This window comes from Oncorhynchus clarkii, chromosome 23 (assembly GCF_045791955.1).
Source record: "Oncorhynchus clarkii lewisi isolate Uvic-CL-2024 chromosome 23, UVic_Ocla_1.0, whole genome shotgun sequence".
Classification (NCBI taxonomy): domain Eukaryota; kingdom Metazoa; phylum Chordata; class Actinopteri; order Salmoniformes; family Salmonidae; genus Oncorhynchus; species Oncorhynchus clarkii.
In genome coordinates this window covers 20,812,948-20,918,397 of record NC_092169.1, presented here as the reverse complement: position 1 = coordinate 20,918,397, position 105,450 = coordinate 20,812,948, and the positions used below count along the sequence as shown (strand labels likewise).

The 105,450-nt window shown below is 42.4% G+C and overlaps 3 protein-coding genes across 4 annotated transcripts; 2 read left to right on the top strand and 1 right to left on the bottom strand.

Annotated features, from left to right (window-relative positions):
- Positions 1-7,848: 7,848 nt before the first annotated feature.
- On the top strand, positions 7,849-12,333 carry LOC139381742 (F-box only protein 5-like). The gene is made up of 5 exons (XM_071125486.1): positions 7,849-8,001; positions 8,883-9,541; positions 9,648-9,738; positions 11,325-11,522; positions 11,716-12,333. The coding sequence occupies exons 2-5, from the start codon at positions 8,910-8,912 to the stop codon at positions 11,971-11,973; spliced, it is 1,179 nt and encodes a 392-aa protein (XP_070981587.1). The 5' UTR covers positions 7,849-8,001; positions 8,883-8,909; the 3' UTR covers positions 11,974-12,333.
- Positions 12,334-30,764: 18,431 nt separating this feature from the next.
- On the bottom strand, positions 30,765-34,565 carry LOC139381723 (VIP peptides-like). The gene is made up of 6 exons (XM_071125450.1): positions 34,425-34,565; positions 33,796-33,900; positions 33,057-33,161; positions 32,526-32,657; positions 32,288-32,390; positions 30,765-31,814 (listed from the first exon to the last, which is right to left on the bottom strand). Coding segments are annotated over exons 1-6 (456 nt in total). The 5' UTR covers positions 34,427-34,565; the 3' UTR covers positions 30,765-31,805.
- Positions 34,566-41,528: 6,963 nt separating this feature from the next.
- On the top strand, positions 41,529-98,058 carry LOC139381492 (anaphase-promoting complex subunit 1-like). 2 transcript variants are annotated; one of them, XM_071125083.1, is made up of 49 exons: positions 41,529-41,815; positions 42,309-42,400; positions 42,891-43,127; positions 43,389-43,550; positions 43,736-43,778; positions 44,731-44,831; positions 45,705-45,787; positions 45,905-45,978; positions 46,216-46,361; positions 49,755-49,975; positions 50,208-50,417; positions 53,912-54,007; positions 54,113-54,203; positions 55,704-55,769; positions 55,853-55,990; positions 56,554-56,694; positions 57,449-57,509; positions 61,106-61,293; positions 61,609-61,683; positions 62,359-62,630; positions 63,741-63,832; positions 64,042-64,190; positions 72,871-72,949; positions 74,526-74,562; positions 75,028-75,101; positions 75,212-75,390; positions 75,497-75,723; positions 77,431-77,549; positions 79,183-79,454; positions 80,277-80,511; positions 81,954-82,045; positions 82,343-82,477; positions 83,133-83,215; positions 83,469-83,547; positions 83,893-83,967; positions 84,396-84,457; positions 84,568-84,658; positions 84,732-84,785; positions 84,925-85,118; positions 86,538-86,624; positions 87,173-87,290; positions 90,526-90,603; positions 90,915-90,982; positions 92,753-92,891; positions 93,684-93,770; positions 94,124-94,219; positions 94,897-95,098; positions 97,311-97,445; positions 97,633-97,981. In XM_071125083.1, the coding sequence occupies exons 3-49, from the start codon at positions 42,915-42,917 to the stop codon at positions 97,758-97,760; spliced, it is 5,847 nt and encodes a 1,948-aa protein (XP_070981184.1). In that variant the 5' UTR covers positions 41,529-41,815; positions 42,309-42,400; positions 42,891-42,914; the 3' UTR covers positions 97,761-97,981. The 2 variants fall into 2 exon arrangements, with proteins under 2 accessions (XP_070981184.1, XP_070981183.1); XM_071125082.1 differs by having other exon boundaries at positions 41,547-41,744; positions 97,633-98,058.
- The last annotated feature ends 7,392 nt before the right edge of the window (positions 98,059-105,450 follow it).

Here is a 105,450-nt window from a genome sequence, read left to right as displayed (position 1 = left end):
TCCACAGAGAAAATCTAGAGCTCTGTCAGAGTGACTATCTATCGGGTTCTTGGTCACCTCCCTGACCAAGGCCCTTATCTCCAGGTTGCTCAGTTTGGCCGGGCGGCTAGCTCTGGGAAGAGCCTTGGTGGTTCCAAACTTCTTCCATTTAAGAATGATGGAGGCCAATGTGTTTTTTTCGGGACCTTCAATGCTGCAGACATTTTTTGGTACCCTTCCCTAGATCTGTTCTTCGACACAATCCGGTCTCAGCGCTCTACAGACAATTCCTTTGACCTCATGGCTTGGTGTTTGCTCTGACATGATATGTCAATTGTGGAACATTATATAGACAGACAGGTGTGTGCCTTTCCAAATCATGTCCAATCAATTACATTTACCACAGGTAGACTCCAATCAAGTTGTAGAATCATCTCAAGGATGATCAATGGAAACAGGATGCACCGGAGCTCGATTTGAGTCTCACATAGCAAAGGGTCTCAATACTTGTGTAAATAAGGTATAAAAAACTGTTTTTGCTTTGTCATTATGGGGTGTTGTGTCTAGATTGCTGAGGATATTTTTTTATTTAATCCATTTTAGAATAAGGCTGTAAAGTAACCAAAATGTGTAAAAAGTCAAGGGATCTGAATACTTTCCGAAGGCACTGTATGCTGTATGAAACTGTTACTAGTAACACATTACTCAATCTGTAAGTAGGCATATTCAATTAACTGCAAAGTTAGATGGATGTTTCCTCCCATCTTCTGGTCAAACAGGGGATTGGTCTCGGGTTTCTTTCTATAAACCAAGGGTTTCCATGGAGGGCCGAGTGTGCTGGTTGTTGATTTCACCTTTCAATTTGTGTCCAATTAAGACCTATACAACCAGGTGAGGGGAGTACCTAACTAATCAGTGACCTTAATTCATTAATTAGGTACAATGGAAGAAAACCCGCAGACACTCGGCCCTCCATGGAACGAGTTTAACACATAAATAGTAAACACAACAGTCAAAGTGGTCAGTAAGACAGTCCTGTGCAGCGACACATTAATGTTTTGATATTTTGGTGAAGTTTTATACAGATTACATTTTAACACAACTATTGATAAATGTTTGTTTTGGCTACATGTATTTGTTTACTTATGGTAATCTACATTTTGAGAATGAAAATAGTCTGCTATTTTTTTTTTTTTTACCTTTAGTTAACCAGGTAGGCCAGTTGAGAACAAGTTCTCATTTACAACTGCGACCTGGCCAAGATAAAGCAAAGCAGTGCGACAAAAACAACAACACAGAGTTACACATAAACAAACTACGCATGTGCGTGCGAAAAGCAACATGTCAGTGCCCTTGAGCATGAAAAATTATAATAAAAACAACGCTCTGTCTTTGGTGATGGCTAGCTAGCTAGCTCGGATAGGTGAACATCCAGACATAAATGTGAATGGAAAATAGTCGTTATGGTAGGGTGACCAGACATCACCACAAACAAACAAAGTTACACTCGTTTGAGATACTAGGTAATGATGTTATAATGTCACAATTTATTATATAGATAGATGCTCTGCTTTATAAGGTTTTAAGTAGGTTATGCTAGCTAATGGGAATCTGTTAACCAAAGTATTTTATCTAATAATGTACTATTTATTATTAAAGATTGGAGAAGGAGAAGGAAAAATTAAGGGAGTAAAAATAGTGAAGCGAGAATAGTGTGGAAGAGTGAGGTGGAAAGGTAAAGAGAAGGAAAGGAAGAAAGAGCAGGAAGATGAGTGAAGAAAAGAGGAGGAGAAGAAAAAGTTAAGAGAGTTAGAAGAGTGACACAAAGAGAGTGAAGAAGAGCAGACAGAGGAGGTACAATGTCTCTTTCCAAGAAATGGAAATGCCATTTTAATGACAACATGATGAGATAATTTCCATTTATACGCTCAGGTCAAGACGATAGAATGGTTAACTGCACCCTTTGTAATTCCTCTTTTTCAATTGGCAGCGGGGGAAGAACGGCAGTGGTAGAACATCAACAGACCAAAAAGCATAAAGCCTATCTGATTGGCCGTGTTGGTATGCCCTCTGTCACCACATTCTTCAAGAAGGTAGAGCCTTCCCAAGAAGAATATCATTTAGCTGTGCAGGAGGGTGTCTTTGCATACCACACTATGCGACACAATCATAGTTACTGATCTATGGACTGCACAGCACAACTGACATGAAAGCTTTATGAGCCAAAGTTTACATGTGCTAGGACAAAATGTGAAGCCATAGTGAGTAACGTGTTAGCACCATGGGCAACTATTTTGGTAACACAGGACCTAGACCAGGTTGAATTTGTGTCCCTGTCCATTGATGCGTCCAATCATGGACATGTAACGCTGCTGCCAGTAGTAGTCAGATATTGTAAGATATATGGTGGCAACACATCTGAAAACAAAACTGCATGATTTTGTTGAATTGAAAGGAGAAACAGCAGAGGAGATTGCAGCTGAGGTCCTGGTGGTCATCCAAAAATTTAAACTGGAAAACAAAGTCGTGGCATTCTCTGCCAACAACACAAATACCAACTTTGGAGGACTGAATAGGCTGGGGAGGGTCAATGTCCATACCAAAGTTAAAAATGCTCTGCAGCGGGAGGTGTTTGGCTTAGGTTGTCCTGCCCACATCATTCATAACACGGCCAGAACAGCTTTGGATATAATCCCCCTTGATGTTGAGTACCTGCTCACAAAGATATTTGGAAATTTTCACCGTCAGAGTAGAAAGACAGAAGAGCTTTTGTGAGTGTGTTGGCCAGGAGTACCATAACATTTTAGGACACAGCAATGTTCACTGGATGTCCATGCTCCCTGCTCTAGAAAGAGTGCTGAAAAGGTATGTGCCATTGAAATCCTTTTTTCTTTCTGAAGACAAATGCCCTGTTGTCCTGTGAGCAATGTTCGAAGATCCACTGACTAAACTTTGTCTGGCCTTTGTCCATGGAAACTTGACCATATTCAGTGACATGATCAAGATGCTTGAATGCCAGGACCGCTGTGCTGTGGAGTCAGCTGCAATTCTGAGAAACATTGAGGCAAAATTGACTGCAAGATGTGATGACAACTTCATTCCAGTTTTGGTCAGAGGACTTCTGAGAGAGCTAGAGGGAAATGGAGCAATGTCTAAAGAGAGCTTTCTCAAAACATCCCAATCATTCTTCACTACGGCTGTGAACTACTTGCAAGCATGGGGAAAACACACAGATCATTTAAAATATTTACATGGTCTCCTTTTAAAAAGGCAATCTCAGCGTGAAGAGATCCAGAAGGCAGCAGGCACACTGCAGGAAAAATGCCCCAATGTGACCATCAATGAGGATGCATTGTTTGACGAGGTTACTGGCCTGCAAGAGTTCCTAAAGGGGGGGATCGCTTGAAGAATGGAAAACATCTGAGACACTTCTTAGTCACAGATGGAGCACGGTGGAGACACCGCTTAGTCAGAGATGGAGCACGGTGGAGACACTGCTTAGTCAGAGATGGAGCACGGTGGAGACACCGCTTAGTCAGAGATGGAGCACGGTGGAGACACCGCTTAGTCAGAGATGGAGCACGGTGGTTACCCACTTCAAAGAGAACGACATCCCACACACTAACTTGGTTAGATTAGTGTCTGTTGTCATGTGCTTACCTGGAAGTCATGTGCTTACCAGTCGAGAGAGTGTTCTCCCAAATGAATGATATATGGACAGCAGCAAGAAATGGGTTCACTGTTCCTACCATCAAGGCCACGCTTATTGTGAAGACAAACTTCAACCTCCCTTGCTAGGAGTTCATGGAGAAGCTGGCCAAAGAAAGAGCAATCCTGGAGAAGATACATTCTTCTGAGAAATATATAGATTAGATTGGTATAAGTATATTATGTAGTTACCAATCACATCATCTTCTTATTTCTTTATTATGTTAAGTATTTCACATATACTATTGTCTGTTTTTTCTGTTTTGCTCATGTTCTCTTCTGCTCTTAGTCTACCCAGACTACCAGGACCACTGAATGGCTGTTCAGATTGGACAGTTCTGTCTTGTCTGTAGTGTTTCTGTAGTATAGTTGTTTTCTCTGTCTATCACAATGTGCCTATTAGACTAAATACATGAAACCGGAATTGTCCCCCTTTTTTATTTCATAGATAATAACATTGTATATTTTAATGATATATTGACTGCCGAACTGGAAATGTCCCCGGTTTTAATTTCAGAAATCTGGTCACCTTATGTTATATTCGACACAACTGCATCTACAAACTATCCAAAAGGCTTCAGAACATCATACCGCTTCAATTAGCTGTCGTTGTGCTGCGTTAACGTTAGCTAGCATGATAAAATGCAAAACAAATCAACAAATGATAGTAATATTTTTCCAATGTTGAATTGAGCCTTTAATGCAAACCATTGTTTAGTGTGGCTTTTACACAAGCTGTCAAAATGCACTTAGAGAACGTGTATGGCCGATCCATAATTTTCTGGAATTTTCTAGGCTGTTTAAAGTCACAGTCAGCTCAGTATATGTAAAATTCTGACCCACTGGAATGGATACAGTGAATAATAATAAGTGAAATAATCTGTAAACAATTGTTGGAAAAATGACTTGTGTCATGCACAAAGTAGATGTCCTAACCGACTTGCCAAAACTATTTTGTTAACAAGAAATTTGTGGAGTGGTTGAAAAAATGAGTTTTAATGACTCCAACCACCCAAGTGTATGTAAAATTCTGACTTCAACTATATGTCTATAGGCAGCAGCCTCTGATTTGCTGGAGATGGCTGTTTAACAGTCAGTGGTGTATGATAGAATACAATACAGTATATACATGTGAAATGGGTGATGCAATATGTAAACACAATTTAAAAGTGACTAAGATACTGTAGAATAGTGTGGAGTGCAGTTTATACTACATATGAGATGAGCAATGCTAGATACTCAACATTATTACAGTGGCTAGTGATCCATTTCTAAAAGTGGCCAGTGATTCCAAATCTATGTGCTAGAGATGGCTGTTTAGCAATCTGATGGTCTTGAGATAGAAGCTGTTTTTAATTATATCGGTCCCTGCTTTGATGCAACTGTACTGACATTGCCTTCTCAATAATGAGGGGGGAACATGCAGTGGCTCGGGTGGTTGATGACCTTGATTATCACTTTGGCCTTCCTTTGGCATCGGATGCTGTGGGTGTCCAGGAGGGTGGGAAATTGCCCCCGGTAATGCGTTGGGCAGACCGCACCACCCTCTGGAGAGCTTTGCGGATGTGGGCGGTGCAGTTGCCGTACCAGGTGGTGATACAGCCTGACAGGATGCTCTCAATTGTGCATCTGTAAATGTTAGTGAGGGTTTTAGGTTTTAAGTTTAAAAAAATGTAGCCTCCTGAGGTTGAAGAGGCGCTGTTGTGCCTTCTTCACCACACTGCCTGCGTGGGTGGACCATCTCAGTTTGTCAGTGATGTGTACGCCAAGGAACTTGAAGCTTTCCACCTTCTCCACTGCGGTCCCATCGATGTGGATAGGGGGGTGCTCCCTCTGCTGTTTCCTGAAGTCCACGATCATCTCCTTAGTTTTGTTGACGTTGAGTGAGAAGTTATTTTCCTGGGACCACACTGCCAGAGCCCTCACCTCCTCCCTGTAGGCTGTCTCATCGTTGGTAATCAAGCCTACTACTGTTGTGTTGTATGCAAACTTGATGATTGAGTTGGAGGCGTGCTTGTCCACGCAGTCATGGGTGAACAGGGAGTTCAGGAGGGAGCTGAGCACACACCCTTGTGGAGCCCTAGTGTTGAGGATCAGCGAAGAGGAGGTGTTGTTTCCTACCTTCCTCACATGGGGGTGACCCGTCAGGAAGTCCAGGACCTAGTTGTACGGGACGGGGTTCAGGCCCAGGGCCTCGAGCTTGATGATGAGCTTGGAGGGTACTATGGTGTTGAATGCTGAGCTATAGTCAATGAACAGCATTCGGGCCTCCCGTGTGGCGTAGTGGTCTAAGGCACTGCATCGCAGTGCTAGCTGTGCCACTAGAGATTCTGGGTTTGAGTCCAGGCTCTGTTGCAGCCGGCCGCAACCGGGAGGCCCATGGGACGGCGCACAATTGGCCCAGAGTCATCCGGGTTAGGGAGGGTTTGGCCGCGCTCTAGCAACTCCTGTGGCGGGCCGGGGCGCAGTGCACGCTGAAATGGTCGCCAGGTGCACGGTGTTTCCTCCGACACATTGGTGAGCATGGCTTCCTGGTTGGATGGGAGGACGCATGGCTCTCGACCTTCGCCTCTCGCGAGTCCTTACGGGAGTTCCAGTGATGAGTCAAGATTGTAACTACTACCAATTGGATACCACAAAATTGGGGAGAAAAAAGGGGTGAAAATAACAACAACAAAAAAAATACAAAAAAAATTAACAACATTATTTTACTGTATGCCTCTTGTTCAGATGGGACAGGGCAGTGTGCAGTGTGGTGGCGATTGCATTGTCTTTGGATCTAGTGGGGCAGTAAGCAAATTGAAGAGGGTGTAGGGTGGCAGGTAAGGTGGAGCTGATATGATCCTTGACTAGTCTCTCAAAGCACTTCATGATGACGGAGGTGAGTGCTAATGATAGTCATTTAGTTCAGTTACATTTTCCTTCTTAGGTACAGGGACAATGGTGGCCATCTTGAAGAATGTATGGAAAACAGACTGGGATAGGGAGAGATTGAATATATCTGTGAACACACCAGCCAGCTGGTCTGCACATGCTCTGAGGACACGGCTAGGGATACCGGCAGCCTTGCGAGGGTTAACACGCTTAAATGTCTTACTTACATCGACCACGGAGAAGGGGAGCCCACAGACCTTGATAGCGGGTTGCATTGGTGGCACTGTATTATCCTCAAAGCGAGCGAAGAAGGTGTTTAGCCTGTCCGGAAGCAAGACGTTGGTGTCTGCGACGTGGATGGTTTTCCCTTTATAATCCGTGATTGTCTGTAGACCCGTCTTGTGTCTGAGCCTTTCAACTGGGACTCGCGGTGGTTCGCGCTTTCAGTTTTGCGCGAATGCTCCCATGTTTCTTCGCCCAAAGCAAGTCTCTTCTTCTTATTGGTGTCCCTTAGTAGTGTTTTATTTTGCAGTAATTTGACCATAAAGGCCTGATTCAAACAGTCTTCTCTGTTACTTGAACTCCGTGAAGCATTTATTTGGGCTGCAATTTCTGAGGCTGGTAACTCTAATGAACTTATCCTCTGCAGCAGAAGTAACTCTGGGTTTTCTGCTGGGCCCTTGAATTAGTAGGTGTGTCCAAACTTTTGACCTGTACTTTATATATAAAAAAACATGTTTTATCTCAGTAATGTTGTGAAGAGGTTCATTTGCAGAATGAGAGGCATCTCTGGGTCTTCCATTCCTGTGGCGGTCCTCATGAGAGCCAGTTTCATCATAGCGTTTGATGGTTTTTGCGACTGCACTTGAAGAAACTTTAAAAGTTCCTGAAATTTTCCAGATTGATTGACCTTCACGTCTTAAAGTAATGATGGACTGGTCTAATAGGGATATCTTCTGTATACTTTTTTGATTACTTCATGATTCCATATGTGTTATTTAATTGTTTTGATGTCTTCGCTGTTATTCTACTGTTATTCTACAATGTAGTGTAATAGTGTAATAGTGTATTTCTAACAAAAAATTAAAAACATTGCACCAATATTTTAACGAATCACCTCTACCTCGGTGTATTTCTATTGTATTCGCAAAGAAAGATAACTGGTACATGTTTGAAATGGTCGGAAAAAATGTAGTGGGGCTTATGCAGTTTAAGCTCTGACGTTAGACGTCCGTTTGCGCCTTTCTGTTCTCCCATTGGTTCCCCGGTTTAAAGGTAACTTCCCTCATTGGTTTGTGACATTTTGGATACGGATTTCAAAGGTGCAGCGAACTGGCGCTTTTTCCATATTTTCCTCATTCAAGTATCAAGAAATTTTCCGAACCCAGTCTAGCTGCTAATGTCGGTGGCAGACCAGAAATAGGTGAAGTTACCTTAAAGGTATGCAATATTTTTCTTACCTCAATCAACAACTGTGTTGTTAAATTGTTTGCTAGGCTAATAGCTATTACTCATTTCATTTGATTCAGGCTAGTTACGCAAAACGTTTGACGTTTATTTGAGAAAGCAGATCCTTCTAGCCATGATGACCCTAGTTTTGTTACAATGTTAGCTAGCTAACGCTACTCGCTTGCCAACTTGTCTACATAGTTAGTTAGCTGCTTGACTAACTAGCGGTAGCTAGCCATACCTGGCCTAGCTATGTCACTGTAGTTATCTAACGTTAACTGTGTACGTAACTTAAGGCAGTTGTACAACTAGGCAGTTGTACGATTTGCAATAGTTGGCTAACTACATGTATATTTGACGTCGTTATAGTTACAGATTTTTGTTTTAAATCCATTTAAGTTCGCGGCTCAAAATTAGACTAGTTAGCATTACCAATGCCATTGGCTATCCTATGAATATAGCTAACGTGGAAACGACTATAACTATTAAAATGATTTAATACGTTATGGTACGTTAAATACTTATTTTGTACTAAATTACTATGCAAATGACTAACATTAGTTAGTTGGCTATTGTGATATCAAAGACCTTAATGCCAAATTAGTTGGCTACCTAGCTATGCTACAAAGTAAATTTGGGGGGAAAAGGAAGGCGCACTATGGAGATATTGCAGCTAGTTAGCAACTTCTTGATAACTAAGTGTATGTTATATTGGTTTAACGTTAATGTTATGTTTTAGAATTTAGCTAAATCGAGTAACTGAGTGGGGCAATACACTAGTTTGAAACTTATGTACTGTAGCTAGCCAGTTTGGCGCGTTTTGATTGTGAGATGGAACTGACTAATGCAGTGTATCTTCTCTTCTGGCTCAGGGATACAGTTTGTGAAGTCAATGAAAAATGAAGTGTCAGTCCAACAACAATGAACTCCGGTTTGCATGCGACATGGAGAAACATGTCACATACAAGGAGTCAGGCCTCTTAACCTCACCACTCATGGGATGCATCCAATTAGTAGTCAAACAACTCTCTCCAGGTGTCACCTCTGCCAACATTTGCCTCAACGATGATGTGCAAGGTGTTCACAATAAGGAGAACAACCAATATGACCGTATCCTTGACGAGGTGAACCTAGGCTGTGAAGCATTCGAGGACAGCGGTTACCTGTCTTTACAGAACAGCCAGATGGAGGACTTTTATAATGTTAAGGAACAAAGGGAGTCTCTAGGACTGGAGATATTCTCCCCATGTCCTCCAGTTGCTGATTGTCACAAGGCTAAGCACTCTGCCTCTCAACTCCCAATACTGAAGTTTCAACATGCCATATGCCAAGAACTCACCAATAGCTTCAAGAGGACCCAGAGCTATGACTGGACTGTCATTAGCTGGCTAGCAGAGGGCTCTGGCCTTGAAAGGGTTATTGGTGGGAACATGGGCCTTGAGTGTATGGATGTTTTAAAAGCGCTGCTGGAGAGGGACATGAAGCACATCCTAACCAGGATCCTGTGTCTTCTTGATGTTGACTTGATAAGGTAAACATTTGACCTTTACTGCTCTTATGATTTTATAGAGGTTTTTCAATGTGAAAATGGTTTTGTACTCATCATATATTCATGGTGGTTTTTGTTTTCTTCACAGCTGTAGAAAAGTGAGCAAGAGCTGGAGAAAAATAATCTGCCAAGACAAGTCTGCACTCCGTAAATGTGACCAGGCTGAACAGAGACTACAGGTAAGTGCTAACATTTTAAATGGATGTCATGTATATCAGGTAGAGGTCGACCGATTATGATTTTTCAACACCGATACAGATTATTGGAGGACCAAAGAAAAAGCAGATAACGATTAATTGGTCGATTTTTATATATATTTGTAATAATGACAATTACAACAATACTGAATGAACACTTATTTTAACTTAAAATAATATATCAATAAAATCAATTTAGCCTCAAATAAATAATGAAACATGTTCAATTTGGTTTAAATAATGCAAAAACACAAAGTGTTGGAGAAAGTAAAAGTGAAATGTGTGCCACATAAAAAAAAGCTACGGTTTAAGTTCCTTGCTCAGAACATGTGAACATATGAAAGCTGGTGGTTCCTTTTATTAACATGAGTCTTCAATATTCCCAGGTAAGACGTTTTAGGTTGTAGTTATTATAGGACTATTTCTCTCTATACCATTTGTATTTCATATACCTTTGACTATTGGATGTTTAGTATTGCCAGCTTACTCTCGGGAGTTGATAGGCTTGAAGTCATAAACGGTGCAATGCTTGAATCACAGAGCTGCTGTTTGAATGAATGCTTACAAGCCTGCTGCTGCCTACCACCGCTCAGACTGCTCTATCAAATCATAGACTTAACAAAACGTTTATTCTTTCAGTGAAATACGGAACCATTCTGTATTTTATCTAACGGGTGGCATCCCTAAGTCTAAATATTGCTGTTACATTGCACAACCTTCAATGTTATGTCATGATTATATAAAATTCTGGCAAATTAATTACGGTCTTTGTTAGGAAGAACTGGTCTTCACACCGTTCGCAACGAGCCAGGCGGCCCAAACTGCTGCATATACCCTGACTGCTTGCACGGAACGCAATAGAAGTAACACAATTTCCCTAGTTAAAATAAATTCTTGGTAGCAGGCAATATTAACTAAATACGCAGGTTTAAAAATATACTTGTGTATTGATTTTAAGAAAGACATTGTTTATGGTTAGGTACACATTGGTGCTTTTTTTCGCGAATGCGCTTGTTAAATCACCTGTTTGGCAAAGTAGGCTGTGATTCAATGACAAATTAACAGGCACCGCATCGGTTATATGCAACGCAGGAGAAGCTAGATGAACTAGTAATATCAATCATGTGTAGTTAACTAGTGATTATGTTAAGGTTGTTTGTTTTTTATAAGATGCGTTTAATGCTAGCTAGCACCTTACCGTGGCTCCTTGCTGCACTTGCATCAGGTAGTCAGCCTGCCACGCAGTCTCCTCGTGGAGTGCAATGTAATCGGCCATAATCGGTGTCCAAAAATGCAGATTACCGACTGTTATATGAACTTGAAGTCGGCCCTAATTAATTGGCCATTACGATTAATTGGTCGACCTCTAATATCAGGTGTCAATGCTTTCAATTCACATTGACTGTTTCGATTTTTAAGCTTGCAGAGGCTCCCAACTTTGCTGATATGTTTGATATTTACATTTATTTAGAGGCCCTTTGAAGTACTGCAATCTTAATTGCCTAACCATAGGGTAATCCACTGCATGAGTATTGTATGCTAAATAGCAATGTCCTTTTTTGTTATAGGACTCAAGAATCCCCGTAGGACTGGAGAATGTGGGTTTTTTGACGAGAGACACCACCCTGTCCAGGGTTGTAATGTCCTGTATGCAGAGAGTAGCTTCAACCCCTATCCAGAAGTCTACCAAGAGGATGCTCTCCCAGAGAGCATGCACACAGGCGCCATACTGCTCCCACCAATCTCGCTTCAGAGAATACCAAGAGGTGAGGGTTCCTCTATTCACTTTGCATATGAAGGTTCAGAGGACATGATGGTGCTCAGTGTGTGTGTACTTATTGGGTTGGTCACCTTCCAATCAGTTCCAAAAAAGTAATTGACATTATGTTCATGTTACCAATGATACATATTGTGAGTTATACTCTGTAGCCTTATACTTTGTTTGGTTGTGTTCTCTAGGCTGCCAGTTTGCTGAAGCAGCACGAGTCGCTGAAGCCCTGTAAGCGCTGCGGCTCTCCAGCCAAGCACAATGTAGACGCAATGAGGGCCACCTGTACCCGCTTTAGTTGTGCCTTTGACTTCTGCACCCAGTGCCAGGGCCCCTTCCACGGCTCCTCAACCTGCTGCACCCGGCTGACATGGCGGCCTAGCAGCTCCACAGCCACCCCCATCCTCATTGGCAGCGCTCGCAGCAAGAGGAACGTCAGGCGCCTGTAAGATGAACGCAGCCTGGGATAAGACCCAATCGCTCACCTTTTAAAACTAACAATTTTTATGGAATATTTGTTTTATTCATAGCCCTTTTAGCCCACTACCGCCTCCGCCGAAGACCAAAGGTATCTTGGCTATTGGAATACTCTGCATTAGAGTAGACTGTATTCTGAGGCAATCAAGTGATTCCAGTTGTCTGACAATGTCGTCAGAAAGCGACAATTGTACTGGAAGCCCAAAAAAAGAACATCCCACTGGATGCAGAGGAATCTTTCCTAGACTTGTATTTTACTTAATGAAATGTCCTTGTCCTCGTCGTATATTTGTACATATTTTAAATGTGAGATATGTAAATATTTATATTGTTTAAATAAATGCCTCTTGGGATTTAAGAACTGATCTTTTATTTTTCAAAGCCACATACTACCAGAAACCATGTAATACGCACCAACTTTCTTTCAGAATTTATCAAGAAGAACACATGTTACAATGCCAATAAGGGTATGAAAGTTACATCATACTTCCAGGGTCAGTTCCCAGATTTTTTTTTCAAGGGGCTTGACAATTATATCTTAATTTGTGAAAACACAGCTGTTTAAAAATATATGTATAAAATATATTTGTGTATTAGTTTACTTCTGCCAGATACTTTTAAGTTATTGTGCTGAAGACCATTGTGCTATGTATTTGTCCATTGAAGACTATTCCAAAAGTTAAACTACAAAGCTACTTCCTGGAAAATGACATCACTGTCATAGCTTGTTTGCCACTTGCTTCAAAAGCTGTAACAACTAGTGAAACTAAGCCATTCAGCCATTAGATGGTGCCATAGTGTAGCTCTAAAAACCTCCTGGCTCACAATCTGGAAAGATTAAGGAATTTAGAAGACAACATATAGCTGAAAACAGCCAATATTTACACACACTTAATGGTGATTTAAAGATTCACGCTTATAATACCGGTATTTTCCAAATAACAAAATGACATTCAATGTGTAGGCTTATCTGAAAAGTAAGGTCTTCTACAGCTGGATGATTCAGTTCAGTGACGGAGTAGCTTGAGGTCGATGGTACTGCCAGGGAGGGAGAAACAGTCAGATAGGCAGGCACAGAGCTCTTTATCAGGCACCTCCGTTTCTGTCCTCTGTAGGTCGGCTGGAACAGATCCACCACCGAAAGTGTAGCACCCACCTATTAGGGGCATTTCAATTCATAATTGTGATTGTTATTTAACTAGGCAAGTCAGTTAAGTTCAAATTCTTACTTACAATGAATGATGGCCTACCCCGGCCAGACCTGGACGATGCTGGGCCAATTGTGCACCCGCCCTATGGGACTCCCAATCACAGCCAGATGTGATACAGCCTGGATTTGAACAAGGTACTGTAGTGACGCCTCTTGCACTGAGATGCAGTGCCTTAGACCAAAGCACCACTCAGGATATGTAACTTGTTCAATTAAAATGTCTGGGTAGTACAGTTATTCCCCAGTCTGACTGTGAAATTAGTTTCATAGGCTCCATTTCCTGGTTGAAATAATCAGTTGTGCACAGAATATTCCTGTGAAATGAGAAGGGACAAGAAATATAATGCGTCATGAAGAGAGGTTGTTTTCTGGGTATGTTTTAGAGGCTCAAATTTAGGTGGCAAGCCTACATATCATTCAATAGTGATTAGTGATGCCAATCTACATACAGTGCCTTGCGAAAGTATTCGGCCCCCTTGAACTTTGCGACCTTTTGCCACATTTCAGGCTTCAAACATAAAGATATAAAACTGTATTTTTTTGTGAAGAATCAACAACAAATGGGACACAATCATGAAGTGGAACGACATTTATTGGATATTTCAAACTTTTTTAACAAATCAAAAACTGAAAAATTGGGCGTGCAAAATTATTCAGCCCCTTTAATTTCAGGGCAGCAAACTCTCTCCAGAAGTTCAGTGAGGATCTCTGAATGATCCAAAATTGAACTTTTTGGCAACAATGCAAAACGTTATGTTTGGCGTAAAAGCAACACAGCTGAACACACCATCCCCACTGTCAAACATGGTGGTGGTGGCAGCATCATGGTTTGGGCCTGCTTTTCTTCAGCAGGGACAGGGAAGATGGTTAAAATTGATGGGAAGATGGATGGAGCCAAATACAGGACCATTCTGGAAGAAAACCTGATGGAGTCTGCAAAAGACCTGAGACTGGGACGGAGATTTGTCTTCCAACAAGACAATGATCCAAAACATAAAGCAAAATCTACAATGGAATGGTTCAAAAATAAGCATATCCAGGTGTTAGAATGGCCAAGTCAAAGTCCAGACCTGAATCCAATCGAGAATCTGTGGAAAGAACTGAAAACTGCTGTTCACAAATGCTCTCCATCCAACCTCACTGAGCTCGAGCTGTTTTGCAAGGAGGAATGGGAAAAAAATTCAGTCTCTCGATGTGCAAAACTGATAGAGACATACCCCAAGCGACTTACAGCTGTAATCGCAGCAAAAGGTGGCGCTACAAAGTATTAACTTAAGGGGGCTGAATAATTTTGCACGCCCAATTTTTCAGTTTTTGATTTGTTAAAGTTTGAAATATCCAATAAATGTCGTTCCACTTCATGATTGTGTCCCACTTGTTGTTGATTCTTCACAAAAAAATACTGTTTTATATCTTTATGTTTGAAGCCTGAAATGTGGCAAAAGGTCGCAAAGTTCAAGGGGGCTGAATACTTTCGCAAGGCACTGTATTTTTTTAATGCCGATTAGTGATGCCGAATACAATATGTGACCACATGAAACATGCTTTCTGTGCATTAAAAGCATTTTGCTGTCATTTAAAAGGGTTGCCATTGTTTTTCTCCTGAAGACCCAAAACATCAGTGTTTTTTCCAATTAGCCTCCCCCTCAGTGTGCGTCTGCCCCTTCCATCAGTGTCTGGCCACAGTTGCGTCAGCTCCCTCTGTGCACCTCTATCCTGGGGCTGCCTCTTTAGCTGCCTGTTACACAAAATGTCAATGTCCAGTTGACTGTTCTATCACTGTCCCTAAATGTCCTGCCAGCTGTGGTGACAAGTAGCTATTTTTGTGACTTCCCCCTCCTGCTCTGGGCAACGACAACAGTGGAGGAACTAAATGTAGCACTCCCACCTCTCAACCGCCCCCTGCTTATTTCTTCCACTAATTGATTGGAGGGTATGGACAAAGGAGAAAAAAATCATTCATATATGTAGAGTATACAAACAAGAAAATAAGATGCCCAAGGTTACCACTGTATCTTTGCTATGAGTCAAACATGGCTGTTGATTGGGATTTTCTGATTATGTTTACTCTTTCTCACATACACAGATGCATTCTTATTCTAATCTAGATAGTTTCTTAACATGAGTAAAGCCATGCAAATTGAATTAAATGTTTAACGGATGCCCCAAATGCCATCATCTTTCAGGACATTTGACTGCGTATGTATCAGATGGCCTTTTTGCTCTCAGTACACCAGATAATTGATCTCTTAGCTGCCCTTTCCAGGACAGAGAACCACATGGGTCATTCATTACTCTGATTTATTGAACTCCAGCGACACTGGGACACTTCTCCAAATGAAAGCTCATAATTGAAGTAATTAGACTTTCACACAATCAGGTGTTTTCCTATCATTTACCATCCCTGTTTACGTCAACAGTGGAATTGTGTATGAGTCATACAAGGCTTGTAACTAGTAACTACAGTAACTTACTTTCACTGATCTGATTCTGACAATTTTCTGATATTAGCCTTTTTTCTGCCACAACAAAACAGACCATTTCCATGATTGTGTTTGTCAACATCTGCAGCAGAGTCTTATGTACCAGCAATACTTTCCCTGTTTCCACAAAGATGCATAGGTAGATACACTATAGATACACTATATACAGTATACAAGTATGTGTTGACTCCTTCAAATTAGTCGATTTGGCTATTTCAGCCACACTTGTTGCTGACAGGTGTATACAATCGAGCACACCGCCATGAAATCTCCATAGACAAACATTGGCAGTAGAATGGACTTAGTGACATAGGATGCCACCTTTCCAACAAGTCAGTTCGTAAAATTTCTACCCTGTTAGAGCTGCCCCGGATAAAGTGATGTTATTGTGAAGTGGAAATGTCTAGGAGCGCAAATGGCACAGCCGCGAAGTGGTAGGCCACACAAGCACACAGAACGGGACAGCCAAGTGCTGAAGTGCGTAGTGCGTAAAAATCATGTGTCCTCGGTTGCAACACTCACGAATGACTTCCAAACTGCCTCTGGAAGCAACGTCAGCACAATAACTGTTTGTCGGGAGCTTAACGGGTTTCCATGGCCGAGCAGCCGCACACAAGCCTAAGACTATCATGCGCAATGCCAAGCGTCGTCTGGAATGGTGTAAAGCTCGCCGCCACTGGAGCAGTGGCAACGCGTTCTCTGAAGTGATGAATCACGCTTCATCATCTGGCAGTCGGACAAATCTGGGTTTGGAGGATACCAGGAGAATGCTACCTGCCCCAATGCATAGTGCCAACTGTAAAGTTTGGTGTAGGAGGAATAATGGTCTGGGGCTGTTTTTAACGGTTCGGGCTAGGCCCCTTATTCCCAATGAAGGGAAATCTTAACACTACAGCATACAATTACATTTTAAATTATTCTGTGGTTCCAACTTTGTCGCAACAGTTTGGGGAAGGCCCTTTCCTGTTTCAGCATGACAATGCCCTTGTGCACGAAGTGAGGTCCATACAGAAATGGTTTGTCTAGATCGGTGTGGAAGAACTTGACTGGCCTGCACAGAGCCCTAACCTCAACCCCATCGAACACCTTTGGGATGAATTGGAACGCCGACTGCGAGCCAGGCCTAATCGCCCAACATCAGTGCCCAACCTCACTAATGCATTTGTGGCTGAATGGAATAAGTCAATGCAGCAATATTCAAACATCTAGTGGAAAGCCTTCCCAGAAGAGTGTTGTTATAGCAGCAAAGGAGGGACCAACTTCATTTGGGCACCTTTGCTACACAGAACCCTACTAATCCATCACGGCTGGTCTGCCGACGGAACCGCACGAGGAGGCTCTTCACGAGGAGGCTACAACAGACTTCTTCCGTTGCGACGTACCTCTAAGACCCTTCTGCTAGCTGCTAGCCCCGGCCCGCTAGCTGTCTGAATCGCCGTGTCTCCAGCCAGCTTAACTATTCACTGGACCCCTATGATCACTCGGCTACGCATGTCTCTCCCTAATGTCAATATGCCTTGTCCATTGCTGTTCTGGTTAGTGAATATTGTCTTATTTCACTGTAGAGCCTCTCGCCCTGCTCAATATGCCTTAGCTAACCCTTCAGTTCCACCTCCCACACATGTGGTGACATCACCTGGTTTAAATGATGTTTCTAGAGACAATTTATCTCTCATCGTCACTCTATGCCTAGGTTTACCTCCACTGTATTCACATCCTACCATACCTTTGTCTATACATTATGCCTTGAATCTATTATATCACGCACAGAAACCTGCTCCTTTTACTCTCTGTTCTGAACGTACTAGACGACGACGTCATAGCCTTTAGCCGTACCCTTATCCTACTCCTCCTCTGTTCCTCTGGTGATGTAGAGGTTAATCGAGGCCCAGCAATGCCTAGCTCCACTCCCATTCCCCAGGTGCTCTCATTTGTTGACTTCTGTAACCGTAAAAGCCTTGGTTTCATGCATGTTAACATTAGAAGACTCCTCCCCAAGTTTGTTTTATTCACTGCCTTAGTACACTCTGCCAACCCAGATGTCCTAGCCGTGTCTGAATCCTGGTTTAGGAAGACCACCAAAAACCCTGAAATTTCCATCCCTAACTATAAAATTTTCCCGACAAGATAGAACTGCCAAAGGGGGTGGAGTGGCAATCTACTACAGAGATAGTCTGCAGAGTTCTGTCATACTATCCAGGTCTGTACCCAAACAATTCGAACTTCTACTTCTAAAAATCCACCTTTCCAGAAACAAATCTCTCACTGTTGCCGCTTGCTATAGACCACCCTCTGCCCCCAGCTGTGCCCTGGACACCATATGTGAATTGATTGCCCCCCATCTATCTTCAGAGCTCGTGCTGCTAGGAGACCTAAACTGGGACATGCTTAACACCCCAGCCATCCTACAATCAAAGCTTGATTCCCTCAATCTCACACAAATTATCAATGAACCTACCAGGTACAACCCCAAATCCGTAAACACGGGCACCCTCATAGATATCATCCTACCCAACTTGCACTTCTACTTCATCCTGTCAGTAGAAAAAAGTGCCTTCGTCACCATCTTAAATAAGCATGCCCCATTCAAAAAATGTAGAACCAGGAACAGATATAGCTCTTGGTTCACTCCAGACCTGACTGCCCTTGACCAGCACTAAAACATCCTGTTGCGTACTTCATTAGCATCAAATAGCCCCCGTGATATGCAACTTTTCAGGGAAGTTAGGAACCAATATAAACAAGTAAGGAAAGCTAAGGCTAGCTTCTTCAAACAGAAGTTTGCATCCTGTAGCACAAACTCAAAAAAGTTCTGGGACACTGTAAATCCATGGAGAATAATAGCACCTCCTCCCAGCTGCCCACTGCACTGAGGCTAGGAAACACTGTCACCACCGATAAATCCACGATAATTGAGAATTTCAATAAGCATTTTTCTATGGCTGACCGTGCTTTCCACCTGGCTACCACCACTCCGGTCAACTGCCCTGCACCCCCCACAGCAACTCGCCCAAGCCTCCCCCATTTCTCCTTCACCCAAATCCAGATAGCTGCTGTACTGAAAGAGCTGCAAAATCTGGACCCTACAAATCAGCCGGGCTAGACAATCTGGACCCTCTCTTTCTAAAGCTGCCGAAATTGTTGCAACCCCTATTTCTAGCCTGTTCAACCTCTCTTTCGTATCGTCTGAGATCCCCAAGGATTGGAAAGCTGCCGCGGTCATCCCCCTCTTCAAAGGGGGAGACACTCTAGACCCAAACTGCTACAGACCTATCCCTACCCTGCCTTTCTAAGGTCTTTGAAAGCCAAGTTAACAAACAGACCATGGACCATTTTGTATCCAACCGTACCTTCTCCACTATGCAATCTGGCTTCCGAGCTGGTCATGGGTGCACTTCAGCCACGCTCAAGGTCCTAAACCAGGGGTGTCAAAGTCAAATGGACGGAGGGCCAAATAAAAAAATCAGCTACAAGACGAGGGCCGGACTGTTCGAATGTTCATTGAAAAATTTTTAAATGACGCATATAGTCTAGTGAACCTAATTGAACCTACTGAAAACCTAACAAATATATTACAATATGATCAGATAAATAAAGCAATATTTTCTTATGGCTCTGTCAGTAATCTTTAATTTTCAACAGACACAAAAGACAAATTTCCTTTATATAAATATCCCCATAACATGAACATTAAATGAAAGAAACCGGTATTCAAGGCACCATCAGTAGACTATATTTTCTATTTTAGCAAAAGTGGGCTAAATTTACTTCAAAGAAAAAACAATAATAGCAATTTTCTATCATCCACTCAACTGAAATATTTTTAAAATATAATTGGATTGAAATACAAAAAAATAAAGTGCAAAAATCTATTAATCAAAAACAACACTTTGTTTAAGGAGAAGTAACATGCAGTGAAAACAAATATTAAATTTTAACTTTTAAACTTGAACTGAGTAAAAACTCTAAATATGTGATTGCACAGTAATGTTCACTTGTTTGAGGTTGAGGGTGATACTTGGTGGTGTCCCATCTTTTCCACAAGTTCATCAATGTTCGGGGTAAGGCTCTGAGCTGAAGAAATCCTCAGAATTGAGTGGAGGTGTTCAGCAGTAAGTCGACTTCTGTGTGATGTTTTGTTCAGGTTCATCAAAGAAAACAGTTGTTCACACAGGTATGTGCTGCCAAACATAGACAACGTTTGAGCAGCCTGGATGCGCAGCTGGGGCATTGTGCCGGGGAGGAAACGGGCGAACTCCGCAACACCCACTGCCGCATATTTTGCCCTCAGTGCATCATTGCATTGGAGGTCAATCAACTCCATTTGGAGGTTTGGTGGTGAGCTTTCCACGTCAACAGCAAATGGGTTACCGAGCAGTTCCAACCTGCTTTTTTGTGCTTCAAAGTCAGCAAATCGGCGTCGAAAGTCAGCGGCAAGCATACCTATTTTATCAGCCAACTGTGTGCTCGGGAACGCACTGGTAGAGAGCTTCTCTTTCATGGTCTGGCAGCTGGGAAAGTGGCTCAAATTTTCTTTCCGCATCTGCGTCTCCCACAGAGTCAGTTTGGTTTTAAATGCCTTCACTGTACTGTACATATCAGAGATGACACGATCCCGACCCTGCAGCTGCAAGTTTATTGCATTCAGATGACTCGTAATGTCACACAGAAAAGCCATTTCACACAGAAACATTTCGTCTCGGAGTTGTGTTGTGTCTTTCCCTTTGCTGTCCAAGAACAGACAAATCTCCTCACGAAGCTCGAAACATCTTTGAAGCACCTTTCCCTGGCTTAGCCATCGCACCTCTGTGTGATAAGGCAAATCACCATGCTCCGTTTCTAACTCCGTCAGAAATGCCTTGAACTGGCGGTGATTCAAACCTTTGGCTCTGATAAAGTTAACTGTGCGCGTGATGATGCTCATTACATGCTCCATTTTCAAGGCTTTACCGCACAACGCTTCCTGGTGTATGATACAATGATAAGCTGTCAGCTCACCTGTCGCGTTTTCCTCTTGCATCTTTTCCCGTATCTTCGCCACCAGTCCGCTCCTGTGTCCACACATCGCAGGTGCTCCGTCGGTTGTCAAACCCACGAGTTTTTCCCAAGGCAGCTCCATCTCATTTACACATCTTGACACCTCTTCATACAAATCATGCCCCGTAGTTGTGCCATGCATAGGACGTAAAGCCAAAAACTCCTCTGTCACGCTTAGGTTGGAGTCCACTCCGCGGATGAAAATTGACAACTGGGCAATGTCAGAAATGTCGGTGCTCTCATCCACAGCCAAGGAATATGCAATAAAATCTTTTCCCTTTTTCACAAGCTGCTCTTTTAGATTGATGGACAACTGGTCTACTCTCTCGGCAATGGTGTTTCTGCTCAGACTCACATTTAAAAAGAGTTGCCTTTTTTCTGGGCAAACTTCGTCACAAACTTTAATCATGCAGTTTTTGATGAAATCCCCCTCCGTAAATGGCCGGGCTGATTTAGCGATCTCTTCTGCCAAAATAAAACTGGCCTTGACAGCAGCCTGGCCTTGTGATTTGGCTTTTTTGAACAGAGCCTGTCGAGATTTGAGGCCTCGTTTTAATTCCTCTGCCTTTTGTAGCCTTTGTTCCATGTCCATATTCTTGTTTTTGTCCGCGTGTTTCGTTTCATAATGTCGTCTCAGATTATACTCTTTCAGTACCGCCACACTTTCTCCACACAGAAGACACACAGGTTTTCCAGCTACCTTCGTGAACATATACTCCGACTCCCACCTTGTTTGAAACCCCCGGTTCTCAGTATCCACCTTCCGTTTTGCCATTTTTGATGGGTATCTGAAAGTTAATTTTACTGTGATGCTGACGACTGCTGTGCCAATAAATATTGAAATGAAGCAGCCTACTGCTCGGTGCGTCACCTTTGCATTGTGGGAAATGTAGTATTGGTGCGTGTAAAAGATCTGCGGGCTGCCGGCTTGCTGCGGGCCGGTTCTAATAATAAATCAAGATCATCCCAGGGGCCGTAAAAAACCTTCTTGCGGGCCGGATGTGGCCCGCGGGCCTTGACTCTGACATATGTGTCCTAAACGATATCATAATTGCCATCGATGAGACAATACCGTGCAGCCGTATTCATTGACCTGGCCAAGGCTTTCGACTCTGTCAATCACCACATTCTTATCGGCAGACTCAACAGCCTTGGTTTCTCAAATGACTGCCTCGCCTGGTTCACCAACTACTTCTCTGATAGAGTTCAGTGTGTCAAATCAGAGGGCCTGTTGTCCGGACCACTGGCAGTCTCTATGGGGGTGCCACAGGATTTAATTCTCGGGCCGACTCTCTTCTCTGTATACATCAATGATGTCGCTCTTGCTGCTGGTGACTCTCTGATCCACCTCTACGCTGACGACACCATTCTGTATACTTCTGGCCCTTCTTTGGACACTGTGCTAACTAACCTCCAGACGAGCTTCAATGCCATACAACTCTCCTTCCGTGGCTTCCAACTGCTCTTAAATGCAAGTAAAACTAAATGCATGCTCTTCAACCGATCGCTACCCGCACCTGCCTGCCTGTCCAGCAACCATACTCTGGACGGTTCTGTCCTAGAATATGTGGATAACTACAAATACATAAACTCTCCTTCCAGACCCACATTAAGCATCTCCAATCCAAAATTAAATCTAGAATCGGCTTCCTATTTCGCAACAAAGCATCCTTCGCTCATGCTGCCAAACATACCCTCTTAAAACTGACTATCCTACCAATCCTCGACTTCGGTGATGTCATTTACAAAATATCCTCCAACACTCTACTAAACAAATTGGATGCGGTCTATCACAGTGCCACCCATTTTGTCACAAAATCCCCATATACTACCCACCACTGCGACCTGTACGCTCTCGTTGGCTGGCCCTCGCTTCATACTCGTCGCCAAACACACTAGCTCCAGTGTTTATATCTATATTGTAATTACCTCTCCACTATGGCCTATTTTATTGCCTTACCTCCCTTATCCTTTCTAGGACTGGGGTTCTGCGAGAATCATGTAGTAACCAAAAAAGTGTTAAACAAATCAAAATATATTTTATATTTGAGATCCTTCAAAGTAGCCACACTTTGCCTCGATGACAACTTTACACACTCTTGGCATTCTCTCAACCAGCTTCATGAGGAAGTCACATGGAATGCATTTATATTATCTTACCTCATTTGCACACACTGTATATATACTTTTTTCTACTGTATTATTGACTGTATGTTTGTTTGTTCCATGTGTTACTCTGTGTTGTTGTATGTGTTTCGAACTGCTTTGCTTTATCTTGGCCAGGTCGTAGTTGTAAATGAGGACTTGTTCTCAACTATCCTACCTGGTTAAATAAAGTTTAAAAAAACAAAAAAGAAATGAATGCCCATGATTTTGGAATGAGATGTTCGACGAGCATGTTTCCACATACGTTTGGCCATGTAGTGTATGATGTGTGTGTCAGACCTTCAGGTTTGCCATGGCCTTATAGAGCAGTTTGACAGTCTGGAACCCAGCACCCAGAGACAACAGCCTATACAATTAGCCTGAAGAACAGTTTCATGAGGAATTCTAAACATTTAGAATTCTAAACATTTAGAGGAATTCTCAACATGTTCCTCTGTAGTTTGGCTGAGGGGGCATTGTGATCTACAGATCTTCCACTCTACTAGAACATTGGGGTAATGCTGGCTGTTTGGGTAATTTCGCTAGCCTGACAACCCATCCATATCGCTCCAGTCAAACGCCACGGCCATTAGTGTTTCTGAATTTCCTTTCCTCCCCAACGTCTTGTAGTGAACACAAACCTTCTGATTGGTCACAGAAACCGATGGGTTTGCCAGAGCCGGCCTAAACAAATCATGAATCACATTAAATACAGTACCCGCGAAGGGCCTCCCGAGTGGTGCAGCTGTCTTAGGTGTCACTACAGACCAGGGTTCGATCCCAGGCTGTGTCACAACTAGCTGTGATCGGGAGTCCCATAGGGCAGCGCACAATTGGCCCAGCATCATCTGGGTTAGGGGAGGGTTTGGCCGGGAGGGCTTTACTTTGGCCCATCACACTCTAGCGACTCCTTTTGGCAAGCCGGGCACCTGCAGGCTGACATCGGGGGTAGGTTGAATGGTGTTTCCTCCGACACATTGGTGCGGTTGGCTTCCGGGTTAAGCGGGCAGGTGTTAAGAAGCGCAGTTTGGCAGTTCATGTTTTGGAGGACACATGACCTTTGACTCCCGAGCCCGTTTGGGAGTTGCAGCGATAAGACAAGATTGAAAAGGGGGGTAAAATAAATGTAAAAAAAATAAAAGACGGTACCCTACAGCAGGCTAGACCTAATATTCGACATCTTACAGGCAGTTCTCAGGATACAACACCAAGCCATAAGAACTTTCTTTAGGTCCCGACTCACGTGGGGGTACCTGGGAATGACATGGCAGATGAAGCGGCATAAGGAGCAATACACCACAACATCAACATCATAGTTCCAATGTCAAAATCTGAAATAAAGTCACTAATTAAAATCAAAATCACAGACAAATGGCAAAACGATTGGACAGAATGGGGAAAAGGAAGGGATCTACACTCCACCCACCCACTGGTTTCAATCAGCAATAACTACAAAGGACTCTTAAGATGATCAGAAACCATAATCACCCATCTGCGAATAGAACACAATCGCCTCAATCTCTCTCTAAAGACAGGAAAACAGCAGCAGAAACTACAGATCACTTCCTTCTTCATTGTCAAACTTATGAACATCATATGCAAACACTTAGAAGAACAATCACATCCCTGGGAATAAGCTTCACCCTCTCCAATTTACTGAAACCCGGACAGAACAAACTGTAATCCATTTAGCAGTAATTTCCTTCCTCCAGTCATGTAGACTAGTGCCGAATCTAGAACACCTCCATAGTCCCATCACACTCCAGTAGGTGGCGGTCATAAACCTAATACTGGTTTGCACACCGCCATAAAACTCTACGCAGAAGAACAAGACAGACAGTACAGTGTGACCAGAGGAAATCCCCCCTTTTTTTTTTTTTTTGTATACATCATTTTTTAAATTAACAACAAATCAATACATAAAGCATATGAGGGAACACAAGCATACATAGATTACAACAAACAATGGACAATTGAGCTAGGAGGTACAATATCACATTACATTACACAAGGACCTTAAGGGACATACATATACTTACAATTCGAACAGCTTTTTTGATAGTAGAGCATTTAACCTTCTTAAAATACAGTTAAATTTCTTGTTGTAGGGTAAGAAAATGTGGTTTTCTGTTTGTAAATTTACATTTGTGTATATGAAATTTGACCAAAAGAATAATGAAATTAATTACATAAAAATGTTTCAGCTTATTTCTATCATATGTAAAGAATCCAAACAGTACATCTCAACACAATAGTGTAAAATCTTCATAAATGTGTTCAATTATAAACCTACTGATCTCTTGCCACAGTTTTCTTACATGCATACAATGCCAAAAAATATGCAACACTGTTTCTGGGTGGTCATTACAAAAGGAGCAACTTCTTCATATAGTGGTTGGCAGGATAATATTTATGAATAATTTTAAAGGAAACTTCCTTAATTTAGTTAACAAGTAGGTGTGGCAACATCCAAACTTTTTTCCAACAGATATTATCAATAAACCCATTCAAATAAGGCATGACATAAGGCATACAACATCCTGCTGAAACAAGGGTCGTATTGTTGTTGAATGGACCAAAAGAGAAACAAATCTTTCCTCCTGATGAGTCAATAGAAGGTAGGCTCTGAGGGTCAGGTTCCCGTTCCTGAATAACACGTTCCTGAATAACATAGCAATACCCGAGGGAATGGCATCTAAAACAATTGCAAATGATTTAAGTGTTACAGGGACCTTGTAAAGTGATAAGAATTCCTTATAACTTAGTAAAAGACCCTCTGTGAGAGGAAATCCCTTATCACACTTGTAGGCGATGTCATGGCGTTGGCTAGCTAAAATCATGCTGTAGACACACGTCATCGGATCTAACGTTCATCTCGCGCCGAAAGCCACTCCTTCGATATAAGGTCGTTTTTATGAAAATGAAATCGCGTCAGTTTGTCACTTTCACGAGGTTGGAGTAAACACATGTTAAACTACTTAAGACCTTGTCTCGAATCTAGGTTGTGCCTTCAGATTTTGAGAAAATTAACAACTAAGGAAGAACCTTTCACTCTCTCATTGACTTCTCAAACCGCCAGGGTTTGGTCTGTTTCCCAGCGTTCCCGGAGGTCTTGTGGTGTTGCAACTTTGGGTTTAGAAACGCTGTAATCACGTCATTGGCTTTCATCAAACTCTGTGCTTTCATACTCTGTTTAGAGATGGTCCAGTTGTTGATTAATTTGTTTTGTACAACGCCTCTCATTTAGGCAACCATTTAGCTACCTTTCTCTATTCTCTGCTTCTCTCTCAACCTCATATGTCTCAGAATGTAATGGTGAATTGCACACATCATTAATCACACACAGTGGTTGATGCGCATGTACAGACACAACCCACCGGTTGGTGTATGATGGAGCTTTGGACGGTGTGACCCTGATAAGGAGTGACTGACACCTGTCGCCCGGCCATATGTCACACAGCCAAAGGTCGATCCCATTACACGCTGTCACAAACATTATGTGGCAACACCGCTAGGCAAGAAACCGGAAGTGCGGTGGCCAGGAAGAAGTACTATCCCCCCTTGAAATCAGCAACCCCCCCTCCCTTCCCCAGAGTCAAGACTGAATCACCACACACTGACCGTATCATTAGAGTGTAAAACTGGTCTAGGAAGAGTGGCCCAACATTCAGCTAAGTAATTACCAAGATATGTTGCGAGCATTCGAAGAGTACACTTATCAGGATGCCAGTCACATTGCGACTGAATATTTGTTTTCCCACATTGAGAAAGAAGTGGTTGGAGGGCTAGGTGGAAAGGCATAGGTACATACTGTAGACAGACACACACTGTCCATTTGTCCATATCTGTAAGGATGGGTCGCTTTAGTGGTAGTGTTCCAATTACTGCCCGGAGCCAGTGAGAGCAGTCAGTTAGAGCTCAGAGTAAAAATGCTGGACCTGACCGTGCTTGAGCCTCTCTATTTTTACACCCAGGGGGCCTGCAGGGCCATTAAGATCAACAGTAATGAGAGTTAATGAGTCTGGCCTCCACAAGGCAGAGAATAATGACATATCATTCGCTTTACACTGGGGAGTGGACACAAAAACACACATATGCACAGGCCAGTGGTGGCTGGTGACACTTTAAATGGGGAGGCTGGACCGGAATAAATTAAATGATCTCAAACACATTAAACACCTGGTTTACATGTGTTTGATACCATTCAATTTACTCTACTCCATTCATTATTATGACCCGTCCTTCCCTCACCAGCCTCCTCTGGTGCAGACACGCATACACACACACATTATTTTACTTATTGGGGATTGATTGAATAGGGCACTAAGGTTGACCACCCGATTCAACTGAAAATGTTTTTGTCTTTGTTTGCTGTCCTTAGTCACCGTCATGGAGTTTTGCTTCACCCCAAGCACCGTAACGACGGGAATATGATGTGACAAATTGAGATGCATGGAGCCCAGAAGAAACTTTATCAGTGTAAAGTGTTTTTGTTTGCCCTGCCTTCAGAGAACATGGCTGTTGGTGATACTGAAAGATGATGGAAAACAAAACCAACCAGTGCACAGCACTGCTGTATTTGATTTATAAGGACATTTGATAATCACAAAAGATAGGTATTGTCAAATTGTGCTTGAAACGGGTGCATGGTTACCACAGCAACGTGGTGAGAGGATAGTTTTGATAATGTGTTGGTCGAAGTAATCATCATGTGATTGTTTTCCATATCTACAATATGTGGATCCCTGTACATACTGTTGGAATTGTTGTTTCCTGGTAATTAATAGCTTTGACATAGATGCAACTTGACAGTGATTTGAATGTATTTTCTCATTTTAGATCCCACATAAGTCCCTGCTAATAATGTCATTTAATTTGGACCCCCCCCCCCCCTCCCTCCCAGCGTATTGCTTATGACATTTATGAGTCAAATATCCTGTGCCATTTCGACACTTGTAAACACACTGAGTCATGACTTTTGTGGCACGTTTTCACACTGGCTTCGATGATTCCAACACAGTGAGTATTCATCCCAAAATAATGTAGTAAATGTGATTGTGTTTTTTGTTCATATGAGTTAAGAATTTAACATCACCATGTAAGAGGGTCAGTGAACACTTTTTTTACTTTTCGATGAAGAAAGCACATTCTATTCAAAGAGGTAGGATAGTAGGTCTTATACCTGCCAGAAACTATACAGTGAACTAAGCATTGTACAATTAAGCAATAAGGCACGAGGGGATATGGTATATGGCCAATATACCACGGCTAAGGGATGTTCTTATGCACAACGCAACGCGGAGTGCCTGGTACAGCCCTTAGCCGTGGTATATTGGCCATATACCATAAACCCCCGAGGTGCCTTATTGCTATTATAAAATGGTTAATAACGTAATTGGAGCAGTAAAAATAAATGTTTTGTCATACTCATGGTATATGGTCTGATATACCATGGCTGTCAGCCAATTAGCATTCAGGGCTCGAACCACCCAGTTTATAATACATTATAGTCAATGACATGGATTGTTTACAGTCCTTTTCACACCCATGATTACACTTAGCTTGTTAGGAGGCCGAGGAGGCCATCAAAATAGCCCTGGCGGCTGGCACGGATTACGATAGTGATTCTACACAGGTTAACATACAGTGAGATGGACACACTACCGTACCATATGCAGCCTACACTGTATACATGCTGAGGCCAATGCATATTACAAAAACAATTTTACCTTGATCAATATGCTTACTATGTAATAACGACCAAAATACACTGCTCAAAAAAATAAAGGGAACACTTAAACAACACAATGTAACTCCAAGTCAATCACACTTCTGTGAAATCAAACTGTCCACTTAGGAAGCAACACTGATTGACAATAAATTTCACATGCTGTTGTGCAAATGGAATAGACAACAGGTGGAAATTATAGGCATTTAGCAAGACACCCCCAATAAAGGAGTGGTTCTACAGTTGGGGACCACAGACCACTTCTCAGTTCCTATGCTTCCTGGCTGATGTTTTGGTCACTTTTGAATGCTGGTGGTGCTTTCACTCTAGTGGTAGCATGAGACGGAGTCTACAACCCACACAAGTGGCTCAGGTAGTGCAGCTCATCCAGGATGGCACATCAATGTGAGATGTGGCAAGAAGGTTTGCTGTGTCTGTCAGCGTAGTGTCCAGAGCATGGAGGTGCTACCAGGAGACAGGCCAGTACATCAGGAGACATGGAGGAGGCCGTAGGAGGGCAATAACCCAGCAGCAGGACCGTTACCTCCGCCTTTGTGCAAGGAGGAGCACCGACCAGAGCCCTGCAAAATGACCTCCATCAGACCACAAATTTGCATGTGTCTGCTCAAACGGTCAGAAACAGACTTCATGAGGGTGGTATGAGGGCCCGACGTCCACAGGTGGGGGTTGAGCTTACAGCCCAACACCGTGCAGGACATTTGGCATTTGCCAGAGAACACCAAGCCACTGGCGCCCTGTGCTCTTCACAGATGAATGCAGGTTCACTCTGAGCACATGTGACAGACGTGACAGACTGGAGACGCCGTGGAGAACGATCTGCTGCCTGCAACATCCTCCAGCATGACCAGGTTTGGCGGTGGGTCAGTCATGGTGTGGGGTGGCATTTCTTTGGGGGGCCGCACAGCCCTCCATGTACTCGCCAGAGGTAGCCTGACTGCCATTAGGTACCGAGATGAGATCCTCAGACCCCTTGTGAGACCATATGCTGGTGCGGTTGGCCCTGGGTTCCTCCTAATGCAAGACAATGCTAGACCTCATGTGGCTGGAGTGTGTCAGCAGTTCCTGCAAGAGGAAGGCATTGATGCTATGGACTGGCCCGCCCGTTCCCCAGACCTGAATCCAATTGAGCACATCTGGGACATCATGTCTCGCTCCATCCACCAACCATCAATGCGAGATGTGGCAAGAAGGTTTGCTGTGTCTGTCAGCGTAGTGTCCAGAGCTTGGAGGCGCTACCAGGAGACAGGCCAGTACATCAGGAGACATGGAGGAGGCCGTAGGTGGGCAATAACCCAGCAGCAGGACCGTTACCTCGGCCTTTGTGCAAGGAGGAGCACCGCCAGAGCCCTGCAAAATGACCTCCATCAGGCCACAAATGTGCATGTGTCTGCTCAAACGGTCAGAAACAGACTCCATGAGGGTGGTATGAGGGCCCGACGTTCACAGGTTGATGGACTGTCTGCACCACAGACTGTCCAGGAGTTGGCAGATGCTTTAGTCCAGGTCTGGGAGAAGATCCCTCAGGAGACCATCCGCCACCTCATCAGGAACATGCCCAGGCATTGTAGGGAGGTCATACAGGCACGTGGAGGCCACACACACTACTGAGCCTCATTTTGACTTGTTTTAAGGACATTCATCAAAGTTGGATCAGCCTGTAGTGTGGTTTTCCACTTTAATTTTGAGTGTGACTCCAAATCCAGACCTCCATGGGTTGATAAATTTGATTTCCATTGATAATTTTTGTGTGATTTGGTTGTCAGCACATTCAACTATGTAAAGAAAAAAGTATTTCATAAGAATATTTCATTCATTCAGATCTAGGATGTGTTATTTTAGTGTTCCCTTTATTTTTTTGAGCAGTGTATATTTTTAAATAACTATCAAAATATGTCAATGCTTCATAATGCAAATTGGATATGGCCATTGTGATTGAGATTATACTTGTAGAAGTGAGATTAGAGGTGTACACAAATGTCACGTCTGTTCAGGTCCCAATTTTTTTTATATATATAAATTTCTCTATCAAAAAGTTCAATGTAGATGTAAAATCCAAGGCTATTCTTTGTTATTCATTATGCCAATTGAATATTTCTATAATGGCAAGAAGAATCACACATAAAAACAATCGCACAAGTATAGCCTATGTCATTTTATTCATTGAATATATTCGGAGTTACATTCATTTAAAAAATGGAACAATAATTCTCGCTTTGTGGAAACAATCTTTCTCACAGTCCTCTCATAATTTTGATGATTAGAAGACAGCCTATGACTTATCTATGTCTGTTGAAATAAATTAATTTAAGTGTGTATCTGCTATGCTATTCTTTGTCTCATGTCTTTTGAAGGGAATAAATAACAAAAATTATATATAAGATAAAATAAGATCCCTGCCAACCTTAATTGAGACACAAGGTAGTTGCTTTCAAGTCCTTCTCTATCTTTTGATGATTTGATCTGATAGCCAATATCATGCTTATTTAGCATGTGTGTTATCATGAAACTGATAATTTCAAATGGTATGAAGTTGATATGCATGAAATCAAATGTAGTAGTCTTTACTTACCATCTTCATTCAGGTGAGCAGGTCATCAAAGCACATGTTGAGTGCAACTATAAGTTTGTGGCGTAATTTGTCATTTTTTTGCAATACTTTTTCACATGGAAAGAGATAATCAGCATCAATATTTACTTACAAAATTACTCAGCTTTGAAAAATAAATTGACATCTTTTATTTGGATGCACGGTTTTACATAACTAAATGCTCTAGGTAAGTTTATGCACAAGGTATAGCATTGTTCCACATGGATATAACGTGATTATATGCATCAGTGTCACTCTAAATGTGGTCCTCTACTGTATGAGCTGATTATACTTTATACCAGTATAAAGTTTGTTTTAGGAATGCATTTATTGAACTACCATTTACAGTCCTGGTCAAAGCAAATCTATCTGATCCCAGGTGGACGTATATAGTATTTACTGTTGCCTACATCTTCAGACCAATATTTGTAGTTTCAGTATATCTTGTATACAATGTAAACATTTACTTTATACTGTAGAGATAACCACACTTGACTTTGAAACATGTCCATTGTTGAAGAACTTAAATATTTGTTTTGGATAGCAAATCGATGAGGTTGACTGATTGAGGTAATCGCACCAGCGGGTCTTCCTCAGAGTGGCTGAAAAAGACAGTTGGAGCAGAGGGAAAGAGTGAGGGAGAGAAAGGTCCAGATAATTGATTATTGATCAGAATAGTGAGAGAATCACAAGTACATGCAACAGAGTTTCAAATCATGGTATGAGAAGACGTGATAAGGGCTTTCATTTAGTAGAAACATCATACTCTACTGCTCATGTGTTTTCAATAGCTGAGCTTCTGTAGTAAAATGAAAGTAGCCCTATGGCTATACAGTATGTTCTTAGCAGTACAATGTACTGGAAATGCAGCTACGTTTGTCCACCACAACTCCACTATACAGGTATCAGGTCTTGCTGTCTCTATGCGTAGCAGTGCGACCACACTGTGTTCCATACCTTCTCTATGCAATGACCACCACAGTAACAACCCAATTGAGATGGCGTTCAACTAAACTTAGAAATGAGAGTGGAGTGAAAGTGAATGGAGGAGGAGGAGGAGAGAGACTGAACCTACCAATTGGAAGTTATTGAGAAGGTGATCTACATCGACGTCATCATAGCTCTCTAGAAATGAGGGCTCACTTCTGGATTCTTCTTGCATGGGAGGGTCTTCTTGACTGAAAAGACAAGAAGGGTATATTTGACTTTCCTCACACTGTGGAGGCACACTGCAAAAATGCACATGCGGACATACACATGCATGCACACTGGCAAACACACAATCCATTATTGTGCTCTGTACTTGTTCCCACCTTCTCTTTCCTGTCAGAACTGAGTTAAGGTATTTCTTCACAGCCATCTGTTTGCGGAAGCGACTGTAGTTGTCTGTGAAAATGGCATCTGAGTGGCGCTTCACTGGTACCTGGTCCTCCATCATGTCATCACTGTGACAAATTAACCACAACACATTTTAGTCCATCATTTTTGAGACATTTGCTAACCTGTTTTGGCTTTTACTGAACTTATCCAATAAATAGTTTTTTTTTTAAACCAGAAGTTAATCACAATTGTGATGACAAATTTAATACAATTACAACAAATTAGATTATTAACCGTTTTCAAGGCAGATATGCTAATACAACTTTTTTAAGGATATCCTAATTTTTCAATGAGACTAAAATCACAGAAATAGGCATACAGGAAGACAATTTTGTGGAATATATATTTGTGTCATGCTTCCTGACTCTAAATGTTTTCAATAAACCTGAATGTTCCTGAAAATATGTTATGAATATTATCATACTGCGCGCTAATCTGAAGGAAAAGCATAAACTACAGTCTACCTGACTCGCTTTCCAATCAAGGATTCCAGGTACCGCCGCGCCGACAGCTGTCCAAGAAGTTTGCTGTATCCACTTGTAAAGAGACCGTCTGCGTGTCTCGTCGGTCTGCCAACAGATTAAAACAATTATTAGTCACACTGTCTAGCATAAATCTGAAAAGGTGGTTTAGGAGTCATTTATGGGCAGAGCGTTTCAATAGGCTAATATTGGGGTAAAACAAATATGGGCGTATGTGATTACTCTTAGACAATACCAAAACGACATTAAGTCACGAGGCAGACATTTTTTGTATCCTGACATTCAATATTCCATTGGAAGAAATTATTATTCATTATTATTCATTACTTTCTTAATCATCCAGAGAACACAATCAATATTCACTTATATGAAAGTAGCCTGTGGAAAAGAAGTACATAACATTTCTCAAGAAAAAAAACTTAAATGCTATTGTTAGAAAGTACTATTGTTCTAGGATATAGTCGACGAATTAATTGTTGACTGTCTTGTTTATTGATGAACCCAGAGTTATAATAAGTTAAAACACGTGAACACTATAGCCTATAATGTATTTGTCCATGATTATATAAATTCCTATTGATACACATAAAGTTATTGGCCGATAGCCTATAATATAAAAAGTTAGTACATGGTTGCAGTTTTTGAACTCTTTGGCAAAAGTAACTAATGATGCTCTTTTAAACCTTTATGTCCGCATGCGTAATAGCGGTACTATTCCTACCTCATAGATGCATATGGCAAACACTGAGTCCGGGAATATAACACACTGCACAGGGCTATTAGGAAAAGGAGCTGGGAGCCGTTCCTTTGTAACATCGCTTTATACCTGTAAAAAGAGATATGGGTTTCATTCAATAATGTTTCTTTCAGATAGCCTACATTCTTATGGTCAATATGAAAACGACAAGAATTCTTAAAATGATTGCCTCGTCATTCGGTACCCAATAATTCTTAAAATGATTGCCTCGTCATTCGTACCGAAAAAAAAAACTGCCTTTATGCACAGAAAAACAAGTTTATCAACACTTTCTATTGTGCTTCCCAGTGCCACCAGAAAACAAACACGTTGAGAATGAAGACAAATGTGCAGTTGCGCACGTATCCAATTGGTGAGGACTTGTTTTTAACCTTTGTATGAACATTTGTTTATGTGATAAAATGCTATTGCCAATCAAAAATCATTCTTATATTTGGAATCAATAACTATTTACAGTTATTAATTTGCTGGAAGATGGATACAATGACAAAAACTTTAGAATATAGAATGTGATGTGAAGCCTAACTGAAAAGAATATCTAACAAATATCATAATTATCAAAAACAAATAGCATCATCTGAAAAAAGTCTTACATTGTCTTTAGTAAATGATCTGCTGTTCCTCTTGGGTACCGGGTGCTGTCCAAGGTCCTGGAATGCTTTGTGTTTGTATCTCCTAGAGAAGTCACGGAACACTGTTCAGTACCTCAGTTGCTTCTTCGCTGGTCAGCGTCTCTTACTATACCTTCAACCCTTCCCTCGTTTTATACATCTGAATACTTTTCATCAAGCAGGAAGGCAATCAGATTAGATCAGGGTTGATACGTCATATAAGTCCCATTGGGAGTGATGCATTCGTCATTGGCTTGTTGGCATGTTCATTCAAACCAACCTTATGATAAAATTAGGTTTTGCTCATACAATAATGTCTTATTACATATCATGGGGGTTGACTCATCTTATATTATACACATTTGAAATGGTATAGGCCTAATAGTTATGAATAGGGGGAAACAAAGCACTTAGATACATAAACAGTGAAAATACCTTTTGACATTTGGTAAGCAAAGTAAATATAATGTTATACACAATGTGGACACAGTGGCGATTTCCATCTCCCCAGATTGTATTTCCGGTACATAACTTGAAATTGGTTTATGTCATTTTGTGACATCTTGGACTATAACTCCCTCTGAGTGATTGTACAGTGTCTGCATGATAGCCATGAAGAATAAAAAAACAATTCTTGAAACCATGAATAGTCTTTATCAGTTTCAGCACCTACATCTCCTTCCCTCTCTCCTCTTCTACCTCACCTCTCCACCTCTCCCATCTCATCATCTTTCTAATCTATATCACTCTCTCCTCCTAACCACATTGTCTCTCCCAATATAACGAAATTAAACATTGACATTCCTTTACACAATGCAGATAGAAGGCTCAGTTGACACAGATGTCAGATACTCTCATGGAATAACTTTGCACACTTCTATTACACAAGAACCAATCACATCCAAATCCCATCGTCCCCTCATTAGGTTGAACTAAGTAAAGATGTGCACAGATGTTCTGATTGGAGAGAGTTTATTGAACAGAGTTTATCCCAGAGGGAATTAATACTATAGATTTTGTGATCTTATTTGTAGTCTGGTAGATGAAAGACTGTATGTATGTATGGCTGTTGTGCTGGAATGTTGGTGGTTCCATGGGAAAATAGATCAATCATGTATATCTCTCAAGGCTCAAGTACTGACAAACGTGTTTCTATAACCAATAATGGTTTTGCGGGTTAACTTTAGTGAAATGCTTCAGGTTTGAACCACAGTGTTGTACTTCGGCATCTGGATTCAGTATCAGCGTTGGACTCTAGTTTAGCTGTACTGATTCTCAGTGTTGGGTTCTATGTTTGCATCTCATGTCTTCAAGACTGGGTGACATTGTTGAATGCATCTCATATACTCAAGAATGGGTGGCTGTAGACTTATCTCAACCAGCAGCCTCTGGAAGCCTAATCACAATTGTAATGTAATCATGCCAAACATCAAGTCGATTACGGACAAAGGACTGGGAAACATGCTCATTTAATTGACAGTGATGATTTAAAACAGAGTCTGGAAAGGACCCTGTCATACAGGAAACACATGCATTATTTTGTTGAAATGTGCAGAATTTGCAAGTTCCATTGGATGAGCAAGTTATAGATCCTCATAAACTACTGCGTTGCTGAAACCATACCTTTGGTGTTATGATGCACAGACTTTCCTCTCAGTCATCCAGCAATAATGTCAGCATCACGTCACATGAATATGGATAATACATAATGTGAGCTATAAATTGACCCTTTGTCATGCTCCAATACCTAATGGACAGAATACACAACAGAAAACACCTGGCCACGAGTCGGATGCTGGGGAATGCCACAGCTTTTTAGAGCCTTTTGTGGTTTAGATTATCTAGCCGCTGAATAATGGAGATGTGTTTGTTGCCAAATTGGCACTGACAGACTGTTTTACGGGCCAGGGTCTAATATGACAGGCAGCCACACCCTCATGGTGAGTCAGTTTTACATAGTTTGCCTGAGGAACTCACTACCCAGTGGATTACTTTATCCCCATTTATGGGTTCCCTCACCAGGGTAAAGGTCCACCTGGATCTTATGAGTAATGGATCCCAAATAGAGGAAATTAGATGGCAAAACTAGGTCCAATAAATCAAGACTGAGGGAGAGGACTTTTCTCAGAGTGAAGACCATGAATGATACATATCATCTTCCCTTTTGCTGGCAAACCAAGGGCAAGTTGAACATGGAAATTGAACATTTACAAACATAGATCATTGGTATGTTCTAAACCGTGTACTGAGTTTTATTTAAAGAACAAAATCCCCATTTTATTCAAGATCTCGACTTTGCTAAGCTACTGCATTTGAGAAAATATTGAATTTAGGCAATAAAAAACAATAACTTTGAGCCCTGATGGACCCAAATAAAACACACTGTGGGCTGATGGTACACCTTATTTTGGGCCCATGGAGGACCTGTAATCATGGTCCTGTTTTAGGCTGAAATCCCTGCAATGGATCAATTAAGCAAAGTTCTTCTTCATTGCATCCCAACTAATTCTGTAAATACATTTGTGTCTCAAGCCATATGGAAAACATTATGACCAGTAATGGTCTCCGTGCTTCATTAGTCCAGTAATCAAAGCCACAAACCACCCTACAACACTCCTGGGACCACCAGTCATCAGATCCAATCACATTACAGCTTTGCCTCTCTGCACTGCTCTCGGAGGTAGAGCCATGCTTTACATTTCCTTCAATACTAACAAGATAAATAGTGAATTGAACTCTCTGTGGAGTTGGCTCTCTGGATATCATCTACATTGTATATAGTGCATTTGGAAAGTATTCAGACTCTTCCCTTTTTCCACATTTTGTTATGTTATAGCCTTATTCAAAAATGTATTAAATAAAAATGTTCCTCATCAATCTACACACAATACCCCATAATGACAAAAAACAGATATACCTTATTTACTTAAGTATTCATACCATTTGCTATGAGACTAGACATTGAGCTCAGGTGTATCCTGTTTCCATTGATCATCCTTGAGATGCTTCTACAAATTGATTGGAGTCCACCTGTGGTAAATTCAATGGATTGGACATGATTTGGAAAGTCACACACCTGTCTATTTAAGGTCCCACAGTTGGCAGTGCATGTCAGAGCAAAAACCAAGCCATGAGGTCGAAGGAATTGTCCGTAGAGCTCTGAGACAGGATTGTGTCGAGGGAACGATCGGTGGAAGGGTAACAAAAAATATTTTGCAGCATTGAAGGTCCACAAGAACACAGTGGCCTCGATCATTTTTAAATGTAAGAAGTTTGGAACTACCAAGACCCTTCCAAGAGCTGATCGCCTGGCCAAACTGAGCAATCGGGGCAGAAGGGCCTTGGTCAGGGAGGTGACCAAGAACCCATTGGTCACTCTGACAGAGCTCCTCTGTGGACCTTCCAGGACAACCATCTCTGCAGCACTCCACCAATCAGGCCTTTATAGTAGAGTGGCCAGACAGAAGCCACACCTCAGTAAAACAGCCCACTTGCCAAAAGGCACCTAAAGACTCTCAGGCCATGAGAAGCAAGATTCTCTTGTCTGATGAAACCAAGATTGAACTCTTTGACCTGAATGTCAAGCGTCACGTCTGGAGGAAACCTGGCACCATCCCTACGGTGAAGCATGGTGGTGGCAGCATCATGCTATGGGGATTTCAGCGGCTGGGACTGGGAGACTAGTCAGGATTGAGGCAAAGATGAATGTAGCAATGTACAGAGAGAGATTCTTGATGAAAACCTTCTATATAGCGCTCAGGACCTCAGACTGGGGCGAAGGTTCACCTTCCAACAGGACAACGAACCTAAGCACACAGCCAAGAAGACGCAGGATTGGCTTCAGGACAAGTCTCTGAATGTCCTTGAGTGGTCCAGCCAGAGCCCGGACTTTAACTCAATCTAACATCGCTGGAGAGACCTGAAAATAGCTGTGCAGCGATGCTTCCCATCCAACCTCATAGAGTTTCAGAGGATCTACAGAGAAGTATGGGAGAAATTCCCCCAAAACAGGTGTGCCAAGCTTGTAGAGTCTTATCTAAGAAGACTCAAGGCTGTAATCGCTGCCAAAGGTGCTTCAACAAATACTTATGTAAATGTGATATTTTCAGTTTTACATTTTTTTGACATTTGCAAAAATTTCTAAACACCTGTTTATGCTTTGTTATTATGGGGTATTTTGTGTAGATCGATGATAAAAAAATGATTTAATTCATTTTAGAATAAGGCTGTAACATAACAAAATGTGGAAAAAGTTAAAGGTGTGAATACTTTCCGAATGCACTGTATGAAAAATCAATAACAAGTGTGGAGGCACCCTCTTTTGTGATGTACCTCGGGACAAACAGGATTATTGGCAGCGAGGTCTACCTAGTTTAGCAGGCACACTGTGGGAAGGAATAGCTTGCTAAATCTTTCTATTAAACTCATATTGATCAGTCACATCCGTCTCTAGTCCCTATGTCCCCTGAATTTGTGAACATCAATCACAATGAAAAATAATAGAGACAAATATACAGTGCCTTGCGAAAGTATTCGGCCCCCTTGAACTTTGCGACCTTTTGCCACATTTCAGGCTTCAAACATAAAGATATAAAACTGTATTTTTTTGTGAAGAATCAACAACAAGTGGGACACAATCATGAAGTGGAACGACATTTATTGGATATTTCAAACTTTTTTAACAAATCAAAAACTGAAAAATTGGGCGTGCAAAATTATTCAACCCCTTTACTTTCAGTGCAGCAAACTCTCCCCAGAAGTTCAGTGAGGATCTCTGAATGATCCAATGTTGACCTAAATGACTAATGATGATAAATACAATCCACCTGTGTGTAATCAAGTCTCCGTATAAATGCACCTGCACTGTGATAGTCTCAGAGGTCCGTTAAAAGCGCAGAGAGCATCATGAAGAACAAGGAACACACCAGGCAGGTCCGAGATACTGTTGTGAAGAAGTTTAAAGCCGGATTTGGATACAAAAAGATTTCCCAAGCTTTAAACATCCCAAGGAGCACTGTGCAAGCGATAATATTGAAATGGAAGGAGTATCAGACCACTGCAAATCTACCAAGACCTGGCCGTCCCTCTAAACTTTCAGCTCATACAAGGAGAAGACTGATCAGAGATGCAGCTAAGAGGCCCATGATCACTCTGGATGAACTGCAGAGATCTACAGCTGAGGTGGGAGACTCTGTCCATAGGACAACAATCAGTCGTATATTGCACAAATCTGGCCTTTATGGAAGAGTGGCAAGAAGAAAGCCATTTCTTAAAGATATCCATAAAAAGTGTTGTTTAAAGTTTGCCACAAGCCACCTGGGAGACACACCAAACATGTTGAATAAGGTGCTCTGGTCAGATGAAACCAAAATTGAACTTTTTGGCAACAATGCAAGACGTTATGTTTGGCGTAAAAGCAACACAGCTGAACACACCATCCCCACTGTCAAACATGGTGGTGGCAGCATCATGGTTTGGGCCTGCTTTTCTTCAGCAGGGACAGGGAAGATGGTTAAAATTGATGGGAAGATGGATGGAGCCAAATACAGGACCATTCTGGAAGAAAACCTGATGGAGTCTGCAAAAGACCTGAGACTGGGACGGAGATTTGTCTTCCAACAAGACAATGATCCAAAACATAAAGCAAAATCTACAATGGAATGGTTCAAAAATAAGCATATCCAGGTGTTAGAATGGCCAAGTCAAAGTCCAGACCTGAATCCAATCGAGAATCTGTGGAAAGAACTGAAAACTGCTGTTCACAAATGCTCTCCATCCAACCTCACTGAGCTCGAGCTGTTTTGCAAGGAGGAATGGGAAAAAATGTCAGTCTCTCGATGTGCAAAACTGATAGAGACATACCCCAAGCGACTTACAGCTGTAATCGCAGCAAAAGGTGGCGCTACAAAATATAAACTTAAGGGGGCTGAATAATTTTGCATGCCCAATTTTTCAGTTTTTGATTTGTTAAAAAAGTTTGAAATATCCAATAAATGTCGTTCCACTTCATGATTGTGTCCCACCTGTTGTTGATTCTTCACAAAAAAATACAGTTTTATATCTTTATGTTTGAAGCCTGAAATGTGGCAAAAGGTCGCAAAGTTCAAGGGGGCCGAATACTTTCGCAAGGCACTGTAAGAATTTAGGCATGGCCTATATTAAAATCTCTACGGGATCGTCCCCCCCCCCCCCGCCAGATGGTTGAGCTAACGTAGGCTAATGTGACTAGCATGAGGTTGTAAGTAAAATAAAAAAAAAACCAGGACATAGACAAATCTGATATGGGCAGAAAGCTTAAAGTCTTGTTAACCTAACTGCACTGTCCCATTTACAGTAGCCATTACAGTGAAATAATACCATGCTATTGTTTGAGGAGAGTGCACAATTATGTATTAACAAACCAATTAGGCACATTTGGGCAATCTTGATACAACATTTTAAACAGGTATGCAATGGTTCATTGGATCAGTCTAAAACTTTGCACATACACTGCTGTCATCTAGTGGGCAAAATCTAAATTGCGCCTGGGCTGGAATAATACATTATGGCCTTTCTCTTGCATTTCAAAGATGATGGTACAAAAAAACACATGCTTTTTTCTTTGTATTATCTTTAACGAGATCTAATGTGTTATATTCACCTACATTAATTTCACATTTCCACAAACTTCAAACTTTCCTTTCAAATGGTATCAAGAGTATGCATATATTTGCTTCTGGATTTGAGCTACAGGCAGATACATTTGGGTATGTCATTTAAGGCAAAATTTTAAATAAAGGGTCAAATAAAAGGTGGCATCCTATGATGGTGCCATGTTGAAAGTCAGTTAGCTCTTCAGTAAGGCCATTCTAATGCCAATGTTTGTTTATGGAGATTGCATGGCTGTGTGCTCGATTTTATACGCCTTTATACGCCTGCCGAATCCACTAATTTGAAGGGGTGTCCACATACTTTTGTATATATAGTGTATGTTCCACAGTCAAACAGGCTTCATATACTTTGTACATTCTCTCTGGCTACAATGTATCTATTGCTTAAAATATAAATATGGAAATATAACCACTTGACACGTCACTTTCTTCTTCGTACTTGATTGGTTGATAAAGTGAGGAGAAGAATCTCGGGACAGCAAGATGTCCGCGCACATTTGAAAAACTGATGTAGCTAGCTGTATTCTTATTTTATGTGTTGCTTTAAGGTGTTTTTATGTTGACAACACTGACTAGGTGGTACTCGAGGAAGAGTCATATAAAGAAAAGACAAGGACTCCGAGACAAGAGCCAGACTATTCCTTTTTATCGGGTTCGCGCCTGTGCCACGGTAGTATGCTAGCTAGCTAACGTTAGCTAGCCAGCGAGACACTGCATGTGACAGTATGTTAATCTAAACATGGTTGCTAGCTAGTTAGCCAGACACAAAGATGCGACACTCAACGTTATTTATATGTGTATTTGAAGTTTACGCAATGTGTCCAGCTAATATTAGCAATCTGTTATAACGTGAGTCTTTCATGCTGAACGTTTTGCTACTGAAATAGTTAACCGGCTAGCCTAGCTTCAAGCCCATGGCTTGCTAGCAAGTTAGCTTAAGTCGTGATACAACAAAAATAATGATGACCACAGACAGTAGCTAGCTACAATTATTTTCTTACCTTCAAGGCTATTGCTAGCTGCAGTATTTTAAATAGTTATCTAGCTATAATTAGTAAGTTGTTATAGTTAGCTACGTGTCTGCCGTTGAGCATGTTCTACCTAAGTTAGCAGTTGAGTTGGCTACCAAAATAAACAACTCACAATGAGCTGCCCAACTAACGTTAGTATAACTTCTTGACCCTGACCAACGTGTTGTCATGTCATTTCACTCAAGTTTCCAGACCTGAGCATCCCTTCAGTCTGGTGAACACTCTGCCTCATCACTGGTCTCATTGGATTTTCGAAGTATTTCACAGCATTCTACAGGTGAAGTGTACCAGGATATCGCTAAATCAAATCAAATCAAATTTTATTTGTCACATACACATGGTTAGCAGATGTTAATGCGAGTGTAGCGAAATGCTTGTGCTTCTAGTTCCGACAATGCAGTAATAACAAGTAATCTAACTAACAATTCCAAAACTACTGTCTTGTACACAGTGTAAGGGGATAAAGAATATGTACATAAGGATATATGAATGAGTGATGGTACAGAGCAGCATAGGCAAGATACAGTAGATGGTATCGAGTACAGTATGTACAAATGAGATGAGTATGTAAACAAAGTGGCATAGTTTAAAGTGGCTAGTGATACATGTATTACATAAGGATACAGTCGATGATATAGAGTACAGTATATACGTATGCATATGAGATGAATAATGTAGGGTGATGTACTGTCAGATGTTTATAATGTATTTGAATTCATGCAGTAACACACTATCTTTCTCTCTCTCTCTCTCTCTCTCTCGCTCAGAAATAATGCTGATATCTGGAACTCATGTCGAACGTCTATGAAGAGAGAGCCACAATGATAGCCGCAGGGGAATTGCAGTCGTTTGGCCCATTTGGCCGTGAGCACTGCAAGAACCACCCAAACGCTGTGAACCTGCAGCTCCGGCAGTTGCAGCCAGCCTCTGAGCTATGGTCCTCAGATGGAGCAGCCGGTCTGGTGGGCTCCCTCCAGGAGGTCACTCTACAGGAGAAGAAGAGGGTAAGACTGGGGGGGGGGGGAACTCTTGGTCATCTTCTTTCAGATTTACAGGGTGCTACTGATAAATATGTATAGCTATATCTGGGATAAATAACGTGTTTGTCAGATAGCTTTGTTTTGGTTCAAGTAAGATCTCCTTACTCGGCTTATGGTTTCAGTTGCATACTTTTCTTTAAGGCGCTTTCTCTTGTGTGCTGGATCTGGATTTGATACATAAGCCGAGTAAGGAGATTGTTTTCACTATTTTGTGTCTGTTTGCAGGAATGCTGGTTGCTGAGAAAGGGTTCCAGTGTGGACAGTGATGAGATGGAGTATGATGAGGAGCTCTATGCAGCAGGAAACATGGTCATATGGAGCAAAGGGAGCAAGAGTCAAGCCTCCCATGTCTATAAAGCTTTTACCGTGGACAGTCCAGTACAACAGGTAATCCTGTTCCAGATCAAACTAAACATGTTATATTGAACATACATGCATACCTACATATTCTGTGTGTACATTATATGGCATGTCTGTTGTCATCGTCAACATTAAGATATTAGTCAGCTTATCAATAAATACTTATTTTTCAGGATGTATATCCAGTTATATCTCTCTCCCTCCCTTTTCAGGCATTATGGTGTAACTTTGGTATTCCACAAAAGAAGAAAGATGGTAAGTAGGCCGATGCCACATCCTCATCGTCACAATTTATTTCCATTAAATTCTAGAGCTCATTGATGTACACTACCAGTCAAAAGTTTGGACACACCTACTCATTCAACGTTGTTTCTTTATATTGACTATTTTCTACATTGTATAATAATAGCGAAGACATCAAAATAACACATAGACTCATGTAGCAACCAAAAAGTGTTAAACAAATCAAAATATATTTGAGATTTTTCAAAGTAGCCACCCTTTGCCTTTATGACAGCTTTGCACACTCAACCAGCTTTACCTGGAATGCTTTTCCAACAGTCTTGAAGGAGTTCCCACATAAGATGAGCACTTGTTGGCTGCTTTTCCTTCACTCTGCTGTCCAATTCATCCCAAACCATCTTAATTGGGTTGAGGTCGGGTGATTGTGGAGACCAGGTCACCTGATGCATTACTCGCCTTCTTGGTGAAATAGCCCTTACACAGCCTCGGTGGAAACCACACATGCGGAGATAATCCGTTAACCTACTCTGCGGCTCACAAAATCTATAATTTGGCCTCATCAGACCAAATGACAGATTTCCACCGGTCTAATGTCCATTGCTCGTGTTTCTTGGCCCAAGCTAGTCTCTTCTTATTATTGGTGTCCTTTAGTAGTGGCTTCTTTGCAGCAATTGGACCATGAAGGCCTGATTCACACAGTCCCCTCTGAACAGTTGATGTTTGGATGTGTCTCTTACTTGAACTCTGTGAAGCATTTATTTGGGCTGCAATTCTGGTAATTCTAGAGTCTGGTAACTCGAATGAACATATCCTCTCCAGCAGAAGTAACTCTGGGTCTTCTGCTGGCTCTTGAATGAGTAGGTGTGTCCAAACTTTTGATTTGTACTGTATATTTAAAACATTTATTTATATTTTCAGTCTCAGTAATGTTGTGAAGAGGTTAATTTGCTCTATTGTATTCCAGAGCAGGAGATTTTGGAGAAGACCGTGTGTATTGTCCAGAGCAGCTGCGTGAATGTGCACAGTGTGACAGGGAAGGACTTTATCTCCCCTCTACCCTTTCAGGTGAGTTCCTCATCACTGATTGGTATGCTGTTACATTGTCTAAAATGTGTGCTATCATCGCTGGATGATCTGTCATTTGACGTTTCATGGTGTTCATTACGTGTTGAATTTGGTGATGTACTACTTGTGATGAAATGTGATTTACTTTGAACATTTGTTAGAAAAATCCTTATTTGTACATTTTGTAAAATATGTCTCCCAGACCTGGCTGTTTTAATTTCCTTGTTAGAATCCCTTAAGGAGAACCAGCAGATATGGACAGTAATTATTGTTGCTTACACAGTTATTGATATTCTCCAGGACCAGTCAATTGTCTTTTTAACCAATGGTAATGGGGGATTTGGCTCACTGACAGCTGACAAGAGGCTTCAGATTACAATGAAAAACACCACCATGCAATTAACTGCCTCTGCATGTATGTGTGATTCTTTTTCACATCGAAGTCCACTTGATATGATTTGAATTTGGTTTTGTTTTCCTGGTGATTTGCGGGAAAAACACTGCGTCAGTCTACGTTGTGACATGCAGGGTAAATTACGTTGCTTCTTGGTAGCTAATTTAGCTGATGTTGATTGGGTCCACATTTACAGAGCAGATTTGTATTGGTGGATGCATAAAAAAAACAAAAACATTTTGTAACCAGTTCAGTTGTATTTGATAAGACATGACTCACTAGCCGCCGTCAGACTCCACCATTATTCTACTGTAAATAGGGACATGTTTCTTTTCCCACGAGATACAATGAAAATGCAAACTGCCTGTTTCTTTAGTGAGCCATTCAAGTGTTGACAAATCATGTTTATCAAATTTTTCTCCAACATCACCTTGATAGAATTTCATGAAATTAAGTCCTGTGACTCTCGCCTTTTACAGGTCTCTAATCTGTGGCCTACTAAGTTTGGTCTGCTGTTAGAACGCAAAAACTCTGCACCTGATGCTTCTCAGAGTCCTCCCAGGTACACAGCAGAAACCTGTAATGCACACACCCTGCTGTTTCTGATATATTTTGGTTCATGCTAGTGTGTCAGTAGAGGTTGTTTTGAACATACCACTGTTTGTTTCTCTGTTTTCAGGGAACCTCTTCCCACAGTATTCAGCATGCTGCACCCTCTGGATGAGATTGCCCCAGTGGTGTGCAGGCCTACAGGTGAGACTCTCAAACACGCATACATAGAAATTGTCACAATTTGTTTGACATTGTGTTTACTAAGAGCACGGCGGAAACCACCATACAAATAAACTATAATGGATGTGGAAACCTGAATGTTGGAGCCAGCATATTGTTGGCCCTCTTGCACTCCTTGGCTGCCCTGTTAGCTACCGGTACCTTAATTGCTGGCCCCATTATGGCTTGTTAATTGCTCATCTCCTGTGTCTCTGGCAGGTCTGTTCGAGGCTGCACGTGTGCAGTACGTCTCTGACAGCACCATGAAAATTGTCTTCTCCAACTGCGAGCCCTCCATAGTCATGACATACGACACCGTGCAGTGCATACACTCTGTGTGGGCGCTGCGCAAAGTCACTCCAGATGTAAGATAACATGCAAGAACAACACTGTTATTACTGTTCCATTACTGGTTCTTCAGTGGTAGAAAATGTAATGTTTATGGCATCAATGGAATTGGTAAATAATTCTCATCATAGCAAGAGTGATGACTCAAAGGCCTATCTACGACCCCTAAGGGTGGATTTAAATTGGTCCGACTCGGGCCAGGGATAATTACAAAATGACACATTGGCTTCCTTACACCAGTGGTTCCCAAACTTTTTATAGTCCCGTACCCCTTCAAACATTCAACCTCCAGCTGCATGCCCCCTCTAGCACCTGGGTCAGCGCACTCTCAAATGTAGTTTTTTTTGCCATCATTGTAAGCCTGCCACACACTATACGATACATTTATTAAACATAATAATGAGTGTGAGTTTTTGTCACAACTCTGCTCGTGGGAAGTGACAAACAGCTCTTATAGGACCAGGGCACAAATACAGTTGAAGTCGGATGTTTACATACACCTTAGCCAAATACATTTAAACTCAGTTTTTCACAATTCCTGACATTTAATCCTAGTAAAAATTCCCTGTCTTAGGTCAGGATCACCACTTTATTTTAAGAATGTGAAATGTCAGAATAGTAGAGAGTGATTTCTTTCTTTCATCACATTCCCAGTGGGTCAGAAGTTTACATACACTCAATTAGCATTTGGTAGCATTGCCTTTAAAATGTTTAACTTGCGTCAAACGTTTCGGGTAGCCTTCCACAAGCTTCTAGGATTGAGGTCAGGGCTTTGTGATAGCCACTCCAATACCTTGACTTTGTTGTCCTTAAAGCCATTTTGCCACAACTTTGGAAGTATGCTTGGGGTCATTGTCCATTTGGAAGACCCATTTGCGACCAAGCTTTAACTTCCTGACTGATGTCTTGAGATGTTGCTTCAATATATCCACATAATTTTACTTCCTCTTGATGCCATCTATTTTGTGAAGTGCACCAGTCCCTCCTGCAGCAAAGCACCCCCACAACATGATGCTGCCACCCCCGTGCTTCACGGTTGGGTTGGTGTTCTTCGGCTTGCAAGCCTCCACCTTTTTCCTCCAAACATAATGATGGTCATTATGGCCAAACAGTTCTATTTTGTTTCATCATACCAGAAGACATTTCTCCAAAAAGTGCAGTCTTTGTCCCCATGTGCAGTTGCAAACTGTAGTCTGGCTTTTTTTATGGCTGTTTTAGAGCAGTGGCTTCTTCCTTGATGAGCGTCTTTTCAGGTTTTGTTGATATAGGACTTGTTTTACTGTGTATATAGATACTTTTGTACCGGTTTCCTCCAACATCTTCACAAGGTCCTTTGCTGCTGTTCTGGGATTGATTTGCACTTTTCGCACCAAAGTACGTTCATCTCTGAGACACAACACGTCTCCTTCCTGAGCGGTATGAGGTCCCATGGTGTTTATACTTGCGATGAACGTGTTACCTTCAGGTGTTTGGAAATTGCTCCCAAGGATGAACCAGACTTGTGGAGGTCTACAATTTTTTTTCTGAGGTCTTGGCTGATTTCTTTTGATTTTCCCATGATGTCAAGCAAAGAAGCACTGAGTTTGAAGGTAGGCCTTGAAATATATCCACAGTTACACCTCCAATTGACTCAGATTATCTAAATTAGCCTATCAGAAGCTTCTAAAGCCATGAAATAATTTTCTGGAATTTTCCAAGCTATTTAGTAAACTTCTGACCCACTGGAATTGTGATACAGTGAAATAATCTGTCTGTAAACAATTGTTTGAAAAATTACTTGTGCCATGCACAAAGTAGATGTCTTAACCGACTTGCCTAACTATAGCCCCTTCTTATTAATGGGATGTTGCTTTTATACTTGTCTTACTACTTGAAAGTCGTCTTAATTCTCGCTCAAAAAACTCCCGAGGCTTATTTTTCAAATTGGCATGTTTTGTTTCTAAATGTCTGCGCAAGCATGGAGGTTTCATTGAAGCACTACTCACAATATAAGTAAACCCCAAATCAATGTAGTCATCATATTTGCGCCTCTTCAATGGTCCAATGTCCCTGTCTGTTCGGTGCTTTACCGTGTAAGGGGGCAGTAGCTCTTTGGCTGCATCAGTTCACAACTGCCAGTGTCCATGTTAGCTGGGCTAACAACATTTAGAATTACTGATGCTAGCATTGGATGTGTGGTCGTGGAAGCAGAAGAACTTGTCGTTTGCAGGTGTAGTACTGCTGGTAGTAGCAGTACTACCAGTAGAGCTGTTATGTGTCTTTATGGACGTGGGCCTTACGTTTTTTTCACCATTTATCCATTTTTGAGCAAATGCAATGATCAGCAGCTACGTTTGGCTACAACAAATGGAATTTCCGCAAGAGAGTAATGGTTGCTGTGATTGGATGTTAATTATTTGACTAGGCTACCTGTATTTGACATTGTGTTGTTATTTCGCTGAACACTAGATGGTTTCTGGCAGTGAAACGAGGCTACTCAGGTGAGGGGGGCAAAAAACCCAAATGTATAGCCCGTTGGAAAATATAAATGGACTGTTTGAAATTGTGACAAAAATCCTAATAATGAAAATATATATATATATATCCTTATCTCAATGATTTGAGATGCTGACATGAATTGGCCAGGTGGATGACCTCTTGCAAAGTAGTCACACATTTTTGTCTTAAACATTATTAGGCTACACAGCACACTCTGGATTGGGAGTAATAGATTAAGAGCTCAGACACAGCAATTGTGTTTTCTGGCCGAGTGTATTTAGCACTTCTGAACCCAATTTAGCGAACCAAGTGAGCACCGATCTAACATTTTAGAATCATATGAAAAAAGTTGGCAGCCATATGTCTACAGCGAGTAGTCCCTAAAACAAAGCACGATGAGTGATTGGCAGACGAACGCTAGATCCACGTTCGTGTGTGAGCCTTAAGTACTCTGAAAGCCAGCCTATGGAACAACCACCCTGGTCTCCCTTATTTACTGTTTATGTTGTTGGAATACCAACAAAAGTAAAAATGTGACTATTGGGACACTCAGTCTAATCATGGAGTATAACATCATAGATGGATTTAAGGTGAGCATTTTTGTCCAATAAATTACTTGCATGTATACATGATTTAGTTGAGTTATTTTGACAAAGGAAACCAACCGGACCAAATGGGGGTAAAAAATACAATGTAACAAATATTCAAACTCTGACCCAAACTATTGCAACCAAACTGTGTGAAAATGGCACCCGAACCCTGCCCCTTTTTGTTTGCGCACCATCGGGAAGACCACGTCAGACTGATCTAAATTGCTAGTTTGATCATAGGGTGGGGACTTTCTGATGAGTTGTGTCTGGGGGGGTTGGAACAGAATCTGTTGCTTGTATATCATTTGAGTTGAACCTTTCACCTTTAACTCTATCCCACAGGAGCAGTCCACAGTGCTGAAGTGTCCAGAGCAGGTAGACACGCCCCAAGGCCTGATGCCGCCCAGCTTTCTGACCACACACCTGAGGAACGTCTCCAGGATGGACTCGCCTGGTTCACCCTTTCATTGCCACGCCCTGCACAACCAAAACAGGATGACCTCATCACCAGGCCTCCACTCACGGACACATTCACCCAGCATCTCCAGCATGGCTGCACTCAGGTGAGTTTATACCAGGCGTCTTCAGTTGTGGTTCTGGAACGCTACAGAGTGCCGGCTTTGAGTCAAATACCCAAAGAGGATGTAAATACAGTAAACGGGATCTCTGCCGTCCCACAGGGTTATACACAGTTTCTGTCAAACATTCACCCTCAAAAGCTCATGACTCATTTACAACCACCACACTATGGACCATAACCAACCATTCTTCTGCGCTCTTCTGACACGTCTGTAGCCGGTCCCACTCCCCTGGCATGGCGGCACCCTCCTTTTCGGTCGCGGCACGGTTTAACATGTCGTACCACTCATCGTCCCCTAGAGGGCACAGCTTCCTGCCCTCGCCCAACAGCACGGCCAACGAGTCTGTGCTGGTCCCGGAGATGGAGCCCATAGTGCCTGACCTATGCATCGAGCAGTTGTGGAGTGAGACTGCTTCCTCCCACAGGTCAGTGTCCGACATTCATGAATCCTGCTCTGTGGTCTAGTTGGTTGAACCACTCCTAGTTTATAATTAGGGCTGAGAATTGCCAGGGACCTGACGATACGATAGCACGATACTTAGGTGCTGATACAATATGTATTGCGATTTTCACTATTGCATATGTATTGAAATTCGATATTGCGATTTGATGTTTCAAACATGTTGCTCACTATATACAGTTGAAGTTGGAAGTTTACATACACTTAGGTTGGAGTCATTAAAACTCGATTTTTTGTTAACAAACTATAGTTTTAGCAAGTCGGTTAGGACATCTACTTCGTGCATGGCACAAGTACTTTTTCCAACAATTGTTTACAGACAGATTAATTCACTATCACAATTCCAGTGGGTCAGAAGTTGACATACACTAAGTTGACTGTGCCTTTAAATAGCTTGGAAAATTCCAGAAAATTATGTCATGGTTTTAGAAGCTTCTGATATGCTAATTGCCGTCAATTGGAGGTGTACCTGTGGATGTATTTCAAGGCCTACCTTCAAACGCAGTGCCTCTGCTTGACATCAAGGGAAAATCAAAAGAAATCAGCCATGACCTCAGAAAAACCATTGTAGACCTCCACAAGTCTGGTTCATCCTTTGTAGCAATTTCCAAATGCCTTAAGGTACCACGCTCACCTGTACAAACATTAATACGCAAGTATAAACACCATGCGACCCCGCAGCCGTCATACCGCTCAGGAAGGAGACGCGTTCTGTCTCCTAGAGATGAAGGTACTTTGGTGCGAAAAGTGCAAATCAATCCCAGAACAGCAGCAAAGGACCTTGTGAAGATGCTGGAGGAAGTAAAACAGTAGTATACACAGTAAAACGAGTCCTATATCGACATATAGTGGGGCAAAAAAGTATTTAGTCAGCCACCAATTGTGCAAGTTCTCCCACTTAAAAAGATGAGAGGCCTGTAATTTTCATCATAGGTACACTTCAACTATGACAGACAAAATGAGAAAAAAAATCCAGAAAATCACATTGTAGGATTTTTAATGAATTTATTTGCAAATTATGGTGGAAAATAAGTATTTGGTCAATAACAAAAGTTTAACACCATCCCAACTGTGTAGCACGGGGGTGGCAGCATCAGGTTGTGGGGGTGCTTTGCTGCAGGAGGGACTGATGCACTTCACAAAATAGATGGCATCATGAGGGAGGAAAATTATGTGGATATATTGAAGCAACATCTCAAGACATCAGTCAGGAAGTTAAAGCTTGGTCGCAAATGGGTCTTCCAAATGGACAATGACCCTAAGCATACTTCCAAAGTTGTGGCAAAATGGCTTAAGGACAACAGTCATGGCTTAAGGCCTACAAATCTGACTCAGTTGCACCAGCTCTGTCAGGAGGAATGGGCCAAAATTCACCCAACTTATTGTGGGAAGCTTGTGGAAGGCTACCTGAAACATTTGACCCAAGTTAAACATTTTAAAGGCAATGCTACCAAATACTAATTGAGTGTATGTAAACTTCTGACCCACTGGGAATGTGATGAAATAAATATATCACTCTCTCTACTATTATTCTGACATTTCACATTCTTAAAATAAAGTGGTGGTCCTAACTTACCTAAGACAGGGAATTTTTACTAGGATTAAATGTCAGGAATTGTGAAACTGAGTTTAAATGTATTTGGCTAAGGTGTATGTAAACTTGTGACTTCAACTGTATCTGCTGCAGAGAGACGAGCGCATGAAAATATGAGTTTTGATCAGTCTTGGAAATAAAAGAGCTGAAAACCATTTTGGCTCACTATTTGTAAAGAAGAGGAAGAACAAGCTCTAGGATGAAAAATACCAGATTTTGATTTTGAAGTCATATATATAGATAGATCGTCCCATAATAACATTGCGGGGAAAAAATAAATAATGTTAATCACTATTTATGTCAGTTAGACACTGCTGATCTTTCCATGTCACTGTGTTTTTGGGGTTGGGCTATATTATGATAACATTATCTATTGTCGATGATTGATTGCCATTGTCATGCAACAATGGTTTAGCCTATTTGAACTTGACTGACTGACGCAGTAAAGAACAGAGTCTTGCATTGCACAGCAGGGAAGCACAGAAGTGACATTCTCAGTAATTTGCCTATTCCTTTTTGCTATAGCCCATTTCAATAAATATGTTCTATACAGAACGCAAGAGCGGAATGTAGGCCAGACAGAGCAGAGAATTCCACCAAAGCAGCACAAAATGTCCAGAAAATATTGTTTGTCTTTCTCTGTCAGATGCATGGGCCTCAGGCTATATATAGCCTTATAGCCTAAACATTTTCATTGGTTTTTATAACGGACACTCCTTAACTATCTTGTCAAGTTGTTTAAAAAAACGTAGCCTATGTTCCCTTCTCTCTCCATTTGATACGTTAGTAATGTGACTTTGGGCTATAGGCTATGCTTTCATTGTTTTATGCATGTCTTTCTCCTGCTCAAACAATGAACGTAACAGAGTTCCATGTCAAAAAGTTGTTTGAATAGCCTAAAAACGTAAGGTAGTCAGGATAATAACAATGAAAGGGATAAAATTGTATCAATAGCCTATGAATGACAGTTTCATCAAGTTAGAAATGTTCTATGCGGCCCCGGGAAAAAAATTCCCCCATGTCAAGTTGAAAACCAAATGGCCAATAACCTATCCTCCTCCTAGGCCTATCATAAAAGCTTTAAGACACGTTAAAGTTATGAACAGTAGCATATTTCCCAAATAGTCTAGCCTGAGAAGGTGTTGTGCTGAAGTTGACTCTTTAAAAAAATAACAAGAATTAAAGTGTTTAGCCTAGGCATAGGTTATTCTCAATCACAGCTTTGAGAGGGAGGACAAACAATATTAGTCATTCACCTTTATTTTGAGGCATATAAGGCAATTATTATCCAGTTTTGAAGACGGTAGACTCTATGATCTATAACCTAATCAGACTGTCACAACTCCATCATGTGCGGCCATAATGGGGGTCGGCCAATAGGGGCCGATAACATTTTATATCACAATGTTTTATGGGTACATATTCACGATGGGACTATGGTTGACATCGCTCAACCCTACAGTGTTTACAATATGTTTTTGAAATTGTAATGCCATTTCTAGTACCATGGAATCCATAATTGTAGGGCATAATGTGATCAAAGGTGTGAGAATGCAATTAAATAGATCTTTATTGTCCCTGTGGGACAATTCTTGTGCTGAATAAATGTACATACATATATACAGCAAATATCCATTTGACAAGGTGAAGATTAAAAATCATTGAACAGTAAATATATGGCTGTTATAATCAAAAACCATTTATTTATATAGCACTTCTTACATCAGCTGATATCTCAAAGTGCTTCACAGAAACCCAGCCTAAAACCCCAAACCGCAAGCAATGCAGGTGTAGAAGCAGGTTATGGTGTTTAAAGGTGATGCTGTGTGTCTGAGAGAGAGGTTAATAACACTCTGCTTCTACAGGGAGATGAGCTGCCAGGCCTCTAAGGTGTTCATCACCTCTGACTTGTGTGAGAACAAGTACCTGTGCTTCCTCGTGGAGTCCCACCAACAGCTCAGGTCAGGGAACACGTATCTTATCTTTGTAGCTTTCAGTGTCCTGTCTTTCTTTCTCAGTCTCAGTCAATCACTCTCTCTCACATGTTGATTTGTTTATCTTCACAGATGTGTAAAATTCATTGAGAGCAACAATCCTTCCCAGCTTATCTTTGCATCTGTTGCCACTATCCCTGCAAAAGACGCAGCACCATTACAGGTAGAGTCAATTTGACTAATTGCTTTGCGTTTCCCTTAGCGGTGGCAACGATTCTACGTCTCTCAGGACCCAATTGAGCTATTTTAGGCTAGATCTTAATCCTATACTAATCAAAAGCATACTGTACTTTAAATTATGGTCAAGGTCCTATCTTATTGACTGCTTTATTCTGCATGTGTAAAATGGTGTGTTGCTGTGTCCATACAGTGTATTCAGAAAGTATACAGACCCCTTGACTTTTTCCACATTTTGTTACCTTACAGCCTTATTCTAAAATGTATTAAATAGTTTCCTTCCCCCTCAAGAATCTACACACACTACCCCATAATGACCCAAAAATTGTTTTTAGATTTTTTTTGCAAATGTATAAAATAAAAAATATCTGAAATCACATTTACATAAGTATTCAGACCCTTTACTCAGTACTTTGTTGACACAGCTTTTGGCAGTGATTAAAGCATAGATTCTTCTTGGGTTTTGATGCTGCAAACTTGGCACACCTTTTATTTGGGGAGTTTGTCCCATTCTTCTCTTGCGGATCCTCTCAAACTCTGTCAGGTTGGATGGGGAGCGTCGCTGCACAGCTATTTTCAGGTCTCTCCAGAGATGTTCGATCTTGTTAAAGTCCGAGCTCTGGCTGGGCCACACAAGGACATTGAGACTCGAAGCCACTCCTGCGTTGTCTTGGCTGTGTGCTTAGAGTTGTTGTCCTGTTGGAAGGTGAAACTTCGTCCCTGTCTGAGTTCCTGAGCGCTCTGGAGCAGGTTTTCATCAAGGATCTCTCTGTACTTTTCTCAGTTCATCTTTCCCTTGATCCTGACTAGTCTCCCAGTCCCTGCCACTGAAAAACATTCCCACAGCATGATGCTGCCACAACCATGCTTCACAGTAGGGATGGTTCCAGTTTTCCTCCAGATTTGACGCTTGACATTCAGCCCAAAGAGTTCAATCTTGGTTTTATCAGACCAGATGGAGTGCTGCAGAGATGGGAGAACTTTCCAGAAGGAAAACCCTCTCCACAGAGGAACTCTGGAGCTCTGTCAGTGACCATCAGGTTCTTGGTCACCTCCCTGACCAAGGCCCTTCTCCTCTGATTGCTCTTAGTTCCAAACTTTTTCCATTTAAGAATGGAGGCCACTGTGTTCTTGTGGATCTTCAATGCTGCAGACGTACCCTTCCCTAGATCTTTGCCTCGACACCATCCTGTGAGTCTCATAGCAAAGGGTCTGAAATACTAACTTAAATAAGGTATTTTAATTTTTTAAACATTTGCAAAAAAATGATATAAACTTGTTTTTGCTTTGTCATTAGGGGATTTTGTGTGTATATTGATAAAACATTTTTTAAATCAATTTTAGAATAAGGCTGTAACGTAACAAAATGTTGAAAAAGTCAAGGGGTCTGAATACTTTCCGAATACACTGTATGTGATTGTGTACTGTTATTACATGATTACATCATTGGTTTGGTCTCATCTCAAACTGTTATTTTTCCTCTCAGGATATAGATGCCATGCTAGTTCTAGAAGCCAATGGAAGCTTGGTTCTGTACACTGGAGTGACAAGGGTAACTTGAAAGTAGTGCTCACACTGTTTAAATGTGTTTATTGGTGATGCAAGTTCAAATGGTAAAATGTGTTCTGTCCACAGGTGAGCAAGGTGTTTGTTCCTGGCCTCCTGTCTCCCACCTTCAGCCTGTCCAACCACGTAACCCACCTTAGTACCCCCATGGACAGTGTGAGCACTCCCGCCAAGGCCACAGGGAGACACATAGGAAGACTAGAGGAGGTACCACTGACACCTGAGACGGGTGTATATCTATTGGGTTGGTTATTAGAATGATAAGTGCAATTGCAATGAATGCATCAAAATAATTAAGCTGCTCTCATGGAAATTAAGTCAGATTGCTATGACAGAGTATAACTAACCACCAAACTGAAAGCAGGTAGTTACTGGTAATGGAAATGGTGCAATCTCAATATGAATTACAGTGAAGAACTGCTGTCCCTCTGACGTCCCTCCATTGACAGTAGAGTGAAGCTGCAGTATTAGTCTGCAGTAGACCAGCCAGTAACTAATGGAGACTATATTATGGATCCTGATCAATACTCTAATTAGATTTAAACTTCAGACTGTGATGTCTGTTTTTTAAGGAAATAGATTGGGAGAAACGAACAGTAGATGATTCAATTTAATATATGTTGCATTCATTGCAGAATTGCTTTAGAAGGTAGAGCTGAAGTGTATGGATTATTTCCCCTAACTTGCCACAAATTATCTTGATTGTGTCTATTCATCCCGGGTAGCTGAGTTCTTCTTTGTCCCTCCTCCACTCCCTTCCTGTTGGCCAGGTGGCCATGCCCTCCCCTGTGTCAGAGCTGAGGGGCTCCACCAAGCACCACGAAACCTCCTGGCTGGGCGACTACACCTTTCAACAGTCTGTACCCTACATCCACGCCCTCAGAGACCCCGTCAGCAGCAGAGTCACCCTGGTGTGTGTGTGGGGGTCGTGGGTGGTTGGGTGTGTGTGTGGGGAGGGGGGGGGTGTTGGTGGGTGGTTGGGTGTGTGTGGCTCGGTGGGTGGGTGTGTGTGGGTCGGTTGGGTGTGTGGGTGGTTGGGTGTGTGGGTGGGTCGGTGTGTGGGTGGTTGGGTGTGTGTGGGTGGTTGGGTATGTGTGTTGATATGAATGAAAGGTGGAGTTTATAATGAGTTTGAGTCTGGCTGGTTGGTATGTGAGTACTTAGACCTCCAGGGGTGAATGTTTTTTAAACAGACACTAATTGAACAGCTTAATTTGATGAATTGGAATGGAGAAAAGCTCAGCCTGTGTACAGAACTGAGCACCAGAGGCCTGTCAGTATGTTTACTGGGTCCAATAAGGTTACAATTCTCTTGGTGGACATCGCTACCTGCAGGGGCAGTTTTGTCAAGACCGGTGAAGACATGCTGCTCAGCCAAGGGACCTTTTTTCTCTCAGACCTGTCAGTCATTTTCAAGCCCTTTTGAGAGAGCCCCTCTTGAGATGTTTTTATTTTATTTTTTTAAGATTTTAAATGTCAAAGTCCAACTGCATATGTTATGACGTCATATTGATTTGATTTTTTTTTATCCCTTGATGTCATCTATGTCAAATGATTTAATTGATCAAAGCTTTCAAGAGTTGACTGAAAGGTAGCGCGTAAACATTTCTAACTTATGGTGAAATGATCTATATCCCTATGATTCATGTGTTTGTTTTTTTGTAGGAGCTAAGCAACGGCACAATGCTGAGGATAACTATCCCTGAAATTGCTACCTCAGAGATGGGTAAGTTTTAACACAACAATGTGCAAAACCAATGTGTGTGACAAGATATTGTGTATTGGATTAGGTGTCTCACACAGCTGAGTCATCCAGCGTTGATGGCCTGAAAATTGGGTTTAAGTGCTGCCAGCCTCCCGCTGTCACATTGACGTAAACCTAAGGGGACCCCACCCCACTGTTTCTCGCTCGTACTTACACACTCGCCATTAACCCTACACACACTTGACATCCCCCACCCCACCCACTCTCATTTCTCCTGGCATGCCACATGACGTACACACACAGAATGGAATGTATAGTCACTATCTGGGTAAGCCACAGCATTACGAAGGCATCACCACAGCAGCTACTCCACGCTAGGCAGTTGTAGTTGCTGTTTGTTATGGTGGGATTCCCATGCCCTTATTCAGCCAAAGATTCGATTGGGCCCTGGAGTGTCGATTCTCCAGCTCATTTGGGGGGGTGGTGATCTGGGACATGTTGATGAGGGTGGGAAGGGGGAATAGATGAGCGAGAGATGATTCTGCTCCGTTCCTATCCTGCCCAATGACATGCTCTTTGGTGCTGGTATATATTGGAAGTCTGTGTTCAGGTAAATTAACGCTTAAGCATAAGACCATTTCTGTACCAGTCAGTAAGTGGGTATATTAACCTTGGTTCCTTGCGTTTGTGCGTGAAGAGTCTGTGACAGTAATATCTAAAGATGGGTACTTTTTTTTGTAAAGACTTCATGTATGGCGACCTATACTGAAGCCATGCACGATTCACACGTCTTTCCTGTGGCGACATTTGAGCCTCTGCCGAAGCAGCCTTCTCCACCAGTACATGCATGTACTGTAAAAAATGCTGTGGCTCATCTTTCTACCCAGCTGTAGATAAGTGTAATAGCGTATCATTTTACACTGTAATTGAGGAAATGGAGCACTCGGGTGTACCGGTATTTGCCTTACAACCCTAATTGGCTTTTTGTACATTTTTTAAGGTCTTTGTTTAAACCATGAACTTTCGACTCTTTGACCCCACATCTTTTGTTTTGTGAAACCATTACTGATTACAGCGTAGTGTTGTTCCCAGTTCCCACATATTAGTGCCTAATTGATCCAAAAGCCAGGACTTCTCAGTCTAATGAAATGGCATTTCTCCTGCTCAGCCTTGACCTTTTGGAGTTTGTTGTCCAATTAGAGATTGCGGGTGGAGTTAATTACCTGTCTGATTGGGTGGACCTGGGAGAGGACACGGACACTAATCAGACTTTCGTGTAATTTGATGTCAATGTAGGCACAATGAATATATGTACTGAACAAAAATATAAACACAACATGCAACAAGTTAATCAGTCACTTAAAATAAATTCATTTGAACCTAATCTATGGATTTCACATGACTGGGAATACAGATATGCATCTGTTGGTCACAGATGCCTTTAAAAATAAAAAGGGGGCATGGATTAGAAAAACAGCCGTATCTGGTGTGACCTCCATTTGCCTCATGCAGAATGACACATCTCCTTCGCGTAGAGTTGATTGTAGCCTGTGGAATGTTGTCCCACTCCTCTTTAATGGCTGTGTGAAGTTCCTGGATATTGGCGGGAACTGGAACATGCTGTCATACTTGTTGACTCCGAGCACCGCAAACAAGCTCAATGGGTGACATTTCTGGTGAGTATGCAGGCCATGGGAAGAACTGGGACATTTTCAGCTTCCAGGAATTGTGTATGGATCCTTGCGATATGGAGCCGTGCATGAACATGCTGAAACATGAGGTGATGGCGGCGGATGAATGGCACAACAATGGGCCTCAGGAACCTTGTTACGGTATCTCTGTTTGAAATTGCCATCGATAAAATCGATAAAATCGATAAAATACAATTGTGTTCGTTGTCCGTAGCTTATGCCTGCCTGCCCATACCATAACTCCACCATTGGGCACTCTGTTCACTACGTTGACATCCGCAAACCGCTCGTTCACATGACGCCGTACTGTCTGTGGTCTGAGACAAATTCTCGAAAAGCGATATTGGAGGAGACAGCTTATGGTAGAGAAATTAACATTACATTCTCTGGTAACAGCTCTGGTGGACATTCCTGCAGCTCCTTCAAAACTTGAGACATCTGTTGTGTTGTTTGACAAACCGGCACATTTTCAAGTGATCCTTTCTGTGTTTGCAAACATTGCTGCACGAGACATTGCTCAAACATTGCTGCACGAGACGCGCACAAGGTGGTGGCAGAACACAGGGGAGTTCTTATAGAACGCCAGCAACAACAACACAAAAGTATTGAGTGCATTTCACATTACTTTAGGATTCTTTTTTTTATTTTTTTGAATTTTACCCCTTTTTCTCCCCAATTTCGTAGTATCCAATTGTTGTAGTAGCTACTATCTTGTCTCATCGCTACAACTCCCGTACGGGCTCGGGAGAGACGAAGGTTGAAAGTCATGCGTCCTCCGATACACAACCAACCAAGCCGCTGCTTCTTTAACACAGCGCACATCCAACCCGGAAGCCAGCCGCACCAATGCGCCGGAGGAAACACCGTGCACCTGGCCACCTTGGCTAGCGTACACTGCGCCCAGCCCGCCACAGGAGTCGCTGGTGCGCGATGAGACAAGGACACCCCTACCGACCAAGCCCTCCCTAACCCGGGCGACGCTAGGCCAATTGTGCGTCGCCCCACGGACCTCCCGGTCGCGGCCGGTTACGACAGAGCCTGGGCGCGAACCCAGGACTCTGATGGCACAGCTGGCGCTGCAGTACAGCGCCCTTAACCACTGCGCCACCCGGGAGGCCTACTTTAGGATTCTAATAGGATTTTAAGGCTTGTATGAATGTCCTGCCTAAAATAATGTTTGTCATCGCAAATTAATTGCATTATACTGAAACACTTCAACCAGTAAAATAGCTCTTTGGCTGGCTTTTGCTACAGCCTATGTCAATGACCGTTAGCATTCTAGCTAACAACTGCTGCATCCTAAATAGTTATTTAACAAAGATCACAACCAAATACAGTCTTAGCGACTGTTAAAGAAAGAATCAAAACATAATTTGTAAGCGTGTGAGAACCCCAAAAATATGTTTTGAAGTAATAAAAAAGGTAAATCTAGGACATGTTGAATGGGCTCAGATGGTGATTGCTTTCTCACTGCAGCCAAGAGTCGCGCGCATCTGTGCGTGACATCAGTGTGTTGTGAACTGTAAAGGGGTCAATCCACCCTAGCACAAGGTGGCTGCTGTTTAAGCTGCTTCTAGATATGCCACAGGTGTCCGGTGGCTGGATTGTCTTGGCTAAAGAGAAATGCTCACTAACAGGGATGTAAACAAATTTGTACACAACATTTGAGAGAAATAAGCCTTTTTTTGCATATGGAACTTTTATGTGAAATGTTATTTCAACTCATGAAACATGGGACCAACACTTTACATGTTGCGTTTTATATTTTTGTTCAGTGTAGATCTTTTTTTTTTAACCACGCCACTTTAAAAAAACAAAATAAAAGTTATACAAATCAGCACAAGTTTGATACGTATAAATGTCAATTTTCTGTGTGAAATGGATGTAATTGTGCACCGTCTTACATATGCTTTCTCGTGTCCGTAGTGAGGAAGTGCCTCCAGGCGGTGCGCTTCATCCTGCCCAAGGAAACGGCCATGAAGGTGCTGATAAAGTGGTACAACATCTACAACGCCCCCGGGGGGCCCAGCGCACACCTGGAGTGGAACCTGTTTGTCACCTGCTTCATGACTCTCATGGGCTACAACACAGAGCGGCTGGGTTGGACACGCAACGTGAGTCGCCTTGGCAACGGTGCTGTCATTCCCAGGAGAGAGAGTGACTTAAAGTAGACAGTGCAGAGCCCGTGCAGGATAGTCACAGTGCAGGATAGTCTTACTGAATGTACAGTCTATACCCAAGTACATAGAAGTGCCTCAATCTAGGTCATACCGATGTCACCAAAGCCTGCACATCTCTGAAATCCAGACATAGAGACTAAGCCACAAATGGTAGGTTGGCAAGGCAACACAGGAAGGACCTATGTAGTTTATCAGATGGTTATTTGGTCTGTAGCCCTACCATGCTCTTGACCTTTGTTCCCCCCACAGCTCCATTTTGAAGTGCCCCTCTCTCCTGTGATTGCACCAAAGAAGGCCCGGCCTTCGGACACAGGGTCTGATGAGGTAGGTAGGGGTTACCCCCGTAGACCATGCTTTATGTGGAAAGCACAAGACTATTCATGTTACTCTCAAGCTCTGAATTCAGACAGAGGCTAAAAGGAGGTAGCGATGAGGTCAGCTTATGCGTGAATTTGCTTTTCTGTCATGCATAATAAGAATTTCAGTAATATGTTGAATTCATAGACAGACCACTACTTTGAAATGGTTGAAATCTGCTCCAAGTGCACTGTGATTTATAGATGTATAAAAAAACAAAAGTATTGAAGATTAGAGTTAGGTTGATAAATAACCTGTAGTCTTTCTTTCCTTCATCCGTTTGCCCTGTGCATTATAAATTCATGTAGAATGTTAGTGGTGTTGTGGAGGGAAAGTGGCGCTGTGCTGTAGCATGCAATCCTGGAAGGGGTCATGGCCCAGGGTTAAGGGTGCACAGTTGAACTGGGGAGGTGTCGTGTAGAGTTCACCCTCTGGCTGAGAGCTGTTACTTAAGAAAGGAAGTGCATGTTGGGAAACTGCTGATTCAGACCAGGCACACATATTGTTCCTTAATCCACTGACCTTTTTGTATGTGTAGCTTTGGGCCCTGTTTCTGTGTATGCATTTCATTTAAGTGTGAGTGTTTCTGTGTGGCTTTGTGTGTGTGTGTGTGTGTGTGTGTCTATGCATATAATCCACCAGGACTGGGACTACATGTGGTGCTCAGACTACCACAGACAAGTGGTGTTCAGGCATGCGTGTGGTGCTGTGAGTCTGGAGTCCACCGACACCTCTGGCTGTGAAGAGTCTCTGTCTTCCACCCCTGCCCTGCATCTGGACCCCTCTGCCCCACTCTTCCCCCACATCCCAGCCCTGTTCTATGTGCTGCACTTGCTCTATGAGGAGCTGAAGCTGGACGAGCTGCAGAGGAGCGGGGGGCGATCACTGGTGGGCCTTCTGCAACAGTTGGCCAGGTACTGGTGCTCTGTCTTCACAATCTAGGTTAACGCTCTTAAATTATCTTGGAAACCCATAAATTAAACCTTGCGTAATTGCGTCAGATGCTCGATTTGGTTCTGTGGAGATGAGAAAATAAAATATAATAATGAGACTAGTGAAGGTCCCCCCCTAAACGTAAACTCTCAGCCAAAGTATGCGCCAAATGTCCCCTCTCCCTCCGAAATTCAAGAGATGTGAAATTGTAGTTTGTCCAAATAATAATTGAAGAAATCTGCACACCAGAGCCAAGTTCCTCGTTAGTTGTTACATCCCACAGTCTATTGACGGACACCTGGACAACATCCTGTCCACGAGAGAATTACTTTCAAATGACTCCAGTTAAATGTTGTGGATTTATTATTGTCACTCGGATAGCGATGGCCATTCAGAGGCGAACTAAAGCGACAGGTCGCAGGTGCATCTTTTCAATTCAGAACGAACACAACAATTTCATGAAGCTGTTAAACATTTAAATGGAGAAGTATGTCCGATGAGTCACTGCTCAATAAAACCTGATGAGTTTGGTCTCTCCTAAAACGTTAATATTACCAGCATAAGAAAATGGCATTAAAACGGTTTCAAGTGTGTCAGGTGGCCTCGTCAACAGTCCCATTTTACGTTTAAAAGAAGAGCTGAAGTGGGAGAATCAACTGGCGCTTGAATTGCTTAGTGCTTATTTGGCCTTTTTGTCCTGGTCATTTAGTATTACGAGGCTGGTTGACACAACAGTTGGTGTTTCAGCCAATTAATAATTGTATTCACTGTCATTGCCATAGCTACTGTATCTCTTTGGTCTGTGCTTTACATACTGTACAATCTGGCAACCCGGCTAGGCCTGTACCGTAATGACCTTACTACATCTAACCCAGCCTGAAACCCCCACGTTAGTACTAGAAGTTTATGTGGGTGTTCGCTTAGTCATAGTTCTGATTGGTTTATCTGCTTCTGGTTGTGTTTAGCTGTCTGTGTAAGTGCTTCACAGTGAGGGTAGAGCAGGTTGGATATTAAAAGTATTGATTCAATGGCTCAGGTTAGATTAACAGCTCCTCTTATGACCTGCTAATTGTTGTACTGTTTATTAAAAGGGATCTGCAGCTGGAGGAGTATATCGATCTGTACTGGCGAGATTACCCCTCATTCATCACCACGTTCAAGGAGTCCTGCATCATAGATCAGGGTAAGAGGCAAATCAACCTCTAAAGCATGTGTAGTCCCTTCTGCTCACATAGAAGAGAGGGCATGTCTACTACCACTGTGGCTTTTCATTTTCCTAATATTGATTGAAAGGATGGTCTGACTGTGTGATAAGGACAGGTGTGTCTGTAGTCGCAGAGCCTGTTGTGACACTTTGAATCACAGTCTCTGTGGCCCCTCCCTCTCCTGCAGCCCAGATGGAGCAGATGCAGCGTCCATCCTTCCTGAGGGCGGAGCCTCCGTGTGTGTTCAGCTGGCTCAGCAGCTGTCTGAGGGGTGAGGAGGTAGCACCCTTCCCCTATCTGCCCGGCATCTGTGAGAGAACCAAACTACTGGTGCTGGTATGCTATCATTGCCTTATCTTTTCTATCTTTTCCTCATGATGACAAGGGCAATTGATGGAACCATCTATCGCTAGGGTTATGTATATAAGGTGGGAGTTTTAGAGTTGGGTTGCAATATAGACATCTCCAATAGGGGGTGCCACAGACGAATGAAAACCCTACTAGGGAATTACTATTTACGTTGTCCTTGGTTTTGGTGTGAGGAAAGTAGATTTCCCATCACCTTGGTTAGCTACAGCATGTGTGCTCAGCTAGATGACCTCACCACCTGACTGACATGTTATGTAAATACACTGTTGGACAACAAAGAATTCCTGAATATTTTGAGTGACCAATGTCAACACGTAGCCGTTTGTGTTCTAAATAAACATTCTACTCCCTGGGTTGGTTTGCGGGCCCTAGCCCCTGTGTTGCCAATGGCATTTTCTGTTCAAACATGATTTCACAATTAAAAGGGGTCATCAAGCATCGACACACACACACACACGCACACACACACACACACTCTGCTTAAATGTCAAAGGGCTATGATATAGGGCTTCATGCCAATCGGAGAGAGGGGGAGAGAGAGAAAGGCATTATGCCTATTCGTAAAGACTAGGGATGTGCATCTCTCCTTTCCTTCGATTTGATGGGCATCTACATACAGTTGAAGTTGGAAGTTTACATACACTTACACTTACACTTAACTCATTTTTCAACCACTCCACAAATGTCTTGTTAACAAACTATATTTTTGGCAAGTCGGTTAGGACATGTACTTCGTGCATGACACAAGCCATTTTTCCAACAATTGTTTACAGACTTATAATTCACTGTATCACAATTCCAGTGGGTCAGAAGTTTACATACACTAAGTTGACTGTGTCTTTTAAACAGCTTGGAAAATTCCAGAAAATTATGTCATGGCTTTAGAAGCTTCTGATAGGCTAATTGACATCATTTGAGTCAATTGGAGGTGTACCTATGGATGTATTTCAAGGCCTACCTTCAAACTCGGTGCCTCTTTGCTTGATATCATGGGAAAATCAAAAGAAATCAGCCAAGACCTCAGGAAAAAAATGTAGACCTCCACAAGTCTGGTTCATCCTTGGGAGCAATTTCCAAACACATGGAGGTACCACGTTCAAATCAAATCAAAGTTTATTTGTCACGTCCGCTGAATACAACAGGTGTAGTAGACCTTACAGTGAAATGCTTACTTACAAGCTCTAAACAATAGTGCAACAAAGGTGTTTGGTGAACAGTAGGTAAGTATAGAAATTAAACAACAGTAAAAAGACATGCTATAAAAGTAGCGAGGCTACATGCAGACACCGGTTAGTCGGGCTGATTGAGGTAGTATGTAAAGTGACTGCATATATGATGAACAAAGAAAAGCTGTAGCGTAAAAGAGGGGTTGGTGGGTAGCGGGACACAATGCAGATGTGCGGGAGCACTGGTTGGTCGGCCCAATTGAGGTAATATGTACATGACTATAGTTAAAGTGACTGTATACATGATAAACAGAGTAGCAGCAGCGTAAAAAGTGGGGTTAGGGGGCACACAATGCAAACAGTCCGGGTAGCCATTTGATTACCTGTTCAGGAGTCTTATGACTGTTGAGAAGCCTTTTTGTCCTATACTTGGCACTCCGGTACCGCTGGGGTGGCTAACTGGGGAGGCTGGGGTCTTTGACAATTTTTAGGGCCTTCCTCTGACACTGCCTGTTATATAGGTCCTGGATGGCAGGCAGCTTAGCCCCAGTGATGTACTGGGCCATACGTACTACGCTCTGTAGTGCCTTGCCGAGGCCGAGCAATTGCCGTACCAGGCAGTGATGCAACCAGTCAGGAAGCTCTTGATGTTGCAGCTGTAGAAACTGTTGAGGATCTAAGGACCCATGCCAAATCTTTTTAGTTTTCTGAGGGGGAATAGGCTTTGTGGTGCCCTCTTCACGATTGTCTTGGTGTGTTTGTTGTTAATGTGGACACCAAGTAAGTTGAACTTTCATCTGGACAAACAATAGTGCGCAAATATAAACACCATGGGACCACGTAGCCGCCATACCGCTCAGGAAGAAGAACACTGTCCCAACCGTGAAGCACGGGGGTGGTAGCATCATGTTGTGGGGGTGCTTTGCTGCAGGAGGGACTGGTGCACTTCACAAAATAGATGGCATCATGAGGGAGGAAAATTATGTGGATATATTGAATCAACATCTCAAGACATCAGTGAGGAAGTTAAAGCTTCGTTGCAAATGGGTCTTCCAAATGGACATTGACCCCAAGCATACTTCCAAAGTTGTTGCAAAATGGCTTAAGGACAACAAAGTCAAGGTATTGGAGTGGCCATCACAAAGCCCTGACCTTAATCCTATAGACATTTTGTGGGCAGAACTGGAAAAAGTGTGTATGAGCAAGGAGGCCTACAAACCTGACTCAGCAAGGAGGCCTACAAACCGGACTCTGTCAGGAGGAATGGGCCAAAATTCACCCAACTTATTGTGGGAAGCTTGTGGAAGGATCCCTGAAATGGTTGACCCAAGTTAAGCAATTTAAAGGCAATGCTACCAAATATTGATTGTAAACTTCTGACCCACTGGGAAGAAAAAATGTTAAGCTCTACTATTATTCTGACATTTCACACTCTTAAAATAAAGTGGTGATCCTAACTGACCTAAAACAGGGAATTTTTACTAGGATTAAATGTCAGGAATTGTGAAAAACTGAGTTCAAATGTATTTGGCTAAGGTGTATGTAAACTTCTGACTTCAACTGTAAATGGTCTCCGAAACGATAGTTTTAGTTTGAAATGATTGATGTGAATCGAGACACTACATTTTTTGCATGAATACATCCATTTTAAATTTAATATCTGTTCCTGATGGAGCTCATGAGCTGGGCCTCTGAGCTGGATCTGTCTGAGAGAACTTTTTTAGATGAGTGGCCCTCCGTTAGTTTTTGTGTGTATGTGTCTGGTGTGTGTGTGTTTTAATGGTATGTGTAGGCACCTGAGCTGAGCCATAGGGCAGACTAAGCATCTACCACCCCACTATCAGATTAGGGGTGAGGGAAATGTATGCTTTTTGTCAGCTCCACTTTTTTATGTGAAATCACCATCACCCACTGATTTAAGTTGTACATTTTGCAGATAAAAAATGTTTTGAGCTAGTCCTGTCAATATTTATCTTCAGACATTAGCAATGGCATTTATACAAATTAATATAATGCTACTTTGGATTTTACCCCCGTCTCAAAAGTTAATTTAGACCGATAGGAATTTTAGAGAGCTTATCGCACTCTGACCAATGAATGCAACCGTGCACAGCTCGCAAATATTATTGCTGTCCTTTATGAAATTACTCTGTTCATGTAAAAATGAACAAATACACCGACTGTTTAAAGCAAAACTTCCAAAACGATTTCTTATTGTGAACCTGAACAATGTACATTAAATCGGAATGATCGAAAACCCCTATCAGAAGTTGATGTAAGTTTCATCCAGTCTGGTAGGTTTACACAACAATTTTCTACAGCGCATTTGGTAACAATGACCCAGAAAATTACACTGAACAAAAATATAAACGCAACATGTAAAGTGTTGGTCCAATGTTTCATGAGCTGAAATAAAAGATCCCAGAAATGTTCTGTACACACAGTTTATTTCTCTCACATTTTGTGCACAAATGTGTTTGTTAGTGAGCATTTCTCCTTTGCCAATATAATCCATCCACCTGACAGGTGTTGCATATCAAGAAGCTGATTAAACAGCAGCAGCATTACACAGGTGCACCTTGTGCTGGGGACAATAAAATACCACTCTAAAATGTGCAGTTTCGTCACACAACACAATGCCTCAGAGCTCTCAAGTTGAGGGAGCGTGCAATTTTAGGAATGTCCACCAGAGCTGTTGCCATAGAATTCAATGTTCATTTCTCTACCATAAACCGCCTCCAACGTTGTTTTAGAACATTTGTCAGTACGTCCAACGGGCTCACAACCGCAGACCATACGTAACCACACCAGCCCGGGACCTCCACATCTGGCTTTTTCACCAGCAGGCATCGTCTGAGACCAGCCACCCGGACAGCTGATGAAACTGGATTTGCACTACCAAAGAATTTCTGAACAAACTGTCAGAAACCGTCTCAGGGAAGCTCATCTGCGTGCTCGTCATCCTCGCAAGGGTCTTGACCCGACTGCAGTTCAGTGTCATTTCTGACTTCACTGGGCAAATGCTCACCTTCAATGGCCACTGGCACACTGGAGAAGTGTGCCCTTCACGGATGAATCCCGGGTTTCAACTGTACCGAGCAGGTGGCAGACAGCGTGTATGGGCGAGCGGTTTGCTGATGTAAACGTTGTGAGCAGTGTGCCCCATGGTAGCGGTGTGGTTATGGTGTGTGCATGCATAAGCTACGGACAACTAACACAATTGCATTTTATCGACAGTGATACCTGAAGAGATCCTGAGGCCATTGTTGTGCCATTCATCCGCCGCCATCAACTCATGTTTCCTCATGCTTTGCCACATTTTTTGCAGTATTATTTTAGTGCCTTGTTGCAAACGGGATGCATGTTTTGAAGTTTTTTTTATGTACAGGCTTCCTTCTTTTCAAAGTCAATTAGGTTAGTATTGTGGAGTAACTACAATTTTGTTGATCCATCCTCTGTTTTCTACCTTCACAGCCGTTAAACTCTAACTATTCTAAAGCCACCATTGGCATCATGTCGAAATCCCTGAGTGGTTTCCTTCCTCTCTGGCAACTGAGTTAAGAAGGAGGCTGTATCTTTGTAGTGACTGGGTGTATTGATACACCATCCAAAGTGTAATTAATGATTAACTTCACCATACTCAAAGGGATATTCAATGTTTGCTTTTTTACTTTCCCCCTTCTACTAATAGGTGCCTATCTTTGCGAGGCATTGGAAAACCGTTCTGGTCATTGTGGCTAATCACTGCTTGACTCAGGGGCCTTATAGATAATTGTATGTGGGGGGTACAGAGATGAGGTAATACATTTTTTACAAATAAATGTTAAACACCATTATTGGGGGCCTTCTGAGTTAGAGGCGTCAGTACAGACCTTGGTTTGAGCCCATGCTGTATCACAGCCTGCAGCGACAGGGAGACCCATGAATCGGCGCACAATCGACCCAGCGTCATCCGGGTTATGGGAGTGTTTGGCTGCCCGGGATGTTCTTGTCCCATCGCGCTCTAGCGACTCCTTGTGGCGGTCCGGGCGCATCCATGCTGACTTCAGTCGCCAGTTGTACAGTGTTTCCTCTGACACTTTGGTGCGGCTGGCTTCCGGGTTAAGTGAGCATTGTGTCAAGAAGCAGTGCGGCTTAGCAGGGTTGTGTTTCGGGGGATTCATGGCTCTCATGGCTCTTTGCCTCACTCCGTGCGGGAGTTGCAGCGATGGGACAAGACTAACTACCAATAGGATATCACTAAATTGGGGAGAATAAGGGGTAAAAAAATATATGAAAAATACATTTATTGCACACAGTGAGTCCATACAACTTACGTGACTTGTTAAGCACATGTTTACTCCTGACCTTATTTAGGCTTGCCGTAACAAAGGGGTTGAATATTTATTGACTGAAGACATTTCAGCTTTTCATTTTGAATTAATATGTAAACATTTCTAAAAACACAATTTCACTTTGATATTGTGGCATACTGTGTGTAGGCCTGTGACGACAAAATCTAAATGTTTATTGATTTGAAATTCGGGCTGTTAACAACAAAATGTAGAAAAAGTCTAGGGGTGTTAATGCTTTCTGAAGGCACTGTACCTCACGAACAGCTGCCTCCTGCACTGTGCACAACTCTTATGACTGTCATATCCTTTGCATGCATAGAAGTCACAACACACAGATGTATTTTTTAAATAAAACATGAGTAAAAAACAGTGAACCAGCAATTCCTAACATTTTAATCGGTTTTCTGACCATGCATGCTTAATTTGGATTGGTTTGGGCTCCGACCAGCCAGTTGACACACTTGTATGCGTATTGGTGAGTCCCCTATGTCTTTACAAGGGATGTACAGTGCATTTGGAAAGTTCAGACCCCTTAACTTCCACATTTTGTTACATACGTATTTGTTACTTATTCCGAAATGTAGTAAATTATTTATTTTCATCTACACACAATACCCCATAATGACAAAGGGAAAACAGGTTATTTAGACATTTTTGCAAATGTATTAAAAATAAATATTTATGTAAGTATTCAGACCCTTTGCTATGAGACTCGAAATTGAGCTCAGGTGCATCATGTTTCCATTTATCATCCTTGATGTTTCTACAACTTGATTGGAGTCCACCTGTGGTAAATTCAATTTATTGATTGCACATGATCTGGAAAGGCACACACCTATCTACAGTTGAAGTCAGAAGTTTACATACACCTTACATTTAAACTCAGTTTTTCACAATTCCTGACATTTTAAACATAGTCAAAATTCCCTGTCTTTAGTCAGTTAGGATCACCACTTTATTTTAAGAGTGTGAAATGTCAGAATAATAGTAGTGATTTATTTCAGCTTTTATTTCTTTCATCACATCCCAGTGGGTCAGAAGTTTACATGCACTCAAATAGTATTTGCTAGCATCGTTTAACTTGGGTCAAACGTTTCAGGTAGCCTTCCACAAGCTTCTCACAATAAGTTGGGTGAATTTTGGTCCATTCCTCCTGACAGAGCTGGTGTAAATGAGTCAGGTTTGTAGGCCTCTTTGCTCGCACACACCTTTTCAGTTCTGCCCACAACATTTCTATGGGATTGAGGTCAGAGCTTTGTGATGGCCACTCCAATACCTTGATTTTGCCACAACTTTGGAAGTATGCTTGGGGTTATTGTTCATTTGGAAGACCCATTTGCGACGAAGCTTTAACTTCCTGACTGATGTCTTCAGATGTTGCTTCAATATATCCACATAATGTTCCTCCCTCATGATGCCATCTATTTTGTGAAGTGCACCAGTCCCTCCTACAGCAAAGCACCCCCACAACATGATTTTGCCACCCCCGTGCTTCACAGTTGAGATGGTGTTCTTCGGCTTGCAAGCCTCCCCCTTTTCCCTCCAAACATAAGGATGGTCATTATGGCCAAACATTTCTATTTTTGTTTCATCAGACCAGAGGACATTTCTCCAAAAAGTACGATGTTTGTCCCCATGTGCCGTTGTCCCCAAACCGTTGTCTGGCTTTTTAATTGCGGTTTTGAAGCAGTGGCTTCTTCCTTGATGAGCGGCCTTTCAGGTTATGTCGATATAGGACTCATATATGTCGATATGTCCTCAAGAACACAGGTGCCTCCATCGGTCTTAAATGGAGGAAGTTTGGAACCACCAAGACTCTTCCTAGAGCTGGCCGCCCGGCCAAACTGAGCCATTGGGGGAGAAGGGCCTTTGTCAGGGATGTGACCAATAACCTGATGTTCATTCTGACAGAGCTCCAGAGTTCCTCTGGAAATGGGAGAACCTCCCAGAAGGACAACCATCTCTGCAGCACTCCACCAACCAGGCCTTTATTTCTAGAATGGCCAGACGGAAGCCATTCCTCAGTTAAGGGCACATGACAGCCCACTTGGGGTTTGCCAAAAGGCACCTGAAGGACTCTCAGACCATGAGAAACAAGATTCTCTTATCTGATGAAACCAAGATTAAATTCTGGCCTGAATGTCAAACATCACATATGGAGGAAACCTGGCACCATCCCTACGGTGAAGCATGGTGTTGGCAGCATCATGCTGTGGGGATGATTTTCAGTGATAGGGACTGGAAGACTAGTCAGCATCGAGGAAAGATGAACGGAGCAAAGTACAGAGAGATCCTTGACAATAACCTGCTCCAGAGCGCCGAAGACGTCAATGTCGATTATGGCAGCCCCCCGCACCTCTCTGATTCAGAGGGGTTGGGTTAAATGCGGAAGACGCATTGTTGCATTGTTGTACAACTGACTAGGTATCCCCCTTCCAACAAAGTACTGAGGAAAGGGTCTGAATACTTATGTAAATGTGATATTTCAGTTTAAAAAAAATGCCTAAACCTGTTTTTGCTTAGTCATTATGGGGTATTGTGTGTGTGTGTGTGTAGATTGAGGGGGGAAAAACTATTTAATCAATTAGAATAAGACTGTAATGTAACAAAACGTGGAAAAATTCAAGGGCTATTTTCCAAATGCACTGTACATGTGTGAGAGTAAGAGACTGTGTGTGTGGGCGCACGCTTGTGTATGTGTGTGTTTTTGTCTGTGTACTCTGCCATAATTAAGCCCTGGTCGGATGGAGGGCTGAATCACTAGCGGTTTAGGTGTAGGTGGATCAGGGGGACTGTGCTGATGACAGGCCTTGTGCGTCTCCTTCCATCAGGCTAAGTGAGGTGACGTACGTCACCGATGAGAGACTGACAGCCTGTCATGCAATTACAGATTCTCTTTACCCCATCACTGTCTCGTTCTCTCTCTCTCTCGCTCTCTTTCTCTCACTCTCGTTGACCCTCTCTCACTCTCGTTGACCCTCTCTCACTCTCGTTTACCCTCTCTCTCTTGTTGACTCTTACTTGCACACTCACCCTTTCGTTCTCTGCCCCTGTCTCTCACTCTCTCTTGCACACTAAGCATCTCTCTGTCTCTGTTTCAATAGGCCAGACACTGACGTTTGTTTCTCTGTCCTACCTCTCCCTCAGAGCTACGCCCTGTACATCATTGGAGATGACAACGCAACTTCAGTTGATGTGTCAAAGTATCTGGCCAAGCTCTCTGCAGGTGGGTTTGTGTGTGTCTGATTACTGAGCAGTGTGTGCCCAAGATAACGAACAACAATCCCTGGGACATGCCTCCCACGTGCCTTACGCGTGCCCACATGCATGTCACAGCGGTCAGTCATTTCCGCACATGAGGGAAGAGGTTGTAAGGCGGTACTGCCATGCTGTCTCTGTCCTGTTTCTTTGTTTAAAGAGATACTGAGAGATTCTGGCATTTTAAGGCCTTGTTCTACTTACCAAGAGTTAGATGAACGGCGTACCTATTGGCTCCCGAGTGGCGCATCGGTCTAAGGCACTTCATCTCCGTGCAAGAGGCATCATTACAGTCCCTGGTTCGAATCCAGGCTGTATCACAGCCGGCCGTGATTGGGAGTCGCATAGGCCGGTGCACAATTGGCCCAGCATCGTCCGGGTTTGGCTGGAGTAGGCTGTCATTGTAAATAAGAATTTGTTCTGAACTGACTTGCCTAGTTAAATTAAGGTTAAAATAAATCAAATGTTCAGTCATTGTGCTAATGCTAGTTAGCATTAAATGCCATGCTAGTTAGCATTAGCTTGCAAACCAACCGCTAACTTCCTTCATACTGCACACAGATACAAATGGTATCCACGAGTTCATCTGACTCTGGGGAAGCAAAACAAATGCCAGAGTCTAGTATCCTTTTAAGTCAAGTCTTCATTTGGCTATTGTTACTTTTACCTTTTTTAAAAGGCTGCTATCAGCAGTAGCAAAGCGCTAATAGCAAAGCGCTCTCCCTGCCCCATTTCGGTAAAAAGCTGAGGGATGGGGCTGGAGAACTGTAACCACGCTCAAATTCATAGACTGACCATCCATGATATTAAAATGATAGTTTTAACCATGTTTTGAGGCTATATAGTTTTTGTTAACAAAGTATATTTAAACAAGCTTATTTTTTGGGTACAACTAAGCTCATGAGGCATTTATAATTTATATTCTTCAAGAATCAGTAGTATCCTTTTAAGTCAAGTCTTCATTTGGCTATTGTTACTTTTACCTTTTTTAAAAGGCTGCTATCAGCAGTAGCAAAGCGCTAATAGCAAAGCGCTCTCCCTGCCCCATTTCGGTAAAAAGCTGAGGGATGGGGCTGGAGAACTGTAACCACGCTCAAATTCATAGACTGACCATCCATGATATTAAAATGATAGTTTTAACCATGTTTTGAGGCTATATAGTTTTTGTTAACAAAGTATATTTAAACAAGCTTATTTTTTGGGTACAACTAAGCTCATGAGGCATTTATAATTTATATTCTTCAAGAATCAATGGGTACATGGCATTTTAAATTGTCAGTCCGAAAATGTGTGTAGCAATTGCAGATTGCCCTTTTTAATGAAGTTTCCAAAGAAATGTCCTTTAAAGTAGCCCTGTAAATGTAAAGCTTCATTATTTGCAAGCATGATAATCTGAATGGCATTTTGGAATCGAATATGGGCATTATGGTGACGATTGTGAGGCTTTGTCATTCTCCTGTTTTCTCTGACCCATTTCACAATTCCTTTATTGTGACAACTGAACTACAGCACTCGTGTGGCGTCTCTCTCTCTCTCTCTCACAGGCCAGAAGAAGACTGTCATTGAATCAGCTTTGAGGAGGTAAAACCTTACCAGGAGCACATCCTGAATCAATTCCTTCTTATAGACTCTTTATTCCCCATAAAGCATTTTCCCATAAAGCCAAAAGAAGGGTTCACTCCATTTTATTAACTGGGTAGTTTGTGTCCTGGATGCTGATTTGCTGAAAGCCATGGTATTTCAGACAATATACAATGGGTAGGACTCAAAAATACTTGTTTACTGTTATATTTATGTTGGTAACCAGTTTATAATGGCAGTAAGGCACCTCTCGAGTTTGTGATATATGGCCCAATATACCACAGCTAAGGACTGTATCCAGGCACTCCACGAGGCGTCAGGCATAAGATCAGCGCTTAGCTGTGGTATATTGCTTAAATATACCTCTAGTAATAGTAACAGCTATAAACTAGACTCTTGTCCTAACATTTTAACCATGATTTTCCAACTTGAGACGGAGAAATGTAATCCCTGTTTCTCTTCCAGACCGAGCTGTATGAAGCCTGATGCTCCAAATGAAAGTTTGGCTGTAAAGCTTGTGGTTTGGCTAACATCAGAAGGTAAGACTTTACATCAGGCCTAGATACATCTCCACAGCCTGTCTGTTATTGCTATGCTATGGAGTATTTACTGGTGTGAGACTCTTTTTACATTCATGTGTTGTATTTAGGTTTCACATTGAAAGATCTGGAATCTGTGCCCTTTGGTGTGGCTCTGCCCATCAGAGATGCTATCTACCAGTGTCGAGAGCAACCCTGCTCTGACTGGTCAGAGGACGTCTGCCTATTGATTGGGCGACAGGATCTCACCAAACAAGCACACAAAGTGACCGTGGCCAAAGGCAAAGCTGTAAGTGTGAGTTTCTGGGGTTATTGGATGGTTTGAGCTTCATCCTTTACAACCTTGTGGATTTAGAGTTAATGTTTCGTGTTTGTTTGTGTGTGTGTGTACTCAGACGGTGGGTCTGGGGCTGATGCTGGAGGCTCCAGCCACCACAGAGGCAGAGGAGGAGGAGGATGGTATGACAGATCTGAACCAGGACGTAATTAGTCTTATCTGGAGCCAGGACCTGCGCGTCCATGAGGCCAGACGTCTACTCCAGAGCTCCCGACCAGTCAGGGTCAGTGTGGTTCACCTGCCTGAGGTCAGCGACCACGAGTACATAGAGGAGAAGGAGAACAAGTGAGTAATATCGTTCAAGTGATTGCAGCTATCGTAGTCTCATTCAAAAGCAGTCTGGGCCCACGTTACAGGCTATATCCAAATTCTGCTTAGTTTCAACCTTGCTTTTTAAATGTATTTTTTATTTGTGCTCTGTAGTTAGTGGTTTGTATGTACACTGCTCCAAAAAATAAAGGGAACACTTAAACAACACAATGTAACTCCAAATCAATCACACTTCTGTGAAATCAAACTGTCCACTTAGGACGCAACACTGATTGACAAATTTCACATGCTGTTGTGCAAATTGAATAGACAACAGGTGGAAATTATAGGCAATTAGCAAGACACCCCCAATAAAGGAGTGGTTCTGCAGGTGGTGACCACAGACCACTTCTCAGTTCCTATGCTTCCTGGCTGATGTTTTGGTCACTTTTGAATGCTGGCGGTGTTTTCACTCTAGTGGTAGCATGAGACGGAGTCTACAACCCACACAAGTGGCTCAGGTAGTGCAGCTCATCCAGGATAGGACATCAATGCGAGCTGTGGCAAGAAGGTTTGCTGTGTCTGTCAGTGTAGTGTCCAGAGCATGGAGGCGCTACCAGGAGACAGGCCAGTACATCAGGAGACGTGGAGGAGGTCGTAGGAGGGCAATAACCCAGCAGCAGGACCGTTACCTCCGCCTTTCTGCAAGGAGGAACACTGCCAGACCCCTGCAAAATGACCTCCAGCAGGCCACAAATGTGCATGTGTCTGCTCAAACGGTCAGAAACAGACTCCATGAGGGTGGTATGAGGGCCCGACGTCCACAGGTGGGGGTTGTGCTTACAGCCCAACACCGTGCAGGATGTTTGGCATTTGCCAGAGAACACCAAGATTGGCAAATTTGCCACTGGCGCCCTGTGCTCTTCACAGATGAAAGCATGTTCACACAGAGCACATGTGACAGACGTGACAGTCTGGAGACGCCGTGGAGAATGTTCTGCTGCCTGCAACATCCTCCAGCATGACCGGTTTGGCGGTGGGTCAGTCATGGTGTGGGGTGGCATTTCTTTGGGGGGCTGCACAGCCCTCCATGTGCTCGCCAGAGGTAGCCTGACTGCCATTAGGTACTGAGATGAGATCCTCAGACCCCTTGTGAGACCATATGCTGGTGCGGTTGGCCCTGGGTTCCTCCTAATGCAAGACAATGCTAGACCTCATGTGGCTGGAGTGTGTCAGCAGTTTCTGCAAGAGGAAGGCATTGATTCTATGGACAGGCCCACCTGTTCCCCAGACCTGAATCCAATTGAGCACATCTGGGTCATCATGTCTCGCTCCATCCACCAACGCCACGTTGCACCACAGACTGTCCAGGAGTTGGCGGATGCTTTAGTCCAGGTCTGGGAGGAGATCCCTCACTACTGAGCCTCATTTTGACTTGTTTTAAGGACATTACATCAGTTGGATCAGCCTTTAGTGTGGTTTTCCACTTTAATTTTGAGTGTGACTCCAAATCCAGACCTCCATGGGTTGATAAATTTGATTTCCATTGATAATTTGTGTGATTTTGTTGTCAGCACATTCAACTATGTAAAGAAAAAAGTATTTCATAAGAATATTTCATTCATTCAGATCTAGGATGTTATTTTAGTGTTCCCTTTTATTTTTTTGAGTGGTGTAGTTGTGTTGGCTATTGTTCTGATGCCTCTCTCTCTCCATCCCTCTCTCTGCTATCTCTCTGGGCAGATTGTTGCAGCTTTGCCAGCGTACCATGGCTCTGCCAGTCGGCAGAGGCCTGTTTACCCTCTTCTCCTACCACCCTGTGCCAACGGAGCCCCTACCAGTGCCCAAACTCAACCTTACTGGTACTGTATCCCTTAGGCCTTTCTCATACCTGTGTGTGTCTGAGAGATCGTGACTGTCTTCAAACTAGTACTGGCCAATATATCAAATTCATTTGAATGTATGTTTTTGCATGATATTTCAAATGCCTGTATCGCAAGAATGACTTTTTTTTGTATTTTTGGTGCACCTTCTCATTTACACCAGAGAGCTGAATATAATGACAAGATGCCCCTACAATGGGAGTCGTTGTCCCAAAACCGGGAAGGCAGGCGACAAGCTTAGGTCCAAAATGAACCTCTAGAAACGCATTGGGCTTTGCCTTTTCCTCTCTGTTTACACACACCAATCCCCTGCCACTCACACCAACAAAGTTGAGAGATCACTTCTTCCTCTCTGACAAGTGGTTTCAACTCGCTATTTGCATTTGAGGTTTGGTCCAACAGAATTGGTAATATGGCCACTGAAACACATGGAGACATTATTTTACTGTAACAGAGAAGATAAGCCTTCTAACGAGACACTTTTTTATGTCTCAACTACACAAATTGTGCCCAGAGCAGACACTACTAAACCAGGAGTATCAATGAACGTTGATTCTGGAAAATGAATGCTCATTTTAGCCAAAGACTGTTATACTAGCTGTCTAGTCTGTGTTTTCTAAATGTGCAATAAGCATATAACACAATTTTATAAGGAATGGGCAACTCGTTCTCATTCTGAGGAATAAGGTAGGCCACTTGATTTCAACATCTGAACAAAGTGGACAGGCTAGCATGCTGGTCAAACAGTTGGAGACGGACAGAAGGGTGTGTTCATAACGATTCAGCTGTTCTACCTTGTTAGCTAGCAAATAGATCCAAGTTGGCATATATAAAGATCAGCAAGCTACTCACTAGCACGTTGACTTGTGCTTGAGAGATTGTTTGAGACCTGTTTTGAATTTTCTATAATGCCTGCTACAAGAAGTTAGTCATTACATTTGTAACAAAAAGGGCATTTTCATAGAACGACTTGAAAGCCAGATCAGGGATTATTGCAAAAAAGCAGGTTAAACTATTTTGATAAAATAATTGAATTGTTAGTGGGGCTTATATTTAGCCTTCATTTCACACGCCCTCGATTTTTGAAATGCAGTGTATTTGACATTTACTTGTACATAAAGCTTATTTAGAGAAAACATCGAAATCGTGAATCTTAAGTTTGAAGAGAAAAATATATATATTTTTAGGCCATATTGCCCAACCCTACTTCAAACACGTTTACAGAAATAGTTATGACAAAACATCAAGGACAGGAATATGTTGTTTTTCCTTTGAAGATCTGAGTAAAAAGGCTTTTCTCAGTCTGTCTATGCAAGTTCAATCTCTGGGTGCGTTTTTAACAGCAGCCCACAAGAAAGCTCACAAAGCTCACTTTAGTCAGTCTGGATCTGTAATTACAGCTGGTGCTTCAGTGTGTTGCGTTTTAGGACAAGGGAAAGAATGCAATGTGTGTGATCACTGTGATGAGAAGCAGAAACTTATTTTGAACCCGGCAGGCCATGTTTACATTGCTCCTTGGCGCTAACGTGATTCTGGCCTAAATGTCGAGAATGGATGCATGCGTGTGGAGTTGGTCAGAATCCGATAAGGAGTCCTGTGTTTTTGGTGACAGGTCGTGCGCCCCCTCAGAACACCATGGTAGATCTGAACAGCGGGAACATTGACGTACCTCCCAACATGACGAGCTGGTCCAGCTTTCACAATGGGGTGGCTGCGGGCCTGAAAATCGCTCCGGCCTCCCAGGTGGACTCTGCCTGGATCGCCTACAACAAACCCAAGAGCCCCGAGCTGGCCAACGAGTATGCAGGCTTCCTCATGGCTCTGGGCCTCAACGGACACCTCACCAAGCTGGCCACACTCAACATACATGACTACTTAACCAAGGTGAGCATGCATGCAAACACAGGTTCTGCGGTTGAGTTTAGTCGTGTACCTTTTCTCATTACATGTTTTGAAGCTTCTCTAGATTGCACGTTGGTTTTAGCAGAAATTGTCTCTCGGCATCCTGTTATTTTTCTCACATGAAAGTGGGAAGGCCTCAGCGCGCTGAGAGCGGAGTTTCACTTTGACTTTTCCCTGGCAGTGACGCATAGCAACTTTCTCATTTCCAGTTAGGCCTGCCATAGAAGGCTGTGTGGTCATATCTTTCACATCTCTCAGCTCAGGAAAGATCAGTGGTTATTTACTACAGTATACGATTTTACTACTATTCTCATTCTTGCTAGCTTATCACCTGTGCCAGGACAGATGAGCCTACATTGGAGCACAACATGTGAACTTTTAAAGGTCTGCTGCTGTACTGTTAATTAGGATATAGTACAGCAGTCTTTGATGGCTGAAAATTAATATTGAATTATTTAAGTATGAAAGGGATCAGGTGATTTACGCAAAATTAGTACTTTCAAATGTTCTCATTCATTTTGTTACGTAGCGTAATTCTGTGATGAAGGAGAAAATAACTTATTTTAGGCTGAACTACAGTGTAGTTTGGTTCCCCCAAAAAGAGGAAGAGGGCAAAAAATTACCTCACTGAGCACATGTTGAGCAAAGAGCTCTGATCTGTTATAACCTCGTTGTTTTATACTAGCTCCCCATTCAGCCCTACACAGTAACTCATAATCTCTCTATTTGTTAATAAACAAGTGAACCCCTCTGTGTATAAAGTCCATGGGGGACTAATGAAAATGGCTGCCTGTGTGTCCTCAGGGCCACGAGATGACAAGCATCGGGCTGCTCCTGGGTGTGTCTGCAGCCAAGCTGAGCACCATGGACATGTCAATCACCCGCCTGCTGAGCATTCACATTCCCGCACTGCTCCCGCCCACCTCCACTGAGCTGGATGTACCGCACAATGTTCAGGTGGCGGCCGTGGTGGGCATCGGCCTGGTCTACCAGGGCACAGGACACCGCCACAACGCGGAGGTGCTGCTCGCTGAGATCGGTCAGTGATAGATACATCCCTAATGAAGTAAATGTTTTGTTGTCCCGTGGGGATATTTGCAGGGAGGAGGGCATACAACACTAAATACAATACAAGAAACAAACTGTTTTGACATGGAACTGCTGGTCCCACTTAAAACAAACAACTTATAAATGCTTTATAATTGCATATGTAGACTTCAGATGCAACAGATGCGTCACATATCATTTATAAGCTTATGTCATGTTGTAAAGGGTGACATAACAGCACCCAACGTATGATGCATTGCACAACCTAATTTCTTATGAGATTTTAGGATGGTTGCGCAAATTGTTGCGTTTAATTCTTGAAGTTTTACTGGGAAATGTCCATACAGCATCTGCATGCCAACCATTTAATTTCATGGGGATATTCATTTCGATCTTTAGTTAACAACAGTGTTTTGAATTATGTACGCTGAGCAAATTTTAGCGCAGATGGTGTTAGCAAATCGCACATATTTTGCGCGCTGTTGTTTTGGCCGCATGAGAGAGAGAGATTCGACCATTTGTACAATCATCCAGTAAGAAATTAGATGTTTTTTTGTCTTACAGTAACTTTCTATGCTATTCGGTTCTGTTATGTAGAGTAATATCATGTGATCTTGCAGACATTGATTCGCAGCATCATCTGAACTTTAGCTGTCGGAAGCAGGGTTTCTGAGAACTCTGATCCGCAGCCTTGCCCTTTTATTTATTCACCGTCTTTATTTAACCTGGTCAGTTTACTCCGAGCATGTGTCATTGGCTTAGCATCACACTGTAGGCCTCACATGACAGTTACCCCTGACCTGCTCCAGGCCAGAACACAAGGTTTTCACCAGGTATGGCAGTTGCATCACATCAATACAGTTTCACACTGTTTCGATGGGGCAAGTCATTTCAGGTGGAATCTCACACTTCATATCAGCATCTTAATTTGCATGGGTTATGTCAGCCTTTTATAAAGCACATTCTTTTTTGGGGAAATGTACATAGTGTGTTATCACATTTAGCAGTGCACCCTACATAAGGAGCTGTTATGTCACCCTTTAATAGTCCCTTTAGTTACAGTATGCTTAAGCCAGATGGTTTGTGAAGCGTCTATGTTGTGCCTGGATATTGAATAGATTATAGGTGCTGGTGCTCCAACCATGATTTAAAAAATTGTCTGGACTGCTGAAGGGGGGCTCAGTCCTTAGAATGTACAACTGAAATGTCTAAGGAAGGTTCAGCACGACAGCCTTATTCTCTTCAATGATATGTATTGCTGTCACGTTTCGGAGCAAGCTTTGTTGTCAAGGCAGAACTTTCTCTAAGATGCGTCAGCAAAAAAATATATCATTGAAGTAGAATGTATTCCTTCAAATCTGGTGCTTTGATGATGGAGCTTACTCCGAAACTCCAATAGATATTGAAGTTAACAGATGTTGCTGCTTCCTGCAGGTCGACCCCCTGGTCCTGAGATGGAGTACTGTACAGACCGCGAGTCCTACTCCCTTGCCGCTGGACTGGCCCTGGGCATGGTCTGTCTGGGGGTAAGTCTAGTAGTACACACTGCAATTACACTACTGGATCAGCTCTGAAGTAAGTTACTTACTGTACTCCTGTGTATGTAGAGAGGTAATAGAAAGAGGAAATGTTCTTACATGGAAAGCACTCTTCATACGTCAAAAGGCTGAGAAATCATAAAAGGGTGCTGAATGAAAAAGGTGACTAAATGCATCACTAGCGTTCACTCAGGATGTGGATCATCTAAAAAAAAACAGAAGAGGAGAGTTTCTCAGTCACTGAATGACCCCTTCCCCTCCCACCCTCTCTCTCTCTCTCCATAGCATGGCAGTAACCTAATAGGTATGTCTGACCTGAATGTCCCTGAGCAGCTCTACCAGTACATGGTGGGGGGGCATCGACGCACCCACGCCGGCATCAACAGAGAAAAACACAAGTCCCCCAGCTACCAGATCAAGGTAAAGGGGGGAAAAAAGCAAACGGCGAGACAACTTTCCTCACTTGTAGGCTGTTAGGTTCTAAATAAACGGAGTAAAAACTCACAGATGACTAGTAAAGCTCAAACCAAGTTTATTCACCCACTGGGTCACACAGCTGCATAAGACAAAAACATGTTCCCACATGCACAAATATGTATACCCCCCCTTTAGACGGAGTCTCCTCCTTTCCTCTAAACATTACATCTTTGCAGGAAGTTAAGTGATGTGGGTAATAAACTGTTCCTTCTCCCTTCATGTGACCTGACCTCAGCCCCCATTCCTCACTAATCCACAGCTATCCACCCTTATCAGTGACTGCAACCATGTGATTGCCTTTTCCCTTAGTAACATTCCAAGCCCCTGGCTCATATCCAAAGTCCATTGACCCCACCATATACATTCCTCCTATATATAAACATTAACTTATGGTGTAGCAAGTATTTCAAATTACAACCCAACAAAGCCTACTGTCCAGTTCATCCCCATCTAACATATTAACATTTTTCCTGATGGCACAAAACCAAGGTCTGACAGAATACACTGCCCATATACTTTGTCCCAACTGTGAGGGTTTCTGGTTATTGTCTCGGGTTGAAAAAAAAAAGTTAACTAATGCCCCTGTTCTTTGTGACAGGAGGGTGACACCATCAACGTGGACGTCACCTGTCCTGGAGCGACCCTAGCGCTCGCCATGATCTACCTGAAAACCAACAACAGGTGAGAATGGATTCCACCACCACCACTCTTATTCTCATATTAGATTAGCCTTCAACGAGACGCAATGTCCTATTCTCTTATACTTGACTCCACTCAGCATGCTCCCTGTAAGTAATGGACTCCATCTAATCTTACACGGTGCATCACAGCACGTCTTGTCCCCAGCGCTCCAACACATACAAAATGACTTCTTCAGTTATAAGCTATCACCTGGTTCTGGCTGTCATTAACACCTATTGTCACCCCTTCACAGGTCTATCGCTGATTGGCTGAAAGCTCCAGACACCATGTTTCTCCTGGATTTCATCAAACCAGAGTTTCTGCTTCTCAGGGTGAGTCAGTGCAGAGAAGCTCAGCTACTGTAGCCACTGTGTACTGGCCACTACGGACCTGCCTTATTCACTATGCCAGACCCCAGAGTGTGCAAAGCTGTCAAGGCAAAGGGTGGCTACTTTGAAGAATCTAAAATATATTTTTGCTTTCTACTTGATTCCATATGTGTCATTTCAGAGTTTTGATGTCTTCACTAATATTCTACAATGTAGAAAATGGTAAAAAAATAAAGAAAAACCCTGGAATGAGTAGTTGTGTCCAAACTTTTGACTGGTACTGTGTATAATTCAAAATGTCTGATCCACTACTCTTACACATTGTCACTGTCTCCTCTCCCCCCTCAGACACTGGCCAGGTGTATCATCATGTGGGATGAGATTCTACCCAACTCGGAGTGGGTGAGCAGCAATGTGCCTCAGGTAACTGCCCTGAATATGCACACACGCACGAACACCTCAGCTCATTAGACACAAGTCACTGCCAGCACAAACCTCTACTCCGGACAAGTGGTAATATAATTTCGGCCTCGGGTTCTTGGGGTGAACAGTGCAGAAGGCCCAGTCCATAGACATTAGAGGTTCAATCTGAGGCTCTTAATGTGGTTAGTTAGTCATGCTGTGTGATTAACTTGTTAATGAATGACATCAGTGCTAATAAGGAAACTAAGTTTCAGTCCTCAAATGACTCTTTACTGCCAAGCGCGCACAACTGAGGTAACAAGGCTCAATGGCATTTCCTCCATCTGGACCCATTTACACGTCAACAAGATCAAATTAGTTAATATCCCCAAAACAATGATAACAATGATTATAGAATCAAAGATCGGTTTGTTTTGTTTTGAATCCAGATAATCCAAGAGAACATTGGGAACCCAGTGGTTTCAGAGGATTTGAACATGGAAACTTTAGCGTGAGTACAAACTGACTTTACGTAAAGTTTCCTTAGCTCTCTCCGCATGGCTGGATTTGAGTTGGTGTGTTTAGTCTCATAATGATGTGTGTGACAACTCCTGTCCTCAGCCAAGCCCATGACTACATAATTGCTGGAGCATGCATGGCGGTGGGATTTCGCTTCGCTGGCTCGGCCAACTCGGACGCATTCGACTGCTTGGTAAGAAGACCGAACTTCAAAATAAGTTAGTTATTTGGCTAGTTCGTCTCTAACCCTTCTGTTTCTCGCACAGTACAAGTTTGCAAGGAGTTTCATGCAGTGTTTGACATCAGCGACCGCGACGGTTGTAAGTTTCACTGCTTTCATATTTCTCCCAACCATAATGTCCATTTACGCCAATAGAATACACTTAAGCTCCAAATCACCACAACCAAATTTTCTCACCTTGACACTTTCTGTCTGTGTCTCTGTCTCTCCTATGCTAGACGGGCCACTATAACCTGCAGACATGTCTGAGCATGGTGCTGCTGGCCCTGTCCATGGTGATGGCTGGCTCTGGTAACCTGAAGGTGCTGCAGCTCTGCCGCTTCCTCCACAAGAGGACCAGTGGAGAGATGAACTATGGCTTCCACATGGCCCACCACATGGCCCTGGGCCTGCTCTTCCTGGGAGGAGGGAGGTGAGACATGTTTTCACAACAGGTTTCAGCCAGCCTCTCCAATGGTCATAGCTGACATAAATATTTATTGTACCGTCTTTTGCATTGAAAGTAAATCAAACATAATCTAGTCAAGGGATGTTTTACTTTTCACCTGTCATTTGTATCCGTATCAATATTGATTGTATGTTTTGTTACAACACGTGTATAATGAGTTCATGAGGGGTGTCCTGTTATGTGAGTGTTCTTTATAACAAATAGTTCAAATATCCCAGGGCTATGCAAACAGTGACTATGGGGTATCTAGTTTTATGTAACAATACTCATTACTGATGCTAAATCGGTCTCCTTATCAACATTTACTGGACAAACCCTTTGATTTTAGACTTGCTGTTTTTAGACTTGCTTATTTTAGGGCTGACAATTGCAGGCCCACAACTTCAAGGTCGCAATTTGAATGCCCTTATTGTAGTATTCTCAGCCTATTCCGCCTTGAACATACGCCTGCGTAAGGATTGATTGTAGTGGGGAGCAGACATATGGCGTCTTTCTTTTAATCTTTTCTTGCACTCACTCTATCTTTTTTCTCTCTCTGGATGTGGTCTGTGGAGAATTATTTCATCCTGCATAGTAACCAATCACCATACAGCCCTGCCAGTCTGGCTTTCATCATAGAACCTGAAGTGAAACATTTATCTTCTCATTTTGTGTAGCTACAGAGTTCCACAATGAGCCCAGTCTCAGCATAGGGAATGGGTCAATTCAAACATAGTAATATTGCTCAGGGACAAGTTTCTGAAAATGTATTTGAGAAGCGCTAAATGAACAGCCATTCTCAGTGAATATGTTACTCTACAGTTCAAGATGAGATCAGTGTTGAGCAAACATAAGTTGACTGTTGCTCTGTATGTTTGTGGGCCTTGTTATCAAGCTGACTTGTGTAGTAAATAGTGCTGTTTTTTTCACCTCTGTCTGTAATACACTTTGAAAAAACAGGAACATCCCAGCCAGTTCTCTTTATCCGTTGCCATGGAGAGTGGATGAGTGGCAGCATGTGGGTTGAGAATTAATCTCTTCAGTTGGTATTTTAAGAGGAGGCGAGGCAACCCCTCACCTACACTAACCCGAACAAGTGATTTTTCTCTCCAAGCCGACACAATGGTTTGAACCAGCCTAAGCACACACTTCAGTGCAGTCATTTAAAAAACTTTTTTTTTTTAAGTAGGGCTTTTATGAGCACAAATTACGTCAGGTGCCTAGCAATTCAAAACTGTTTTGCCCAGGCCAAATTCCTCATTTGTTCTTTGGACCTATTCGCCAAAAAAGGATTCTATTGTAATATGTGCCAACATCAACACTGATGTGATGTGCCTGTTTGTTTACATTTATGTCTGTATCCATGATGTAGTAGTCTGATGTTATCCCATTGTCCTCTCACAGGTACACTCTCAGCACCTCCAACTCGGCCATCGCTGCCTTGCTTTGTGCTCTCTACCCCCATTTCCCTGCCCACAGCACAGACAACCGGTAAGACACAACCTCAGGGAATACAAACAATAGGTACAGCTTATCAGAGCTCTAAAATGTCAGGATAGACAGAGCTCTAACGTAACGGCATAGACTTTCAATGACCATAATGAATGTGGTGTGTACTGTTTGAAAATATTGCTGTTTTGAGCTGTAGATTTTAAGAATAACAAAATGGGCTGTGAGACGGGGAGGGAGTGTTACATGAGGCGAGATAAGAAAGTCATCAGAACTTCTACTGACAGAGCCAAGTCAAGCGCTCTAAGTCCATGACCATAATTAAGAGTAGTTAAAGAATACCATATAGACGAGGGCTATTCAAGTATTGCATATTTTTTGTTTCTACCTGGTAGGTGGTTTATCAATTGATTTTGTAAATGATTAGACAATGTTCACTCATCTGGTCAGTTCCGGCCGGGTCTGACTCAGTTGTTGATTAAATTTAATCAAGTTGATTTGATTTAGAAGGAAAGGGTGAAAAGCAGCAATGCTGTGGCCCTCCAGGTCCTTAATGTAAAATGTTTGTGTGTGTGATCTCTGTGCTTCAGGTACCACCTGCAGGCTTTGCGTCACCTGGGTGTCCTGGCGGCTGAGCCTCGTCTGCTGGTCCCAGTCGATGTGGACACACTGAAACCCTGCTACGCCCTGCTGGACGTCACATACAAGGTATTCAACTCAATGAGTTAGTTAGTCCCCAGTCAAAATACAACCTGTTGAGACCAATGCATGGTCATAACGCCCATTTAGTGTCAACCTAGCTGTGTCTGCTATGACCTTCATATGTGATACCTTCAAGATGAGTCTGACTCATTCATTCAGAATTAAAGCCACGTGTTAAAACAATCACTGGAGACCCATGAACTTGAAAATGATGAAACTAAACAGGTGTTAATAGAGGGAAGTTAACATTTTGGAATGCACTTCCCAGTTTCAGTTTTGCATGTACTCATCTGAACCCTCACTATAGAGTTGATTGGTACAGTGCGCACTTGTATTAGTAAGAGGCAATAGCAGAAGTGTAAGCTACATGCAATTCCTTAGAATTTGGCCCTGCTAATAGTAGTAGCAAGCAACTGTTGACTTCCCTATTTAATAGTGATCTTGTTACACAGGAGAACTCAAGTTGAACCTTTTCACTCTCATTTACTGAGGTGTCCGACTGGGCGCTCTCTTGCGTCATAAATGTTCCTGTGAACATAGCCGTAGTTGTCACTTCCTCTATTTAGCCTTATTTGAGGAGGCTTTGGTACTGTGTGTCTGTCATTTCATTATTAGCCTAAAATTACATGCGCACAATTTTTTTTGCTGCCTTTATTTAACGATTTAAGAACAAATTCTTATTTATAATGATGGCCTACCAAAAGGCCTCCTGCCGGGATGGGGGATTAAAAATACAAAAAACGTTAATAGAAATATAGGACAAAACACACATCACAACAAGAAAGCCAACACAACATTACATAGAGACTGAAGATGACATAGCAAGGCAGCAACCCATGACAACACAGCATGGTAGCAACACAGCATGACAAAAACATGGCAGCAGCACAACATGGTAGCAGCACAAAACATGGTACAAACATTATTGGGCATAGACAATAGCACAAAGGGCAAGAAGGTAGAGACAACAATATATCATGCAAAGCAGCCACAACTGTCAGTAAGAGCGTCCATGATTGAGTCTTTGAATGAACAGATTGAGATAAAACTGTCCAGTTTGAGTATTTGTTGCAGCTCGTTCCAGTTGCTAGCTGCAGCAAACTGAAAAGGCGAGCGACCCAGGGATGTGGGGACCTTTAACAGAATGTGACTGGCAGAACAGGTGTTCTATGTGCTCAATATATTGTTCTTGGGCACAGGGACATACAACAAGGTAACCTGCCTAAATTACTACCGACCCGTAGCATTCACGTCTGTAGCCATGAAGTTCTTTGAAAGGCTGGTCATGGCTCACATCAACTCCAATTTGCATACCACCCCAACAGATCCACAGATGATGCAATCTCTATTGCACTCCACACTGCCCTTTCACACCTGGACAAAAGGAACATGTGAGAATGCTATTCATTGACTACAGCTCAGCGTTCAACACCATAATGCCCTCGAAGCTCATCACTAAGCTAAGGACCCTGGGACTAAATAACTCCCTCTGCAACTTGATCCTAGACTTCCTGATGGGCCGCCCCCAGGTGATAAGGGTAGATAACAACACATCCGCCACCCTGATCCTCAACACGGGGGCCCCTCAGGGGTGCGTGCTCAGTCCCCTTCTGTACTCCCTCTACACTCATGACTGCACGGCCAGACACGACTCCAACACCATTAAGTTTGCAGATGACACAACAGTTGTAGGTCTGATCATCACAAAGACGAGACCGCCTATAGGGAGGAGGTGTGAGACCTGGCCGTGTGGTGCCAGGACAACAACCTCTCCCTCAACGTGATCAAGATAAAGGAGATGATTGTGGACTACAGGAAAAGGAGGACCGAGCACACACCCATTCTCATTGACGGGGCTGTAGTGGAGCAGGTTGAGAGCTTCAAGTTCCTTGGTGTCCACATCAACAACAAACTATCATGGTCCAAACACACCAAAGGTCGTGAAGAGGGCACGACACAACCTATTCGCCCTCAGGAGACTGAAAAGATTTGTCATGGGTCCTCAGATCCTCAAAAAGTTTACAGTTGCACAATCGAGAGCATCCGGTCTGGTTGCATCACTGCCTGGTATGGCAACTGCTTGGCCTCCGACCACAAGACACTTCAGAGGGTAGTGTGTACGGCCCAGTGTAACACTGGGGCCAAGCTTCCTGCCATCCAGGACCTCTATACCAGGTGGTGTCAGAGGAAGAACCTAACAATTGTCAGACTCCAGCCACCCAAGTCATAGACTGTTCTCTCTGCTCCCGCACGGCAAGCAGTACCGGAGCGCCAAGTCTAGGTCCTAGAGGCTTCTAAACAGCTTCTACCCCCAAGTCATAAGACTCCTGAACATCTAATCAAATGGCTACCCAGACTATTTCCATTGCCCGCCCATATCTTTTTCGATGCTGCTAGTCTCTTATCTATGCATATTCACTTTAACTCTACCTACATGTACAAATTACCTCGACTAACCGGCGCCCCCTGCACATTGACTCTGTACCGGTAACCCCTGTATATAGCCTCGCTCTTGTTATTTTACTGCTGCTCTTTAATTATTTTTTTACTTTTTTATTTCTTTAGGTATTTTTCTTGACTTTATTGTTAAGGGCTTGTAAGTAAGCATTTCACTGTAAGGTCTATAGACCTGTTGTATTCGGTGCATGTGACAAATAACATGTGATTTCATATGGAGGATGAGGGCTGCAGTTAATATCTCAGATAGGGGGGAGTGAGGCCTGAGATGATGATGTGGCCGGGGACACTTTGCTTCTTCAAAGTCCAATATCTTGAAAACATGACTTCTGACATGCAACTGATTTTGGGACTGTATCAACAGTGGACTAATTTAAAAAATCACAAAATATAATTTTCGTCTGGAGTTTTCCTTGAAGGTCTGCTGAAGGTTGGGTTTGCGGGTTCACCATGAAGTGCTCCTTATTTCAATTACTCTGGAACAGCAGAGGGAGAGACATGCTGCGCACATCAATTATAATGACACCCCCTGCATATGTGCAATCACACACTTCACCTCTGCACGTACACACACACTGCATATTTCGATGTTCACTATGATGTTGCATGCAGCACACGTGTACATGATTTGAATGTGTACATGGTGAATTTACATTTTCATTTTTTTACGCACAGAGCTTTAGTCCGTTTCAGTTCATGTTACGTATGATGGCTGTGTGTTTCTGTGTTAATTTCTTCTTGAACGTCTTCAGAGCATTTTTTTCTTTTTTTTTCTCCGTATCAGGAGACTCCATGGTATGAGGAGACTACAGTGGAGCTGATGGCCCCCACCATGTTGCCTGAGCTGCAGCTCCTCAAAAAGGTAGAAGGAAATGTAGTACTTTGTGCAGCCTGACTATCAGACAAATGTAATCTTTCTGTTTAGTCTTGTCAAGCAGGATGGTTGATGTCAACATTAAGATTTACAAAATGTTTGTTTGGAAATGAGTAATGCGATTTGGACTTTTATAAGCTTTTTTTTACTTCCTTTTTATAATACAATACAGGGAAGAAAGGTCACTTAGTGTGGTCAAACTCGGCTATTACAAGAAAATAATATGATATTTCCACATTGTTCTCAAAATAAAGTTGAAAAAAGTATTGGCTGACCTACTTGTTTTAATGTGCTTACAGGTGAAAGTAAAAGGACCAAGATACTGGGAGCTGTCCATAGACATGAGTAAAGGGACTCAACATCTAGAGTAAGTCCTCCACTTGTATGTGAAAAGTTTCTTGCCCAATATACAGATTAATTTCACAATATTTCTGTGGGTGAGAAGTTACCAGGTCTATGTCCATTGATGTCTTTACGATACAGAGAGTTTGTGATGTGCTGCTGTAATGGTTGATAATGGCCGCAAATGTTTTGTCCATACACACATTTTGGGTCGCTCATTAGTATTTGACTATATAAACTCAGCAAAAAAAGAAATGTCCCTTTCAAAGATCATTTGTAAAAATCCAAATAACTTCACAGATCTTCATTGTAAAGGGTTTAAACTGTTTCCCATGCTTGTTCAATGAACCATAAACAATTAATGAACATGCACCTGTGGAACGGTCGTTAAGACACTAACAGCTTACAGATGGTAGGCAATTAAGGTCACAGTTATGAAAACTTAGGACACTGAAAAGGCCTTTCTACTGACTCTGAAAAACACCAAAAGAAAGATGCCCAGGGTCCCTGCTCATCTGCGTGAAAGTGCCTTGGGCATGCTGCAAGGAGGCATGAGGACTGCAGATATGGCCAGGGAAATAAACTGCAATGTCCGTACTGTGACACGCCTAAGACAGCGCTACAGGGAGACAGGACGGACAGCTGATCGTGTAACAACACCTGCACAGGATCGGTGCATCCGAACATCACACCTGCGGGACAGGTACATCACAACTGCTCGGGCAGTTATTGTTGCCATCCAAATCAAATTTTATTGGTCACATACACATGGTTAACATCTGCTAAACGTGTATGCGACCAATAAAATTTGATTTGATTTGGATGGCAACAACTGCCCGAGTTACACCAGGAATGCACAATCCCTCCATCAGTGCTCAGACTGTCGGCAATAGGCTGAGAGAGGCTGGACTGAGGGCTTGTAGGCCTGTTGTAAGGCAGGTCCTCACCAGACATCACAGGCAACAACGTTGCCTATGGGCACAAACCCACGGTCGCTGGACCAGACAGGACTGGCAAAAATTGCTCTTCACTGACGAGTCGCGGTTTTGTTTCACCAGGGGTGATGGTCGAATTTGCGTTTATCGTCGAAGGTATGAGCGTTACACCGAGGCCTGTACTCTGGAGCAGGATTGATTTGAGGTGGCAGGTCCGTCATGGTCTGGGGCGGTGTCACAGCATCATCAAACTGAGCTTGTTGTCATTGCAGGCAACCTCAATGCTGTGCGTTACAGGGAAGACATCCTCCTCCATCATGTGGTACCCTTCCTGCAGGCTCATCCTGACATGACCCTCCAGCATGACAATGCCACCAGCCATACTGCTCATTCAGACAGAAATGTCAGTGTTCTGCCATGGCCAGCGAAGAGCCCGGATCTCAATCCCATTGAGCACATCTGGGACCTGTTGGATCGGAGGGTGAGGGCCAGGGCCATTCCCCCCCAGAAATGTCTGGGAACTTGCAAGTGCCTTGGTGGAAGAGTGGGGTAACATCTCACAGCAAGAACTGGCAAATCTGGTGCAGTCCATGAGGAGGAGATGCACTGCAGTACTTAATGCAGCTGGTGGCCACACCAGATACTGACTGACTTTTGATTTTGACCCCCCCCTTTGTTCAGGGACACATTATTCAATTTCTGTTTGTCACATGTCTGTGGAACTTGCTATGTTTATTTTGGTGGTTGAATCTTATGTTCATACAAATATTTACACATGTTTGATGAAAATAAACGCAGTTGACAGTGAGAGGACGTTTCTTTTTTTTTGCTGAGTAAACTTCTCTATATATGTGTTGTAGGTCCATTCTTTCCAGAGATGGGGTTCTTTATGTGAAGCTGCGTGCGGGGCAGCTGCCCTATAAGGACGACCCTCGGGGTTGGAAGAGTCTATTAGCGCCCAACGTCAACAACAGGAACTCAGAAGTCCGCACATTCAAGGTACAAACATCCTGGCTCTCCGCTTACAATCCAATCCTTTTATGGTGCAAAAGAGGCACAACATGTTTCTACGTTAATGCTACTTTAGCACTATAGTAATATTGTATACATAGAAGGTTCAGTCATACAGGTCTTATTTGAGAAGGTCTGGTCACAAATTTCCTAGGTGGCAAAGTCCTGTTGGGTATGGCTTGCATACAGTATTTTTTAATTTAACCTTTATTTAACTAGGCAAGTCAGTTTTAAGAACAAATTATTATTTACAATGACGGCCAACCGAGACAGAGGGTTAACTGCCTTGTTCAGGGGCAGAATGACAGATTTGTACCTTGTCAGCTCGGGGATTCGATCCAGCATCCTTTCGGTTACTGGCCCAACGCTCTAACCACTGGGCTATCTGCTAGACCAGTACACACATGTATTTCATTAGTATGTCAAGGTTGAGGAAATTGAATAGCTGAAATCAGTATAACAGACCTAGTATAATGAGTCAGAAAGGGTAAAAATAGGTCATATTGATGCTCATATAATCCCAGTATAACAAGGAGTAGTGACATCACTCTGGAGTGGCAAAACGAAATCAATATGTCTTGATGTGTGACCACTTATTTCCCTGTTCACTCAATGTCAACCTCCATACCTGTCTATTGCCCAATAGCCTTCTCAGTCAATATGTCCCACTAGGTGCAATACATCATCCCTCATTGGAAACCTCCAAGAGCCCTTCAGTGTGCGTGCCTCCCTTAGGCACGATCAGGAGACCTTATTGTAGCAGTTTTTTTTCTCCCACAGCCCGAGGCCATCTCAACCTTCACCTCCGACGCTGCCTTGGTCTCCTTTGCTGAGTACTTTTGTAAATCCCCGGAGAGCGTGAAACATGTGAGTTGATTAGGAAAGTATGGTATATGGTGCAGCAGGGGGCACGTTTCAGCGATAGGTTAACATTCAAACACAGAGGATAAATTTGACTTAGACTGCCTATGTCTCTCCCCTTGTGAATGCACTTGTTAATCACTTGAATCCTATTTACACTAGTTACATATTATATCCGTATATGTAATTGGAGACACTGTGAAATTGAAGGAGATTGGTGATAACCTTTTGTTCATGATTTTATTTAAATAATTGAAACACCCTTCACTGTCCTATTTTATAATTCCAGTTTTTTTTTGATTGTTCAATTGATAAGTTCGCACTGAATGGCGCTTATATTTACTGTTGTCTTTGTCCAGAAACGGGACACTTTGGCCTTATTCTCTGCCATTCTATATGAGTGTGTCACTCAGGAGAACCCTGAGATGCTGCCGACATACATCGCTATTGATCAGGTAAGAAACATAGAAATTACCCATACAATAGCAACAGTGGTCTATCCAACCCTGTTCCTGGAGAGCTAACCTTTAGGATCTCGCTCCAACCCCAGTTGTAACTAACCTGATTCAGTTTGTCAACATGCTAATTATTAGAATAATGTGCACTAGATTAGGGTTGAAGTAAAAACCTACAGAATGGTAGTTCTCCAGGAACAGGGTTGGATAGCCCTGATGTACATGCTCCCACTCATAGAATGCAACTGTATTACTGTTAGTTAAAAAGATTCACTTTGCAGAAATTGCTCTGCCATTTACTGGTTGCTAAAGTTCTAATAGTTCTAATTTCTGTTTGTGATGAAAGAAGCAAGTATAATGTAGAGAATCATTCACCATCTAAACCACTGTGAAATATACTTTCCGTAACCAAAAGTAAAAGACAGAAAAAACAAAACTTAAGCACGGGAAGCATAGAAATAGAGTACATGGAACAGATCTACCGCTTCTTAGACTTGCTTTCAATGAGAATGACAGATCTATAATACGTTTTCATAGATTGACTTTTCACACTGCAAACTGATGTCACTTCAATGTGCTCTCGATTGTATTTCTCCAATGTCTCCTCTCTGTGTGTGTGTGTGTGTGTGTGTGTGTGTGTGTGTGTGTGTGTGTGTGTTGACTGTTTTCTCCCCCAGGCGGTACGGACCCTGGAGCAGACGGAGATGTGTGAGACGTTTGCTCTGTGGCAAATGAGACTAGTGTTGGAGCTGTGTGAGAGCAGGGTGCTGCAGCACAGACTGAGGGAGGGGGCACAGGGCAGGGGGCTGCTGCTCAGCTCTGAGTTCTTGCCTGTCATGAAAAACTCTGCTGATGGCACCCTGGACCGCTGGCTCACTGGTGAGCAGTCTCAACACAGGGGGAGAGGCACAGAGGATAGACTATTAACACATCAACTATTAACACATTGAATAAACTGTACATTTTAATGTACACAGTACAGTTTGTACCAGTGTGTACCTGTACTGTGACACACAGTTCCCATCAATGGGACTGTACGTGCCAGAACATGTCTTTGGGTGTGACAACTAAAGACGTGGGAAACGTGGGAGGTGATTATGCCAGGCTTTCTTTCTCATGAAATATTGGCAAGTGGCAACCATCAATAGAAAACGGATTGTGATAGTCTTAAATTAGGAATAAATCAAATAAAATGTTATTTGTCACATGCGCCGAACACAACAGGTGTAGACAATACCGTGAAATGCTTACTTACAAGCACTTAACCAACAATGCAGTTTAAAAAAAATATTTACTAAATAAACTAAAGTAATTTTTATTTTATTTTTTAAGTAAGATAATAAACGAACAATAACGAGGCTATATAAAGGGGTACCAGTACCGAGTCAATGTGCGGGGGTACAGGTTAGTCGAGGTAATTAGTAGGGGTAAAGTGACTATGCATAGATAGTAGCAGCAGTGTAAAAACAAAGGGGGCGGGAGCTTTATGGACCTAGACTTGGCACGCCGGTAATGCTTGCCATGCGGTAGCACTGAGAAAAGTGTAACTTGGGTGACTGGAGTCTCTGACAATTTTTTGGGGCCTTACTCTGACACCGCCTAGTATATAGGTCCTGGGTGGCAGGAAGCTTGGCCCCGGTGATGTACTGGGCTGTACGCACTACCCTCTGTAGAGCCTTATAGTCAGATGCTGAGCAGTTGCCGTACCAGGCAGTGACGCAACCGGTCAGGATGCTTTCAAGGGTGCAGTTGTAAACTTTTTGAGGATCTGAGGACCCATGACAAATCTTTTCAGTCTCCTGAGGGGGAAAAGGTGTTGTTGTGCCCTCTTCACGACGGTCTTAGTGTGTTTGGACCATGATAGTTTGTTGGTGATGTGGACACCAAGGAACTTGAAGCTCTCAACCTGCTCCAGTACAGCCCTGTCTATGTGAATGGGGGTGTGTTCAGCCCTCCTTTTCCTGTAGTCCACGATCAGCTCCTTTGTCTTGCTCATGTTGAGGGAGAGGTTGCTGTCCATGCACCACACTGACAGGTCTCTGACCTCCCTATAGGCTGTCTCGTCGGCCTAACGCTGTTGTGTTGTCAGCAAACTTAATGATGGTGTTTGAGTCGTATTAGGCCACGCAGTCGTTGGTGAACAGGGAGTACACGAGGGGACTGAGCACACACTCCTGAGGTACCCCTGTGTTGAGGATCAGCTTGGCAGATGTGTTGTTGTCTACCCTTACCACCCGGGGGTGGCCCGTCAGGAAGTCCACGATTCAGTTGCAGAGGGAGGTGTTTGGTCCCAGGGTCCTTAGCTTAGTGATGAGCTTTGCGGATGTAGCCTGTAATCAATGGCTTCTGGTTGGGATATGTATGTACGGTCACTGTGGGGACGATGTCGTCGATGCACTTATTGATGAAGCCGGTGACTGAGGTGGTGTACTTCTCAATGCCAATGGATGAATCCTGGAACATGTTCCAGTCTGTGCTAGCAAAACAGTCCTGTAGCTAAGCATCTGCGTCATCTGACCACTTCCGTATTGAGTGCGTAACTGGTATTTCTTGCTTTAGTTTTCACTTGTAATCGGAATCGGGAGGATTAGAATTATGGTCAGATTTGCCAAATGGAGGGCGATGGAGAGATTTGTATGCGTCTGTGTGTGGAGTAAAGGTGGTCTAGAGTCTTTTTTATTTTTTTTATAAACCTCTGGTTGCACATGTGACATGCTAGTAGAAAAAGGTAAAACAGATTTAAGTTTGCCTGCATTAAAGTCCCCGGCCAGCTAGGAGCGCCGCTTCCGGATTATCATTTTTTTGTTTGCTTATGGCCTTATACAGTTCCTTGAGTATGTCTTAGTTCCCGCATCGGTTTGTGTTGGTAAATGGACGGCTATGAAAAATATAGATGAAAATTCTCTTGGTAGGTAGTGTGGTCTACTGCTTATGAGGTGCTCTACCTCAGGCCAGCAATACCTCAAGACTTTTTTAATATTAGACATTGCGCACCAGCTGTTATTGTCAAACAATCAGGTCCATTACATGAGTGCATGTAACCTCTTTACATCTGACCTGTGTGTGTGAAACCCCTCCCCCGTCTCCACAGATAACAGCCATGTATTGAGGTCATACATGAGTGGCCAGTCCCTTACTGAGGACATGCTGTCCAACATGCTGGCGTGCTTCCTGGTTTACCACTCCATCCCCTGCCTCAGTAAGCTGTCTGCCACACACCTGGAAGGTAAACAACTGTTAGCTGAATGTTGTGGTTAGATTTACGTTTAGTTTGAACCTAACATGTTTGACACTGGTGGTCTCTTATTTGGCTGACTGCTGTATTCTTATATCTGACTTTTGTCTCGTGTGGAGAAGTCGTCATGTCTCTGCTGGTCTCATGTTTCTACCAATCCACTCACTTGTTTCCACAGGAAGTACATCGTTCCCTGAGCTCCTGTTGAAGTTCAGTCAGCTGGGCATACCTGTACGCGCCCTGCTGCGTTTGGGCCCTCTGCTCCTAGGGACTGCGGGCTTCTGGACCGGACAACTGGCCTGTTGATATTACCCTGACCTTTGACCACTAACCTTGGTCTCTGACTTTACCCTGGTCTTGACCCACAAGGGTCACTCTGCAATGCTTGTTGCAGCTCGCAAGAAATGGATATGATATAACATTTCATTGTAAAGGCTTTCTTGATACAGATTGTATGTCAAACGTTTGTACTGTACTTGTTTGTTTTCAATATATAATACAGCAAATAAAATGTGATTTGAGACTGTTAGTGTAAGTGACAAGAATTTGCACTGAATGTATTTAAAAGGTAAAGCTGTTAACTAACGTGGATGTGGACGACCAAGAACTTTAAGCATTGTACATGTTATTTTGGCCAACTCTGTGTGGTTACAGTATTGCCATTTTGTATTTTCCATTTCGGCACGGGATATAGTCTAGACTGTTACCTTGAATTATCAGAAAATTTGATCCGGAAAAGTTGTTCAGATATTAGTTCAGTCTCTGCAGTATGTTTTGGGAAGTAGTGCGTGGGCTGTGGTGCAACAGAATGCATTGGCCAGAGCTGTGATCTAACAACATAACTGCTCTGGGAACATTCCACAGTATAATGGAAAACATCCTGCAACAAATACCACACCCCATATAAATCTCTGTTTTCTTTTGGCCTTGTACAGTGCATTCAGAAAGTATTCAGACCCCTTCCATGCAGTAAATAACTTTTGGCCTTGTACAGTGCATTCAGAAAGTATTCAGACCCCTTCCATGCAGTAAATAACTTTTGGCCTTGTACAGTGCATTCAGAAAGTATTCAGACCCCTTCCATGCAGTAAATAACTTTTGGCCTTGTACAGTGCATTCAGAAAGTATTCAGACCCCTTCCATGCAGTAAATAACTTTTGGCCTTGTACAGTGCATTCAGAAAGTATTCAGACCCCTTCCATGCAGTAAATAACTTTTGGCCTTGTACAGTGCATTCAGAAAGTATTCAGACCCCTTCCATGCAGTAAATAACTTTTGGCCTTGTACAGTGCATTCAGAAAGTATTCAGACCCCTTCCATGCAGTAAATAACTTTTGGCCTTGTACAGTGCATTCAGAAAGTATTCAGACCCCTTCCATGCAGTAAATAACTTTTGGCCTTGTACAGTGCATTCAGAAAGTATTCAGACCCCTTCCATGCAGTAAATAACTTTTGGCCTTGTACAGTGCATTCAGAAAGTATTCAGACCCCTTTCATGCAGTAAATAACTTTTGGCCTTGTACAGTGCATTCAGAAAGTATTCAGACCCCTTCCATGCAGTAAATAACTTTTGCCTCATGTAAATTAGGTATTTGTTTTTTGTTTGTAATGTGCAAACATTTCTAAACCTATTTTCACTTTTTCATTATGGGGTATTGTGTGTAGATTGAGGGGAAAATAAATACATTGATTACATTTAGAATAAGGCTGTAACGCAACAAAATGTGGAAAAAGTCAAGGGGTCTGAATACTTTCCGGATGCTCCGTATAGCCAAATAGCTTTGTCTTCATCTTGAATTATTAAGCATGGCCTAGCTGTTTATCAGTCTCCCCATGGTATACATTCAAACTCTTTAAAAAAAACTGACTATAGCTCTTTTGTGGCATCTTTAGGACCAACTGGCATGAAAGGCACACAGAGCTGTGGCAGATGGATTGCATACATACCACATTCGTAGAAGTGCTGTCATGTGGTTCAGTGAACATTAGACACACAGGAAAGTATTTGATTTTGTGAGGGAGAAGCATCAGAGAATGTAAGGAATTTAAAGGCCCAGTGCAGTCAAAAACGTTATTTCCTGTTTTTATATACATTTCCATACATAAGGTTAGAATAATACTGTGAAATTGTGAAAATGATAATGTCCTTTCAGTGTAAGAGCTGTTTGAAAAGAATGCCTGCTATTTCAGCCTGTTATGGTGGGATGGAGTTTTGGCATTCCATGGTGATGTCACCATGCTGTAAATTAATTAATAGACCAATAAGAGTCCCAAACCCCTCTCCCAATAACAGCACATTTTTCAGTTTTCCCTTCCCAACTCATACCACTCAGACAGTCCTAGCCAAATTCTGGCTTGAGAAATTGCTCCTTTCTAAGAAGCTATTTTTGTTTATTTTTGACCTTTCTAATTGAAAACAATCACCGCAAGGAGATAAAAACTGCTGCATTGGACCTTTTTAAATTGTGCCGTGCAACTTTTCTCTGTTAACTAATTGGAAAGGAAGTACAATGTGGGTAACTAATTCTCTTGTAGTTTCGATACAGTATAATTGAATACTGTTTTGGAACATTGTGGAAACCAGCCAAGTGAAGTGAGTAATAGTGCAAATCCTCTGGGGAGGCAGCAACTAGTTCCAAATCTGGTACAGAGAGGCAGTGATGCTGTATTTTTTTCCTCTGTAGGAAGTATGACATTGCCATTTGGTTTGTTCTTCTATGGACATCCAGGAAATGTGTAACAGGATCTACAACTTCATATTCCAAAAATGTAATGGGATTTTACAGGTCAATGGCCAACCAGAACTGTAGTCAGAGTGGGTTTATTCATGAGTTTATGACCTTCAAAGGTGATTCCTTTAATAAGCTGTGGGAACCAGTGCCCCTGGGAGAGGGCTGTTTACACAAAACATTCTATGTATGTCATACTGGTACACACCCTGTGGTCCTGGAGGTTCTCACTTCCAAAGTCAACATTGAAACAAGGCCATAAAAATAACAAAAACAAATTAGAAATGCCTCTTGGTCCTTAATCTTTAAAACATAATTTTCATAAATTGCAGAAAGAATCGAATGTCCAGTTAAAATAGGCTATATTTTTTTATGATTCTAGTCAGGTGTTTACTGGCATTTCGGGCACATGCCAGATGGGCTGGTCTAGATTTAGCCTAGTGGCCCTGACAAACTTGGATATTTGGCACAAAATTATATTTAAATTGCAAATACTGGTAGCCTCAAGAGAAACAATTAGCCGATACTGGGACCTTGAGGGAAAAAATGGTCCGTTTGGGGGCATCAAAGGAGAAACATTGTCCTGTGTGTTCCAAATGTCTGGGACGATTTTTGGTACCCTTCTGCCACAAATTAAATTGTTTTAAAAGTGCCTACTTATGTGCACAAACAGACATTGATTTAATTCAGACAACGTTTGAATGGAAAAAATGTCAGTTCGTGGAGGGAGGTGGGTGTGACCAATTACGAAGAAAAGTGTCACAGTTCAACTCCAAAGCTATGAATGACTACAGAACTACAAACGCCTAGTGTTACTATACATGAAAAGGCAGGACTTCGATCAGTTAGGTAGTTAACGTTACACTGCTTAGTCCGGTTCAGAATGACTTTTGCCAACATCGAAATAACTTGGTCAAAATGTATTATCCACCTAACTCGTTCCTGAACTGGGGCAAACCAGAAATATTCTGCACTACTTTTAATAATGGGTAAGTAGTAATTACATACGAAATAACTTATTTGATACATTTTTGTTAGTGAGTACACACGAAGACCGAACGAATATTTGACATCTTAAATAATATTTTGTAGTTTGAGGAAGCCATACAGTGATACTTGAATGGAAATATAAGTACTGTACACATAAGGGACAACTAGGGTGCAGTTAAATGGATGCAATAAGAGTAATTATTTACATATCTATAGATACATTTGAACGATAACTTCCCTCTGAAATTGACGTTTCGGGAAGTAAAGCACGAATGACGCTGGCTGATAAATAAAAAAAATGTGTGGACTACAGAGCACTCGTGTAGAGGGCGGTTTGCAGAGATAAAAGGAAGCATGCAATGTCAGCATGAGAATGAAGTCTAGCTTCCTGTTCCTTTTTGTATTTTTAAAAACGAAGTGTACAACTGTTTCAAATCCAATAGTCTTTGAACCGTTGGCAATCTTACAAAGCGCTTTGGAGAACTGCCCATCCAAAATATGAACGGAATGCATACTCAATATATTATGTATCTACATTTCTATAGGGCCCAGGTTTGTGATGAGACTAGAGTGCCTAGTCATATACTTTCATTTCTGAGTGACAAGAAGATAGGGGGGCGTGAGCTATCCAGAATGCAGCACCTGTTTCATGGACATTATCCCAAGTGCACTGGTTCAGTTTACATTGCATTTCTTTGTTACCACAAACATAAAACGACTGGAAGAGGTGAATGCAAACACCCATTTATCCAATTCAGCCCAGATGGGACAGGAGAGAAGGAGAGGTTGTCTCTACATAACAACACATTTTCAAAATATTTAAGCCCTAGTGTTCCATATACTCTACAACCAAAAAGCTATGTCTTTTCCCTGGCCTGAATGAAACAATTTTTCTGTCTCAGAATGAGTACTCTGGGACTTCCCTCTCTCTCTCTCATATCCATTCATGTGGTTTATGTTTGGCTCAGTTAGCTGGCTACATTCATCAGATAAGCTGTGAATAGAACAGTCATTTTCATATTGCTCTTCAGAAACCACAAAGGTGACCTTAATCTAAAGTTCCTCCCTCCCTGTATTCTGTGTTTTAGCTTAGGTAGACTGAAAGAGAGGTCCCACCCAAATCAGTTTACATTTAAGATGGACAGAAAACCAACTGTATTTACATGCACGGGACACACAGTTGACAGAATTACAATCCTTAGGAAACTGAGCGAGGTCATCTCCTCTTCCCATGATTGATGGGAGTGGAACTAGAACACATTCTGGTGATTCTCATTTAGAATGAACTTCCCCCCTCGTATTAGCTTCATCAACAGGAGCTGCAGTTTGCTGTATCACAGGATGGAGGTAATGGTAATTCTCCAGAATATTGTATGTTTTTCTGTACTTGTGGAGCTCTCGTCACTGCATACTGAAAACGCTAAACAGAAATAGTTGATGGTGGTTGGAGCTTGTGGCACTATATGGTTAACAGTTGTGAAGGTTCACACGCAAAACCTAGTTTTGTAACGATCCGTCAGTTTACAACGGCACCCCAGTCTGTTTTTAGTCAGTGGGACTGGTTTCCAGTAAAAACCTGCCATTGTTGAGTAGAAGAGAAAAGGAAGTGGTGGCCTTGAAACTTGCATTCATAAAACAACGTGTGTAGTGTTGAAATGGCAGTCTGTGTCTGAACACGTTTGGTTTTAGTATTGTACTCCAAACTGGTGTCAGTACTGGTGGTGCAATAGTCTAATATTCACAACTTGAATAAAGCTAATGTTGAGTATATTGCGTTTAATATCTACAGTTATGGAGAAGAGCAATAAAAGAGGAATTGGCCAATAGGTAATCAGAACAGTTGATGAAGTGATAGCAAATTGAAGTCCTTTAAATCATACTTCAGAATAAATTGAAATCTTTTTGGTGTTTAGTATTTTATCAGGATCTTCATTAGCTGTTGCAAAGGCAGCATATAGTCTTCCTGGGGTCCATACAAAACATGAAACATGACATAATACAGAACATTCGTAGAAAAGAACGGCTCAAGGACAGAACTACAAACATTTTAAAATGGCACACATACATACACACAAAATGTCTAGGTCAAATAGCGGAGAGGCATTGTGCTGTGAGGTGTTGCTTTATCAGTTTTTTAAAACCAGGTTTGCTGTTAATTTGAGCAATATGAGATAGAAGGGAGTTCAATGCATGGCTCTATCTATATAATATTGTACGCTTTCTTTAATTTGTTCTGGATTTGTTGATTGTGAAAAGACTCCTGGTGGCATGTCTGGTGGGATAAGTGTGTGTATCAGAGCTGTGTGTAAGTTGACTATGCAAACAATTTGAAATTTTCAACACATGAATGTTTCTTAGTAAAAGAAGAAGTGGCACAGTCAGCCTCTCCTCAACTCTTAGCCAAGAGAGACTGGTATGCACAGCATTAATATCGGTGGAGGATGCCTCATAATAATGTCTGGAATGGAGCGAATGGAATGGCATCAAACACATGGAAACCATGTGTTTAATGTTGTTGATACCTTTCCACCTATTCCGCTCCAGCCATTACCACGTGTCCGTCGTCCCCAATTAAGGTGCCACCAACCTCCTGTGATTTATATTAGCCCTCTGATTACAACGAAGAGAAAGACCTGCCACTCTGTTCTGGGCCAGCTGCAGCTTAATGAAGTCTTTCTTTGTAGCACTTGACCACATGACTGGACAATAATCAATATAAGACTAAACTAGAGCCTGTAGGACTTGTTCTTTGGAGTGTGGTGTCAAAAGAGCAGGCCTCTCCCTGTCTTTACAACCATTGAATCTATATGTTTTGACCATGCCTGTTTACACTCGAAGGTAACACCAATTATTTTGGTCTCTTTAACTTGTTCAACAGCCACATCACTCATTACCAGATTCAGCTGAGGTCTAGAGCTTAGGGAATGATTTGTACCAAATACAATACTCTTAGTTTTAGAGAACTTCAGAACCAGTTTATTACTGGCCACCCAGCCCAAAACTGACTGCAACTCTTTGTTAAGGGTTTCAGTGACTTCATTAGCTGCTGATATTGAACACGCTTTGTTTAATACCAGTGGCAGGTCATTGGTAAAAATACTAAAGAGTAGAAGGCCTAGAGAGCTGCCCTGCAGTACACCACACCCTAAATGTTTGACATAAGAGAGGCTTCTATTAAGGAAAACCCTTTGAGTTCTGTTAGATACAGTTGAAGTTGGAAGTTTACATACACTTAGGTTGGAGTCATTAAAACTTGTTTATCAACCACTCCACACATGTATTGTTAACAAACTATCGTTTTGGCAAGTCGGTTAGGACATCTACTTTGTGCATGACACAAGTCATTTTTCCATCAATTGTTTGCAGACCGATTATTTAACTTATTATTCACTGTATCACAATTCCAGTGGGTCAGAAGTTTACATACACTGAGTTGACTGTGCCTTTAAACAGCTTGGAAAATTCCAGAAAATGATGTCATGGCTTTAGAAGCTTCTGATAGGCTAATTGACATCATTTGAGTCAATTAGAGGTGTACCTGTGGACCTTCAAACTCTGTGCCTCTTTGCTTGACATCATGGGAAAATCAAAAAGAAATCAGCCAAGACCTCAGAAAGAAAATTGTAGACCACAAGTCTGGTTCATCCTTGGGAGCAATTTCCAAACACCTGAAGGTAACATGTTCATCTGTACAAACAATAGTACGCAAGAATAAACACCATGGGACCACGCAGCTGTCATACTGCTCAGGAAGGAGATGCGTTCTGTCTCCTAGAGATTAATGTACTTTGGTGCGAAGATGTTGGAGGAAACAGGTACAAAAGTATCTATATACACAGTAAAACAAGTCCTATATCAACAAAACCTGAAAGGTCGCTCATCAAGGAAGAAGCCACTGCTCCAAAACAGCCCTAAAAAAGCTAGACTACAGTTTGCAACTGCACATGGGGACAAAGACTGTACTTTTTGGAGAAATGTCCTCTGGTCTGATGAAACAAAAATAGAACTGTTTGGCCATAATGACCATTGTTATGTTTGGAGGAAAAAGGAGGAGGCCTACAAACCTGACTCAGTTACACCAGCTCTGTCAGGAGGAATGGACCAAAATTCACCCAATTTATTGTGGGAAGCTTGTGGAAGGCTAACCAAAACGTTTGACCCAAGTTAAACAATGTAAAAGCAATGCTACCAAATACTAATTGGGTGTATGTAAACTTCTAACCCACTGGGAATGTGATGAAAGAAATAAAAGCTGTAATAAATCTCTATTATTCTGA

Bases quoted from the DNA above. Each gene is read 5' to 3' on its own strand.
- LOC139381492 (XM_071125082.1), top strand. From the start codon at position 42,915: ATGTCGAACGTCTATGAAGAGAGAGCCACAATGATAGCCGCAGGGGAA. The intron at 49,976-50,207 runs GTGAGTTTATAC...ACACGTCTGTAG, and splicing joins TCCAGCATGGCTGCACTCAG to CCGGTCCCACTCCCCTGGCA. The intron at 61,684-62,358 runs GTAGGTAGGGGT...ATAATCCACCAG, and splicing joins CGGACACAGGGTCTGATGAG to GACTGGGACTACATGTGGTG.
- LOC139381742 (XM_071125486.1), top strand. From the start codon at position 8,910: ATGAAGTGTCAGTCCAACAACAATGAACTCCGGTTTGCATGCGACATG. The intron at 9,542-9,647 runs GTAAACATTTGA...TTTTCTTCACAG, and splicing joins CTTGATGTTGACTTGATAAG to CTGTAGAAAAGTGAGCAAGA. The intron at 9,739-11,324 runs GTAAGTGCTAAC...TTTTTGTTATAG, and splicing joins AGGCTGAACAGAGACTACAG to GACTCAAGAATCCCCGTAGG.
- LOC139381723 (XM_071125450.1), bottom strand. The intron at 32,658-33,056 runs GTAGACTGTAGT...AATTTGTCACAG, and splicing joins TTGATTGGAAAGCGAGTCAG to TGATGACATGATGGAGGACC. The intron at 32,391-32,525 runs GTGGGAACAAGT...TTGTCTTTTCAG, and splicing joins GTTCTGACAGGAAAGAGAAG to TCAAGAAGACCCTCCCATGC.